This window comes from Rhododendron vialii, chromosome 13a (genome assembly GCF_030253575.1).
Source record: "Rhododendron vialii isolate Sample 1 chromosome 13a, ASM3025357v1".
Classification (NCBI taxonomy): domain Eukaryota; kingdom Viridiplantae; phylum Streptophyta; class Magnoliopsida; order Ericales; family Ericaceae; genus Rhododendron; species Rhododendron vialii.
In genome coordinates this window covers 12,095,213-12,213,226 of record NC_080569.1, presented here as the reverse complement: position 1 = coordinate 12,213,226, position 118,014 = coordinate 12,095,213, and the positions used below count along the sequence as shown (strand labels likewise).

At 38.0% G+C, this 118,014-nt stretch overlaps 10 protein-coding genes, 1 long non-coding RNA gene and 1 other non-coding gene across 14 annotated transcripts; 7 read left to right on the top strand and 5 right to left on the bottom strand.

Annotated features, from left to right (window-relative positions):
* The first annotated feature begins 4,314 nt into the window (after nt 1-4,314).
* Nucleotides 4,315-4,387, top strand: TRNAR-UCU (transfer RNA arginine (anticodon UCU)). The gene has a single exon. It is a non-coding gene; the product is annotated as a tRNA-Arg (tRNA).
* Nucleotides 4,388-7,375: 2,988 nt separating this feature from the next.
* On the bottom strand, nt 7,376-11,416 carry LOC131313561 (UDP-D-apiose/UDP-D-xylose synthase 2-like). The gene is made up of 9 exons (XM_058341937.1): nt 10,967-11,416; nt 10,502-10,594; nt 10,217-10,324; nt 8,914-9,028; nt 8,680-8,813; nt 8,486-8,587; nt 8,275-8,367; nt 8,052-8,187; nt 7,376-7,759 (listed from the first exon to the last, which is right to left on the bottom strand). Exons 1-9 carry the CDS (start codon nt 11,240-11,242, stop codon nt 7,644-7,646), a joined length of 1,173 nt encoding a protein of 390 aa, XP_058197920.1. The 5' UTR covers nt 11,243-11,416; the 3' UTR covers nt 7,376-7,643.
* Nucleotides 11,417-15,819: 4,403 nt separating this feature from the next.
* Nucleotides 15,820-19,005, top strand: LOC131313882 (uncharacterized). The gene is made up of 4 exons (XM_058342378.1): nt 15,820-15,916; nt 17,172-17,386; nt 18,310-18,394; nt 18,498-19,005. Exons 1-4 carry the CDS (start codon nt 15,820-15,822, stop codon nt 18,524-18,526), a joined length of 426 nt encoding a protein of 141 aa, XP_058198361.1. The 3' UTR covers nt 18,527-19,005.
* A 9,394-nt stretch (nt 19,006-28,399) lies between these two features.
* Nucleotides 28,400-35,955, top strand: LOC131313469 (putative phospholipid:diacylglycerol acyltransferase 2). Its single transcript, XM_058341784.1, has 6 exons — nt 28,400-30,249; nt 30,961-31,183; nt 32,329-32,612; nt 33,469-33,805; nt 34,211-34,476; nt 35,177-35,955. Exons 1-6 carry the CDS (start codon nt 29,768-29,770, stop codon nt 35,658-35,660), a joined length of 2,076 nt encoding a protein of 691 aa, XP_058197767.1. The 5' UTR covers nt 28,400-29,767; the 3' UTR covers nt 35,661-35,955.
* A 1,431-nt stretch (nt 35,956-37,386) lies between these two features.
* LOC131313467 (GDSL esterase/lipase At5g22810) lies at nt 37,387-45,315 on the top strand. The gene is made up of 5 exons (XM_058341783.1): nt 37,387-38,088; nt 38,229-38,359; nt 39,913-40,146; nt 41,027-41,282; nt 44,836-45,315. The coding sequence occupies exons 1-5, from the start codon at nt 37,851-37,853 to the stop codon at nt 45,027-45,029; spliced, it is 1,053 nt and encodes a 350-aa protein (XP_058197766.1). The 5' UTR covers nt 37,387-37,850; the 3' UTR covers nt 45,030-45,315.
* LOC131313468 (uncharacterized) lies at nt 39,623-46,017 on the bottom strand. Its single transcript, XR_009196207.1, has 2 exons — nt 45,825-46,017; nt 39,623-40,185 (listed from the first exon to the last, which is right to left on the bottom strand). It is a non-coding gene; the product is annotated as an uncharacterized LOC131313468 (long non-coding RNA).
* A 2,193-nt stretch (nt 46,018-48,210) lies between these two features.
* Nucleotides 48,211-51,393, top strand: LOC131313520 (uncharacterized). Its single transcript, XM_058341865.1, has 5 exons — nt 48,211-48,405; nt 48,499-48,607; nt 48,699-48,760; nt 50,744-50,883; nt 50,975-51,393. Exons 1-4 carry the CDS (start codon nt 48,286-48,288, stop codon nt 50,843-50,845), a joined length of 393 nt encoding a protein of 130 aa, XP_058197848.1. The 5' UTR covers nt 48,211-48,285; the 3' UTR covers nt 50,846-50,883; nt 50,975-51,393.
* Nucleotides 51,394-51,531: 138 nt separating this feature from the next.
* LOC131313519 (uncharacterized) lies at nt 51,532-61,052 on the bottom strand. Of its 2 annotated transcripts, none has more exons than XM_058341864.1 (11): nt 60,716-61,052; nt 58,987-59,346; nt 58,448-58,513; nt 58,191-58,330; nt 57,471-57,597; nt 56,624-56,775; nt 55,539-55,674; nt 53,681-53,765; nt 53,354-53,601; nt 53,085-53,218; nt 51,532-52,176 (listed from the first exon to the last, which is right to left on the bottom strand). In XM_058341864.1, exons 1-11 carry the CDS (start codon nt 60,821-60,823, stop codon nt 52,158-52,160), a joined length of 1,575 nt encoding a protein of 524 aa, XP_058197847.1. In that variant the 5' UTR covers nt 60,824-61,052; the 3' UTR covers nt 51,532-52,157. The 2 variants fall into 2 exon arrangements, with proteins under 2 accessions (XP_058197847.1, XP_058197845.1); XM_058341862.1 differs by having other exon boundaries at nt 51,532-52,165; nt 60,716-61,046.
* A 1,685-nt stretch (nt 61,053-62,737) lies between these two features.
* On the top strand, nt 62,738-74,287 carry LOC131313365 (magnesium transporter MRS2-11, chloroplastic). The gene is made up of 13 exons (XM_058341641.1): nt 62,738-63,286; nt 64,191-64,263; nt 64,432-64,502; nt 64,791-64,876; nt 65,703-65,793; nt 67,245-67,313; nt 67,776-67,856; nt 67,935-68,100; nt 68,205-68,250; nt 69,556-69,636; nt 72,100-72,182; nt 73,351-73,394; nt 73,475-74,287. Exons 1-13 carry the CDS (start codon nt 62,894-62,896, stop codon nt 73,568-73,570), a joined length of 1,380 nt encoding a protein of 459 aa, XP_058197624.1. The 5' UTR covers nt 62,738-62,893; the 3' UTR covers nt 73,571-74,287.
* Nucleotides 74,288-75,474: 1,187 nt separating this feature from the next.
* Nucleotides 75,475-80,718, bottom strand: LOC131313201 (uncharacterized). 2 transcript variants are annotated; one of them, XM_058341377.1, is made up of 4 exons: nt 80,276-80,718; nt 77,464-78,447; nt 76,488-76,535; nt 75,475-76,308 (listed from the first exon to the last, which is right to left on the bottom strand). In XM_058341377.1, the coding sequence occupies exons 1-4, from the start codon at nt 80,489-80,491 to the stop codon at nt 75,916-75,918; spliced, it is 1,641 nt and encodes a 546-aa protein (XP_058197360.1). In that variant the 5' UTR covers nt 80,492-80,718; the 3' UTR covers nt 75,475-75,915. The 2 variants fall into 2 exon arrangements, with proteins under 2 accessions (XP_058197360.1, XP_058197361.1); XM_058341378.1 differs by having other exon boundaries at nt 75,475-76,298.
* Nucleotides 80,719-87,959: 7,241 nt separating this feature from the next.
* On the bottom strand, nt 87,960-89,461 carry LOC131313756 (agmatine hydroxycinnamoyltransferase 1-like). The gene has a single exon (XM_058342253.1). It carries the CDS (start codon nt 89,415-89,417, stop codon nt 88,638-88,640), a length of 780 nt encoding a protein of 259 aa, XP_058198236.1. The 5' UTR covers nt 89,418-89,461; the 3' UTR covers nt 87,960-88,637.
* Nucleotides 89,462-108,528: 19,067 nt separating this feature from the next.
* On the top strand, nt 108,529-110,111 carry LOC131313567 (agmatine coumaroyltransferase-2-like). The gene has a single exon (XM_058341944.1). It carries the CDS (start codon nt 108,605-108,607, stop codon nt 109,910-109,912), a length of 1,308 nt encoding a protein of 435 aa, XP_058197927.1. The 5' UTR covers nt 108,529-108,604; the 3' UTR covers nt 109,913-110,111.
* The last annotated feature ends 7,903 nt before the right edge of the window (nt 110,112-118,014 follow it).

Here is a 118,014-nt window from a genome sequence, read left to right as displayed (position 1 = left end):
AAGACTGATAATATAATATCTACATAATCAAACAGAGCCGGAAGAAAATCAAGAGTATGCATGACAACTGTCCTATTAATATAATATCTATATAATAATCTCTCTCTCTCTCTCTCTCTCTCTCTCTGCTATAATTAAATCGTAGCTCAAATTTTATTTTTCCTGATAGGTTTTCCGATTTCAAATTCTTTTGAGTTTTAGATTTTGTTTTTCCAAAATTTTTGTCCATTTGGTCGATTCTCTATATTCTTTTCCCTCTATGGTTAATTATGTGTGATCTTGATTTCCATGTTGTGGTTCATGCATATCTAACTTTTGTTAGGTTGCATTTGATGTGATACTCTTTTAAGGAGCAGGCTTAGTTTGGTCAGGTGCGGACAATGACTAAGATTAAAGTTGTGCAGTTAGATTTCAAGAAAAGTTCATTTTTATTTGCCTAGCTTAAAAATGAACTTTGATGGAGTTAAATTTCATTCGTAGAGTAAGAATTGGTTAATTGATCATGTCAATTACGGCAAAATTATGTAGTGCTTGAACCAGTAGCTTCAGGCACGAGCATTCGATAGTGTTTGATAAGAATAGAAAATAAAAATAAATAGTTTTACCAAAAGATTATAGAGAATCGACCAAATGGACATAAATCTTGAAAAAATATGTAACGCCCCGACTTTTCGGAAGTAAAATAAAATAAAATTTTAAGAAAATTTGCTAAATAAATATAATTTTTCAAAATAAAGTTTAGCTATTACAGTCACAAGATAAATTTACTGATTCAAAATACATTAATTTCAGAGCTGACTCTAGGCTTGATACAAATCCGAAACATACTCGATCTTCGTTCCTGATATTCTTTCCGTGTTGAACTGTAACATCTTTGAATCCTCTCCATTGAATCCTACGCCCACTGGCAAATTGATCGCCGAAGCAAACTATTTGCCATGATACAGACGTATCCGTGAGTGATAAATCACCCAGTAGAATATTCCAACCCAACCACCCCTCTTACTTTACAATTAGCAGGTAACAAGATAATATTGAATCGAAGAAGCCAAACAAATATTCTCCACATAAGCCAGTTCATTACTATCCATAACCTAATGTGAAATCTAAGATCTCTCCGCAAGATCTTTCCTCCCTCAACCGCTAGCCATGCTCGGTCCTATGAGGTCACTTCCCTTTACTATCGCAGATACACCTAAGTTATGTACCGAGTATGTATCCCAATAACTACAACAAGGGGAAAGCTTATCATGCCTGAATCACAACTAGGGTTCGCCTATCTTATATACCACTTCACCATCATCGCTGGACACACGCCAATTTATCAATTCAACACTGGACACACGCCAGTTTATCAATTCATCACTGGACACGCGCCAGTTTCAATCTCATCACAAATCTCAACATCACGCTTGCAGGCAATCTAGAAATAAAACTTTTCAACTCATCCATTACTTAGCACCGTCTAAGTGAATTCTATTCGCATACCACCCCATGTCTCTAGGGTCTAATCTAGCACTCAAATCAAGTATCGATGCAATATACAACAAATCAATAATAATTAAAACAATTAATAAACAATGTAATCACGCAACTTATTATGAACGGGCCATTGCCCTTGATCTTGTATTGTCACAATGTCAATAATAAAGTAAGAGTTTTAAAAGAAATTAAAAGAAAAATTTTATGGGCTCTTATTAATTAATTCTAAGATAATAGATTAATTAAAAACTAATTAAATATATTAATTAGATAAAAAATATTAGAATATTTATTATGACCTTAATAAGAGTCCTAAAGGTCCTATGCAACCAGTTGAGTGTCAAAAATTGGGTTCGGAGGGTCACGGGATTAATTTAAATAAAGACGTTAAATAAAGTGGCTGAAAGTGAAGTAAATAGATAATAAATAATTTACAAATTAAAATATGTTACGGTTAACAAAATTTCATCTTCAGAATATAGGGAGTCTAAATAAAATTATTCGGGCATTTATAATAAGGTTTATGAGGTCGTAAAGAATTTTTGATCGGAAACGCTATAGAAATAACAATAAATAGTAAATTAAATAAAAAATAATTTAATAAATAGATAATTAAATAAAAAAATATGATCTTAACAAGTTATGATCTTTGAGGTGTGAAAAATCTAGGAAAAATAATTCGGGGGTCAAAAATGAGGTTTGGAAGGTCGCAAAGTTGTTTCGAAACATTTAAAACCAATTCAATCTACAAGATAAATTAAACTGATATAATTAATACGTTTTATACTAATTTGATATTACTTTTAAGAAAATAATATCAAGTCAGTAAATTTTTATAATATTAATATCAGACAGATTGTAAAATAAATATCAGAAGGGTCATCTTCTTTATAAATAATTACAAATAAAGTGTCGGGCTTAAAAATATATCAAATTGATGAATACGGCAGAAAACGCGCATTGAACTATATTTTTTTTTCTGTTCGGGACATAGGGTTAATCATATAAACACTTAATATACTTAGAGAAGAGGTTGGATAGGATTATAATACCTTGAATTGGATCGGATTGATTTAAAAAAAACGAATCTTGAATTTTGGGGAAGAAAACTTCGGGTTCTTTGATCGGGAGACCGTGGGATCGAATTGGACGACGTTTGGTGATGCTAGGAGTTGGGAAAAAAGTTTGGAACGGTCAATTTGGGTTTCGGTTGGTTTTTGGACACAAACCCACTTTTCTCTCTCTTTTTCTCTCTCTAAAACTCCATGGATTGAAGCTCCGTTTTCTCTGACTTTTCTCTCTCTTCTAGACTGGTGGGGCGTGGGGAATATTGTGACGAAAATTTCGTGGGTCAATGGGGTGGGATATTTATAAAAGAATTTTGGTGGAAGAGGATAAAAGTGAATTTAATGGGGTTGGGTTCATGAGATTTGGAATGGACGAATTTGGCTTGATTTAAGGATTAGGGAGGAAGTAGAGATGGAAGGAATTTGTATTTGTGCATGTATGTAATTTGTGTGTAGGAAAATTTTAAAAAGAATACATGTATATATTACAAAAAAAAATTGGGTCAAAAATCCGGGTCGTTACAAAATAAAATCTAAAACTCAAAAAATTTTGTTTCAAAAAAACAATTAAAAATTAATTGGCATAAGAAGATTTTGGCGCATGATGAAACTTCCAATATACTCATGCCAGATATGCATGGAACCAATGAAAATAAGAAACTTTTAAAAAAAGTATTGGCGTAATATGAAAATTCAGCATATACCTTGAAAAATACAATATGCGCTCATAGACTAATTTTGAGTGATTTGTCCCGTGCTGGCCTAGTCAATCTCATTTTGCTTGTTGATTTGTTCCTTTTTCCATAGAGATTGGTCCTTGTTGATTTGTAATCCATGACAACTGTAAATTTTAATAGGATAGAACAGGAAGAAAATCAAGAGTATGCATACTATATTGTGTTAGCAATCAAATAAAATCACTTGAGAAGTCATTCTTGTAGGAAGAAAGATACCATTATGAATTTATTATTATTTTTTTTTGGAGTTTATAATATTAAGGAAATAAAAAAGTGTAAAAAATTATGTGCCGTGTGGCGTTTAGAGGGCTCTTCTGAGAAAGAAACTAACCCCGCGTTACAATTTTGCATTGAGAATCAAGGCTCTATGTGAAGAAAAACACGATGGGAACTTTGCATTTCCATCTTTTACTAATCGAGCAACATATAGACCCCTTTTAAGATTCAAGTACCATTCTACACACAAAAACTTAGGTTCCGTTTGTTTGGACATAAAATATTTTTCGGTGTTTGGTTGTGTAAAAAATGAGAAAAATATTTTACATGCCATCAATTGGATGAAAATAACTTACCTTTAAATCTTCCGTAAATTATTTTCCGAAATGAACCCACTACCTGTTACTGCAATTATCACTGCTCAGTTTCCTCGATCATCAGTCTTGACCCATATTCAATTCATATAATCTCAGATATTTCTACCGTTTAAGCCCTCGCTCTCTCTCTACACTATTTTGTTGATTTCTGAAAATATTTTCAAGTGTCAACCAAACACCGAAAAATAAAAGTTTGAAGTTTGTTTTCTGAAAAAATATTTTATATCGAAACAAACGGAGCCTTACACACACACACACATACACTCACAAAGGTGGTGGGCCCCATACACACTGGAGGTGTGCAGTGTGTGTGGTTGTAATATTATTGTTCGAGATTATACAGGGGTGTGAATAGTAAAAATGGGAGCCAGAAAGTCACTCCCCTGTAAAGTAAAATATAATAAATATTAACTACGAAACAATTGAGCAAAATAGGCGCCCGTGGCCTAATGGATAAGGCGTCTGACTTCTAATCAGGCGATTGTGGGTTCGAGTCCCACCGGGCGTGAATTTTCCATGCCTTTTTTTATCCATTCCGCTTCTTCTCCCAGCTTTTTCTAATTTTCGTTTCCCCCAAAATTTTTGCAGAACTAAAATAGACAAAGGATTTTTTTTGTTTCTAGCCAAATTTTCTACAGGAGCTAGCCTCGTGCTCAAAGGAGTCACACCCAAAACCTCAACGGTTCAATCATTTCCGAATCTAGATTTTCTACATCGAATGCAGTGCCCAACATATTAATTTATGTTCATAATAGGAATATAACTTTGCCAACAGATATCCGCCTCCGTTTCGAGCATGAATTCAATGGCTTTTCTGTACTGTTTAGATTTTTTTTGGATCTCCTATATCGTTTAGATTCAGTTTGATTATTTTGGCTATCAAAATGAGATTAGAAAACGATGTAGTGCACATAGTGCGGCATCATAGCCGTCGAAAAGTGTTTTCAGCCGTTCATATTAAAAACAAACTCTTCCAGAAAAAGTTAAATTTTAATCTGAACCGTTAGTTGGTGAGATTGATGGCTGTGTGCCGTCCTACCATTCAATTGCATTTCTACACAAAAATTGTACATAATCTAACCATGATACGTAAGAAGGCATGGAGTGATGGCTTCAAATTTTTTTCTTCCACTTGATTACTGGACGTATTTCCAACCTAATCACAACTAACTAGCCATGGATTGGACAAAGAGAAATAGTCTTTGATACTTCGCTGGTTCTTTTATTGTTTTGGCTAGGGATGGGAATTTTGACCTTTTAGCACGACTTGAATCTAATACTCTAAGTACGAGGGTTCGTGTTTAAATGAGACGAATTCGGGTTAGACCCATTTAATTCGACAAGACAAGGTTAATCGTTTAATTTTTCGTTTCGACCCGATAACTCGGATGACACAACAGGACACGATGCCTATCATTTCTGTTCTAGTCTTTTAGTTTACAATCTATATTGAAACTTATGTCATAGTTATTGGTGTTTTTCTGTAAAAAAAAGTAGTGTAATCGATTTTGAAACTTACATCTAGTTGTGTCTTAAGACGTTTTTAATGCGATGATTTGGCTATTAGTTCTTAACTTGTTTTTGTTGATTTTGTGTGTGTTGATTTGGCTATTAGGGCCCACAGACGATGGTGGAAATCCCATGGTTTACACTTATGGTGGATAGAATTTACTCTCGGAGGAGAGATATTGGCCGGTTTTCCAACCCGACCTAAATTTCATGGTCCAAGCGAGGATATACTGGACTGAAACCAACCCTTTGCTATACACCATAGTTTCCAGAATACGAAGGACCAGTCGAATCGTATCCTCCGACAGGATGAAGGAGATATAGCATTCTGGGATGTAACGAGAGGGGAGATCTGGTAAAAAGGGGATGAGAGAGAGGGATAATAGTAGGCAACTTTTTTTTTTTTTGGAGAACTCCCACCAAAACCGGTGCGTCATTTGTCAGTATATCTGCACAATGGTTTGTTTCACGGTAGATATGCTTGATAGACACCTCTTCAAACTCCTCTATTAAGAACCTACAATCAAGTAAAATGTTATCAAGTGGATGGTTTTCCATACGGTGGTCATAACTCATTAATCAGGGTATCACACCCAAAGCATCAATTTGGGTTTCCCAATTCTTCACATTTTCTTCCTTCGCGAAAGCGAGGCCATCGCGCAAGGCCCAAATTTCTGCCATTAGGCTTGAGTTTGCCGGCATATTTCTGTAGAACCCACCAAGCCATCTGCCAAAATGATCACGGAGAAGGCCTCCTATGCATGCCGCACCCAATGCCAAGTTAAAGGCTCCATCCGTATTAAGCTTCAGAAAGTTTTTTCTTGGAGGATGCCGCACCCAATGCCCCGTAGCTCGTAGGTTTCTGTTGGACCAAGAAATGCCACTCCGAAGATTTGCTTATGATAGTAGACAATTTTGCTATGCGTATGGACTTCACATGGCTTATGAGCATGTGCGTGCGCGCGCACACTAGTTTGTTTGTGTGTGACTATATAATTTTTTAGTAGCAGAAGGGGGGATGGGTAGAAATGAGGATGATTCATAGATTATTTGTAATGACATAATGAATAAAATGAGATATATATATATAGTTTGATTTGTAGTTACATATTCCCCTATTACGGACGGATGTTAGATGGTGTTCCAAATTCTGGAAAAATCTTCTTTTTGAAAAGAAGATAATTTTAAGCTAAAAAATTATGTGTTTACGTAAATAATTTTTTTATCAATATAAATCTTGTTTAATAGATCTCATTGAGATATTTTAAATAGTGTAAAAAAATTGAAAATTTATTTTTCATTTTCGTTATAATTGATTTTGAAATTACCTTGTTTTTGAAAAAAAGATTTTGGAAGAAAGAGAACGGGACCTTATCCACCATCGCTTTATCTCTAGTGTCTTTTATTCATCCAAACGTGTAACAGCAATGAGATTCTCACTTCTTTTCTCCTCCCACAAAACCGACAGTAAGCGGTAGAGTCTGCCATATCACTTGAAGCATCCTTTTTTCTCATGTAAACGATTCAACGCACTAGGACATATCAACCCATAAGCGCATATACAGACAAGCAGACGCTCACATAACACACACATACAATAAGTAAATGGCAAATGCTAACAGGTGCTATTGTGCACTAGTTATGTGGGTCCCAAAACAACAATGGCAAATGCTAACAAGCGCTATTGTGCACCGGTTATGTGGGTCCCAAAACGACTTTACACATACAGCTTTTGCAGAGCATGTCAGTCCATGTTGGATTGTAATATAGGACAAGTTGTTGACCCCAAATAATAAAACGGTCCAGCTAACAGATGCCATAGTGCACCCTTTACCATCGTGAGTTGTGAAGTACTATATTAATTGAGGAATTGAGGGGGAAAAACAAGAGCTTGAATGCTCATAACAAATAATACAATGCACTCCTTTAAAGGAGAATCACACATACGAAAGAAAATGATGCCCCTAACGTGGTTGTAGCAAAAAAATTCAAAGAAATTACCTAACATCTAATATTACCCATATGATTTCCCTAAACCGTCCAGTGTCAAGTTACATATTACAGACACATATTCCTGAAACTATTGACCCGGCCACGAACAAAGGAAAGACAATAACAAAGAGATATGAAGTATATAAGATTGATCCATCTAGTATATGACTATAGTTCTTCATTGGAAAATAATTTGAGACAAATTTCCGACCACTATCACAGTCTAACAAAAGAAACTCCTTTGACGGTAATGTTTTCCTTCTCTAGCTTGACGCGAGTGGTTTTGAAGTGACCTGCTTTATGGCCTCAGCATACGTCCTGTGTTGATAGGTAAGGGTGGATTCAAGCAAGTCCCACAGCGATGTCTTTGGATTCCAACCTGGTACTCACCCCAAAAACCAGACCGAGTCAGAATGTTATCAACCTGGTGTTGTTATCAGTTAAAACGTCGCCGGACCACATAAATTCATGTCGCAGTGGGTTATGGTGCAACGTGGTATTTAGTTATGATCCCTAGTTGTGTGTGGTTATGACCCATAACTATTGTTTTTTGTTGTAACCATAATTGTCCCGGGGTAACAAGTGGTGTTTGTTATGAACAATGAACAGAATAAACACCTCATTTAAATATTGAAAATCATAAGACTGAAAATAAGGAAGAAGGGGAATACCAAGTTGTCTGTTGATTATGGTCATGTCTGGAATCCTCTTGTCACTGTCGTCGTACCCTTCACCATAGAATTCTTTGGAGCTCACATCAACAGTGGGAACTTCCAGAGGGGGTTCCCCACTCACCTTCGAGTAAACCTGACAAAAGGCAAAAAAAAGTAATGTAAAAAGGATACACACAAAGAGCAGGGGCGTCATGAAAACAAAACTATAACACTCGTTCACCTCTGTCATCATTTCAGCAAGTTGCCTAACAGTAACTTCGTTATTAGGGTTGCCCACATTGAAGATGTGGCCATTGGCCCTGGCTGGATTTTCCTGAAAAAAGAAAAACAAAGATTTCGTCGTGCAAACTTCAAGAACCGGGAATGACAGCAAATAACTACTTGTTGAATCCACGAACATGAAATCAAGATAAAAGGAGGGGCAAACGCACAATCGTCAACAGTACTGCCTCAATGGCATCCTTGATATAGACAAAGGTTCTCTGTGATTGGCCTCCGTCCACAAGCTTGAGAGGCTCATGTCTAAGAAGATTCTGCAGCAGAAAGAGCAAGATCAATGCAACGTTGACATAACTTGAAGGATACAGGATGTAGTTTTCAAATCCATGCAAGAAATTAAACTCACATTACTAAAGCAAGCCAACACCCTGGGAACACCCTCACTGGGACCATCAATGCCGGGTATGAAGTCCATCCTAGGACCAATCCAGTTGAAAGGTCTCACAATAGTAAATTCAAGACCATTCTCCGCACCCTCAGCTGTGGCCAACAGGAAGGAAAAAAAGAAGAAGAAGTGAACAAAAAGTTGAAACCAAAAAGAACTTTCGAACAAAAGAGAGCACCAGATTAGTCAATTCACCATAGACCAGCCTCTCGATCAATTGCTTTGCACAAGCATAGGACCACCTCTGCTTCTCAATAGGGCCAAAAATGCAGGGTGAAGCATCTTCTTTCAGGATAAAATAAGCAGGATCCTAAAACACGATAAATGTGGTAATTTCAAAAATTAGCTGAAATTGAGAAGATAAATGAAATAATGCCCCTTTTGAGGCAATTTACACAATTTATTTTCCAAAAATTGGAAAGATAAATGAGAAACATACTTACTTACCCTTACCAGTACCTTGAATGTTAAAAGTTAACAACACAAAATTGATATCCACAGATGCAAAACTAAGGTATTGAACACTCATTCTCCAGACATAATTTACCAGTTCATCTATGAGAAAACGAGAATTTCAGAAAACACCTCTACTGACCAAAGTCCCCTACTGAGACTTCATACACACGACATTCACATATAGATAAAGCACTATGGAGTTGGGAATCTTACAAATGTTAAGCCAATGTGTGCGTGATATCCAAAATTACATGCTACATAAGGGGCGAGTTTTAGTTGAGCAGAGTATGTCATTGACTTTCCAACTATTACTAGGCTATCAAATGTCCTAGGTTCAACTTTGTTTTACAGCACATAACTCTCTCTGGACCTTGTACTGTGAGTCAGCTTCTCTCTTGAAGTCAATAAGCATCTTTGTTTCCATTTCAGAATCGGAATGGCATAAAACAGAACAAGCATCAGCATCTAATAATCCTCTGTCATACTCATATATCCAGAATTCAAGTCCCAGGACTCAGTGATCACTACCATAATAATTTTCCCTTCCTTTTTTCGCGCACACTCATAATCTTTTGTTCGGTCAATGGGATCGTCTGATAGATAAATAACTAATTAGCTCCAATGGTAATCCATGCAACTGCACTTGAATATTTCCCCTGATGCATAATATCATCATCATTCCATATTAACACGAACAAAAAAACTTGGGACCGCCATCAGATGGCTCCCATATAAGATCATAACATGCACTAATCAAGTCAATGATTATAACTTATCGACGTGAACATGACTTTATAAGCAGGGTCAAAGTCGCTAGACCAGTGAATTGGTACTAAATAATGAAATCATCAAGTATTCGCCCAACCATGTCCAAGTGTTCACGCTTTTCTTAAAACCCCATTGTTCATAAACTGCACAAGGAAAACCAACAAGACTTCCAAGCTCCAGGTGAAACGTTAATCAGTTCATGATCCAACTACCAAGCAACCTCATAAAACTAAGTTATGGTATTTGCAAAACAAAGCACAAAATGAAGCCTCACCTGCCGCATAGGGTGATCTGTAGGAAGGAAGCTACCAATTGTTTTCCCATACACTTCACAAGTAGAGAAGTGAATGAGACGCTTGTTGTTTTCCGAACAATACTTCACCTGACATAACATAACACCCAATTCACATCAAAATGCACATTCAGTTTCAACCAATGCCAACAACAAAATCAAAAAACTCCACACAATTGTCAAGAATCACAACAATTCACCATTAAAGCCACGCGCATTTCATTAACGCTTTGGAATTTAAACATCAAGAAAATCAAAGGCACATACCACGGGTAGAGCATCGATGAAGTTGCTGTAAATTGTGTCCAGAGGCCTTGTATTGTAATCCGCTGGAGTACAGATCGCCGCAAGATTTATAGTCTACATCCCAAAAGAACCAACCGTCAACATAAATCCCATCAATAACGGGCTTCTTTGGTTAATGTTTTCAGAATCAACTTTTAGCCACCACAATTTTAAAAAATAAATCATTTTACACAACCACCACCGTCGCCTTCATATATTTCTCAATATTTACAGTGCTTTCAAGAATTTCCGAACAATTTTAAAAGGAAAATGCTAACTAAAGCCGTTGGGTTTTGAATAATAGCAAGTTCTAACTGTTCTTCTTTCTGTGTATCATCACGTGCCCAATGGACTCACATTAGCCGGACCCCTTTTAACATTATCCAAAACCTTACATATACAAAAAGAAACCGCGTACAATTTCTAGAGAGAGAGGGGAGAGGGTACCAGATCTGACATCTTGATGAGGCCTTCGAGGCGGGAGTCGTTCTTGATGTTGAGGCGGTGGAAGTGGATGCGGTCGGTCCAGGGGAGGGACGCGGGTCCTTCAAGGAGGTGCTTGATCTTGTCGCTGTACACGTCGACGGCCAGCACCTTGTGCGGGGTCTCCGCCATGAGTTTCTCGCAGAGGTGGGACCCAATGAAGCCTCCCGCCCCTATCATGCATATCGTGATCGGCCTGATGGGGTTCCCGTCAAGATCCACCCTCGCCGGAGACGCCATTGACAGTTCTCTCGCTCTAAAAAATCTGTGGAATGGAGTGCAGCGTCGGTGATTCGGTTGGAATAATTGTGGGGGAGAGAGAGAGAGAGAGGGCGAATCTATTTAAAGCAAGGAAATGGAGGGAGGAGAGAGGGGAACAGGAGCCTGTGGCCCTTGTATTTCATAGCGAATAATGGCGCAATAAAAAACTATGGATAAATCGTCTGATGTACACCAAACGTACATTATCTTACGTGAGACGCACTTAAGGATTTTATATAAATGATCAGTCGTTATCAAAATACTTTTGTAGGTATTCCGTAAAAAATTAGCTCCGTTAAATATAGATACACACTCTCATGTACTGATTTGCACGACACCTAAGGTCCTCTTTTAGATTTTACACAAATACGGAGTAATTCAAATTGTTCATTAATTTCAAAATGCTTTTTGAACCGAGTGAGTAATTAAAACTGCTTGATCTAAAGTACTGAAATTCCATATAGAATCTACTCGAAAATGGTTGAAGTAGCTTGTGAATAAGAGGATTACCATACTATGGCCCTTGGTAAATTTACCAAAAACAGAAATGATTGTAAACTTTATTATGATCATTCTTGATTGGTTGTCACATTCTTTAGAATGGTCTAAGCTTGCGCTTTCAATTCTTATTTTGTATTTATACTCTCAATTCTTGTTCTACGTTCAAGCTTTCAATTCTCACTCATGAACTTTAGTTGTTTTGGAAATTTTTGAAAGACACTTTCACATCATTTATGCATCCGCACCCGCACCATGCTTTATTGAACTTAGATTGGACCCTCGTGCTTAGTTGCCATGGTTGAGTTTGAAACAAAAACCCTCAACACACTGCTAGAGACAACGATTGTAGACTTGTAGTTTGAGACCCTTTGTTCTACTCTCAGTGGCACGAAAAATAATTTCCATTGGGATTTAGGTGGAGCCACGTGGACCATGGATGGTATGGTGAAGTGGAAATGATACCACCAGATTGTGTCTCTGAAAGATCAAAAAGTTCACGTTAATCACAGCCTTTGGAGTAAATTAAACCGTGTCGTTCCAAGAATGAAGACAATAATAATAGGGCTTGTTGAATCAGTAATTAATTATTTTGACCATGCCAATTACTCCCTCCTTTCCAGTTCATTTGTATCGGTTCTATTCTAACTGAATTAAAAAAATTAGTTATATTTTTAAAGTGGTAATGAATTTTATATCCAATATAGATATTGTTTGATAGATTTCGATTTGTTCTATAATTCGATATTTTCAAAATCACCTAAAATATTATAAATTACAAGATATAATTAATTGAAAAGTGACACAAACTCTAAAAAATAACTATTAAATTGGGACGGAGGGAGTACTTATGTAGATATATGGAGTGTGAGTCACCAAATTCATCTGATTATTGTAATGCCACGACTTCAATCCATTTTATTTTGAGATGAGATGAAATGAAAAACATTGATCAAAGAAAAAATGGATGGATGCAAAATATTCTTTTAGAAATATTCTACGATTTTTTTTCCACATAAAAACACTTGACATGTGGTTGGATCATGGCTGGTTGCGCCCATGCCCCGAATAATATATTTTGTGGATAAAATGCTATTACTATCTGGAAGAGAAATGCTAGGGACAAAGAAAATTTATCCCGAAACTATTCCGAAAAGATCAACTAGTGATTGAGATTTACTTTGATGTGTGTGATCCAATCATCAAAGTGATTCTCAACCTCTGATTGTTATTTTTTGGATAATTTTAAGATAAATTTTCTTTGTACCTAACATTTTTCCCCAATAGAGTGGCATTTACGCGCACCGACATCCCAAATCCATGTGCAAAAAATGTGTTCTCATCCTCTCGGCAAAGAAAAGGACATAAAACTTGGAGCAAAGATACAGTACGACGCAAGAGTTTTCTGAATCGATGCAACTTACATGACGTGGTGGGGCCCACGTGGGGCCATCAGCCTCATGGTCATGGAGTCTGAACGCGATCCAATCTTACCCAGTTGGATTTAATAATTGGGCCATCTGGGGCCCGGCCCGGCCCCAACATAACGCAAGGATTCATCCAAGAATAGATTAAAAAAACTGAAGAATTACGGGGTGTTTAGGAGCCTCGTTGTTTTTTTTTTTTTTTACTTTTTGCATTTTGCATCTTGTATTTTTTACTTTATGGATTAAGGTCAGAATGTATTATTATGAATTTGTACGTCAGAGTGTATTATGAATTTGTTCAGGTGTTTAGGGGATATGCATAGAATGAATCATTATGCAACATGAGTAATGTTTAGAAGTACAATCATCGAAATGAATTTTTAGTCGATTTTCCCCATTTTGCCCTGTTCCGCTAAGGATTTTAAATAGTATTTATTTTTAGATTTTCTCTAGATATTCTTAATGAAAATACTGTTTGATTTTCCATTTCATAAAATCCCATATTTGAAATTCTCCAATCCTTTTTTCACTAGTACAAATTATCAAATACTAGTATTATTACCTCAAGAATATGTTATTAGGAAAAATCCACCAAAATTTAACCCCAATCACATGTTTTCCCCTCCATATGTTTCTAAGAAAATTATTACATGGACATTTTCGAAGCTTAAAATCCTAATATTACTTCCCATTCCAGAAGATTACCCATTAGTATTCCTTTTCTTAGATGATCACACTGACACAAACACAAAAACTGCTAGGTTTCCTTAGGTTTTAATCAAGTTGTGCTAGCTCAGTTGGTCAGAATTCTTGTATCTTACGAGAATGTCAGGAGTTTGAATCTTGTTAGTTGCGTATGGGTGTATTTACATTAGAGCATCAGCAATGAAATAAGTAAATGTGAATAATTAAAACATGCCACATCAGATTTTGATTATCCATTTAGAGGTTGCTAAAGTTAGCAATGTCAAATCCCACATTGGTTATTTTTTTGTCCATAATCAAAACTAATGGGCCTTCTAAACTTTTTTCCTTTATTTCACGTATATTTTTTGAAAAAACAGTTTTTGAAGGAAAAAAAACAGTTTATGTTAGAAATAGTTCAAAAAAAATAGTTTTTCAAAAAACACACGCTTTGTTCACTTAAAAACTGTAAATACAATTTTGAAAGAATTATATTTACACAAATAGTTTTGAAATTTTAAAAACTATAAATACAGTTTTTTTAAAACAGATTTTGTGTAAAAAAATAGTTTTTCTATAAAAGAGTTTTGAAATTTCAAAAACAGTTTTTTGAAAAACACACTTTATTTACTTGTAGTTTTCAAAAAAATTGTTTTTTTGTAAAAAAAAAAAAACAAAAAAAAAATCTGAAAGTTACAGTTCTTTAAAATTATTTTTTGAAAACATTGTTGAGAGAAAGAGAGAGAGAGAGAGAGAAAGAAAATGAAAGAGAGAGAATGTTTTTGTGTAATGTTGGTGTACTTGATTGAGAGATAAAATTTGGTTATTGACAAAATATTGCTAGCTTTGATTATTGAAGAGCCAAAATTTGATGAGTTGTTAAGAGGTTGCTAGGTTTGGTTATTCCAATGTGAGCCCTTTTTTGATCAAATATTGCTAACTTTAACAATTTTTTATTTTGTTTATTCCACTGTGGATGCTATTAGAGGGGTTTTTTCTTTTTTCTTTTTTTTTTGTTTCTTCTCTATGATGGGCTTATTTCTTTTATTGATTGAATTGTTGGTCTATTGGACTTTGTTATCTTATGGACTTTCACAATTAATATAGTGTAATGCCCCGGCCCGGATTTGTACTTTGTTTGCACATAATGAAAAGGGAAAATAATGGCCAAAGACGTGTTTTGATAATTAATACCCGTTAAGGACATGCTAAGAACATTTGTTAATGATGAAAATGTCCTTGGCGGGTATTAATTATCAAAACACGTCCTGGGCCGTCATTTTCCCTAATGAAAATGCCTATCGATTGACAAAAAAAATCACTATGGTCTCCGCTCCTGCTCTCAATTTTTCGGTCTGTGCTCGTGATCACAATTCTTAATCTCGAAAATTTTAGTAATTTAAGATGTTTTTCAAAAATGTTTTCACGCTTGCGTTTCCGCTCACGTACACACATCAGGTGACTTTAGGTTTTAACTCATCCCTTTTTTGGGTTCTTTCATTTGGTATTTCCATTCTAGGTCAATTCATCCAATGCTATTTTTCTTGACTAACAACATTAGCTTCAGGTTCACCAAATTTTAGATCAAATTATAAAGTGAAGCATTCAAACACGTGGAATCAAAATTTATTGATGTACTCTGGGGCGGAGATATGTTGGGCCCGGCCCCCCGGTTCCAACTCTCTAAGCATTCGAGTTTTAAAAATTTTATTTTGTATATACTTGATTTTGAATATTATTGATAATTATTCGTGTATAGCTACTTATAATCTTAATAATTTTGGTTCGATTTGATAAAAAATCGGTTATTTACATTCTCGTTTATCAATTTCTTTCATAAATAAAAAATAAGCACGTGACTATTGAAGTAGTTTAAAGAATCATTTTCATGTACAAATATAATGAATTGGAAAGCAAAAAAATAAGTATACGTTCCGATAAAAAAATATGTCTATTAAACTGGCCTCTCGAGATCAAAATCCTGGCTCCGCCACTGGATTTACTTGCATCAATTCACTCGGTCAGTTTGTGGAACACTTCACAGGCAATCTTCTGCAAAAAGAAAAAGAAAAAGAAAAAAGAGTCTGATAAACACGACCCTCCAATCGTTGAGGTTACCGTGGAAAATATTTGGAGGCTGGCGTGTAATTTCGTTTCGTGTGAGTTTGTGTTTAGCCCACTGCTTAGCGAGCAAGAGGTTTGGGTTTGTCGGTGTTTTCACTTAGGAAACCTATCCGCCGGATTCGAATTCTCTGTGATGATCGTGTGAGGGTTTTAATAGGAGGGCGACAACACGCAAACAAATCCATCCAAGGGCAGAAAAAAGGCCACGTCTCAGCTGTGCCTAAATTTTACGGACCACGACGTCGTTTTAGCAAAAACCAACCAAAGTGGGAGAAAACGTCTGCCAAGCACCGTTTCTTTCTCCATCCAGTTTCTCCATATCTCTCTCTCTCTCTCTTCACCAAGAAACCCAAAAATTGTCCACACCAGCTCCAACCTCTCCTCCGAGCACCCATGCAATATCTATAAATCTCATGTTCCAACTTCCAATTAATCCCCCTTGCCGCTCCACAAATCCTTCATTAATTTGATACCTCCTTCTATGGTACAAACAACGAAAGATTGAACCCTATTAACACCCTTACACGAATGGACGCCAAGTCCCTGCGGTGCCCAAAAAGAGCTGGAAATTGCAGCCATCCAAAACGACGTTGTTTTGAGAACAACTACAAGTTGCACGCGGCCAAGGCAGGAGGAGGAAAAATGGAAAACGTGAGGATTATTCAGTGCTTTTGCCTTTCCAAATTCTTATAAGCCACGTCTTCTTTTATGTTCCCAACAATCAATCTCTCTCCCAAACCCACTTCCTCTTCTTTCTTTCTCCATTATTCTCTCAAGGCTCTCCCCTCCAGAAAATAATCCATCTATTGTGTCCATTTTTAAGACCTCGAAGATGATTTTCGTCTTTTTTTGGCTGGATCAAGTTAGAACATTGGAATTAAGAACAAATTCGTCCAAAAAAAACTGGATCGTCCACATTTGAATAGTCAACAGTTGTCTACATTGATTGTGGGAAGAATTTTTTGTAATTGTATGGTTGGATGTTTTGTGAGGTTATTTTTTGATAATGCACATGATTTTGTCGAGAGAGATTGAGAGAATGGGTCTACCAACAATAAGGCTACGGTGCAGGCTCTCCACCCATGCCCAAAAAACAGGACACTGACGTGGAATGGGTCCCACGTCAGCTTAAGCCCCAAAAAAAAAAAAAAAAAAATCCTTTTTTTTGTGATCAGAAAAACAAATTCCTGAAATTCTGATATTTCCCCCAAACCAGCTGAAATTTTTTGAACGGAGTAATAAAAGAGAAACCACGAACGAAGAGAGAGAGACCCCCGGCGACCCCATCTCCGTCGAATCCCACCACCGGCGCCTCACCCTCCACGTCAGCGAGCGAAAATCTCCTGGGCCAGCAACGACGACACCACCGGCGTCATTACCGACCACCAAGGTCTCGTTCCTCTCTCTCTGCTGTCGATGACCCCTATAATTCAATATCAGTCGATTCTAGCCTTTAATTTCACTGTAACTTGTTGAAACCCAAAAAAAATTAGGGCTTGTGAAATTGGGATTGTTTGGGTACAAACCCTAACAATTTCAGTTGGGTTTTGGTTTTTCTCAAACAAGACAGTAAATTCATTCACTTGACAATTATGATTTGCAGCTGTAAAGATGAGCTAGCTTCTTTGGTTTTTCTCAAGTCACTTGAGAAATTTGAAAACTATGATCTTCCACAACCCCAGACCGAGAAATATGGGAGGGAAGCATGGGCTCGTCCCCAGTGTTTTGTTTGCATGGCTTATAACTGTGTAAAAATGGAACAGAAAATGATAGGTGTAACAAAGGGTATTATTTAGCATCTTCAATTCATTTTTTCTTGCTTATACTCATAATATGTTACTATCAATTACTCTACTGTATTTATCTCTAATAATATGTCCCACTTGTGCATTATGAGTACTATTCCTAGCCAACAATGTGTAAGATAGTATGCTCTGTAGTCGTCTGCAGTCCCAGAACCATGATAATCTATAGACCAATATGCAATAGCAGGCCTCAATTTTATTTTCCTGTTGTCTCAATGAACATAAGGGGATGTTTTCAGAAGCATATTAGGGGGGTACCTACTGAAAATTTTGCTCTTTGCTTTCACGGAAGGTTGAGCGCATTCCTGGCTCTATTTTTATGTCATCAAACCGACTTATTGTATTATTACTTAAACTATTCTGTATTAAGTGCTAAAAATAGGTTATTAAACAAGCCCTTAGACACGTATCCGCACCTAACATCCGTACCCGAGTCCATTACATGAATTGGAATGGGATGTATATAATGATTTCTAGTTGATTACAGTATTTTTCCTTTCTTTTCCAGATTGATCCACGTCGTATGGACACAACTTGCATTTCTACTACGACGTATGGTCTGATAGCAAGAGCACCCAACCTTTCTTCTATTGGTAAGTAGCCCCTTCATTAACCATAGTACACAAATCAAGCCTGCTCTCATTTTAACTCATTTCAAATGTTCTTACAACATCCTCTTCTTTTCTGGAAATGCAGGTTTGATGTCGAGGATGGTAAAGAATTAAATCTTCAATGTTGCCATATAATCGATCTACATAGCCAGTGCATTAAAATATCTTGAACCTCTAAGAAGCACTCTTGCCATTCTCAAACAGTAGGACTACACATGTGACGATGAACAAGTTGGCTATTGTCGAGCATGCCCGGTTGGAGCCCACTTGCCTTCCTCGACTCCCTAATGGAAAGAGAAGGTTTCTGCAACTCAAACAAAGCAGTAAAGATACTTAATCATTTGGTGGCGAAGAAGAGTAGAATGGTTTGATAGCAAAAAAAATAGAGATGTAATTACTAGGCCTATTTGTCCTATAATTGAAATACTGGAATGTAGTCTGTTTTTGTTTTGCAAATGAGGTTTAAACCATTAGAGAGGAGAATGTACTCTTATTTATTTGGATGCGAATGATTTTATGGTTTGTGTTGTGAATGGATTTTTGCTAGTGAATGGAATTAGAATGAGAAATGCCCGGTGTGGGCTTGTGCGTAACTTGACGTTATTCCTGTTGTTGTTCTTACTGTACTGACTGAGACGCGAGACGTCGGGCTAGGACCAAAAATAGAGGAGACTCTGCCGATTTTTTTTCAAAACCTACCTTTGGGATTTGTTTTTACATTCTACCAAGTCTATACTTAAACTAAAAACCATACTCCATGTGCTATATACCAGCATTAGTTCCATACTTCCAGGTGCTAAAAAACATATACTTCCATTTTACATCCATACTTCCATGTGTAGAATTCTAGTTACAATTTCAGAATATGAACCAAAAATAAAAAGTTGCATTACACTGGAAACCTATCATCTACAAGACCAAAGGCATCAATAGTAGCATTATAAATTAGTTCTACAAACCAGCATTAAACTTAAAACTACAAAGCATCATTAACTAGGACGCGGAGCCGTGTCCGATATGCTTGCGATACAGATCAAGAGTTTAATGATGGTTAGTAATTACATCTCTAGGTGCTAAAAACCTTACTTCCATTTTACATTCATACTTCTACATGCTTGTAATTACAATTTCAGAATGAACCAACAAAAAAAAAAAAAAAACAGCATTACACTAGAAACCTATCATCCATATTGACTAGATGATGTAATCTGGAAGAACAAAATTCAGAATATAATAGCCTTCCAAGTTCCACCAAATCAATAGATGATGTGCACAAATTGAATTAATATGGAAGAACCAAAGCTGTAATCTTTTAATTTCAATCATGTGTTCCCTTCACTACAACCAGCAACAACAATCAAAATAAGACTAGCATATAGCAACAACAACCAATGACTGATTCAACATATTTCTTGATCACATCACCATCCAACAATCTTACTCTCTTAACCCATGCAACAACTACATACTACATACTCCCAATCCTAAGCCGTAACCCAAAAAAAAAAACCACCCAGGATACTCATCAAAATAAAAACACACCCAAGTTTTCTATTATTCGCCGTTATCTCTTGCAGTCATCATTTCTGTAGAACTTTGTTGTGCTCCTCCCCAACCTTATCTTTGACTTTTCAAAAAATTTGATTGTCCTCCTCCCAAAACTTGAGTACCCATAATATTTGATTATCCTCTCCAAACATGAGTATTGAGTAAACTTGACATGTTGCTTTGTGAAGTCGGGAAGTTGAAAAATTGGTCAAAACCTGTTCCGGTTGGACATAAAGTTGGAGAAAATGGGAGGATAGTTCTGCCTTGTACGATATTTGGTTGCATATTGTGGGGCATCATATTTGGCCACATTAATTGCCCCATGTAGCTTGGGTAACTCTGCCCAACAAAAAACAAAAAACTTAATAAAGGAATTATAGAAGGCACTTAGCAATAAAAAAAGTTTCTTACATTCACATTTACGACATTTTCTTTTGTCCCAAATACATAGCCATCCGCAATATCCTCGACCTCCTGAAATTAGTACAAGAATACAACTAGTAAGCATTCATCCAAAATATGTGTGTCTATATTAACAAGTAAGCAACAAATGAAAAAAAAAGTTATACCTTTGCTTTTTCGTTAGACAATGTCTTATTTTTTTGTTGTCTTTTTTTGTTACAAATTTTTTCAACTACACCTTACTTTCTTTTAGACGGTGGTCTTCCTTTTCGATGAAGAGGTACCGGGTCAAGGATGTTCCTACTCTCTTTGGAAGGTACAACTCCATCTCCAAGTGAAAATGAATCATTAGGGATATCCAAACCCCTACTACTTCCACAAACAACCGATGATTCAATCAACTCTTCTTTTAGCTCACGTAGCCGTCCCATCACCTTAGCATACTTCTCTTGACAATCTTCTACCAAATCGGCAACCTCATTAAAGAGATTGCACATGTTGTCATGCCGACGTGCTTCAATTGTTGTTGATGAGTTAGCATAGTTGATTCGAATCTTAGTGTGGACCCTTTTCACATCTTTTCTCCATCTTCTCAAAACATACTTGTCAGATCCTCTTTGAACTCCTCTATCATGGAACACCATCAATTGATGTCTACACACCATACCTCTAAACTCAGACAATCGACAATTACAATTGGCTTCATTGGTCTCACCATTAAAATCAACGGTAAATGACATACGTTTTTTCCTTTTCTCTTCTCGTTCTCCGAATGTAACCCACTCTTTTATCTCATACTCCGACCAAACATCACCTACTTTTTTTTCTTGTAAAGAACAACCAAGTTTCCCAACAAATTCATCTTGAAACTCTTTCGCCTTCACGTTTGTGTAAGCACTTTGAAACTGCTTCTCCAACTCATCTTCAATTATGCATGGGATGTAAGATTGTGAACTTTTCGTATCTTCATTCTTTTCATTGTCCACCTTTTTCGCCAATGCATTCTCATATTGCTCCACAAATTGTTTCAAGGTTGTTTTTGAATTGATGTAACCATCAAAATAATGATTTATATTCTCACTTTTTTATGTGGATGACATTCCCGCCCAAAATACATCTTTCACAAAAGCCGGCACCCATCGATTCCTCTCCAAGTACAACCCATGTAACCATTCATTATTTTGAAGTTCGTTCTTTTTGATGAACACCTCCCAAGCATCCTCAAATTCTTCTTTTGTAAGTGAATCATAAACTACATTGTGCAAAGTGCGTGAAATAGATTTATATGCATCGCAACTTCCCAACTTTTATGGCACCTTTTTCAAGATGTGCCATATGCACCACCGGTGTCGGGTGTTAAGGAATACTTCTTCTATAGCATTTTTCATGGCCATACATTGATCAGTAATAATCGCTTTGGGAGCACAATCCCACATACATGTCTTCCAAGTCTTAAATAACCACGAGAATGACTTAATGTCTTCATGAGAGATGAGTCCACATCCCAATAATATCGACTGACCATGATGATTGACACCTACAAATGGAGCAAAAGGCATGTCATACCTATTTACTAAGTATGTTGTGTCAAATGTCACAACATCACCAAACTCCTTGCATGTTGCCCTACTCCTTGCATCAGCCCAGAATACATTCCTCAATCGACCCTCATCATCCAAATCCATGGCAAAAAAGAAGTCAGAATTATCGGCTTTCATCTTCATGAAATAACTATACATCGCCTCAGCATCTCCTTCAACAAGTAATTTACGTCGCTCAGCATCCAAATGATTTCGGCAATCCTTCTAATAATATGGAAGGTTATCATGTCCCCCCGCCTGAATCTGAAGTGAGTCATAAGTCTTATACAACGGAATCCCGACTTTATCATTCAAAATGAGCTTTCTTTTCACATGTTCATTAAGAACCCTATTGCTTTTGTAAAACTTGGACTTTCCCAGGCTATATATTCATGATTGTGCTCCAAGGCAACCCGATTTAACCTCCACTTTCCATCTGGGCATATAGAAAAATTAAGGCAAGCTGGACACTCAATTTTTGTTTGTGGCTGTGGTTTGACCGAATTGGTTGTTCTCACTCTCGCCTTTCCACCGCGACAACATTGAAAAGTTACATGCCTCAAAGTTCCATCTCTTCTCTTTTTGTGACATTTTTTTGCCACACTAAACCTATTTTCTTTAGCATATCTTGAGTAATATAAATAAGCTTCATTTGGAGTGTCGAACATCATTCCAACCTTCGGTTGCTCAACTGTAAGTTCAAAATTATCTGTTGCCTCCTTTCCATTCTCATTAGTACCGATCTCATCACACACTTTTTTTGAAGAATCACTCGATACCACCTCTTCTTCTTCATTGTGTCCACTCCATACCTCTTCCTCCTCATTACTAGCTATCTCATCTTGATTCGACGATCAAGGAGGCATTGCTAACGGAATAGACTCTAGCGACATCAAAGGCGATGGTGATGGCAACAGAAATATCACCTATATGTTAAAACATAAAAAATTATGACATGAGCTTATCTTTCCATAGCATAATATCATTGCATGTTCAATATCAAGTGTAGAAGCCACTATCCCAGAACCTTGAAAACAACGGAATATAATCGGTGCTACATTAAGCACTAATACCATGAAAACGTATCTCTTTGTTTTAATCAAGAAATGTCAATCCAGTGGAGTATATGCATATGAATAATCAATTCATATTAGTGTAGCTTCAAATAAATATCAATCAGGAAATGAATACAACTAATGCCTAGTATCATTTTTTTTGGAACAGAAAAAATAATATTAATGAGAAACTCGATAATGGGTACATCGAGGAAGGAGAGGGGGATAGAAGGGGAAAACTTCCAACGAGAAGTTGAGAAGAATCAAAAGAAAATTGAAATTGCAGACTGATATCCAATCTTCAAAACTACCCTGAAGATCAATACATAGAAACTTCCAAAACAACTACAAAAACCAGCACTACCATTCCTCAAAAAAGCTTTCACACCACATCAACAACATGCCCATCCCTCCAATAAATGTGCAGCAGCATCGGACATTGAATGGGATCAATACAAAGTATCATTTATACACTTGCCTTAATTAGTTAGTTCATAGGAGGGTATAAGCTTAATTAGTTCAAATGTAAAAATAAAAAACTGAAACCATCAAATAATCACTGATCAAAGGAGCCCAAATAATCGTAAAACATGAAACTAAAAATACATAGATAAGGTTCACCCAAAAAATTCCTTATTTCACACAAGCCCTAATTCTTTTCTTGTTTAAACCAGATAGAATGAACTGAATCGACAACCCACAGATCCCACAGATATATAGACGAGAGAGAGATCTTGGTGGTGGATTCGACCTCGGTGGTCGTCGGTGGTGCGTCCATTTTTGCTACGGATTGGTTGCCGGAGGTGGATGCGGTGGTGGTGGTCGCCGGAGGTGAAGGTGAAGCTGGTGGTTGCTTGTGGTGGAGGTGACGCTGGTGGTTGGCCTCCTCCTCCTCCTCTCTCTTTCTCTCTCTCTCTGTTCTCAAGCTTGGGAATGGTTTGGCGCGAGAAGCAGGATTTAATTTGGGGTCCGATTCAAAAAGTTCCTAAAATTTTTTTTTTTTTGGGGGGCTTAAGCTAATGTGGGGCCCAAGCCACGTCAACGTCCTGTTTTTGGGCATGGGTGGAGAGCCTGCACCGTAGCCTTATTGGTTGAGAAACTAAGGCTCCGTTTGATAAACTTCTTAGCTACCAATTCTTTGTTTGGTAACCCAAAATGGATTAGGACTATTAGTCCATTGGGACTAGTAAGGTGGGCTTCCGGAGGAGATGGTATTACCAATCCCAACCCAACCCCCAACACATTTTCATTACCAATTCTTTCTATCAGTCCAATCTCATCACAAACAATCATGATATTAATAATCCCATCATCCAATCTCATCTCAAATAAACATACTCATTACTAATCCATTTTCATTACCAATCCCTTCTCATTATCAATCTCAATCCTAATCCTATCTCCTTACGAATCTCACCAATCTATCACTGTTATCAAATGGGGCCTAAAAGAGGACCAGAGGGGAATGAGAAAACATAGGGATTTTTGTGGGTTTGGTGATTGGGTTTCAGGGAAATGCATGTGTTTGGCAAAGGAGATCCCCAATCCGACTCCCATCCGGACAGGGGCCTGTCCAACTCTTCTCGGCCGTTGATCTCGCAAATCAACGGTTGAGATGAGCCGAACACTTTTTTTGCCAAAACGATGTCGTTTTGCTGCAAAAAGTGTTCGGCTTATCTCAGCCGTTAATTTGTGAGATCAACGGACGAGAAGAGTTGGACAGGCCTCTGTCCGAATGGGAGTCGGACAGGGGATTTGATCTCTGTGTTCGGGAGAGAGAGAGAGAGAGAGAGAGAGAGAGAGAGAGAGAGAGAGAGAGAGAGAAATTTAAGGATAAAAGAAGAAGCTGGTTTATAAGAACAATCATTTTACCTCCACACCCATTTACACACCTAGTGTGTGTAGGCTCCATCTCTATTGTGAGTGTGGATGTGTAAGTGGGTGTGTAAGTGGGTGTATAGTTAGAATTTTCATTATAAGAAATTGGGAAGGTAAAAGCACTGAATAATTGTCCTCCCCATCGCATTTTCCACTTTTCCTCCTTCTGCCTTAGCTGCGTGTAACTTGCCCCCAAAATGACGTCGTTTTTGGAGGCTGCAGTTTCCAGCCTTTTTTAGGCACTGCAGGGACTCGGGGTCCCACACGATCATCATAGAGAAAATCCTCACGAGGATCCGGATTCCGATTGGCTATACTCTCCTTTATTCAAGATGGAAGTGTCCTTTTGATGTTCTTTTCTTGATTATCAATGAAATTTTGTGAAAAAAAAAACCCACCCTCCCGCGAGGAAAAAATTCAACCGGCGGGTTAAAGAAAACAATCTCACTCCTCTATCGTTGAATCCAATTGGGGAATGATGCTGTGCAATGATATGCGCAGTACCGTATTGCGCACTTTCAAGCCATCGGATCATGCATCCGACGGCTCGGATCTCATCTTGACAATAAACGGCTCTCAATCATTGGTTGCTAAAATGAGATCTGAGCCGTAGGATACACGATTTGATGGCTCAGATATACGCAGTACAGTTCTATGCACCTCACTGCACAACACCAACCCAAAGTCCCGTTAAATCTCCCAAACTCCTTTTTGATGTTGTTTTTGTAGTATTTTCTTGCAAGCCTAAAAATATTATAAAAATTGAAGCTTGTAGGCGGTCGCTTATATTAAACCAGCCCGAACCTCGTATACCCCTTGCAATAAAAAACTCATCAATCGCGGTACATTCATCATGTAGTAGGAGTAATTTTTACACATCTCTCCAGCCAACCTGGTACCTCCCTATACACCACCTTTACACACGCATATTTGTGGGGAAGCCGAGGCTGCTGTGAGCAGAAAACAACAGCGTGTAATTTTACCGTTCAAATGTATTTTGGATGTTCGGATTTTAAAAAAACTCTTTCAGAAAATTATTTTAAAATCCGAATCATTAATTACTGAGACGAACAATGGGATGGGGCACAACTGCACGCTGCTGTGTTTGCTCACAACAGCTCCAGTTTCCATAATTGTGACTACCTTCATACCTTTTGCTCCCTTTTTGTTTTTTCTGGCCCTTTTTCTTGTTTCCCAGAGGTGCTGCATTCACAGCTCCATTTCCACCGCTCCATGGGGGCTCGAGTGGGCCTCATAGAAATATAAAAAAAAAAATCATAAATTTAAAAATAACGGTAAAAATGAAGCAGTGATCCTAGACTTTTTGTTTCCCATGAACCTTTACACATTTGGGTTGTGGAGAACTTTTGCATGGTGAAATAGAAGTTAAGCAAGAGTGAAGGAAACAAATACCGATTTCTCTACATCTTTGCTCAATCTTACAGAGAAGTCAAGAACATTATCTAATTATCTGCTTTTATACTTTTACACATACTTTTCCTTTTCTTGTTCCATCTTTTCATCTCTTACAACTACAAAGAACAAACTAGAACTAGAATCAGGACAAAGCATTTCCAATAGTACTGCTGTCTGCTGAGCCTGTGATTTGAAACAACTTTCCTCTCTTTTTTCGACACATTCAAACCATCCCCTGTTTTTATTTGGCATTGCTAACCACAGCCAAACCCCATCTTTCTATATTTTTAAGGGGTAATTTTTTGGCTCAAATTAAGGTGGAAGTACATGAAGACCCCTCAACTATGTCTTTTTTACACGGAGATCTTCCAATGTTCAAAATCACCCATACAAACCCCTCAACTATATGAAATGAAGAATAGACTAACTCTGTTAACGGAATGAGGAAAAATGACGATTCTACCCCTAAAAAATCACTCACACTAACCCCCTCATCTATAGAAATCGTCCACGCGGACCCCTTCATCTTAATGATTTTTTTGACAGAAGGGTGCTAATTGACTAACGGTTATAATTAAAAGAATCTATATGAGCGATTTTAAACGTTAAGAGGGTCTCCGTGTATTTTTACCTGAAATTAATATGATGAGGTAATGCCATGAAAATCACCAACTGTGATGCATGTAAGGAACAAAATTGATGATAACAACATGCTTACATTTTCTTACCTTATCAGGTCATCTTAGGACTACCTAGCCTAGTTGTACCTACGTAGTATTTTCCCCATTGGTGAAGAGTTTTGGATAAGGTTTCTAAACTTTAGAAATTCCGAGTGAACACGTATCCAAGGCACCTGAAAAAAAACTTGTACCCTAATCACAAATTCGAATTTCACGAATACTAAACGTTTCAAACTTTGAGGCGAGGTTTGCCTGACCATTCCCTGCAATTAGTCGAGGTGTGCGTAAATTGGCACGAACATCTGGATATAAGATGTCAAACAGTAATATATTTCTTATTGGTTGGAAACATCCAATGTTTACACGTCCACCGAACTCTCCTTATGTGCAATGTTGTACGAATTTTTTTATAAACAGGTGTCTGGGTCAATTTACACCCATCTCGATTAATCCAGGGAGACCACTCCCATTGTCTACTAGTAGAGACCCATGTAAAGCCAGAGCAAACTCTGTATGGACTGTTCTCAAAGAAGTTGATAGCACCTAAAAGTTTTTGAACTACGAAAAAGTGAATCTTTAAGTCTCATGTCTTGACCATCAGTTCAATCCGTTGTGGTTAGTGCCATGTTGAAGGAGTGCAATAATACGGTAGCATTTAGTATGTATTATTACGCAGTAATTTTTCTGATCTCATTTTCAATGATTTCTTTTGATAATTTATGATGGCTTTATTTTTATGTTTTGTTCTCTTGTAACGTTTTTTTATAATTATCTATGGCAATGAATTTCTTGCTCTTTCCTTAAAAAATAAATAAAAGTGAAAAATTGCAAATAAGAGCGCACTATTTATATCTTGTATAAGATGGTATGGGTATGTTAAAAGATAACGCAGACAGAAATCTCGGGTGAAACAGAAGAATGCAAGACAAGTCTTGCCCAAAAATAGTGTGTAATTTTTGCCGTCGTTCGCAATTGCATGTTTGTTGCATTGTTTAACCCAAGCCAACAACCTCATAATGTTCTTGTGACTTTTATATGCGAAAGTGCTTTTGCACTTTTGGAAACAGTTTGGAAACTGCTTTTAAAGGCCTCTGTTTTGTTCTAAGTTTCTAACAGCCCCAGAGAGCTCGGGTTGTTTTGATTTTCTTTTTCTCCCCGATAAACCAGTATAGTAAGCAAGAGAAACTTTTATGTATTGATATCTCCGGTATACAGTAAACAAATTAAAATGATATTTGTCATAAATAAAAGGAACAAGAATATATTAAAAGCCCAAAATATTGAGCACTGCCAAGGATGCGAATGTCCACAAATATATTTAAAACCATTCGATGCACTTGGGTTCCACAAAATGCTCGGTAGACATACTCTACCCGGCCGATTTCCAGACTCGGACACATTTATATCAAGGTATCCGAAACTCTGTCGCATTTATATCGGAACACAAGACAACCGGAAGCTGGAGGAAAGCAAATGAGTAAATAGAGTTTAATGAAAAGCTCGATCGACCGACCGACCGAAGATCTAAATTCAATCACAGGACATTCAGCAGAAACATACTAGGAGTACTTATTTACACATGTGCTTTGTGTTCAGTATTTGAGCAGAGGTAAAAATGGGACCGAAAGGGAAATGAATACAATTCCGACCGTTAAATTCCAAGAACCATTTATAGCCCATACCATACTATTCCCTCTCCTCGGCAAAACCTCCGCTGCTTTTCTCATCACCAGCAGAAGCAGAAGCAGAAGCAGAGGATATAACGAAAGAATGTCATCTTCTTAAACCCTGTGCCCTTCCTTTGTCTTTTTCTCTCCTCTCCTCTCCTCTCCTCTCCATGTACGCATCAACCCAATTTGCAATCAGGCCCACCATCGATCACTGTTGTGTGATTTGGGTATTTGTGTTTATCGTAGTGTGTGCTTTTTTTTCCTGATAATTGGTGGTTCTTTCTCTTGGATTCTCTCGGTCCAAACAGTAACCATACGCCAAAACCTCGGGAATTCCCATTTCAGACAATACCCATAAGATGTTTTCTCCATTTTCCTGCAATTTTCCCCTCATTGCCCTGAGACCTGACCACCTCTGTTTCTCCGCTCTCCGACCCAGAAGAAGATTAAAGAGATAGAGACGTCTAGAGAGAGAGAGAGAGAGAGAGGAGTTAAAAAAACCTCCACGTGATTGAGAGAAATGTGGGGATAAAAACCACAGATTGAAAAGCCATGGTGGCAGCTAAGGAAGGATTGCATGTGAAGGTCAAGACAAGTGTCTTACTGACTGCGAGACTGTAAAAAAACATTTTCTCATTAGGGTTAAGAAAGAAAGCTGATCTTTCTCTCTCTCTCATGTGTTTGCTTATGATGCACCCACAGACACTACCCATATCTTTGTTCTTCTCCACGTGGGACTTGCATTCTATTACCGCCTATATCAGTACCCCCATAGCCTTATTGTCCTCCTGTATTTCAAAACCCTTTATTCCTGTGTCCCGTTTGCTCACTCCTTTTTCTTTGCCCTTTATGGGTTTTTCTCGTTTTGTTTCATTTTGCTAGCATTCAACTCAAGTCGGTTCTCTTAACCTCCACCTCTCATCCTCATTTCCCATTCCTTGGATTTTCTTGTCCTTGTGCATTTTGCTTGAATTCAATCTGATTTTGCTACTCTCAATCACTGACTTCCCATATTCTGATGGAATTCAAGTCAAAATAGAACCACTCCTTATGCTTCAATTGTTGCTTTCCATTGATGGGTAGTTCTTGGCATTGTCAAATTATCCTTTGCTAACTTCTGTATGTAATGGCTTCAATCCCAAGGCTTCGTAAGCTATGTTATGTGGAGCCAGTGAAGTGCTCTCCACTTGGTTTTGAATCATTTGAATCCCCCAAAAGTGAGAAGGAATCATTTGAGCCACCAAAAGTTGAGAAGCAATTAGTAGATGAAATTGTTGTGCTTGATGAGCAAAAGAGGAAGAAGCCCAAGAGGGGGCCTAGGGAGTGGAGATGTGTGGATTACTGTTGTTGGATAATTGGGTACATGTGCACTACTTGGTGGCTTCTCTTGCTTTTGTACCACTCTCTGCCTGCTAATTTGCCTGGACTCAAGGTGGCTGAGCCGCCCGGGGTACGGCTGAAGAGGGAGGGTGTAACCGCCCTCCACCCGTTGGTTCTGGTGCCAGGCATTGTCACCGGCGGCCTCGAGCTTTGGGAAGGGAAGCCTTGCTCGGAAGGTCTGTTCCGGAAGCGGCTTTGGGGTGGTAGCTTTAGTGAGATCTTCAAGAGGTATGAAATTGCTCTGTTGATACATTTGGTTTTCTTGTGGTTATGAATCCATCATTATCCATGTGAGAATTATGGTAGTGAAAATGTGGAGGTTTAGTTGCACCATTGAATTCATTTATTTATTTATTTAATCTCCAGTTCAGTTTTTATTTTTTTATTTTATTGTAGTTATGGACCCATGTGAGAATAATGGTAGTGAAATGTGAAAGAGTTTTAGTTGCAGTATTGAATATTTGAATTCATTTGATTTTGATTTCAATATATCTATTGTGGACTGTGAAGGTATTAGAATTATGGCAGTGAAAACTCAAGAGGTTTGAAATGGAGTGTTGGATTGATATTGTATTGGATTAATCTTGGATTGAATTTGTGATTATGTGAATCCATTGGGGAATTATGCAAGTAAAACTTCAAGAGGTTTCAAATGCACAGTTGAAGTTAATTGGGCCTGATTTCATTTCAATTTTGATTATCCTGGTGAATCCATCATGAGAATTGTGCTAGTGAAATTTTGGTTTGCAATGCACTGCTGAATTCAGTATGAAATTTAGTTCAATTATGGATTGTACCCATGAATCCATCTGGCAATTGTGTAGTCGAATCTCCGATAAGTTTGATGAGTTGCCCTATCAAGTTCATTTGTTTCCATTCCGAAACTTCAGTTCTGGATCGTACTTTCGAACCCATTTAAGAATTGTGCTGGAATTTCAGGCCTTTGTGTTGGTTGGAGCACCTATCTCTGGACAACGAAACTGGACTTGATCCCCCGGGCATTCGCCTTCGTGCAGTACCAGGACTGGTTGCAGCTGACTATTTTGCACCTGGGTATTTTGTTTGGGCTGTTCTTATTGAGAATCTGGCGCGTGTTGGTTACGAGGGGAAGAATATGTATATGGCTGCCTATGACTGGAGGCTCTCTTTCCAGAATACAGAGGTATAATGGATCTTCCTCGGGCTCTTTTTAAATGTAACTGCGGCACTGTACCAACACAATATACATTGCCTTTTGTCTCTAAAATCAGGAGTTGCTGCATTGATTACCTTGAAATTGTGTGTTCATGTTATGCATCTCAACTTTCTACATCTTTATCTAGCATTGAGAATTAGTACTAAATTCCTTGTTTCTGACCATCGTTATCGATATTTGTCATCAATCGAATGGCGTCATCTTTTGGGAATCCTACCTATTCTTAGTATGATATTGGGAAATCTCAGTGTCATTACTCGAACATGTCCATAAGGGTGACAGTTTGGGAGCATTTGCAGCTCATTAGATTAGAAACCACACAACCTAAGTAAATTCAATTTCAGTACAAATTATACTGGTTAAACAATTTGGCATAACAAAGAGGTCATGAATGAGAATAAGGACGCTAGAATGGAAATAAATCAAGCACACACATAAATTAGGCAAAAGATTTACGTGGTTCACCCTGCGAACAACTCCAAAAAAAAAATCATTAAGGACATCCAAGAGTCTCTCACCTTCACTGTCTCTAAACTTTTTTTCCTCGTTTGCTTGACATGTCATTTCAGAACTCTTGTACATTTTTATGGCAAACGCTTTTGGGCATTCGTGTGCCGTTCTCCGTATGTCTGTGTACGGAGAAAAATGTACAACATTTACATGGTTTACCCTACGAACAACTCCCAAAAAAATCATTAAGGACATATGTTGTTCACCCTAAGAACAACTCCCAAACCTTTTTTTTTTCTCGTTTGCTTGACATGTCATTTCAGAACTCTTGTACATTTTTATGGCAAACCCTTTTGGGCATTCATGTGCCGTTCTCCGTACATCTGTGTACGACGAAAAGGTGGTTCCAAGGTAACAGTGTTCTCCAGTAAAAGCAAGAGAAGTGTTTTGTTTTCAAATGCCGAGGAAAAACAAGATAGGGCCACTTAATTTTCCAAGTGCACTTTGATACACTTTCTTGATTTTCATGTTGCTTTCTGTGCGTGTGTATCCACTTAATCGTGTAGTCAATTTTCTGTCAAGGGTTACCGATTAGTTACAAATTGAAACAGCTACAATAATATGTAGTTACTCTAATTCTATTTCTAATTGCAAACAAGCAGATCAGGGACCAAGCTCTTAGTAGGTTGAAGAGTAAAATTGAGCTTATGTACGTAACCAACGGCTATAAGAAAGTGGTGGTGGTGCCTCATTCCATGGGGGTCATCTATTTCCTCCACTTCCTTAAATGGGTTGAATCACCTCCTCCTATGGGAGGCGGTGGAGATCCCGGTTGGTGTGACAAGCATATCAAAGCAATCATGAATATAGGTCCAGCATTTCTTGGTGTTCCGAAGACAGTAAGTAGTTTATTGTCTGCTGAGGGAAAAGATGTTGCTTTTATCAGGTCAGTCCATAATCCATCGTAATCATACTTGCATTTTTTTGAATAATGTTTGCACCCTCGGGGTCAGGGTGGAGTTAAAGTAATCTATCTGCAAATTTGCTTGCATTCCGTTATACAAATTACATCTCTGGATTCAGACTAGATTAAAGTACTCTACTGGTACTTACGTTGTTGAACTCTCTTCTTGTGTATGATTTGTTGTAAATCATTCAATATGTTACATTGTTTGAAGAGGCATTGTCACTGTATGACAAATGAAAAGTCGATAAATGGAGTTATCAACCTATCTGAAGCAAACAATCCAAAAGTAAGAGATACACAAATTGTTTCCAAACAAATGAAAATACAATACCCTGAATTGGTAAATGTTCTGATACAGTTGGCCAACATCAACTAATATCAAAACAAAGTAGAGCAGAGTATCATAGTATTTGTTTTTCAGAAGAATCAAAATAGCTTTCTAAAACTGTAAAGAACTATAAGGGACATAGAACCCGTTCGTTTGAGAGGACTAAAATAGCAAAGGAAAATATAAATTCAAAGGATTTGTACTGATATGATTAACAATACCACACTAGCTAGGGTACAATATATGCACAGTTTGCGGGATTATATATCCGGTATACATTGAATATCCAACTTGTAAGAATTTTAACCGAACACTTGATATGTGGTCTCCTTGATTTAATAGTCCAATCATCAAATAAACAGCCCATAGTGAAGTACGGTAACTTTAATGATATTGTAGAATGTAGACCCATTGGAAGGATGTCATTTGCATGCAATATCCAAATACCTTGATAGTGACATACAAATTTGCCTAGTTGTTGGACTCAACCTTTATTTGGTCTTGTAGAGCTATGGCTCCTGGTCTCTTAGATTCTGAGTTGCTTGGGCTTCAAACTCTGGAACATGCCTTGCGGGTGTCTCGAACATGGGACTCCATGATTTCATTGATGCCAAAAGGAGGAGAGACTATTTGGGGCAACTTGGATTGGTCACCAGAGGAAGATTATGGTTGTGTTTCTGCAAAGAAAACAAATATGCAACCTTCTGGAGGAATTAACACCAACAATACTGATGGAAAGAGAGGTCTCAGAGTTCAAGAATCGGTGAAGCATGGAAGGATCATCTCTTTTGGCAAGGACGCATCACGGTTGCCTTCGTCACAGGTCCCCAATCTTGGTTCAAAGGTATAGCATTTTCTGAATTCTGATCTACGAATTCTGTTCTTGAATGAATTTGCAACTTCACATTGCGCTGCAGAGGAAATTTTTTCATACGAGTTAAGATAAAATTTTGAAAATCTATGGTGCCAAACATCTTGTAATGTTCGTATACCTCTATAGCATGGTTTATTATAACTCTAACTATCCTATATTGGGTGTGCATTTGTTTTACTCTCCCTAATTGAATATTGAGCATGCACATGTTCGATGGCAATCAAGCTGCTTTGCTTTCTTCGCTAGTACTCCTAGTCTAATGGTCTTCTCGTAGCTTATCAAAAGATCCACAAATTTGAATCTTAGCATACTGCATTCCTTCATTCCCAAATGGATTTATCTACAAGGGTACGGTCTAATCCTCCAAATCAACAGGAATTTGTGCACGCAACAACCTCCACTAATCCCAACACGTCCTGCGGAGAGGTCATGACAGAATATGATGAGATCAGTCGTGAAAGCATTCGTAAAGTTGCAGAAAACAAAGCTTACACGGCGAGAAGTCTTATTGATCTAGTCCGCTTTGTTGCTCCCAAAATGATGCAACGGGCTGAGGGTCACTTCTCTCATGGGATTGCAGAGAATCTAGATGATCCTAAATACTCCCATTTCAAGTATTGGTCAAATCCGCTCGAGACCAAGTGAGTACAACTATTCTTTATGTCCAATGTTATGCACTTAATTTCAATCTAAAGAAAGTCTTGAATTACATGTTATCTTTTCGTTCAGATTACATTCACCAATTTTAGCCGTTATGTCTCAGATAATGCTCACAATTAGTTCCGAAAACTGCTTGAATTGTTCATGAAGAACATGAGTCATGGTTTAGGATTCCCATTGTACCGGCATTTCCTCTTCCCTTTTTTACCCTTTTCTTTTCATCATATGCAGCTCTGCTGCATTCATAATGTTCTTTCATATTTCTTTTCCAATGTTATTAGTACCTTATATTCTGTTTTCTTAGACGACACTGTAATTGCATTCCACTGAAACCCAAATTTGATCAATGTTGACATGTTTCCACCAAGTTGTTTCTTTTGTCTCTGTGAACTAACACTGCATAACGCTGTATTCATATGAAGGATTTGGGGAGAGGAAAGGAAATATAAAGTTAAAAGAGTCCAATAAGTCACAACTGTTTGATCCTTCAACATTCATTTCCTTTCCCTAATTCTTGATCAAAATATAGCCTCAGGGTGTGTTTGGATCATGTGTTTTTTGCTGGGATATATCAAAGCCAAGGAAAATTACAGGAGGATCAAAGAAACAAATTTAGTTTCCCTCCTTTATAGTCTCCCATCCTATAGTCCATCACTAGTCAGATATCTTTTTCTTTTGCAGGTTACCTGATGCTCCGGATATGGAGATTTACTGTTTATACGGTGTTGGAATTCCCACTGAAAGATCCTATGTATACAAGCTCTCGCCTTCTGATAGGTGCAGGAGTATTCCTTTCCAAATTGACAGCTCAGCAGATGGAAGCGAAGACGGCTGTTTAAAGCGAGGAGTGTCCTTCGTTGACGGCGATGAAAGTGTTCCTGTCTTAAGCTCCGGATTCATGTGCTCTAAAGGGTGGAGAGGGAAAACCAGGTTCAACCCATCTGGGATTTCTACCTACGTGAGAGAGTATAGGCACAAGCCGCCAGCAAGTCTTTTTGAGGGGAGGGGGTTGGAGAGTGGTGCACATGTTGATATTATGGGCAATGTGGCTCTGATCGAGGATGTTTTGCGGGTTGCTGCTGGAGCCACCGGCGAGGAGTTGGGAGGTGATAGGATTTATTCGGATATCCTGCGAATGTCTGAGAGGATAAATATTCGGCTTTGATTTGCATGGATTTGGTGATCAATGCACGGAGAGAGAGAGAGAGAGAGAGAGAGAGAGAGAGAGAGAGAGAGAGAGAGAGAGAGAGAGAGAGCAAACATGCTGCGAGTGTATGAAAACCACAACCGTTACGGCTTCCTTCCAAGAAAAGGGCTACGAGGATGGGGGGAAGAGGGGGCTTGACCTGTACTCTAACAATTGTTTGTAAGTTTCTTGTTGACAAAAGCAATTTTCTCACATTCTGTAATCAAATAAGGAAAGAAGTTCTCCTTTGCAAAAAAATAACTACATTCTGACATGTGAGTGTCAAGCTTCTTGTTTGTTTGGTATCAACCTTTCAGTTCAATCTGTGAATGGAGGAGAATAATAATAGGGTGATTCAAGGAAACTGTAACCCTGTTTAAAGGGAACACCATCTGAGGACTTAAAACCAGTAACCCTGTTTCTGCTATTTTTGCATTCGCCGCATGCATCCCCCTTCTGCGACTTTTAACAAACAGGAAAAATAGGTTAGAGCATCGGATACTTATTTTTTTGCACCAAATTTGTCACGCGCGATGCTATTCTATACTACTTTACATTTTGAAATAGCACTACGCTGGTCTGTGACACAACTGCAAAACATAATAAGGTGAAACTACCGAACACTTTCAGGTAAAAGAAGAAACGAAAAAAGTAGCCACAAAAGCCTGCTGAGGACCATGCAAAGGGTCTTTTGGCACCTTCACTCATTGAAAGTTATCTACTTGAAGCATTTTCAAAAGGGATTCGGAGCTTTGTCTTCACTTCTAAATACAAATAGTCCTATTATCACGACATGTCATGATTAATTCTTTCTTTTTTATTTCTTTTTATTTTCCTACTATTTTTCTCTGACCTACCCCTTTCTTTCGAAAATTCAAGATCTGGTGGCCCAAATAATGCAACTAATTGACATTGCCGAAGAAATAGACTAATTTTTATTTTAATTTTTTTGACACATACCCTTCGCTAACTATTATAGCTGGAGGAGCAGACACAAATGTGTAAACAAGAAGCCCTATAGATTTTTAACACCCACCAACTGCTTTAGAGCCAAAGAAGCAAGAAAGCCATTTCCCGCAAGACAAGTAATCAAAGACTAGTTTTGGTACTCATTAAATATCTATGTGTAGTGTAGGGAAAAGAGATAACTTATTAATATATTTGGTATTCAATAAAGGCACCAGCTTTGGCTGACTATGGCCTTTCTCCTGTAAACCTGTTCCATTTGCCAAAATAAGAGACAGCTTGAAAACATTTTTCAGCAAGACACGCCTGTTCAATCTTGGTTGGAACGACCAACTCTTTTTTTTTTGGCAATATATTATGAGTATCGGACACCGGTTCTTTAGTTTGTTTCTTAACCTTGTTGTTGTTGATAAATGTATGTTCCTGAGAGATGACATGTTTCTAAATGGAGCAATGGCATATTGGCATGCAAGCACTTAAAAGTGCATTTGGGTATTTTTTAACTATACTATCTCCATTTTTCTGCTTGGTTTACTCATTCAATTAGCGACTCAATCTCTTGATTAGCGGACTCGGTTCATCAAGAAAAATACAAACGTACGTAAGACCAAGCAAGTGAAAGCAAGAAATAACTCAATTCGGTTGACTTGTACGCTATCGTAGGTCAATAAATCTGTGTTTAAATGCAGAAGGTATATGTAAAGATTAACTTCTTCTACCCAACATAAGATCACATGGCACAAGTGCAAGGGTAAAATCCCTTGATACATTGAGCTACACCACCAAAAAATAACTGGAAAAAGGCTGGCACATGCAAAACAAATCCTCCTAGCTAACCAACCATGTATGAAAATTCATAAATGTCTCCTTGTATGGTACACTTGAAAGACACAACCATCTCCTTGACAAAGATGTCCTTCACATGGGAATTAAAGATGTATTTTAGTCACCTTAACTGGCTGTAAGTTGCAAAGGATCAAACTTGTATAGATGTTGCCATTCTAACTGCCATTCTGACCAACGTGGTACTGATCTAATCCCCGCTTCTAATAAGTTCTTTTAAATTCTCCCTTTCTGACTGACATAGCCCTCTCTCTCTCTCTCTCTCTCTTTAGAAGCTCTTTTAAATTCTCCCTTTCTGACTGACATAACCCTCTCTCTCTCTCTCTCTCTCTCTCTCTCTCTCAAGAGGACAACAAAATTATGGGTGCTTTAGAAATTTTCTTGATTTTCTTTGTTTTTATTGGGGTGCTCTGTTTGGTCAATGGGCAACCTCTAGTTCCAGCATTGTTCATATTTGGTGACTCTGTTGGAGATGTAGGCAATAACAACCAACTTTTCACTATTGTCAAGGCAAACTTCCCTCCTTATGGAAGAGACTTCATAGGTCACAAACATACTGGAAGGTTCTGCAATGGAAAGCTCGCCTTAGATTTGACCGGTTTACTCTCTCTCTCTCTCTCTCTCTCTCTCTCTCTCTCTCTCTCTCACACACACACACACACACACAGAGACGCACACATAGATGCACACATTTTTGGATTATCTGATGGGCTGGTTTGCTTTTTTTTCCATAATCAGCTGAGAATATAGGTTTCACCACATACCCACCAGCTTATCTTAGCAAGGAAGCAAGTGGACAGAACCTCCTGACTGGAGCCAACTTTGCTTCTGGTGCTTCTGGGTATTATGAAGCTACTGCACAACTATATGTAAGTAATCTCAGTTGTAACAATTTTTATTCAACCGTGAGAGTTTCGGGTGGTTGGTGGGCGTGCTCCCACACAATTGTTCAACGATTTTTCAACTGAGATCCCCTGTCCGACCCGCCTGTCTCACCCCTCTCGGCCTTTGATCTCACAAATCAACGGCTGAGATGGGCCGAGCATGTTTTGCTCCAAAACGATGTCGTTTTGAAAAAAAAAGTGCTCGACCCATCTCAGCCGTTATTTGCGAGATCAACGGCCGAGAGGGGTGGGACAGGCGGGTCGGACAGAGGATCCGGGTTCACGATTTTTGTTCAACCGTGAGAGTTTTGGGTGGTTGGTGGGTGTGCTCCAACACAATTGTCCAGGATTTGACTTTTGGGACCAAGCTACAAGAAAGTAATTTTTTGTAAATTCCTTAATCCCAACATGAATAGTCCACATTTGACCGGACCCGAGAGGAGATAAGTCAAGGTTTGCATAAACGGTCGTGAAAAAAAAAAATGATTTTTGTCCAAAATTGTGATCATTGTCATCAACCGAAACTATGCGGCAGTGACCAGTCAAAATAATTGGGGTGCTGTTTTAAAATGTGCAAACCAAATCATTTTGTAGGTCTCTGAACAGAAGAATGGGTTTATAAAACGTTACCATAACAATGTATTGGAGGGCTAGGCTATTCGTTTGGATGCCGGATTAAATTTGGAGGTATTATGTAAGAAGGGGGGATTGGATAGCAGGGGATATTACATAAGAAGAGTGGACTCATATTGATGTGGACTCATATTGATGTGACGTGAGATTAAATAATACTTAGTTTGAATGAAGGATAAAATGGGGGGATAAGATTGTTTTGTAATTAAAATGGAAGAGAGAAAGGGTATTATTCGGAGATATTAGGGGATTCCACAATGCTAGCTCAAACCCTAGCCATATGAAAGCCTCCCTCAAAGGGTATTAGGGGGGTTAAGGAGGAGTGCGTCTTAAGATATCCCCTGTTATGGACTTCTCAAATGACGCCATGTACACGGGCCCACGGATTAGGAGGAGATATCACAATCTCCCTTCACAGTGTAGCATCCAAACAGGTATACAATAAAATCTAAAAGGTAAAGTACGTTATTGGTCCCTGTGATTTTAGCCAGATTTCACTTTAGTCTCCACAATTTTAGTTCCATCTAATTGAACTATACACTTCCATTTCCGGCTCAAAGTAAACCTACAATCATCTTCCGCTAGTATTTCAACCAACAAAAAAAACAACACGCGTGACAAAATTTTGAGGGCATTTCAGATTGTTCACAACTTCATCCCGAAAAAAGTACAGTACTAAATTACACCAACAGATGCTACCTTTTCACCTTTGTTCCACTTCGGCCGTCGTAGAGTCAGTTTTTTTTTTTTGCCTTTCCATTTAATAATCTCCGGAGTATGACCAGAGGACTACATTTCAAATGGAAATGACAGTGCATGTTGCTAATACCGTAACTTATCCAAATTGGTATATACGAATATCATGTTCTTGTCGATGCCATGATTTGTGGATTTTGGTGGTGTAGCATACCATACCATTGAGTAAGCAGCTGGAATACTACAAGGAGTGCCAGAAGAAATTGGTGGGAATTGCTGGGAAGGCCAATGCTTCGTCCATTATCTCTGGTTCAATCTACTTCATCAGTTCGGGGAGTAGCGACTTTGTTCAGAACTACTATATCAATCCTCTGCTCTACGAGAAGTACACAACTGATCAGTTCTCAGACATTCTCATTCAGTCTTATGCAACTTTCGTTCAGGTATTATAGTGCCAAAAGGCTGTAGCCCCTATAGTAGTCCTGCGTTAAGCAAATAAATAAACAAATAACGAGCAAGTAGCTACAGAAGGATATTAACGATTAATGCTATGCAAGTCACAAGCATGAAAGTACGAAGCCGAATGACTTGTCAAGCACCAACTGGAAAGAGATCAATTGCACGGAGTGATTGACACATCACTTAATTTGAAACATTCATTCCAAGTACTATTGTGAACAATTGCCGAAGTTTCTTGCCTAGTACTGTTAAACAAGAGCAATGCTACTCACACCGAAATTTGGTCTGAAAATGATTGAGATGGTAGCTCCTTATTGGGAGCTGGTGGGGCCATCTCAAGCAATTCCTATTAGAAGCTTCCATATCGGTTCCGAATCTTGATCTGGTTGCATTGTTCAACGAACAATGGAACAAATTAGTGATAAATAGCTAATGACAAGCTATGTCAAAAGAGCAGTCCAATTTGAATTCACGATTTTCGTATAACCACTGAAGTTTTCAACACTGACCACCCACAATAGGTGGTGCATTTCTCAACGAGTTGAAAACAGACTATTGGCTTTCACGTAGCACATGATCCTTTTCATTCTTGTCCCGATGGTCCAATGTGTGCTCTTATAGCTATATACTAAAAACTACAAGATTATGCCTTATGAAGTGCTTTCCGAGACTTTCATTACATCATGTAGTTTTTGCATTATACTCTCAACCACATATCATGCCTCGAGATTCGTTTGTTTCAAGATTTTCACCATATCGTTCAATTGAAAGTGCATTGAAACATGGGAGAATCCTTTTGGGAGAGGATCTTTGGCCGTAAATTATTGCGCTACTGCATTTGCAACTGTAACATCTCTGCGACAGGAGCTATATGGATTGGGAGCGAGGAAGATCGGAGTTGCAACGCTGCCACCGCTAGGATGTCTGCCGGCATCCATTACAATATTCGGCTCTGATAGCAATGAGTGTGTGGCCAAGTTAAATAAAGCTGCAATCTCATTCAATAACAAGCTCAATGTCACCTCTCAGAATTTGCAAAACAAGCTTTCCAACCTCACCCTGGTTGTCTTGGACATCTATCAACCTCTCTATGACCTTGTCACAAAGCCTGCTGCTAATGGTATGAAACTATTCTCTCTCTCAATTTACCTCCAAACTAGTGGAGTGCACAAATAGCCCAGTCATAGCCACTGGGACCAGTCCACATGCATTTCTCTTCCCTCATTTTTTGTTGCTTACATGATTGTGAGTTAGATTTGGGGTGGAATAGCATGGTCTTTTCTTTTTGGGCAAGGGAAAAAAAAAAAGAACAGGAGAAGGGTACTAGACTAATAAAGCATCATTAATACAGCTCAAAAGAGATTTGAACCAAATAGCATAGGTTATACCCTCAAAACACGTTAAATTATTACTCCATAATTTCTTTCTTAGAACAAATATAGATCCAACAGTCATTATCTAAAGGGTAACCATCAGCCTGCCAATAACTCTTGCAATCCAAATAAAGGAATCATTTTTGGTGGGATCTGAGGCCTTCATACATAAGATTTAGAGGGAAACGAAGTACTCATGCACAAGACCAGGTGTGCCTAGTTGTGTTTTGAACTTTGCATATTGGCACTAAAACAAACCAAACTACTGAAGGCAAAGTCTCAGACTTGTGTTTGGCTAATTAAGCAGCCTAATGGGGATCAATTACAAGTAAAACTTGCGAACGTATTTTGAAACTCATAATGAGTTTTTTTTAGAGCTCAGAATAGGAGCATATAAAAACTCAAACTCAGCTCTTAACCACTTCGAGATGTCTTGAAAAACAAGAAAAGCTAAGCTTGAACACGTGCAATTGAGCATCCATGCCAAGATTAAATATTTTCACTACTCAGCTTGATTTAAATTGTCTCACACACACAAAAGGGGCGTACTTTGATGTGAATAAATCTTACTCAATTACGTTGTATAAATTTCGAAAATGCTCTAATCGACATCTGATGGAGGCAATTTTTTACAAGGATTCATGAAATGGTGATCAATCTATGCAGGACCCGATGTGGGCCCCGCTAAAAGGTTAGTGCATAATCTGTGTTGTATTGTATAATAACATCTATTATTCATTTGAATGGAAACTAAATTAACTAATCAATAGTACCTTATCGGAATTTACGAGGCACTATTACAAAGATTTAGAGGGGAGGCTAGGTGAGCAAAATAACCGTCAAACCGTGAATCTAATCCAAACCGAATGGTTTGTTTCGGTTTTTCAATAATGTGGTTTGGTCCAGATGTTACAAAATTAAAACCGTTTTAAATGGTTGGGTCTGTGGATTTACGTTAATAGTTACAGTTCTAAACCAATCCAGACCATAGTATATATACACACCTATATTACCTCAATAGTCAATTGATTTCCTAATCTTAATGCTCCAATTCATAACCCTATACTTTCACTCACTAGATTAATTCCCTAAACTTCAATATACGATTACATATTCTTATATGTCAATACACTAAACATACACGACTTGGGTATAGTAAATTGATTTTCTAATCCTTTTGCTTTTAGTACCTAATTTCCTAATCTAATGCCATATTCCTTCACTAATTACTGGTATTCTGCTGTTTTTTAGCTGGTTGATGTTAGTGAGTTTTAATAATTTTAATAGAACTAGATTTATTATAAGTTTAGGTTTAACTTATCTATGCAATTTTAAGTACTTTAAATAGTTTATGGCGATGACATCTCAATTTCAAGCGAACCGCGACCAAAACCGAACCCTACAGTAATGGCTTGGAATCTTTGGATTGGTTCTACTAATTTTATGATTTCATAATCCGTAGGTAGCAGTTTAGCTCTTGGATTACTATAAAACCGGATCAATCCGTTCCACACTCAACCCTAGATACAAACCCAAGAAATGAAGATCCTATGCCAACATTTACTAAGTGGAAAATGCAAGTTATATGAGTTGGGTTAAGGACGAGTCCCAGTCAACACTATTTGAGGTAATTAGTCAAAGACCATATTGAATTTAACACGGCTTCTTATCTAATGGGGGTGTGTCATATGCAAACACATGGCACACAGTCACTCTTACGAGAGTTTTTTGCCTCCACAACCCACATGAGAGAGAAGATGCATATTTCAACTTTGTGTATGAGTTTAATCAAAGAGAAAGAGGACCCAAAAAAAAAACTATTTTTTCGGGATAGATATATATTATGTAAGAAGTAAAAAAATCACTACACTTTTGTACAAAATGTACTATAGACTTAGTTATTTGATTTTATGAATATTTACTGTTATATTCCAGGGCAAGAATAATCTGAATCAGCTTTGTTGTCAAACAATATCCACTTCAAAATGGACAGCAACTTGCTATGTATGCCAAACGACATAATTTTGGATACAATTGCCAAAGTTGCAGAGTCTTTCGTGACCGATCTTGCAAACTGCAAACACTGGTATTGAACTTTAGTGCATTGAACTCTGGTATTAAACTCCATTTCAATAAAGTGTACTAGATTTTAATACAAAAGTTCAATGTACTAGAGTTCGATACCAGCATTTGCAGTTCACAAAATCGGTCACGCAAGACTCTGGCAACTATATCCAAAACGATGTCGTTTGGCATACATAACAAGTTGCTGTCCATGTTTGAGTGAAGATTGTCTGACAACGAAGCTAATTCGGATCACTCTTGCCATTAAATATAACGGAACATATTCATAAAATTAAATATCATAGCATACAGTTCATAATATACAAAATTGTAGTGATTTTTTACTTATTACATAATATATATCGATCCCGAAAAAAAAAAGGTTTTTTTGGATCCTCCTCTTTTATTAAACCCATACACAAAACTGAAATATGCAACTTATTTCTCATGTGGGCTGTGGAGGCGGGAAGCTCTAGTAAGAGTGACTATGTGTCATGCATGCATATGACACACCTCCATTTGATGAGAAGCCGTGTTAAATTCAATTATGTCTTTGACTAATTACCTCAAATAGCGTTGACTAAGGCTGGTCCTTAACTCATATAACTTGCATTTCACACAGTAAATCCTAGCATCAGGTCTCCACTTTAGCTAGCTTCATTGTCTCGGGTTGCATTAGCCTTCCCTCTGAACCTTTGCAACATTGCCTCAGTAAGTTCCGATAAGGTACTATTGATAGTTAATTTGGTTTCCATTCAAATGAATAATAGCTATTATAATACAATGCAACAAAGATTATGCACAAACCTTTTAGCGGGGCCCACATCGGGTCCCGCAAAGATGATCCAAACAGCTCATTTTTAAAAAAATATTTTTTCATGGATCCTTGTAAAGCATCACCTCTCTCTCCGTTTGAACAGATTTGGTTCAACGTTCTTTTTGTTGTATCTGATGTGGGGCCCACCGCCACATCAGGTAGAGCGTGGGTTGGTTTCGGGTACCGTAGACTTATTGCTTTTCATATCTTGAAAGGAAACAAAGATTAATAAACACGTATTTTTGCGTGCAAATTGCACGATTTCTCAAAAAGGGCAAGCAATTTGGGACGGACGGAGTACATATTTTAGGTCAGTTTTGGGCACTTACATTGCCGGCTCAAGGACCCTATCTTCAGCCGATCAAGTGTTTGAGAAAAAGGTCAGACTTGGAGAACCACTTATATTTTCCTGATTACAGGTTTCGCAGAGGCAAGGAGAGCATGTTGTGGTACGGGGTTGCTGGAAACATCGTACCTATGCAATGCCAAGTCCCCTGGAACCTGTGCAAATGCATCGCAGTACGTCTTCTGGGATGGCTTCCACCCATCTGAGGCTGCCAACGTCATCTTAGCCAATGATCTGCTCATCAGCGGCATCGCCCTCATTTCCTAATTCCACACCTAAAATCACTCTTGGGCCTTTCCCATTAATTAACTTTGCTTTTGCTGATCTTGTTGGCGAGTTTTATCAGCCTTTTGCCCAGTTGGTTTGTGTATGTGTGTGTGTGGTGGTATGACTTCACTTGAATAATGGAGGTACGAAGTGTATGATGTTTGTTGGAAGCTTTATGTAACTTGGAGTCTTACGAGGGCGAGATCACTCGCACTATTTGTTTCCTTTGTGACTCTTTCTCTGTTGTATTTGAAACATCTGTGTCTATCAATGTCTTCTTCCTTCACTCAAGTTTTCTGTGATCATGCATATTAACGTTATTTACTATATTATCCTACACATGCTAGTAATTCGTCTGAATTTACAGTCTTTGGGTTTTATGTTTAGACTCACTCCAGAGGAAGGAAAGAACTCTGAAATGCACTTTGATTGACCAAAAGTGGCCTGCCTTAATCAAACAGGTTACGTGTCTGATCGTATTTTGCCTTAAAAAATCAGGGAAAAGTAGAAAGAGAGGAGATAATAATCATTTGATCAATCGTAACTAGTACTTCAAAGCAACCAAATTCAACATTGAAAATTCTGCATCAGTAATCAATTATCAAAAGTCAGGACATGAGTACGATACACATACGCAACAACATAGATAGAGACCCCACATGGATTTATACAATACCCATATATTGTAAACGCAGAAACCACTTCACAATCTGGTAAAGTAGAAGAAAGAGGCAAACTCGCGAGAGAGAGAGAGAGAGAGAGAGAGAGAGAGAGAGAGAGAGAGAGAGGGGTTACCTAGACGTGATGGTCGCCAAGCTTCGTATGCGGGATTCATAGAGGGCAGGCGAAGGACATTCAATCCTCCCCTCCCAAAAATAGGAGTAATACATTTTTTTTTAAAATTCAAACTTTTTCCATTTCCACAAATTAAAATAACACATTAATATCTAATGCCTTGTTTAGATGGGCAGCTGGGGGCTGCTGTCCCAGAATTCTGGGTTCACTCCGGTCTTGCTCCGATGATCGGAAGCGTTCACTTCGTAGAGCTCATCGAGTACAATAACTGTGCAAAAAATCAGCTTAATTGGATATCATTAAGTGCCTGATCGGAACCTTTTTATCTTGAAAAGAATGGATCCGAAACACTGGATCAAATCCATTGTAACCCATGGACCGAGAGTTATATGGGTTTCGATTACGTACTTAATGATATCCAATTAAGCTGATTTTTTGTACAGTTGTTCTACTCGACGAGCTCTACGAAGTAAACGCTTTCGATCATCAGAGCGAGACCGAAATGGGCCCATAAATGGGCACAACAGCACGCTGCTATCCCCAAGGGGACAGCAACCCTCCGTCCTTGTAGATGATGTTTTAAAAAAAAAATCTCAACTCAAAAAACATTCATTACCCTTACTTGTAATTATTACTTAACCTTATCTTCAATCATTATTCTCATTTCTCTCTCTTTAATCATTACTTATACTTTCAATCATTACTCTCATTTTTCTCTTCACTTATAAGTTATAACTCTATAAATATTTTAAAATTTTTCCAAAAACTACATACAAACACTGCATAAATCACTGATGGCGAAAGAGTGAGGGATCCCATCTCCCTATCCAGCGGCCAAAATAATGCAAGTGATGGTCTCAATTATGCATGTTTTAGCCCATGCTGTGGCCCCACCCCGAGGTATGATCAATTGAAGGGGAGCTTTCAATGGGATTTGGGAAATCTAGTTGCATCAATTGAAAGCGATTTGCATTAGAAAAAATTCAAAAAGGTTACAGTAGTATATTGTTGAATGTTTTTTGAATTTTTCTAGCAAAAATTGGACTTCATTTTAAGTCATCATTTTACGGATGGAAAAAACATTATATGACAAAAGGAGTAATATATGAAGAGAAAACACCAGTTTAATGTCTTCGATTTTTTAAGTACATTCAATGATGTTTAAGAACATTTCCAACCCGATGCTCTATTTGAGAGTACGGATTTCAACTTTCTGTCACGGCTTATTCTTGAGACAAAAAAAAAAAAGATGCATTTTTCCTACTACAATAGCAGCAGATAAGCTCTCCTACATATCCTTCACTCACCCTTCCAAACTCACATTTTCCCTTCCTCTACGGAGGGCCAAAGTAAATAGACCGAACCGTTCACCTCATAAGGCAACATGTTTATGAACACTTATTTAAGTATAGCAATTAATCATTTAAAGTTGACAATTATATATGCTGTTCAATTTGTAAAACAAAAGAGAACATGTTTATGTACTTACATATATTCATTGTAAAATGTGCTTATCAAACCTACTTAGGTGTCATTCTTGTAAACTTTTTTTTTCTTCATTTTGTATATTTTGTTAGTCTTTTTTAAATTTTTGTTAAATTTGTATGTTTTTATTAATCATCCGTCTCGACGAGAAAAATCTAAAAATAATAAATTTTGATCAAAAGCAAAACAAAGTTCATTGAAGACAGAAAAATACAAAACAATTGTCTTTTTTATCTAAAGTGTCGTCTTATATGAATTTTTACCATCGGTTCACATTTTTATACTTTTCTGGTTCGTCTCGTCAAACGATTAACCTCAACAATTACAACGAAATACTAAACAAAAAGTAAAAATTACAAAAAAAAAGTTTCAGACAAAAAAAATTGCAAGAAATGGCCTTTAATCACTTAATTCAGTTGATCAAATAACCCCTAAATTAGGTTTGTTTACAAAACAAGCCCACCCCAAATGACTTTTCATCGAGTAATTTGAATTTTTTGAATCAATTCTTCCACAATCACAAATACTTACACAAACACACTCATATTCACATGTTTACTCACAGACACTACACATTCAATATATGTGGGACCCGCGAATAAATATGAATGTGCATATTATTTTGTGTATTGAGTTTGTAGATGTATTATTATTATTACTACTATCATTTTGAACATCATGGTTGTAGACTTTTTTTGTTTTGGGCATTATCATTTTTCCAACTTTATTTTATGGTCTTGCAATTTTGAAAATTGATATTCACATTCTCTTTTTATTATTCACATTATTTTTTTTGTTTTTTAATATTGAAAATGTTTGTGTTTTTTTACTAAAATATATATGAATAAAAAATAAGAAGTGTGAATACCAACTTTCCTTTTAAAAACTAGAAAGAGTCCATCAAGAGTTTCTGCAAATTTTCCCACCCATCGGTGAACTCCATTCTCTAGAGAGAGAGAGAGAGAGAGAGAGAGAGATGGATTACAGGCTAGCAGCACCAAAGCTGCTATGCGCACAGCTAAAGCACGCCCGCCAAACACCCTCGCAGTCCTCCATGTCTCTCGGCGGCATCCTCTTCCAACGTGCCTGGTTACAGGTCTCCCCCTTTACACCCTCGCATTCCCCATTCTACCCCTCCCGATATGCTAACTTTGACCGTCTTCGACTCCTAACCCTACTCCAATTGCAGGGCATTCTGGTCTCAACAGCCTCCGACGGCGGTTTCATCCTCGACGACGGCACCGGCCTTGTCGAACTCTCTCTCTCCGGTGATTCCTTCAATCGCCAGTGGAAGACAGGTCTTTGCTTTTTCCCCTCTCCATTTAGCCCCCGTTTTGCATCTCTCTCTCTCTCTCTCTCTCTCTCTCTCTAATTGTAATATACGTGCAGGGATGTATGTGATGGTTGTTGGAGGGTTTTTCGTCCGTACGGGTGATATTTCCATGATTCAGGTAAAACCCTTATTCTATTTCTCTTGTTCCTCTTTTATATATGCACAGTTGTTTTACATTGTGTTGCTTTGGAATTAATGGTAAGTATGTGAGATATTGGTGTCCTTGTGATCGATTATGAGGGGTTTAGCTATGCATTATGTGTCAAGTTGGAGTTTGAAATATCAAATTGGTTCAGGGCTCTTTGTGGGTAGATGTGCATTTCAACAATTTGGATCTTAAAATTGGTTGAAACTTCAAAATAAAGGTTGAAGTTTTTGAATATCGTTTCTAAAATTCACGGAAAATAGGTTGTATCACTTGATTTTCGACAGCCATACGGACTATTGAGTTTCAATCTTACAGTTTTTTTTGTTAGTGTTGGATCTCGTTGTTCATCTGTTCAGAGATTTCCTTTCGTAATAGTATTGAATCTTGATATTGACCATAAAGGAGCTGAATCCCTGGATTTGGGTTTTGGTGTTTGTTGAATCATTTACTACTAATTCACGAGGAAATGGCCAGACAAACACTTCATTTAATATACTCTACTCCTGTTTGTTGGATTAACATCTGAATTGGATGGTAGGATCAAATAAGGATTATCTCCCTTGGTGTTCGGCCGATACATTGAAATGCTAAGATGCCCGCATCCAAATGTGAGCATCCACACCCATGAACGCGCCATTGGCATTCTTATTTGTTGGGCATGAATAGTTGTTTTGCCAAAGAATGGCAAAGGTGCTGCACCCATGTTTTGCTCTCTCTCTCTCTCTCTCTCTCTCTCTCTCTCTCTCTCTCTCTCTCTCTCTCTCTCTCCCCACAAAAAAGAGAGGAAATTTTGCCATATATGACGAAGGAATTGGCTTTTGCCTAATTTGAGAGAATTTTTTGCTTGTGGGTGTAGCACCCAATTTGCTATTTCTTTTGCCAAATGGCAAAGAATGCTGGCAAAAATGGCTAGTGTTGTGGATGCTCTATAAGTAGGTATTTTAACTCAAGTTGTTGTCTTGTGGAGCATGTTGACATTAAGTTTGTGGTTTGAGAATGGCGGTATTTAGAATTACTATAGAAAGGAAGCTTACCAATGCTCTGCTTCAACAGTAGCAGTGATAAAGGAGAATCATTTCAGATTGGATGATACCATCTATATGAATAACCAATACAACTAGCCATGGTCTATGTGAAGTTTAACATCAATGCTGGTACATTTTCTTGTAAAGTAGGGTGAAGTGCATACTATGGACTAAATATGTCAAGGGCATTTCAAGTACTTCATGTACTGTTGCATAAATTTGGCTTAGTGTTCGTTTTGGGATTTTGATTTTGGATTTGGATTTTGGGTAATGAGTGGAGAGAAATAGATAGAGAAATGAGAGAAAATTTATTGGAGACCGTGCACAGAGAAAAAAGTTTGAGTCTAGACACCGTTTTAACCTTTTTAACCCTGTAATAACAATCATAGCAATGAAACGGCAATAGGAAGAATGACAATATACATTGAGACATCAACTTATTTTCCTGGGCTATGGGGTTACTGCAATGGTAAGAACTTGGATTCTCAGGTGTCAAAATAAAGGTTTAGGTATCGGGGGCAGTTAAATTATGCGAATAATGTTAAAATAATGTCTGCAACCTCGCTTTCCTTCTAAAACTATTAGTGGGAACAACACCAGCTAATGATCTAAAACTGTCATATATACCTGTGTTGGTTTTCTACATCCGCCTTGCGTTCTAGACATTTCATGAGTCAAAGGACCTATAACGTTGGAAAAAATAATCTCATGCAACTGCATTTCACCGCCACATTCTTTTTACTAATGCAGCTGTACATCGTTGTGAACTTATCTTGAAAGTCAGAAGCAACTGTTTCCACCTTCATTCTGCAGATTTAATACGCATACACAAAATTATCGCATTGTTGTATTCTTGATGTAGAATTTTTTCGTATTGTTATCCCACAGTTTACCGAGGCTAATGTTATGCCTTTCCCTTGCATATCAGGTTCACAAAATGGTTGACCTTTCTCCATTTCCTGATCGAGAGGCAATGTGGTATTTAGAAGTTATGGAGGCGTACAAACTTTTCTACCAACCAGAACTATGAGAGGGAGAGCTCACCTTTGTCTCTTCTTTTCTCACAAGGTAAAATTTCCCTGAAATCAACAGGAAACTACAATATTCTTACGTTCACATGTTATATTCGGGTAAAACGAACATTCTGTGCCTGTGCCAGATGAGAGGATCTTCTGCAAGAAGTCTAATTTACGTGAACTCCTGCATGTTACCTGGGTCAGCGATGCAGCCAGGCAAATCAGTCTCAAGATGGTTGCGACAAAATGTTCATGGCATTGCTATTAGGCATGGCTTTCAAGAATCCAAATGCCTGGCTTATGGGCTAGTGAAGGAGGGCTGCACCCAAACTGAGTGTCATGTTATGCTGTTCACCCCATCTTCCGTGCTAATTACTCTTATGGTTTGGCACATGACCCTCATCTGATTCAAAGCGGAACATAAAGCTCATATGTTAATTGAACTAAACTAAAGTGCCAAGTCTAACTGCAGTCACTTGAGACTGAAGGGTGTTATTGAGCCCCAAATTTAGTTGTACTGTCTAATTTCCAACTACTTTTTCGTTTTTAATCCCTTTGCATCATCCTTGAGGGCTGCTCCATCTCTTGAGAGAGAGATGCTGAAACATCAAATCGACTACTTGCAGTCTATATCTTACATTTTGCCTCACATAAGAGCAGCATTTCACATCAGAGAGAGAGAGAGAGAGAGAGAGAGAGAGACAAGAAACATCAAAAGTCTTGCAACTAAAGCAGTAGCAACTAAACTACAGGCAAGGAAATCACCTCACAAATTGTAGCAAAGACATCATATTATCTCACATTCGACTTGATATCTACAGTCTACCACACCAGGAAAGAGGCATGACGAGTTACATAAACAAAGACTCAACGACAACAGCTTCTTGTAAGAATGGCTGCATTCAACCTGATTGTATGCTGATTAAAAAAAAAAAAAAACTGATTGTACAAGTTCTGCCTCTGATTGTGCCTTTGATTGTTTGAGTCAATTCTTTTCACCAAAGAATGCATCTGAGGAGGCTAAACCCAACACACCAAACCCCATCTGACTCCTACTGTCCCAGAAGTCCGTCCTTTGCATTCAGATCGTATTCTTAATGATTGAATGCTCATACCTGTAACCGATACTGTTGCTTCAACTCTTCTGGGTCTATGCCTTTTGAAAGTGAAAAAAAAGGAAGACAAGGGTGGTCTCTCACAATACAGCCCTGGAAATGGTTTCTTCAGTAGCTTGAACAAACTACATGGCAAGAGATCCACGAAAATAGTATATAATGATGCTAGTGAGATGGCAGGGAGATATTCAGAGGATGACAAGTCCTTGATTCATGATCCTGCATTAGATCTTCAAAAGCCAAATATCAGAATTTATTAACTACTTATGATTGAGACATGCATTACACCATCATTCTGGTACATTTGTCATATGTACGTAGGAGCAAAAGCAAACCAGCAAACAAAAATGAAAAAAAAATTGCACCACTTCCTATTTTTTATATGGAGGCTTGAGGTATCCAAAGCTTTAGAACAGGAAGGGCCTCCATAGCTTTTCTGACAAGCTGTGAGTTTGCCATCATGTTTAATATATTTTTTCCCCATATCTTTCGTTACACAGATCTCAATCAATCAGGATGTTTAATGGGCTACCAAGGCACCACTAGGCTTTGTCTACGCAGTATGCACCTATAACCACTAAGCTTTGTCCACAAACCTATAAGCGTGGCATTGGGTTCAACTATGCTTATGCGAGTCTAGTAGTCAAAAGCATGTGGCAAGGAGGTAATGTTGCACTAGTGAGCTGTTGGTGATAGCACAAAGCCATTCTACATGTCAAGAACCTCGTGCTTGGTTGGGATGTGGCTCTGTGGTATTAGGTGCATTGAGGGCCATAGATCCTGATGTTGCCTCACGCGTACAACATGTGTGTATGATATCGTAGACGCACGACTGCTTAGGGTGCTTGACCATGGTAGCACTGTGAGCAAGCAAGTGGTGCTTGATAATTGTGCAGGGCAAGACTGTCACCTTGGCTTGATTCTTGGCTTTGGAACGGCCCATACTAGCATATGATAAGACATGTTGTGGAGTAGCAAAACTATAAAACAAGTCATCGGTGCGAGGACCAACACAGGTGGCATAGTGAGCGATTGACAGTATAGCGAAACTACAGAACAAGTCATCGATGCGAGGAAACACAGGTGGCATAGTTGTGAGCGAGTGACAGTAATAGCATGAACAGAGAAAGTAGCTTACTTAGTGTTTTTGTGACAGTGTTCCAACAATCTTGCAATGGTCTCATCAATAACACGATTATTCCCCATTGAATTGCTCTCAATAGATTCCTTTGAGCCAGTCCATTGGCCTAAAATACTGATAATCGTTCTCAGCTATGGCAGAGGTAAAGGAAAACCAAGTAAATGAAAGTCGCATGCCAGAAAAAACCACCCCCAAATTGCATTCCTACGACAAATTCTACACTATTGTTACTTGGAAAAGTTCAACAGGCTTGTGTAAAAGGATACAGCTGTATTTCTAGCACTTAATTTTGCAGCATCCTTGCAGCTGTCTAATGGGTCAAGGAGCTCGTCTTCAATCACCTCTGCTTTGCTTAAGAAAACTGAAACATATTGGTGGAGTGATGATGAACTCATCAGAGTTACTTGAACTTGAACCAGTAGTCTTGCAATGACGCTCCAAATTGCACTTCTTGCTTCTATATCATCCGAAGCAAAAGGAAAGATATCAAATAGACCCTGTAAAAAAGACAAGTCTGGAAGGATCTGACTGTCACTGCTTATTCTCATGCAACTTGATGATATCCCGAAATACATCACATGAGACTACTTTACCCTGGGATATCTCTAACGCTGGATCACCTACATCAGTCAGTATATTTGCAATCAAAATAGCAGCAGTCACACAAGAGTTGGCAACCTGGAGAGAAAGATCACATCATCAAGAACTTCCATAGGTTCACACTACTCTTTCTTAGAAACATAACGAGAAAGAGAATAACCTGCAAAACTAGTAAGGGAAAAAACTTCACAAACAAACTCAATAAATATGAACTTGAACTAGCCTCATAGCTCTGGTTTGTGACCAAAACATCTATCGCACTCTTCTTTTCGCGCTGCTTCAGACTGCATTACTTGAATATTCAAACTATTTTTTTTCTACTTTATTCTTTCTTGATAATAACGCCTAACGGAGTAAGTAAGGTGGTGAGCCCTTCTACATAGGCTTAAAGTAAAAAATAAATCCCTACAGACTTTGTTTGGTTTGCGTTTTGAGGGAGGTTTGGGGTAATGAGTGGAAAGAGATAGATGGAGAAATGAGAGTAATGATTTTGGAGAAAACTTATTGGGGACTATGCACAGAGAGAAAGGGTTGGGTCTAGAGACCCAAAGCGAACACAGTCTATAGGATTATTATTCGTCCAGATCATATGCAAGGGAATATCAGGACAAGGATTTCCACTCCCAATCCTTATGGCTGTAATTACCCTAAGAATTTGTTCTTCCATTGATAAACTTTGTTCTTCGAGTAGAGAATCGATACATATATTTGTTGCAAAGTTTTGACCCTTCTAGCACTCTGTCACATCCGAGCAGTTTTTGTTTGTTTTTTATCTAACGGTTCAAATAAAAACTGCTCAAATCAAGCCCTTCCTGGTCATTTTTTTTGCCAATTTCTCGCGGGTACCCTTAAAATCACGTTCTGATCACATTGAGCGGCTCGGATCATCGATATCAGATCGGGAAATGCGAGAAATGGGAGGTCCGCATATAAGGTCCTTACTTGAAGATATATATATATATATATATATATATATATATATATATATATATATATATATATATATCTACCTAATGTATAACCAAATTGATGAATTATGGTAACAGTTCTTAAAAGGCCGCTTCCTCTCCCATGCAAAGTGGACCCATATGCCAGGGCTGCATCCTCTTTAGAATGGTACACCTCTCAAGCTACACAAGCAGGTGACCAATAGAACAAGAAAATACCACAAACACCTGCAAGATAATGAGCATATGAGCCAATGACTCTCCCACTGCTTCCATGTGCAACAGTGCTTCATAATAACCTCCTTTTTTTCCCCAACCTATTTATCCATACCAAGCACAACCCACGAGCCAAGTCAAACCAAGAAAAGCAACCGTAAAAGGGACCCCGACTTTCAAATCCCTTCCTAAGGAAATAAAGTGCCACTCAGACCCAGCACTATCCCAGGATAGGAACAAAAGTCTAAAGTTTCCAGACATGGTACTCTATCCCATACTAACTAGTGAGGGAAAAGAAAATGAAGGCTGGCTTCAACACCAGAACTCAAAATCAAATGAAAACATAAATAATATGGCTAGAAAAGAATTTTACGAGAAACTATTTGCTTTCATAGATGTTTTCTTGGAGGAGAGCAAGCACACCATGACTGCTCATAAAAAACCTGGCCATTTAGTATTTTTAGCTGCAAACAAATAGTAAGTGATTCAATACTGACTTTATGATTCATTGAACTTTTAGCAAATTAGGAACCAGGAACACTGATTAAAAGCAGCACCAACATAGATTCACTTATAACAGATAAATTCACAAGAACCAATTCGTGCACGTACACGTACATAGCATATGCAAATACATAAACCTGTACTACTATTTTGGTACGTACATTTTCCAAAAACAGCAATTTACCTCAATTTTGTCAGGAAATTTAACCAGATCAATGAGTAGTTGAAAAAGTTCCGCGTTAGAACTGACTTCTTGAGAATAATCATCAATGACAGAAAGAGCTTCAATTGTCTGAAGAATTAAATCAAGAATGGAGTACCTGAAATTATAAAGATGAGAAACCAATATGTTTAGTAACTAAGAAAGTTAACAGTAACCACAACTACTCATATGAGTTGTCCCACCTAGAGATTGCACCAAACAATTACGCAACAAAATGAGCTCCCACTTAGGTATTGGCAAGCTAGTATCCTCAAAAACGAATGTGCCCTTTGCTCCAAATGCAGGATGTATATAACTGCATCTGCTGAGTTCCTCAAAATGCAGGACATAGAAGGGGAGCTATCCTCCAAGCCCCCCTAAGTTTTCGAATTTGAAAACCACTTGCAAATGAATCATAAAACAAACGGACTGATGCTGACATGCCCCAATAACCACCAAATATTGAGAGCAACAAGTTCTACAGCTCCTCGCATATCACTCCGCAAAAGGAGATGACGCACTAACTTCACCACCTAACCTTCCGGGACATATAACACCTATTCAATAACATAATACATCATCTAACCTAGTTATCATCAGTTTTAATTAGAATTTAAAAAAAAAAAAAAAGTCTTAATGAAGAAAGATACCTTAGATGGAGAACCTACTTATAACTTTGCAGCACCAAACTAAGCCTAAACAAAAGGCAACTACACTTTTATTTGTTAGCATTTCATAACTACATGGTACTTACATGGTAGACCGGTAGAATGCATCATGCATATTAGATAGAGCACAAGCATGTAAACATGTTGGCCTACACGACGTTTGAGAAACGTTTGAGAAAAACAAAAAAAAAAACCTTCCCTCTTTGTGTTCTAATCTGATAAAAATAAAATAATATCGACATACAAATATAATCCCCCCCGCCCCGGAAAAAATTTAACAAAAACACAGCTTCATAGAAATGCCACCAGGAAATAAGGGAAGTGATTGTACAAGGTGCATAATGCTTACTTGTGGTGATATTTCAGCATATGGCACATTACAGGTAAACAACATCGTACCTTTCAGGCACTCTTTCTCCTGCTAATTTGCTCATCTCACTCGTCAAGAGATTAACTACAAGAACTGGAAGACCCAACTGCATCAACCTTGGAAGAAGAGAAGCAACTACTTCCTGCTCACTTTGTAAGATGGCTAACAGTAGCCCCACACTCTGGCCCGAAAAGCAAGTTTATGTTAGAGCATTGAACACAATGATGGTAATAAATTTAAATCCAGACACTACTCCAAGAAAGAAATATAAAAAAATAAGGACACGTCACTGAAACAATCCTGACAAGTTAATTTGGTTGGAACAACATATTGTAATCCTGAACAATGGCACTTGATTTTGAGAAATGTTCTCAAAGGATTTGAAGACATGATAACAACTATTTAGCTCAGATTTCAAACAGGCTAAAGCACAGCTATCTACCTCAGATTTCAAACAGGAGAGAGAGAGAGAGAGAGAGAGAGAGAGAGAGAGAGGGATTCTTTGAGGTTTTTAGGCTCTTTGTGTTACGTCCAAATGGAGAGATGGGTGGCCACAAAGCAAAACTCCAATCTACAAACCAGCTGATTTTTTTAAATTGAAGACATTACACAGGAGAGAGAGAGAGAGAGAGAGAGAGAGAGAGAGAGAGAGAGAGAGAGAGAGGATGCTTTGAGGTTTTCAGGCTCTTTGTGTTACATCCGAATGGAGAGATGGGTGGCCACAAAGCAAAACTCCAATCTACAAACCAGCTGATTTTTTTAAAATGAGTTATAAAGAATGATGAAAAGACAACGCGGTTACCCATTAGCCTCACAAAAGGAGAGAGACAACATTCTTTATGCAAAGAAATACATGGATTCAGCCGTATTTGCTACCTTTTCTATAAGCTGTGGATTTAAGGTGTTTTCTGCAACCCATAAAACACGGGATAGAATATTTTCAGGTCCCAATGCCTCAGCCCAAGCATTGTATCCACAACCTTGAAGACCCAAAGTTAATACCCTGTGCCAATAGACGCAGTAAGAAAAGCTTGTTTCACAGAAAAAGAGATCACATAGGTGAATCATGTTATCCGTTGACCCTACATCATGCCACTGAATAGTCAAGAATCAATCAGAAAGAAAATATCGGAATGGACAGATAAGCATGTCTGCAGTAAACAAGTACAAGTTCCTACTCCACAGTCACTATCACCGGATGACTGCAGTGATGTTCTCTCCGCATTCCGATATTGTGGCCGTTAAAAAATAATATCGAGGCTAATGGAAAATGAGCATTATAGTAACAAATAATTATGATAAGGCCAAGCAGGGAAACTCCCTCAAAGAACAAATCCCCCAAAGCACCTTAAGAAATAATAGCACCACCAACACTAAAAAAAAAGTTGAATGGTGACTGTAACTGCGGAGACATATGATGACAAAAAGAAGACAGGTTGAACTTCAAACTAGGGAACTTTTCTAGCACTACAATAGATGAGGGCACAATATGTTCGCAAAACATGCATGAGTAAACACAATGAGTGAGTAGTAATTGCTCATGGACCTTTCAATATCAGAAAACGAAGGAGCAAGTAGTTCATTGCTGAATATTACCGGTAAGCTTCACACAGGCAAGAGGCGTCATCTAAAAACAGCTGATCAACAATTACTTCAATCAGTCCATTGGTAGATGCTATGTGCTTGCGAGACACTTCATGGCAAGCAAGATTTCCTATTATTCCTAACGTAATTTCCTGAAAGACAATAAAGATAAATCCTATAACAGCTAGTTCAGCACATTAGTTCTTCGTAGACAATCTAAAGCAGCTTCACAAGTTAGACCATAACAGTAGTAGTAAAAGGTGGCTTACTGTAACACGAACAGATTGAGGAACCATTAGATTTGCCAAGAGCACATCAAGAGCAAGGTTTTGCACCTGTGCAGGAATTAAAACCTCAGGCTCAATTAACACACCATACTAGAGTTTAAAGTTCCAACTGCAGGAGCAATAGCAGATGTTAAAAGAACATAGTCAACAAGAAAAACAAGATATGGAATTGTTATGGAGGGTGTGCTGATGTATACAACCATAATCATCTATATTGTTACAAAACAGGCTCATGTGATCTTTTTGCAATTTTCTAGTTGGTAAGCGGCAAGAACGAGGATAAAGCTGGCAAATTATTCTACCAATTAAATTGCATGATTCTAATGAGCCTTTGATTTTGATATCTTATAGGAACTACTTCCATAGACAAATGAAATGGAAGTCTGCTTATATGAACATTCAACTCAACAAACTGATACCAGAAACTTTCCTTAAGTGTGCATAACGATGCAGCAATAGGATCAAAGTGAAAATGAGCAACATAAAGCAAATGCAGCCAAAAAAGAAAAGAAAAGACATACCATGAATTCAGCATGTGTTTTACTAGCTGCAAGATCCCACAAAATGCATCCACAGTCTTCCCAAGTATCTTTCCCTGCTGTTTCACCTTGTTTTTCAAGGGATCCATCGTCTCCCTCATCCTGACCAGTAAATTCAACGGTATCCATCGCCTCAATTTCAATGTTATGGTAATTCAGAAGTCCATTCTGGGATACCAAGACTGCACTTTCTTCCCTTCCCTCAGCTTCTGATCCTTGAGTAGAGGGATCACAAGCATTGACTCCATGAGATTTATTACAATTCCTGACGTCTGGGGGAAGAAGTTGCCGTATTAACGATATGATATAACCAGGATCAACTGTCGTAGAGATGTCAAATAACTGCAAGACAAAATGTAACTCTCACTATGCCTTCCGAAATAAATGTCTGTGCAACTACAGCAGAACAGCTAAAGCATTGGGCAAGAAATGTTATGCACAAAGCCAAAGGTAATGTTTCGGTTATATGTTCAAATAACTATGTGATTACCATCGTCACATTATGACTTCAATAATCACACTGTAACAAGGAAAAAGAACAAACTTTATAAACATGCTTTTAGTCTGTACTTCACAGTGCAGACTCTGACGATCCCAGGTTTTTTACATCAGCTACAACAAGCACATATGTGGTAAGGTCCAGAATTAGTTTCATAGTCTAAGGGGGGTGTTTGGGAAGTCCCAGTATTACTTTTATTGGTCATAAACATGGTCTTGGAAAGGTCCTACCATACCTAAAAAGCAGTTCTAGTTTGTCCAACTTTATGGCTAAAACCAGGCCTTGAGTAGTTGTTTGTATAAGCAGAAATCTTCATTGATGCCTAGTTTTTCATCAAATATTAAAACAACAAACAAGCAAAATAATGTTGAAATTAAACGTCCAATGACCTTCCATTTCCTGATCTTATCTGCGAAAAATCAGTTGGTCAATGTTAATTGCCAAATTTTGTTCACAGATTCCCAAAACCCTCCTCCTCTTTGTTCTGTTTATTCTTTCTTACAGAAACCCATATACAACTGATCTCTGTATCTCAGCTTCAAACTACTTAAAGAGCAAAACGTTTTCTTTTTTTTATCTGGCTTACAGAACCAAACAAGTTCAAGTTATTTCGGAATGGACATGCAAGAACCAAACTGGTCCCCATTTTACACTACCAGACAAACCCTACCCAAACCCAGGGGCGGCTCCACCTTATACTGAGAGCGTTGAAGACCCCTGAGTTCAAAAAATGCACTAAAAATTTATAAATTTTTACATATAATTTGATTTTTCTTCAATATTATCGGCATCAAATTATTCTTATGTAGCCAAAGTAAACAAGAAAATCACATAAACTTGTGAATAAGTAGATAATATAGCTCAACAAACAAATAAACTAGGCCCTATATATTTTCAACCAAATTAAATATGTTAGTTTCATGCAGAGCTTTGTATCCAAAATTTCTCTTTATGTTTTGTCACCGCTGAACTAAGTTCCTGGAGCCACCCCTTTCAGGCCAAACCCATTAGTCTAAGTACATAAAAGTTGTCTATAAGACATGACCCTGAAACCAAATACAAAGCAAGTGGACTCTAATCTTCAAGAAAACAAGAGCCCTAGTCAATGATTTCCAAACCATATACTCTGGATGCCCTACAGTTTCAAGGAAAATCAGATACACGTAAAATACAGGAACATGTGTTCTCATATACATACAGACTCAATGTTACCTCATCAGAAGGGGCGGTGGGATGATGAGATGGTTCCGGGTTTCTTTCTTGTTGTGGCTCTTCTTCTTCTTCTTCTTCTTCAAGGGTTGCCTCGGATGGTATCGACATGAGATGTGTTTATATGAGACGATATTGGAGGGTTTGTAGGTTTAACCGATTTCTCAGAGTATTTATCCCAGTAGGTTTACAGTCTGATTGGGTGCAGAGGAAACCCGCCGTGGCCGCGTTCTTGGTCTGGAAGCCCGGTCGGTTTAGTATCCACGGGGGCTGTAAATCAACGAGGAGCAAAAGTTGGTCCGAGTTCGAGATTCATTTTAGTAATGTACCAAACTCTATCTTCAATTTTAGGCTAATTTTATACGGAAATGATATTGGTACCGTCGGTACCGAAAGCGTAGGGACGGCCGCGCCGGGCCGTCTCCGGCCACCGGACGGTCGATCCGAGCTATCCAAATATTTTATAAAAAAAAAACGAGGGGACCCCTCGCAGAAATCAACGGCATCCAAGGTGTGTAAGGTGCTTGATCCGAGCACCATTTTTTCGTGTATATATGTATACCTTACACACCTCGGATGCCGTTGATTCCCCCGTAGGGTCCCCTCGTTTTTTTTTTTTTAGAATTTTTGGACGGCTCAAATCGGCCGTCCGATGGCCGGAGATGGCCCGGCATGACCGTCCCTACGATTTCGAACCAACCCCGTCGGCACCTGTAGCATCACTCAATTTTATAAATGAGCCAAATAAATCTCATAATATTGAGCTCGTGAACCTGAAATACATGTATATCATGAGATTTTTATGAGATTTTTGTATATGCACATACGTAATAAAAATTTTAAAACTTAAGTTTATAATTATTAACAACTTTACATGTTTTTATCGTTTTATATATGTAGTATGAATGAATGTATTTATTTACATAGTAAAATTTTATTTGCATTGTTAGATCTATATGAGAGCATAAATATATAATATTATTGACTCGTTAAGACTCGTGAACAAGTTCGAGTTTGACTCAAACCTAAGCAAGCTCAGCTCGTCAAATTTTTGCTGAGTTCGGCTTAAGTTCGAGTTCACTTAAAAACTTAACAGACAAATCTGAACATTCTAATATTCGATTCGATTACCGCCCTAGCCCTAACCCCATATGAGTCCAAATTTTATGCGGAAAGAAACCAAAAAGCGTGAATACAATACTTTAAAGACGAATGTGCTGATACAACAACTTATTTTACGAAATCGATAAAAGCGTTCTTAGTGCGGACACTTTCTCTGGATTTGTAAATGAAGGGTCAGCTTGCATAATCCTTCAAAAATTCTGACGCTTTTATGTTCCCACTCACACATACGACTCCTGCACACGCATGCATTGTAAATTATGTTACTTAGAGCATCCGTAGTGGATTAATCAAAATTAGATAACTAAAAGTTGTCACATCACTTTTTGATTATCTATTGATTTATTTAAGGAGTTGGTTAGCAATGTAGAGGTACACAATGACACATCACATTTTCAAACTACAAAAAGCTAAAAACTATTAATATAGAAAATCTTATAGTTTTCAAACTAATAAAAATTGTTTATTAGAAATACAAAACAAGTTTTTGAAAAAAAGATGTTTTCAGTTTTTAAGGAAAACTGTTTTTTCTCAAATTAAAAAGTTTTAAATAAAAGAAAACAGTTTTTTAAAAAAAAAAACTTTCTTTGAAAACTTATTTTTTGAAAAAATTATTTTGTGTAAAAACTATTTTTTAAAGTAATTTTTTGACAATATAGTTGAAAAAGAAGGAAAGAGAAAGTGAAAATAGAGGAGAGATAAGAGGTCCACTCGATTAAAAAAGTGATTTTGAAGGAAAGTGATTTTTTATCCCTCCCAGATTATACCAGAAGAATAACCGTCAGTCGGTAACGGTGTGCTAACTAAGAGTATCTCCATGTCGAGGGGGAAGCAAAATACGTACACCCAAATTAATTTACAATCAATATATACCCCAAAAACGATAACAGCCACAAATATGATTCTCAGTTCTATCTCACCCTCAATGCATCCATACATACACACATATATACGCTGCCTAAATCTGGGTTTTAGAGAGAGAGAGAGAGAGAGAGAGAGAGAGAGAGAGAACACACACATGAGCTCGCTCCACTGGACTGGAGCTCGGCAGATTCCAAAATGGCGATCACAACACCACTCCCTCCTTCTACTCCAAGCCTCCTCCAGTTACCGCTCCACTCGCCGTCGTTTCGCCGCCTCATCTTCGCCGCCTCCGTGCTTCCGATCCGGTGGACTAAGAGAAAAGGTTCTACATCTCCGATCTCGGTGAAGGACTCGTCGAGAGTGAGGTGCCTCGCGCAATCGACGGAGGAGAGCCAGTACTGGACCGACTCAGAAGCCCTGACAAGCGACGGTGATGATGATGCCGGAGACGGTGAAATCAAGGTCGAGCCTCATGGTCGCGAAGACGAGACAGTTCCCCAGCATTCTGGTGCGAATAGTTCGCTGAGGATCGGAACGGGCTATTCGAGTGATACTCTGTCCCTTGGCATTCGCGAGTTTGTTTACGAGGTCTGATTAGGAATCCATTTTGGTCTGGTTTTCGGAGTTCAATTCCCATGCACTGTTAATTTGGGTATTTCGATTCGGTTCTGCTGACCACAGCCCACTAGCCAGTTGATAGTGCACACATAATATCAAAAAAGTTAGAGTTTCAATGATTGCATATTTTGATTCGGTTATGCTAACCACAACCCACTAGTTAGGGGATAGTGCACACAGAATATAAAAAAAGTTAGATTTCAATGATTTTTTCACAACTATCATTGGTTTTTCATATATCTATGCACATTTTATAAATACTTTTTGCACATTGACCCCTCCCACTTGGCTGTGGTTAGCATCTCCGCTTTTTGTCAATTGATTTTGAGTTGGATGCTTTAACACTCTCTTTAAAGTTTTAAACCACGTTGGCCTGCCATGATATAGTTGGGGTTTTACGACAACCCCAATCATCAATGTAGAAAATTGTACATTATGATTTTGATGATTGGAATGGCTTAGGAAGTTTTGAGATATATGGATTAATTCAACGATGTTTTGTTTGGAACTTGGAAATGGGAAGGAAAGGAAAAGATTTGCTTTTTGTACTTTTCTGTGTATTTTTACCACCGTGGGAGTTTCCTTGAAGAAATTGTTGGGGTGTTTAATCAGAAACCAAAGTGACTAGTAGGGAGAGGAGACTATTCCTAGAAAAAGTAAGATGTTATGGAGCTAATAGATTTGGTTTTGCTGCGTGCTTTGCTATGTGATGTCACTTGTTTTTCTTGATGATTATGAAAGAATTCTCTTGTGGGGTTCTAGTGATTGTAATGACATTTAAATTCAGTATGCTGTGGAATTTTGTTCCTTTTTCCCTTGACATATTTGCTTTCTTTAGGTCTTTTTCTTACATGATTTTTTGTTGTCTACGAAGGTAGTAGAAGTGAAGTCCAATGGCATGGTCTCTACAAGGAAAATAAACAGGCGGCACTTGTTGAAGTCAAGCGGTGAGTATTTTTTGTTTTGTATTTGGGCAAAATTTCCATACTTCTTACTTTTCTATAATTAAGTACTAACTAGTACCGAGATGGAGTTGTTGCGTGGAATATTATGAACTGGCATAAACTTATGAGATGGAGTTGTTCCTCACATATGCTGATATGCCTCAATATCAGGTCTTCGTCCTCGAGATATCCGAAGTGTTGATCCATCATTGTGGTTGACAAATACAATGCCGTCTTTGCTGGTACACGTTGCATGCTTGTCTCTTGATTACTTGAGTTAATTCCGTCAAACTGGGATGTTATCTACAACAGTGCCCTCAGGATACTTCATAACTTTTGGATACCTGGTAACATTATTAGATTTACAACCAATTAAAACACATAACGGAAACCTGGTTATTAGTTTATCGCAAACATAATTCATGCAGTCCTAGTTATTAATTATTACTGAAATTTATAACTTCAGTCAACATCAGAAGCACTTCATCCTCGTTTTGTGGCCAAAACTCGTGGTTTTCTGATGCCTCTAGGTCCGTGAGAATGCGATACTTCTGAATTTGGGTTCATTACGAGCAATAGCTATGCAAGAGAGTGTCTTCATATTCAACTACAACCGGTAATGTTCATTTGCTCAATACCCTAACCTGAATAGTTGATTTCGCAGAACGTTTTTCTTTTTTGTAGTGTTCATATATTATTTCCACTTGATAGCAAAGTATTGTTTTTCCAGTGTCTTTCAAATACAAAACATGCAAGAATCCGCTAACTTCAATTCCATCTTGATCAGATATCACCTGGCCAAACCCTCCCAATAAGGTCCTTGTATCCTGTTCCTCTCATATGTATATGAATTTGATAATCAATATCTCTCTCTCTCTCTCTCTCTCTCACACACACACACACACACACACGAACCAGTTCTCTCTCAAAATTACGTCTCCATTAAGTCTGCTTCTCTCGGACATCTCCACTGACTATAGGTACAAAAGGAACCTAAAAGTCCAACACTCCTCTTACTAAAACTCTTGCTCATGCCGATAACTCCATCTCCTATGTCCTCTCAGCCATTCCTTATGTCATCTGTTGAACTTTTCATCTTTATTCTCCCACTATAGCCCAAGCAGTACACTCCCGACCCAATTTTCCTTTTTTATAACCATTCTTGAACACGTACCAAGTTAGCTCCTCATAGCTGGCTGAACCACTCCTGGAAATATGGCAACTGATTTCCACATTGTGTTCTTCCACTTTCTCATTCAACCATTTCTGTTTTTTTTTCTCAGACCAGCAGATACTAATCATTCAATTAATTGGCAATATACTAATCAATTCAGGATATTACTACTAACGTCCAATGTTTTGCTTTAGATTATGTACCAACAACTAGATAGTTCTCAGCTGAGCTATACTGATGTATTGTTTGATTTCCTTATTACCTGTAGTAAAGGAGGGAAAGCTTTTATAGATACATTATTGCCACGGTTGAATCCAAAAAACATGAGTGGAGGACCATCCATGGCATTTGAGCTCGAGGTTAGTTCGATACTATGAATTTCTGTTTAACATACAAGAAAATTATGGGTTTTGGATAATCCATCTTGTGCTATGGCTTGACATCGGTAATTCCGGCACTATGACAAAGTATTTCCTTTGAAAGTGTCTTAACCATTGATTGAGCACATATCTTCTAATACGTGAGTAGCTAAATCCTGATGCCTACTCAGTCTCTTTCTATCTATCTATACAAAAATTATTGACAGTGAGGTATCCAGTTGATGAAATCGCAGGCAGTAAATTATTCTCTAAAGCAATATATCTATGTGAGCATTAATATCTCTTCCGCAAACACGGGCGGAACCAGGATTTTGTTGAAGGGGGTGCCAAATGTTTAAAGTTAAACATTGTGAGAAATACTAAAAGACTTTTCACCGGAAAATAATAGAACAGTAATACTATTCAAGGTTTGCATTGCAATTATACAAATATGAATGACATAGTAATTGTGTTTAATCTATATTGTTCAAGCATCTATTAAAGTAGATTTCTGTAATTTTTTTGATCGGCTAGATTTCTATATTCTTTCAAACTAATTTCCTTTTAAAAGGTAAAAATTAATGAATCCATTAGGTTAAGCCTAAAGAGATTGATTAGGTGCCACGACTGCCTATAATTTGTTTTCCTACATTAAACTAGGTTTGTGCCTTACAAGAGGGGCTTCCCGTATAAACAAGCTTGCTATTAAGTTACGTATATGCTACTACCCGCAATACTTGTGTCCACCCCCGCTCAAACAATCCTATTATGGAAGTTTAACTTGCATGGTTCCATAAATCTTCTCCTGTGAAGCACAGTTTGAGAATTAGTATCATCAATGGTCTCTTGACAGGAGTTATTTGTCCCTCTTTATATGCCGGTGACTCTTTTGAATGTTGGGCAGTAAACGATTCTCTACGCCATAGCATGTGCTCTCCTTTTTCTGTCTCGCTCTTTTTTTTTTGTCCTACCAATATTTTTGGTGAATAAAGTAACATCTTGAGATCCCCACTCTCTAAAGCTCTAAATTTATATGCCATTTTGGTCTCCTCTTTACTTGCTTTCCTTCTTCACATGGAGCCATCTACAAGGATGCCGCGGTGGTCGGGCATGTTGCCAATCAATTCCTTGGGAAGTTTTTTCTTTTTGTATAAATTTTACCGAAATGTCTTGGTTCTGCTTCATTGTCACAAATAGTCGAACAGACACCGAAATTGTTTTGAATCGATTTCCAAAGTAGATGAAGGTGCGCTCTATCCATATACTATGATTGATGTATTCCTTGACTTTGAGATCAAGCTTTGGCATTTACCATGTCCCTCCGTGTGCCCGTGTATGGGTATTAGTTTCCCTCTAAGGAAGTTAACAACATTAATTTGTCAACAATGGGTACATTGCATTGTTGAGATGAATATCTGGACTTTTGAAGAGCTTTCAATGTTTACATTCAGGTTGTTGAAGCAGCCTTGCATTCACGAATCCAGCGGCTGGAGCACAGGTTAATGGATCTCGAACCACGTGTGAGTATGGGAACATAGTGAGTATATATAATGTCTTTTTTCTGTTTCCTTTATCTTGAAGGATCTTATGTCAGGAGTATATCAACTAGTTGCTTTGCTACCAAGCTCGCTAAATGTGTGGAGGAAAGTGGAGCCTTCTTATGGCATGTGCACTTGTGATACTTGTCTTTTTCTTCTTGAAGTGCCTGAAGTGTACTGTAGGATTTAAGGAGATGACATTAATTTATGATTTATCCCCCCAAATTTGCTGGTCTTCTGTGAAAAGACTATACTTCTATGTCTATTTATCATAATGGTGCTGGGAAAAGCATCACGAAAACTTGCCCTAGGTACAAACATACGCAGATTTTGTACTGAAACCATGTATGCCTCACAAATAAAATATACCGCAGACCTGTAAAATTCTGCTTCTAGTATCTCATCTTCATGTTGTTACAATAATTGTTCTGCTGTGTGCTTCAGGTGCAAGCGCTACTAGAGGTTTTGCCTAACCGACTTACAGCTGACATATTGGAGCAACTTCGTATAAGCAAGCAGACCTTGGTACTCTTCAGTTATGGTCTTAACATAACCTAACTAACTATTCTTATAAATTGCTGACCGTTAATTGTGTGTATGAAGGTTGAATTGGATTCAAAGGCTGGGGCTCTCAAACAAATGCTGCTTGATATTCTTGAGGATTCTCATGAAATTCGTCTTATTTGTATCATGGGAAGAAATTGCACTCTTAGGAAAGGAAATGATGACATGGAATGCTCTGTTCCCCTAGAAAAGCAGATTGCTGAGGGTGCAGATTTATTTGTTACTTCATTTTCACACATGCTCGTTCACATTTGAGAACAATAATGATGTTACATAGATTACCGTTGGAGTTTGATTTGTTATTTGCAGAAGAGGAGGAGGAAATTGAAATGCTTCTGGAGAATTATCTTCAAAGGTTATTTCTTGGTTTCATTTCTAGTGCAAACAACACATATCTTATGTTGGTTGCGTTGTTCATGCAGTAGCTTGTTTTGCTTTTGCATCATCATTTCCCTACAGCACATATCTAACGCAACAACTTATTTGTAAGTGATTTTACCTGTGAATTCATTATTGTAGACTAAAGAAATCAAGGTCAGTGGAACAAGAAGCCTACAGCTCCTTCGCACATTCAGAATATCCTCTATGCATCTCCATAGTAGTTACACCATCATTATTTAACTTTGAACTTCAAAATAACTGCAAGTGGACCTAAAGGTTGGGTCCCACTTGCCGGAGCTCTACACATCAGCCTCTAATGATTCGATTTTGCAATAAAGTTATTAAACTTCCACTTCAAGGTAGTGCTGTCATCTACAAAGTCTTGTATCCGTTGAATGGGGTAGATATTTTGTCAACCCAAACGTGTAACAACACCCCACATGAGAGCCCCTGTTGCGACCAATCAATGTTCATGAATCATGAAAATCAGAGCAGACCACAGGGGACTGACCTGAGCTAAGGACAAGGAAGGGCTTCGATAGACAATTCACTTTACGTGAAGAGGTTGCATTCTTTCCCTGCGATTTTTTTTCACAAGTTTCTTGTAAACATTAGCAAGAGGGTAATTTTTTATCGGGTAGAAGATTTAAACCCAAGACTGTCAAACATTGAAACAACCTTAGTCGCACTATGCTAGCTGAAGTAGCGCGGGACTGACCTGAGCTATATGGACAAGGAAAGACTTTGATAGATTCTGGTGAAACAAGTCCCTGTTGGGGAGTGAAATAGAAAATGCAATACGCGAAGTTGCACTTTTTTCCGACAATTTTTGTTCACAAGTTCCTTCCAGATGTTAGCATAAACGGTAATATTTGGTTTTGGGCAGAACACTATAAACCCAAAAGTCCAAGACTGTCAAACATGAAAACCTTAGTCACACTACGCTATCTGGACTCTGGAGTAGCCAGTGGCTTCCAATTTTTTTACTTGATATAGGCCTCAACATGTACTGAAAGTCTGAAAAGGTGCTGATAAAAAAACATGCAGTGAAAGGGTATCTATGAAATCAAGTACTTTAACTTACGGGAGTGATGATCAGTAGATCTGGAAGTTTTTCCTAGGCTCAGTTTGAGGGAACTTCAAAAAATAAGTAGAAAAACAAAGCTTCTGTATGGGCATTTATTGCCTGCTATTTTCCTGGAGAAATTTCAATTCAGCACTCTTTCTTATGGGCTTTATGTTGCCCCAAGGTGACTCTCATCCCGTGTTTTGACTGCAGGTGCGAATCTTGTCATGGTCAAGCAGAAAGGCTTCTCGATTCTGCAAAAGAAATGGAAGACTCGATTGCTGTCAACTTGAGGTCTGTATATGTGTTGATATCTGTCATTTGACAATAATATCAGAAACCAATTTGCTGTGTGACCTGTAGCTTTCGTAAATGTAACTGTAGAAAAGAAAAAAAAAAACATTAGAAAAGAGAAAAAACAAATGAGTTTTGTTAAAACATCCAACTAAAAACCAATTGGCAATGAGGGGAGAGGCCATCCAGGCTCATATACTAGTTTCTGAGGTGATAACAACCGATGTGGGACAAATTCCAACACTCCCCGCATGTGTGACCCCCAACTCGCACGTGGAGAGGTCAACAAATGATTTGGAACATGCGGATCACAACGAAACAAAGTGCAATTATGGCACAAACAAAGGGGAAAAGCCTACACTCCAACACTCGCCCGCACTCCAACAAGTTCCTTTATTTCACACATCACAGAATTATTTGAAATTACCGCTTGTGAATTTGTCATTGTGCCATGAACTAAATGTGGCCATGGGCATGGGTGTGGTAGATAAAACTTGAGGAGAATTTTGGCTCCATTAAGATTTTGGATATTTGTTTCATTATTTGTGAAAATTGAGGGTTAGTAAGCTATAGCCAATGGGTTTGGAGAAAATAAGGAGGAGGGCCTAGCCAAAGGCTAGCTCATTCAAGGGCAGTCCTAGGTGGGTGCAGGGACCTGCACAATGCCAAATATTCTCACGTATTATACTAATTTTTAGGTGGGTTTTGTTAACATATGCCCCTAAGGCACATGATAAAGAGTACATTAACTCCTTCATTTATTATATTTTGTATGGGAAATCTAAATTTGAAACAACAACCATTAATTCTTTTTCAAATGATTAACTTTTTACCTTTGGGACAGAAATACCCCCAGTTTCAATATTTAAATTTTCTGCCATTTTTTTTTTTGGGTTTGTTTTTGCCTTTAAGAATTCCACATGCTTCCGGGCTTCCACTGTTCCACAATTCCACCAATCAAATAGGTAACCATTTACCTCCAAACTCTTCAGCGGCTAATTTGACTCATTAGCATTATCGAAATTCTTTCAAAAATTTAAAAACTCATATTTGATTTTTTTTTTTGTCTTTATTTAATGCCTTTTGCATTTGTTTTTTTACGCATCAATTTTTTTAGACATTTGGTTTATCTCGACGCGAGCATTCATAAACAACAAAAAAATGATGATCGGAACTCAAAATTTTTTGAATAAAGACAAAAACAAGGGAAAAAAACTGTCTTCTTGGCTTATTTTGTGTTTTTTCAAAAACAAATTGAGTTCTAATCATAATTTTAAAATTTTTCAATTCCTCTTATCAAGATGAAGTAATAATCGGCCACTTAATTCATTAGATTGAAATCAACATCCAAATCATGTATGATTCTAATATTTTATCAACTACTTCTTATATGCAAGGAGCTAACATTGTTCCAAAAGCAAACACAAATACTTTTTCATTTTAGCGAATATTTTTTATATGAAGAGAGACAAACAAGATGTGGTGGGGGGAAAAAGGGAAAATTTTGATCAATTACTTTCACAAAAGTGGGTTTAATTAATCAAACATGATAGGATTAGAAGATGGAAACCCAATTTTTTGGTTTCAAGTACTAGATGAATGTTTATGTTAATATAATTGTTTTTTAATAGATATTGCATTTGTTAATCTTTCTTATCTAATGACATGAGTTTGTTGAATATTGTATTCAATTCTTTTAAAAAAAACAAGTCATATGAATATAATGGTCGTGAGATGGAAATATTTGCCGAAAGTTTTTGGGAGGGAATCTAGTATGTTGGATTGGGGTACTTTTGTCCAACCTGAAAAAATTACTCCTTTCAAAAAGGATTAATGAAAGAGTTTATGGCTTTAACTTCAACCTTAGATTCCCCATACAAATAGTGTTAAATGAAGGAATTAATATGACCTTATCATATGCCTTGGGGGCACATATTAACAAAACCCTTTTTAGGTTAATTAGAAAAAATTCTATGGGATTGGCCCCTGCTAGTCCCTTGAGTGAAAAAACTTTCTTAAAATAACTGTATGTGTGGAGTAAAAATCTCTAACATTTCAAGTTACCAATCATTATTTTGATTGCGTTTATAAAATTAAATGGTTGTTACAAACATCTACTCAATATCGTCTCTTCTTCGGACCTCGCAAGTAGCAATATATACTTATGAAATATATATTTTATTATCAATATGAAAATACATGTGATTCGGGGCCTTGCTAGACAAAAATTCTGCGTCTGCCACTGGGCTCATTGACACCACAATTGTGGTAATGCCCGGAATCTATTGTATTCGATGGTTCGTTTGTCGATGAATCTTTGTGCGAGTATTACTATATGTTAATCCGTTCTGTTTTACTTGGAAGTCTCAAGGCTAATTCTTTATACCTTATGTAAGCTTGCAACTTGGATGTTCAACAACCATGGTCGATATTCACTTAATCTAAGCAAGATTTTCTTATCAGCTCTCGGAGGCTTGAGGTGAGTAGAGTGGAATTGCTTCTTCAAGTTGGTACATTCTGTGTTGCAGTAGGTGCTTTGGTTGCAGGTAATTCCTTGTTAATGAAGTTTTTCTGGACAATGATTTCACAATTTATCTTATCATGTTGGTGGTTTGTTAAACCAATTCTATAAACCATTTAAGAAGGTCTAGACTCGAGGAGCCAAAGAATTTGGGCTCCACTGTTTAAGAGTAGGCCACACATTAAGTTTTACTTAATATAGCATGTATCAGATGCTAATATGTATAGCGTAGATCAAAGTTGTATGCTAATGTAAAGTACTTGCTTAGATGTTAAAGAGGTCTGAATAAAGTACCCTTTGCTCTGAATGCCAATAAACTCGAGTCAAATTGGTTAATTCGGCAAGAAGTGATTGGAGATCCATTCTGCTGAGTGTAAGAAGTGAACTAGTGTGCTGCCTTGAGTGGAGGGAAGACACAGTTAGATGACGACCTTGCTTAGTTCAGTAGACTCAAGAAAAACAGTGTGCATCTAGGTAAGTGTATCAAAGAACCTGTAGGAGATTGTTCGTGAACCCTTGAAGCTTTAAACCCGCCACATGAGATTGAGACATTGTTGATGGAGTCGTGTAGTACCGTGAATAACTATTCCAATGGAAAACAGTCATTCTTAGGTGTCTCTGGTTATCAAGTTTCCCTCTATCTTTGTTCTCACTTCTAGTTTTGCAAAACTGCCCTCCGCAATATTTCTGTCACAATCCTACATAACCTAAAGTTACTGAATTCTAAGGTAAATAGAACATACACAAGGAATATACTGGATGTTCAGTGCATTAATGAAAAATAACATGCGAAAATTGGTCTAAACATTGTCTAGATGAGAGACTACTCAGACTAGCGTATAAGCATTGGTCTGAACATTTCAGTTCCGCGTAGAATCTCAAGGGCTGTCTAGATTTTAAAATTGCAGAATTCCCCTCTGCTACTTCATTCCATGGATGATACAATGTTTGAGGCATTAACCGGTATCATTTTGGGCACAGAATCTTTCTCTAGTCTGCCTACCCAATGTGGTTATTATTAACAATGTGAAAAGTCACTTGGCATATTAAAAAGAAGTAGCTCGATTCTAGTGCTTAGATGATAGTTTGGCCTCTGCCATTCAAGCTCATGCACAAAAGCGTGTATGAGATTTTGTCATCATTGCTTGGGCGGCTGGGCCTATATCAAGATCTTCTTGTTTGGCTGATTGCAGGTATATTTGGCATGAACTTGAAGTCCTATCTAGAAGAACATGTGGTACTTCTTGGATCTCTCCGTCACTTGCTATTTATGTTGCCGATGATCAAATCTTTACGTTAACGCTGCCTTTCTTGTAGTTTGCATTTTGGCTGACGACGGCAGGGATAATATTCGGTGCTGTTATCGCATTTTTCCTGATGTATACGTATCTCAGGGTTAGGAAAGTACTGTAAGCTTGGGAAGAATCAAGTGTGAGTCACTAACTCCCACTAACATTTTCAGCTTAATATCAAGCTTGGGAAGAATCAAGTGTAGGGACCATAGTTATGTAGAGAGATTTAGCAAGTGAAAAGAAAATATTAGGAAACAAATTACCAAACTCAAGTTTCTTCACTACCAATAACTTTGTTTCCTTTTACTTGATCTTTTCCACTCTACATATGCCTATATAAATCTATGATTTGTGCGGAGCCTTGATGTTTCAGCGTCCCTGACTTAATTATTTTCTCTCTCTTTTTTTTGTGTGTGGTAATTATGACTTCTTATTTCATGTAATTAGATGATCGACTTCAATGGAGCATTTCTTTTGAGACCTCAAATCCTTATAGTTATCTCATCACTGGCGCTGGCACCTGTCGAACAATATCCTCGCAATTACATGGGGATCTGCATGATTGTGATTGGATTGAGCTGTTCGGCCAGAGTTGTACAGAACTCCATTTACTCCTGCAAGATAACAGTTGCGGCTGTTTCGATTATTTGCCTGAAACTTGTAATCTTTTTCTTTCTTTCTTTCTTTCTTTTTTTTTGCTAATAAATCTTTTTCTTTCTTGTTATCTACTTAAATGACTATAGTGTAGGAATGATTCACAAAATGTATTTATCCCACGAAAAAGAATGAAATCATCAGGAAGGATTTTGGTGAAATATGAGTCATTAATAATTACTCCGTACGAAGCAACTGTAATCTTATACTGTAGAAGCTAAACTCGAATCTGGATGTTGTCTCTTTTTTCGATCGAAGGCTAATTCCTAGTTGTAACACCAGGGTAAGCTAAAATCAATAACAAATTTGTTAAAATACATAAAAACAAAACAAGAAAGTATACATCAAAGAAAAATAAAGGGTTCAGATTCACAGTGCTGTGAATCTAAGCCCTTCGTTTATCTTTCATGTACACTTTCATGTTTTGTCTTCATGTACCATATCAAGCCTCTTATTGCATCCATTTTGTGACCGCACATGAATGGTTCTTCTCGAGAAGCAAATTTTGAAGGCATCATCAGTACTGGGAAGATCCTCACAGAGGATCCAGATCCCCTAAAATCTAACTAAATCGAAGCAAAGGTCAATTCTTCGAATTGGGGGATGGTGATGTGTAGTGGTGTGTTCAGTACTATGCTGCGCAACTGCGAACCGTCGAATCGTGCATCCGATGGCTCGGATCTCATCCCGGCAATGAACGGCTCTCAATCGTTGGTTGCCAAGATGAGATCTGAGCCATCGAATGTACGATATGACAGCATTTGACAGCTCCAAAGTGCGCAGCACAATGCTGTACACTTCACTACACAGCACCAACCCAAAGTCCCGATTCTTCTGTATCGAAAATGTCCCTATACCTCTATTCCCGTGCAATTTTTACGCAAGGATTGTACAAAAATCTCTTCGTGCAAAGAGTTTTTTGTGCAATCATGTGGCTGATATTGCATGAAAACAGTGGTACATGCGTAGTTTGGTACAAGAGGCCTGAAGTGACAAAAGCATCCCAAGAGTACAAATCTCAGAAAAGTCCCACCTCCAAACTGCACAAGATATTAAAAACACAAACACAAAAAGCGAGAAATTTTTCAGCGCCGGGTGAGTATCACATGGTACCCACTCGGCACATTTAGGCCGTCCATTTTATTTTTGGACAGCTCGGATTTGGAGGGAGAGAGGGGATAGAAAGTGGTGGGGTGAGAGAAGAGAGAGGGTTTCAATCTGGGTCGTCCAACACACTTTTGAATGGCCCGGATGGGCTGCTCGGGCACCACGTGGGCACGGCCACGTGGTACCCACCCGGTACCCAAAAATTTCTCATAAAAGCCAATGCCACAAACAAGACGGAAAACAGAACATAATAGTCTAAAAGACTCGAGGGCAAATATCGTGGCAGCGGCTCTGGCATACAAAAACTAGAACAATCACTCATACTGAACAGTTCAAATCCAACATATGCCAATCGCACCTGCTTCAGAAGGAATGTGTTTTATATGGACCGCCAAATCCAACAAAACTGTTAATACTACAAACAAAATCCTTGATATAGAGGAAAGCCATTCGTGACAAAGATATCCTTCTATACCCTGACCATGCTTGGAAAGAACATTTTCTCGTTAGCTAAGCAGATAAATGGTTTCGAGCAAAAATCCCATCTTCTCTCACGCTAAGAGCATATGCTTCCCAGCTCAAATCACCAAAACATGAAAACAATCTCCAATGAAGGGCCGGTGCTCCTCACCAGGGGAAAAAATCGAACGGAAAATCCGCAATTGGTGAAATCTGTTAAAGAAGAAGGTGGCTATTTTGGTGGGTCTACCGATTGGCTTCTTTTCCTGGTTCTGAACCTCCATTAATGACCATATTCCCCACTCCAAACTCCATGGCCTCCCTATCATCCTTCTCCCTCTTCTTCTCGGACGTGCAACTATCTGTGGCTTGCGGTTGAGAACCAGACAAAGGGGGCTCAAGAAGCCGAGGTCCTGTGATCCATGGATGAATAAGGCATTGGGCTGCTGTTGGTCTTTTTTCAGGAACAAAATCAAGTATGGGAACAAGAAAATCAGCCAAGTCCTTTGCATCTTGCTCACTAAACTCATACTTCTCCATAAGCACTTTATTCATGGGCCAAAACCGCAGGCGGCGGATGTGCCTTAAATCACCGTATCTGTTGAAGAATTCCCGGGAATAGCGACCACCTAAAGCAATCTGTGAGACATGTTCATAAAGCAGAGGTACATATATAGGTGGAAAATATTTAGTCTAATTGTTGCCAAGGATGCATAAGATGAAATTATATTGTCATGATTAAATAATTTAATGGGCACTGCAAAAGACCAAATAAACCAAGCTAATGCTTTCAGCGTCATGCATATACACATTCTAACCTTGCGTGGCATCATTCCAAGAAGCTCCATCATTAATGCCAAGTGATCCTGCAAAGTAGACAGAATGACAATTATAAGTTTATTATAGCACTAACTGAGCTGAACCTGAGATGCCAAGCTTATAATTGGCGAAACAATTTAATCGTAAATATAAACTAGGAGCTCAAAATGGCAGTCCAGAAGAACCACAATCTGGAAAAGCTGAGCACACCAAGAAACTCACACTCCTAAACTGAAGCAACAAAACTAACCTCCCTTGGTATTCATTGAATCATTATTCAAACCATTGAAAGGAGTCTGAACTTGTAATGGGTAAGTTCTCAGCATATTCTTCACTAAATCCTATTTTGTTATTTATCCAGGCTAACCACTGCCTAACAGGAATAAATTAGCCTCAAGATATATGTACAGACTACAGAGCATAAAACCTGTTGAGATATTACGTAAAATTGCTTTTAAATATGTGAAATATGTGCTCTGATACTAAATCTTTTTGCTGAGTTTGCAAATGCCATATAAACACCATCATAGCATTTGCTGTTTGGAGTAACTACACTTCTTTTTCCCTTGCAAGAAGGGGAAATGAAAGCTGAATAGGATGTTGACCTAATCAAAGTGATGTCAAACAAAAAATGTAGATGTGTGACTAATGACACAACACGTACGATTCATTAACACTTAAACTAGTGTTAGAATGCTTTATACATTTCTCATGCCAAGACACCATCAAAATCAATCAGTAGTGAACAAGAAGTTAAAAATTAAGCTTCCGAGGTCAGTGTGGTCTCAACTCTTAAGTCATCTAGGATGATAGGATTCAATAAGAGGCCAAAAATCTTCATACTTCTCACAAGCAGAATTAAGCAGAAAGGGACTTATAAGCCAGACTGCACTGTTCAAAAAAACTACCACAACGCAAAAAGAATGTAGGCATCGGACAACATCACAATAGAAATTGACGAGAGTGTGTGGATACCTCATCCCTTTCATAGTTGTCACCACTATGAGGATCAAAGAGGACATCGCCTGTGGCCAGTTCAAAACAGATGCAAGCAAATGACCACAGATCAGCTGAAGTAGAGTATTTGGACCCAAGGAGCACCTCTGGACACCTGTACTGTCTTGTCTGGATATCACTAGTGAATTGCTTATACGTCCAACAAGCATTCCCAAAATCAACCAGTTTGCATTTAAGGTCTATTTCAGCCAACAGCTTTTGCCGTGTCGAACGACTTCCCCTCCTATGACCCTGATTTTCACGGGGAGCCCTCTCCAACCCATCAGTATTTGTCGATTTGTCTTGTATAGCTGCATCGCTGGTATGCTCTTCAACAAAATCCCCATTTGTTTTCTCATCATTATGAGAATCTTCAGAACCAGGCGTTTCACCATCATGCTCAGTTTCCTGGGAAGCTTCATTCCCAGTGCAATTTTGAGTTGCCCGCTTAGCCTTTCTCCGAATTTTCTTCTTCTGGTTCTTTGTCAGGTCACTCTTCAAGCTCATGATGTCTTTTGAAGCCCCAGACTCGCACACTATCTTACCTTTGCTAGATGGAAGAACAAGAGGTGTGCCTGACTTTCTCGCGTCTTTGGCCGGATCAATCATAGAACAAAGCAATATATTCTCAGGTTTCAAATCAGTATGTATAATTGAGAGCTGGCGATGCAAGTAATCCAATCCTTTTAAGACATGGAAACAAATTTCTTTTACCATGTTAATCGGCATCCCACGATAGTCTGAGTACTTAATAAGAGTCAAAAGATTATCCCCCAGGTACTCAAAAACCATGCAGACATGCTGCCCATTTGGCCCTAAGTGCTTAAAGTGATCCAAAAGCTTAACAACACAGTACTTGTCAGCTGGGTCTCCCTCAGCAATCTGTTTTAGGATCGTTATCTCATCCATTGCTGCCTCGGTATAATGCTGAGCACTCTTTTGTACTTTCAAGGCAACGTATATCTACGAGAAAAGTTTTTGCAGTGTCAAAGAGTTAAAATGGAAACAGTAAATGGCAGTAGCCCAATTTACCCCCAATTTACCAAGAAAAAACAAAAACGCAGACGCACAAACACACATGTTACCTGAAACAACTTCCAGTATGAAGAATGGGAACAAGAACACAGAATAAACCTCAATGTACTTCTTCAAAGAGATATAATGAATAAATATACACAAGTTCGAAGTGGTATTTTGTAAATTATCCACGTAAAACACATTTCTAGGTGCTTTATGACCAATTTTCATTGTCTTACAAAAACTCTACACACTCTACAATTTTTAGTTTGTTTCAACAGAGTTTCTATAGAGGGGTTTTCCCCCGAGCTAGGGAAAGGACACCCGACCATGTATGAGACATGTGGCAGGTCGGGAGCACCACGGGAAGGTGCAGAAGGAGTAAGACACTTGGCTACACGGCGACACCACGAAGGGATGCATAAAGCTGACCAAGGTGATTGTTTGGTAGCAAAGCACAAAGCTTGCTCAGCACAGTAGCCGAGCAAAGGGTACAGCCATGAGGGTGTTAACCCTAGCATAGTCAACCTACGAGTTAGGGCGGTTAGGCTATTCTAGAGTGTTCTAGAATCGGCATCCTACATGATAGGAAAGGATCCTGTGAATAAGGGAAGAGATTGTGCTGCCAAAGGAAGGCAGGCATAGAGACATAGAGTTACTATATGGAACGAATTCCATATAGAGGAGGACTCCTAACGTGAGTAGTTTCCTAACGAGTATGGATACTTGGAGAAAGGTACACTGTCTTTTGCCACTATCTTTACATCCAGGAATTAGGGTTTTCTCTGTTAAATCATTAGGCATCGGAGGGCCTTTGCTAACAAGAGGCAAAAATACGCTCACCGTGTTTGTCTTGCAAGATTAGGGTTCCAACATTGTGCATGTGCCGTTGATTTAGAAGAGTGTATCCAGTACACTAAGTGGATTTTTCCCCTAACAGTTTCCGCCCGAAAGACGACGTCATGACATAAATTATGATGAAAATGAAAATCGTTAAGTGTCTCCAAATCGCCGTTTTGGATCTAAGGTGTATACATCCACAGAGCGATTGGTTGAATTAATATTACTAAAACTGCTTGTACAATACGCAAGAATAACTATAACCATCTCAACTGAAGTCTGAAACTGTTGTTGGAGCACTTGCTCCACTAAGATTGCATAGAATCAGTACATGCACATTAACACAGTCAACAGGAAAGAGAAAGGTCGAGTACAACTACTGAGGAACCAATATCCCCTTTAAGATAGAGGCTTATACTAAGTCTGTATCTCGCCTACCTGACATATGTTTGCTTTTTGGGGGGCAAAAATAGCATTAAAAAAGGCCAGCTGCGAACAACTATTTTAGCAACAAAACTGTCACCCAAAAAAAAAAAAACCTTGAGTTGCAAAACTAGACTACAATTAGCCCCAGCAGCTTAAGCCCTAGTTTTTTCTTAAGTTGTCAAAAGACATAATCTCATCGGCAAAAATAGCATCACAAAAGGCTGGCTGCGAACAACCATTATGGCAACAAAACTGTCACACACACAAATTATTGGCAAAACTAGACTACAATTAGCCCAAGCAGCTTAGCTGGTTGAAGCCCTAGTTTTTTCTTAAATAGCCAAAAGACCTAATCTTTCAGACATTCCAAACCCAAATATGACCTAAACAAAGCTCAATGGAAACAATTAAATAAAAATTCACTCATAGATGCAGCAGCAAAGACTCTATATCTATAAATAAGCGAGTGAGAAGACTGATAAATTAGGGCAAGGGAGAAGGTGCGTACAGATTTCTGAGAGTCCCAAGCGAGCCAGACGGTGGAGAAATGGCCCCACCCGAGCTTGCTCTGCACGACGTAGCGCCCGTGCTTGAACGCGTCGCCCACCCGAACCGCGTGGTACCCCCCGCGCCTGTAGTCCTCCGTCCCTTCGTCCTCCGACGAGTAATCCTCGCTGCTCTCGCTCCGGTCTCCGTTCCGATCGCCGTTGCGTTCGTCCGTCATTAGTGGACCGGGGGCCTGAAATCGAGAACGGAGCTGCGGTGGAACGGAGGGGAAGGGTTTTCAGAAATTGGAGTGGAAGTCTCCAGAAGAAGTGTGAGACTGAGAAATTAGGGTTTCTCTCTCTCTCTCCCGCTCTCTCTCTCTCTCTCCTTTATTTGGATACGGAAGCAGTCTTGCCGGGGAATTAAAGAAATGACTAATGGGGTAAAAATGATGATTGTGAATCTGTGTTATACGCATCCATAACGATACTACTCCTATATAGTTATTAAAACACGCGCGGAGAGCGCGTGATTAACATATTCGGCCCACCTCAGGTTTGGGCCAGCTCCCCCCGGGCCTCCAGGCCCATCCTTTTTTCTTTCTTTTTTTTTTATAGCTGACGGCCCAGAGTGTGTTTTGATAATTAATATCCACCAAAGACAAGCTAAGAACATTTGTTAATACTGAAAATGTCATTGGCAGGTATTAATTATCAAAATACGTCATTGACCATCATTTTCCTTTGTTTTTTTTTTACCTTTAGTGGCCCGTTTGACTGATAAGTCTATGAGTGTCTCAAATGAGATAATCAAAATTAAAAGATTTTTAAAACAATAAATAATTGTTCAAAATGTAACTCACAATGGTATAATCAAACTTAGTAATCTCTTAACCAATAGTCAAATAATGGTAATGAATAATCAAGATCAACAACATTTTCTTTTGGATAACAAATTTTAATGGGGACCATATTCTCTATTTTTTCTCTTTCTCTTTCTCTCTCCTTCCATCACTATAAATGGACTCATATACTTACGTTTATTTGAATTCTAACTATCACTCTCAACTAAAAATGAGTTTTTGATTATGGATTAAAAATGACCTTTGTGGGACTTCACATTATTAATCTTAACAACCCCTTAAGTGGATAACCAACACTTGAGGTGACAAATTTTGATAATTTCAATTTTGTTCTAAATTCTATGAGAGAGAAATTAAACCTTGTCAGTTAGTTTGGTTTTGTTTGTTTTAGAAATTGGTATTGAAAATTTTCAATGGAAAACACACAAAAAATTGACCAATAACCAAATTTTCAATATCAACCCCTTAACCAATAACTATGTTTTAATAAACATGGATAATATTTTGCCCTATCTTTTTTTACACATCAAGAATATAATTTGACTTCTTTATTCCATTAAATCGCATTTCTTCAAAAAGCTCATCACTGCATCGATCATTCGCCACTGGTTAATCTATTTTAGGCACACTACAATGAATATCCACTAAAAGAGATAGCGTAGGAAAGTGGACAAGAAAAAATTTTGGTTCTGCAAGTGCCTATCATGTAGTCACAACTAGATAATTCACAATATGTTTGATGAAAAGTTTTTTTATTTTTTATTTTTTATAACTAAATTGATGGTGGGGATGTTAAAGTTATTATGTGTTATATATTTCTCCCTTTAAAATTTCGTAAATCGAATTCATCAATTAAATATGTGAAGGTTTTTTCACAAGTGAAATTTTCAAACAGGCCAGGGCGACACTGGTTAGGTTGTGCAACCAGTGTATCTGGATGGTGCCTTTAAGTACGGGCAACTTCTATTAATTACATAAAGGACTTCTTAGTTGCTAGTGTACTTATTTACTACTAAGGTGATGAATAGAAGTGGAAGGAGCTGCTTCCTTTTTATACTAGTATATATGGGTATGGCGGTTTGAGTTGTCCCGGCCAACTTACACGAATTCGACTAATTCTCTTTCTCATCCGGTCAAAGACGGGTCATTCATGTCGAAACTAAGAAATTAACAAGAAATTACTATCTTGGGGCCTGATCTCAAAAGTCGAAGCATGAACAATTGTGTAGGAAGCATGCCCACCGATTACCTTGACTAATTCTCTTGCTTATACGACACGTACACTCTTTTTTTTTTTTTTTTTTGCTATGGACAACAATCTAGAATGTGCGTGTTCATTAATTATCTTAAGTTTTTTTTCCCCTCATAACCAGATATCCGGGCAGTTTGCGTACATCTCGACTGATTAATTCTAAGACTTTAAAGTTAACGACCGGACAAACCCTCCAGCGGTTCCAAGGTTTGGAATGTTTTGCCGGCCTCCATAGAATTCGAACTTATAACCTCATGGAGAATAAATTAACATTTATTGATTTCTCATGTCTGTTTGACCAAAGTTAAGTTCAAAATTTGTTAGCCTTTCTTAAGGGTAAGAAAGGTTAAAACCTCAATGTACATAAAAATGCCCTAAGAGTTCTTGAATTATCATCATTTGGAGAAAAATGCTATTGGGTTTACTGTGGTTATTATCGCTTTGTACGTTGTCCAAATGAAGTAAAAATGGTCCTAGTGTACATGCATGTCATGTCTCTATCTCTATCAATGACCAAAGTTCAACCCATTTTCTTAATCCCATTTCTCCTATCCTTTTCTTGAACTAGTAAATATATAGGTGAAAATTAAGAAACTGCATGATGCCCCCTCCAATTTCGGGGCATCCATGACCCATTTTCCCGTTGGATCATTCAACGGGGGGAAATTTCCGAGATCCCACCCGCAACAGAAACGTGACAAAGAAATCAACACTCACAAAACTACGAACGCACAAGAGTTACGTGATTCGGCTTCAATGCCTACTTCCTAGAAGAGAGAACAATTTCCACTAAATATTAAATGAGTACAATATGAAATACCCCCATACAAGCTCACTCGTATTTTACTATTTTTCTCTCTCTGTCACTCACACAATATTATCACACTGTTTCTCTCTCTCACACACACCTCGATTTTCTTTAGTGTCTCACACACACACGGCACCCATGCCCTGCCTCATTTAAATAGAAAATAGAGACAAGAGAATGTTCTACACACTGGCTCTTCATGTTCCAAGCATCACAAATGCTCATTGAAAAAGGAACAAGCACAGCCGGCTAACACAACTCAAGAGAGGTTTCTAGACAAGCTCCTTCACCAAACCACCAAACCAATTAATGCAAACAAATAAATTATCTCCTTTTTCCAAAGGCATTCACATGGGGCAAAAACCCAACAAGTGTGACTATACATTATAGTAAATATAAGCATAGTAAATTGTATATTGGTATGTAAATCCCGTTTGTATGGTAACTGGCAGGTAAAATACAATTTTTTGTGGAAAAATTATAAGAACTACATCTTTTTGCGCATGATTTTAATCTAATAGTTAAGATTTATCAATTTTCAATCTAAAGATCCATATTTATGGGGTATCCATGCCCCACCACTAAGGAGTAAGGGGCATGAGAGAAAAATTCGAATTTTACCTTAAAAAGTTTCACAAAACAAAAAGTTAAAAGGGAAAAAATGCTTCACATCATATCCATCCATCTGTCTGTCTGTCTATTTTTTTTTATAAAAAAAAACGGGAAGGGCACTGAATTGTTTCCCACACTTAGTCTTATGAAAATACCCTTTCACAACCTCGAAATGGCTAATCCACGTAAAATTAAAAGACGGCTTCTGAATAGGGGTGTAAACAAGCAGAGCCGAATGCTCGAGCTCGACTTATTTATGGGGTATCCATGCCCCACCACTAAGGAGTAAGGGGCATGAGAGAAAAATTCGAATTTTACCTTAAAAAGTTTCACAAAACAAAAAGTTAAAAGGGAAAAAATGCTTCACATCATATCCATCCATCTGTCTGTCTGTCTATTTTTTTTTATAAAAAAAAACGGGAAGGGCACTGAATTGTTTCCCACACTTAGTCTTATGAAAATACCCTTTCACAACCTCGAAATGGCTAATCCACGTAAAATTAAAAGACGGCTTCTGAATAGGGGTGTAAACAAGCAGAGCCGAATGCTCGAGCTCGACTTATTTATGGGGTATCCATGCCCCACCACTAAGGAGTAAGGGGCATGAGAGAAAAATTCGAATTTTACCTTAAAAAGTTTCACAAAACAAAAAGTTAAAAGGGAAAAAATGCTTCACATCATATCCATCCATCTGTCTGTCTATTTTTTTTTATAAAAAAAAAGGGGAAGGCCACTGAATTGTTTCCCACACTTAGTCTTATGAAAATACCCTTTCACAACCTCGAAATGGCTAATCCACGTAAAATTAAAAGACGGCTTCTGAATAGGGGTGTAAACAAGCAGAGCCGAATGCTCGAGCTCGACTTGTTTACTAAACGAGCCTAAAATTTGAGTTCGAACTCGTTTGTGAACTGGTAGAGCCCTTAACGAGCCGAGTCTGACTAATTTACTTAATGACCCCTTTAAACAAGCCGAGCCTATATAAACAAGCCGAGCTTTTGCGAGCCGCAATATGAGCTTTTGAGTGTCAAGCCACTAGCCGATCCTTAACAAGTTCAGCCACGAGCAACTTGCAAACAGCTCGATTCATTTGCAGCCATAATTCTGAATCGTCGTACGTAGTGAACCGTTTCCCTTTTCCCTCCTGTGCCATCTTCGGTACAGCATCATCCAAAACCAAGAAACGCCCTCTTCCCGCACCTCCAAACCAATGCCCTAAGAGTTCTTGAATTATCATCATTTGGAGAAAAATGCTTTTGGGTTTACTGTGATTGTTATCGCTTTGTACTGAGTCCAAATGAAGTAAAAATGGTCCTAGTGTACTGTGTACATGCATGTCATGTCTCTATCTCTATCAACGACCAAAATTCAACCCATTTTCTTAATCCCATTTCTCCTATCCTTTTCTTGAACTAGTAAATATATAGGTGAAAATTAAGAAACGCATGATGACCCCCTCCAATTTCGGGGCATCCATGTCCCATTTTCCCTCAACAGTTGAATCTTTCAATTGGGGGAAATTTCCAAGATCCCACCCGCAATGGAAACGTGACAAAGAAATCAATATTCACAAAACTACAAACACACAAGAATTACGTGGTTCGACCTCAGTGTCTACTTTCCGGGAGAGAGAACAATTTTCACTAAATATTGAATAAGTACAATAAGAAATACCCCCACAAAAGCTCTCAAGCTCACTCGAATTTTACTATTTTTCTCTCTGTCACTCACACAATATTATCACACTGTTTCTCTCCCTCACACACACCTCGACTTTCTTTAGGGTCTCACACACACACGACACCCATGCACTGCCTCATTTAAATGAGGAGTGCTAGGAAAAAAGAAAATTGGCAAAGAAAATACCCTTAAAGTGTACATGAACGGCTCAGATTCACTGTGCAGTATATCTGAGCCGTTCATGTACACTTTAAGGATATTTTCTTTGCCTATTTTCTTTGCACTTAGCATTTCTCCATTTAAATAGAAATAGAGACAAGAGAATGTTCTACACACTGGCTCTTCATGTTCCAAGCATCACAAATGCTCATTGAAAAAGGAACAAGCACAGCCGGCTAACACAACTCAAGAGAGGTTTCTGGACAAGCTCCTTCACCAAACCACCAACCCAACACCGAACCAATTAATGCAAACAAATACTCCGTAAATTATCTCCTTTTTCCAAAGGCATTCACATGGGGCAAAAACCGAACAAGTGTGACTATACAGTCTATACATTTTGGTAAATATAAGCATGTTGTATGTTGGTATGTAAATCCCGTTTGTATGGTAACTGGCAGGTAAAATACAACTTTTTGAGGAAAAATTATAAGAAACACATCATTTTGCGCATGATTTTGATCTAATGGTTAAAATTTATCAATTTTCAATCTAACGATCCATATTTATGGGGTATCCATACCCCACCACTAAGGAGCAAGGGGCATGAGAGAAAAATTCGAATTTTACCTTAAAAAGTTTCACCAAACAAAAAGTTATAAGGGAAAAAATGCTTCACATCATATCCATCTATCTGTCTGTCTATTTAAAAAAAAAAAACGTGAAGGCCACTGAATTGTTTCCCACACTTTTAGTCTTACGAAAATACCCTTTCAAAACCTCGAAATGGCTAATCCACGTATAATTAAAAGACAACTTCTGAATAGGGGGTATAAACGAGCTGAGCCGAACTTCACAGTGCTCGAGCTTGGCTTGTTTACTAAACAAGCCTAAAATTTGAGTTTGATCTCGTTTGCGAACGGGTCGAGCCCTTAACGAGCCGAGTCTGACTAATTTACTTAATGACCTCTTTAAACAAGCCGAGCCTATACAAATGAGCAAAGCTTTTGCGAGCCAATATGAGCTTTTGAGTGTCAGGCCACGAGCCGATCCTTAACAAGTTGAGCCACGAGCAATTTGCAAGCAGCTCGATTCATTTGCGATCTTAATTCTAAATCGTGGTACGTAGTGAACCGTTTCCCTTTTCCCTCCTGCGCCATCTTCGGTACACCATCATCCAAACCAAGAAACGCCCTCTTCCCGCACCTCCAAACCGAAGAAGTACAGTATTCCCCTTTCACACCAAAGCCTATCAAATCCACCGTCATCTCCACCCCCTAACGACCCCCTTACGGCGGCAAGAAAGTTCATCTTCAACCATTGCCAACCGCCCAGAATCTATTCGTCTCGCAGGTTCTACCATCTCACACGTAAGCATTCCCTGAATGTCTAAATCTAATGCTTAAGTTTCGGATTATGACAATGTTAGTCGTAACAAACTTTTTGCACCTAAGATGTTTGATAAATTCCTTCTTATAAAATCAACGAATCAAACACCCCATTTGTCCTATATATGAGAGCGCTCCTTATCCCAAATACCTTGAGTTGTAATCAGAACAAAAACTCATTGACTCATGATCAGTATTGGGAAAAATACAACTACCATGTGAAATAGCTTCTTTGTAAATGATTTTGTGAGAAGTGGGCTTTTCCTTATTCTTTCCATACACACAGATTCTAGCTCTTGTGCAATCGTCCTTGTCTTATAAAGAACTCTACTAGGGGTGAGTTCTCCTAAACTTATAGAAATTAAGTTGGTTTTGTCCTTATTTGAATTTTTTTTGCATTTATTAGTTTCGTGCCAAACTTTTGTGTGAATTATTGATTCGTATCAATAAGAGGAATACCCAAGTATTTTGGAAAATAAGTAACCATTTTTTAGCAAAATAAGTCGAACTTATTTTCCATGCAAGGCATGCAACTTTAATATATCGTGGTTAATTCTTGAATACGTGGTCCTCAAGCACAACCCAACTTCCCCAGGTCCAAGATGTAATTTGCAACAGACTGCAAAATTTATTGCTACTATCTAATTATTGAAGTGGGCGCTCACTATAACATCATCTAGTATTGTTGCATTTAAATTTGCATTTAAATTTTGGACAGTGGTTACAAACAGGTAGGACATAGATGCTTAATTACCAAATAGCAAGCTAAGCTAAATTTCTCCAACTTCAATATAAAACTATCAAATATGATTTATTGACCACCCACCAAAAAAATAAAAAAAGAAAGGAATTCCAAAATACGCATGGGATCACAGAGAAAATTTGGATGAAGTGACGGAGGAGGGAGGAGCTAATGATGCAAGGGTTTCACTCCTCAACCACAAATGCATTTGCACAAAAAAAAAAAGTACAAACGCTCACAATGCGTGTAGTTGGCCCACACACGCTGCACAAGGGGGCCAGACCCATTCTGAGTGTTTGTGCATTTTTTTGTGCAAATGTTATGGTGGTTCTAATATCTTTGGTAGATCGATACTAGTCTAAGGAGTAGCAAATTTGTTTGAAGGATGCCAGTTTGTCTTGGGATAGGGGTATGAAAGCATCAATGCTACCATCCCCCGCGAAAGATGGTAAGAGGAACATGGTACCCTCTGCTGGCAAGTAAGATGGCATGAAAATGTAAGGGCATCCTCCTCCAAAATCTACGTCATAGAATGGAAACCTTAACCAGCTATCAACCTCCAAGTTAGGGTACATAGCCGACATGTTCGTGTCTGCCGTGGGAATCAGGGCTTCCTGTTCCGCTTTGTAGGTAGCAAAGTCGATGAACGATTTGAAGTAGTTGTTGTTCACTTTTGAGACGGCGTTGTGAATGAGCTTGGCCGCGTATGGCAATGGCTCGCGTAGAAGGTCCTTGGCCTTGGCACTTGGGAAAGCCCAAAGCACCAAGTTCCCAAAGTACTCCATGGGTACCCTAGGGTTCAGACGAGCGCGACCATCGACTGAAATCCTCACATGGGTTGTTTCCAATCCGCCGAGTGACGTAGCTTTGGTTATGGCCCTTCACAGATGAGCGACCAAGCTCTCAAAAGTGCTATAGGACTTGTTAGTGCCATTCATGGCGGAAGCCTTGGCCTTGAGCTTGGCAAGAAACTCAAATGAGAAATGAACCTCATGCACCACAATGTCATCCATGATGGTATTATCAACGGAAGGATAATCCTTCTTGATTTTCTCACTCGTGAATTCCGTTCCCCTGTGTTCAAACTCAAATCTAGGAGGGTCTCTAGGAGAGAAAATGCCACGGTTACGGAAAGGAATAGGATAAATCTCAAGTCCGCGACAAGCTTGGCCCCATGCAACCAAGAAATTGCTCGTGGCATTGCCGTCAGCCACAAGGTGGTTGGCTGTGAAGCCTACCACCATAGAGCCGCAAGTGAACCTCGTGAGTTGAACCTGCACCAACTCTTCTACGCCCTTCCAGCTGGGGTGAAGGGCGAGCAGGGACATCGAGGGCTTAAATGGCATGGCTTGATTGAGAGTGCACTCCGCCGATGCCTCAACAAACCTCACCCCTTTGTCATTGAGAAGAATGACGAGGTCACCGTCTTCGTTCTTTCCCAACCTCCCAGCCCACTCCCTGTACACCGACAGCGCCTTCTTGAGCCCTAGCTCCAGGGCCGCATTCGGAGGGGTTGGCGGGCGGTAGGCATAGATAACTGCCATATGGTTATCATAAGTGACCTTATCGAAAACGCTCAAGGGAGTATAGGATATGTTTGTGGGAGGGGTGCCCTCATAAGTTGGCTTGACAATCCTTGAGCTCTCTTTTCTCACCTTCATTTTTGCTATATAGGACTTTGTTATGGCTTTGTTTGGAGAAGGGCTTGTTGTTTGTTGTGTCATGATGGCATGCAAACTAGGGTTTATATACTACTTAAAATCCTTGGCGCGCACCAACCAAAGTTTTAGGTTGGTTAGGACTTCTTTGGTCTCATCAAGGAATTAATAAAAATTATAAGGTACCCCAGTGAAAAGCCCTCTATTAATTCTACCCAGGTGTTATCCTGTCTGATCAAAGCCTGCTCTAGTTGGCATGTTCTGGTTAGTGTACTGTGCTTTGACTTTGAGAAATTATATACAGTAGTGAAGGACTTGATTGGTTGGAGCTCCAGCTAGCTGTGGTCGCGGCACTCCTTTTAGGTAAAATCAAAAGAGAAAGATAGAATACTTATTATGATTTGGTAGAATTAGCTAAAGCTTTATTTATGTATAAGGCTTTGAACAGGATTGCGGCCGTAAAAAGCGAGTTGGTCTACACTGACCTCAGGGGATATACTAGATAGTCATGTCATACCAAAATTCGAGATTTTCACATACTACGATCCTATTCTTTGTAGTTCGTACCACTAGGATATATATATTTCATGTGAAATAGGATCTTGTCCAAAACGAGAGCATGAAAACCACTTCTCTGAGAAAAAACAAGCGCATGTAGAAAACAATATTTCAATCGTGCATGTCGGAGAAGATTAGGTTTATTGAGACTGGAGTAAAATTATTTGCATACTCTAGTAATGGATATCTATCTAGGGTGGTTAAGTTTGGTAACAAAACTTCTAAAACCTTAAGAAAATTACAGGATAATGGGATTGAATTTGCCTAGGTCATTTACCAATTAAGGAAATGATTGGTGATTCTTAGTCCCAAATATCTTAATCCGTCTTAGTTTTGACACAAATTATGTCATCTTTCTTAACCGTACTTATAAACTTCATTTCATTCCTTCGTGATTTGAGTACTTCTACTTAAAGGTTAATAATAGCAATAGCTACACCTAACTTGGAAAAAAACCCGTCGAATTTGCTCGTGGTTAGTTTGTAAGATCTGGTAATCGAATGAGGAATAAGAACACGAAGGAAAAAGGTAAATGTACCCAAAGGCTTGGCCCGGTAGTCATCGAGACTTCAGACTTAGAAGTTTGCTTTTAGCTCTTATATTTCATCAATGTTTACATATGAGACTAGTTCATACAGTTCTTTGCTTTGACTTTAATTGAGGCCCCTACTATTAATTGGACGTTGGAATTGGTACACAGGTATTAGTTGAAATGCACATAAATTAGTCTAGATATCCTAAAAGTTATTTTTAAAAAATAGTAAATAAATTTGCACATGGTGAAAGAAGTTGAGGAATGAATGGGTGATGTGGTCATCCTTGCTCCTAAACCAATATGAAGGCTTACTATATGATGTTGGTATAGTCTGGAGAACTCTATTTTAGAGAAATTAAGTTTGTTCGAACTTAAAACATTCAGAATATATGTGACAGTGGCTTGTTTGTAATTTGTGCTGAAATGGTTTTTTTAAATCATTTAATAATTCAGATGTCCAGTCGGCTAACGTAGGAGACCAATATCACCATTTACTAATCAAGTTTGTATAGATATTGATATAATATGATAGCCCTGTATCTTTAGGGGATATTCTTTATTCATAAAAATCTCAACCAAGTATTATATCTTCCAATATAACCACATATTATTTGCCCTCTATATATATCTGCCTATATTGAGAGCAAATTACATTTGCCCTCAATAAAATACTACTTTGGAACATAATCACACACAGGAGTACTGTCCAGTCCCATCATTTCAGTTTGGTTACCAAAATGAATATACATATTCAAAAGAATCATAAAAGTATTTACCAAAATGGAGAATGGGGGAGGCGGGATCCAGGGTGTTTTCTTTTAATTATTTATTTTATGAGAATACTGACCTAGCTAGGTTGAACTTTTAACTAGCTTTATTAATTAGTAGTTTTTGAAATAGGAACACGCCTTAATTAGCTACCTAATGCTAGGCTAAACCGAGACCGGCCCCTCTTTGTTTTCCCGTAATTAATAATAATAGTAGTACTAATCATCTCGAACTAACACACGGATTCGTAGCTGTGGTGTGTATGCGTGATTCCTCTCTCTCTCTCTCTCTCTCTCTCTCTCTCCACACAAACCAGTCATCTTCCAAAGCTGTGGATAAGTTCTCGTTGTGACTTACTGTTTCGATTTCAATTAATCCGGCTGGATTATGTTAGTAATAAAGTGGAATCCGCATGATATCACTATAATAATTGCAAATACAGGTCGAACTGGCCGCTGCTATTTGATCCTGCTTGACACGTATCAGATCTTCTTCTCTCTCTCTCTCTCTCTCTCTCTCTCTCTCTTGTTTTATCGGATATCAGATCCTCCTGCATACCAACCAGATTCCATACCTATGGAGGAAAAAGGTACTATTTGGGAGCGTTAGAATTTTATATTGTCATAGTTACCGATATTATCACCCGTTCTTCCGCCGATTTTCGATCCTGGCCGGACATAGGTTTTTCAAGTCGAATTACATATATCTTCTGTATTTTACGTGATTGCCTAGTTTTTTTATACTCACGATTTCGTATCTTAAATGCCCATTCGACCTCAACCAAGAACAAAATCATGCATGATCGATCGATTTGGTCAAATAGCTCAACTAATCAAACTTGACAAAGTAAAAAATTAAGCTAATTCGTGACGGGGTGGTGATAATGTCATAGTATTATATTATTATATGCGGATATGCATGCAATTGTCTTGCCTTCAACAGTAGTTCTGCTATAATTCTATCTCTAACAGTAGTTCTGCTTATCTGGTAACAATATATAATGGACTAAATCCTTGTGGAAAGTGGATCCCGCTTGCGACTTAGAGGCAGAGCAGACTGTTTTGCCTCCAAAACATACTTCCATCGCAATCTCAAAAACTTGATTGGTACACTCAACTTGTAGTGCTTGCTATTATTATTATTAATTTTCTTTTTTCAAAACTGATAACAGAGGAATATTATCAAGTAGCCACAGCGCGCGGAGGGACTCAGTTCAAAGATTACACCCAACTCTACCTAAACAACGGCATACAACAGCTAAAAACTGAACAAGCACCACTCCACAACAGGAGAGAGAAGCCTCCACAAAGGGAGGAGAGTCCCACAAAGGGCAACTAGCCAGAGGGAGGGGGGGAGGGACGAAGTGAAAGAGACCTACCCTCCAGTCTGTGGCAAAGCCTTCATCTTTATGCCCACCAAGCTTCACAAATGGAGCCTGATTGGAAGCAGGGGGATCACTTGGCTAACTCCAGCTTCTGAAACCGCCAAAGCATATAGATGAGAGCATAAGTAAATCACTCATCGAAGGAAATTGTTCTCGAAAAATTGAACGGCAAGTTTGATTTTGAACTGCACTTCGAAATGAATGTAATTTGATCATTTGATTACTTTTGTCTGATCAACTTGAATTTTGGAAGAAATATTCTACTTGTACGTCGAGCTCTATCATTTGAACGGTTCGGGTCAAATTTTTAATTAAACTCGAAATGAATCCCTAATGAAGGCACATGCAGCAGGACATGTTCTTAGAGACACAACAACCTCCAACTCCAATAATGCCTTTGATGTAGATGCTGCGTTCTTTCCATATCTAGGCTAGAATGTATTTGGAGACGAGACTTCAAATTTGCCAATTTTCAAAGTGCTAGTGAACTCATTTGACAATGTTCATTATGAGAAGACAAGAAAGACACAAGAATTAATAAGAATTAAATAAATAACCAACATGCATGTAATAAGGACTAATAAACTAAATAAATAAAAAGGTTAAGTCACCAAACCAAGGAGGCAAAAACAAGACGACGGATTTGGAGGATTTGATATTTGAGCTTGAGGTTTAACCACGGAGGAGGCAGAGTCCCCACATTTTGTGATAACTGCATCAAGTGTGTGTCAGCTAATGGCAATGCTATGGTCAGCAGCATACATTTTTTTTTATGACCGGATCTCCATGCTAACTTTATGCGCCTCTCGACTAATTTCGAGGTCCTGAAATTAACGATCAATCAAACCCTCCAGTGGGCTGTGGCCCCAAAGTTTGAAATGTTTGGCATTTGTGGAATTTGAACATGCGAGCTCATGAAAGACAAACACTTAGGCCATCCACAGTGGTATAATAAAAAATGAATAATCAAAAGTTGACATATCAGCTTTTGATTATTCATTTAAGGGGTTGTTAAACTTAACAATGTTGAGGTCCACAATGGTTATTTTTAGTCCATAACCAAAATAAGGGTCTCCCTACAATTTCACTCTCTCTCTCTCTTCCCCTGTTCTTCATAGCGTTCTCTGTCAAAACAACACAGAAACTCTTCTTCTTCTTTTTTCCGTATTTCTGTAGTCTATCTAACCAAACCATAATAGCACAAATCCACCACTCTATTAATCTTTCAAGAAAATCAGATTTGTTCTTGAATTTAGAACAGAAGGCAAGATTTTTCATGTACTCAACCACATGAGAGGAACGAAACATGAATAAAATAGAAACGGGGAAGAAGAGGGAAATACCGCAACGATGGGTTGAATTATAGATGATTGAGAGAGTGAAGAGAAGAAGAAAAAAAGAAGAAGCTGAAACAAGCGTGTAAAAAAAATTGGAACCCGTTGGCGAAGAAGAAAATATGAAAGCTGAAACGAACATCCATAAAAATTTGGAACCAATTAACTTAGGTGACATGGGGTCTACAAATTTTTGAGTATTGAAAAAGGTTGCTAATTTTGGTTATCCAAAGCCCAAAATTTGATTATTTTTAAAGATGTTGCTAACTTTGATTATACCACTGTGAGCAATCTTTTACACCAACATTGTTAATTTTAAAAATAATTGAGTTTTGATTATACCACTGTGGATGGCCTTATGCTTTCTCATGTCCACTAATTCAAACCTCTCGGGGTTGGTCAACATACATTCGTAGTGGCAAGAAAAATAAAATTAATATGGTTTGATGTATTCTCCAATAAACGAGTGAGAGTCGGGAGTTAGTTTTTATATTCCATCAATTTTTGGGTTTCATGGAACTCCTGAAATAAATGGAAGATAGGAAGGAAAAATTCTGCATTCCCTCACTAATAATAGGCTCTTTGTTTGTGTTTTTATCATTAGATACTAGTGAGTTACTCCATAGATTGAATTACAATAATGCTCCGACATATATAGATCTGAAAACGTATTCATATAGTTTCATACTGTATCGGATGATTTCAAACACATTTTATTTCAAAGGGTTCCGAACAAATTTTGTAATGACCCGAATCTCGAGTCAATTTTTTTTTCTGAAAAAAATTAAATATTTTATTGAAGTACTTTTGTAGATATAATTGATTTTGTTAATTGATAAATCTAAACCTAGACTTTCTTGGAAACCCTAGCCCTACTTCATAATCCTAAAAATCTAGGATAAGATTAAATTGGATTTTATTAGATATGATTAGGATAAGATTAGATTGGATTTTATTAGATATTATATAGATTTTGCTAGATATTATAAGATTATATAAGATATGATTGGATATCCAATAGATATACTTAGATTTGTTTAGATTTTACTAGATATCCCTAGATTTTATAAGATATATCAAGATTGGATTAGATTTTATTAGATATTATATAGATTTTGCTAGATATTGTTAGATTATATTGGATTATATAAGAATATGATTTGGATATCTAGATATGATCTAGATCCTTCCTTCCTTAGTATAAATAGGCCTCCACTCCCCTCCACACACCACACCTCACTTCTCTTCACTTCTCGTTCCAATTGTTAGCTTAGAGAGAGAGAGAGAAAGAGAGATAAAAGAGAAAAAAAAAGCTTGAGAGTTTATTTTATATATAGCAAATGATGTTTTGGATTGGTAGGCTAGTGGTGTATTTAGTCAGAAGGTGAAAAAATGTTTTAAGGCATTGATTCGTAGACGTAACGGCCGGGCATATTTGAGGTAATCTGAGGAGTATACGATATCTTTCCACTTCCGGAATCCTTTCTTCACTTTCATATTTGTACTCCTTTTGATTATCTAGTGATATTTGTTCAATTCTGTGGATATTATTGGAAAGTAGAATAATTGGTATCGAATATGATTTGTTGGCGGCGTACTATAGAAATGTTTAGTACAGGGATCGAGTGAACTCATTGCTTGCTCGACCAAAGTGTGTCCTAGTAAAGAGCGCCCCAAGCGTAAGGCTAGGTCGGTTGCAGCATAATAAACTCGGAAGTCCGAGGTCGAATCCACAGGGAGCCAATGGAGCTAGGCCGGAGGTTTGATTTACGAAGGGTTTTTAGCGTTAGGACCGCCAACCTTTAGGTTCGGCTTTGAGACGGCCAACTTTTGAGTGATTGAAATTCTCTCTACCTCCTAACTTGATTGAAAATGAAGTTTGACTAGACATTAAAAGCGGCAAGGTCTAGAGGTTTATTCTGCCCATAACTTAGGTCGTTCAATGCTTCTCTTCGATAACTCAAGTGAGAGTCGTTGTCATTTGATCTCACTCGGAAGGTTTAACCATGAAAATCAAGTTTAACTCATACAATAAGGTTTGGAGATGGAAAGGAACTCATTTAGGCATTTTATCAAACACCTAGAGTGACAGAGTTCCAAGCATGCCGTGTGCCAAGGAGACTTGTCGACACGGCATCAAAGAAGTTAACAACCCTAAGTTTAGACCAAAGATTAGAGTTCAACAAGTTTTTTGAGGCATTTTGGCAAACACTTAGAGTGACATAGCTCCAAGCATTATATGTGGCAAGAGATCAACTCCTTGCCTACACATAATCAAAGAGGTTAACAACTCTAGGTTTTGTTACATAAAAATGAACTTAATTCATTCACAAACCACATTAAGTACAAGAAATGAAAGAAGCCATTAAACTACCCAAGTCACGAGATAGAAATCACCCCATGACCAAGCCTTTATTACTACTCAACCATAAAACAAGAATGAAGAACAAGCATAAAAAAATAAATACGATTCATGGATAAAAACAAAAATAAACTTAAGATTACGAAAGATCTCAACCGTACCTATAACATTAATGAAGACGAAATACCTCAAAACCCAACTCTTCAATCTCCTTTGAAGAGAGATGAACAGTTTGAGAGGAGAGGGAGGTAGAGAGAAGTTCCTAGGGCTGAAAATGAAAGATATGCTCTCAAAATGAGATTAAAAACTATTTATAGTCCCAAACATTCGGGATACAAAAGTCTAAACTACCCCTGAAATATCCAAAAGTTGGGCATAAATCTGCAAAAACTTCCAGGTGCTACGAGTAGGACCATTTTTGGGCTACCGGTAGTAGTCTCGATTTGCAATTTTGACACAGCTTCTGATCATTGGCTACGGGTAGTACTATTTTGGGACTACGGGTAACGGCTGGACAGATTTCTTTCTCATTTGTTTCTTTAGCCTTTTCATGTCCTTTGGGCTTCCATTGTCCCGCACACCCTCCGAAGTTACTTTTCATCATTCTTGGGATTCGATGATGGAGTGCCACATGGCCTCGGGTGTACAGATACCCTTAGAGTTGATCCATGGCGTCAAAACACGCCTTATTCACGCGATTCAACTGAAAACGCCAAAAACACACTTTTCGTGCAATATTGTTTAAATCAAGTAAGTTATGCACTTGTGTGTGACAAAAATGAGAGAGATAAGCCCTATTATTTACATTATAGAGGGCTTATCACTCATGCACCAATAGCCTATCCAATATCCAAGATGGGTCGAGGATGACTCAGTGAGGAAGGTATTGGGGGAGGGTCACTGGTCATATACTAAGGAGGACATGGTATAAGGTCCTTTTTGATTGTTGCTTCGACTTGGTGGTTGATTATCGTTTATTGATTCCACTTGAATATAAGCTTTGTTATTCTGTTGTATCGTATACTTCCCGGATAATTTCTTTTTCAGGTGTGGAGCCAGATTAGTAGAAATTGAATCAAAGCATATAAGGATTAATTTGGAGAAGTCTTGGAAGAGTTGATAATTTTGGAGTATCTAGAAGATTATTTAGAAGGTGGCTTAAGTTAATTATTTTGGTGATGTAATTTATTTATAGAGAAAATAGAGGCCTAAAAGTGTTTGAAATACAATGTATTTTGGAGTTTTTTTTTAGAAAATAGCGGGGCATTACAAATGGTATTAGAGCGGGTCCCGACCGGTAGTGTGAGTTTCACATCGCTCGGGGTAAGATCCTTGTTATTATTTGAAATTTATTAGAGGAGGAAATTTGGAGTAATCGGAACCTTGGATATAATCTAGAGGTGTTGCTCGGGAGAGGATGTCATTAGAAATTATTGTTTGAGGTGATAAGGATTAGAAATTTATCAGAGTTCGCAGCGGAAGAGTGGTTTTAATTTTTTTTAGGCTATTATCCAAAGGATGAATTTGAGGTTATTACGACATTGGAGTTACTCGGATTATGCAATGGTAGAATTTTGAATTTGTTTTGACTTATTTCCTTTAAAAAAAATATTTTGCAAAATTGTATGATACTTTGATTTTATGATTTTGACTATGTACATTTTAATTTCGAGGACGAAATTATTTTAATGGGGGTAGGTTGTAATGACCCGAATCTCGGGCCAATTTTTTTTTTTCAAATAAAATTAAATATTTTATTAAAGTATTTTTGTAAATATAATTGATTTTGTTAATTGATAAATCTAAACCTAGACTTTCTTGGAAACTCTAGCCCTACCTCATAATCCTAAAAATCTAGGATAAGATTAGATTGGATTTTATTAGATATGATTAGGATAAGATTAGATTGGATTTTATTAGATATTATATAGATTTTGCTAGATATTGTAAGATTATATAAGATATGATTGGATATCTAGTAGATTTAGATTTGTTTAGATTTTACTAAATATTCCTAGATTTTATAAGATATATTAAGATTGGATTAGATTTTATTAGATATTATATAGATTTTGCTAGATATTGTTAGATTATATAGGATTATATAAGATATAATTTGGATATTCTAGATATGATCTAGATCCTTCTTTCGTTAGTATAAATAGGCCTCCACTCCCCTCCACACACCACACCACACCACACCTTACTTCTCATTCCAATTGTCAGCTTAGAGAGAGAGAGAGAGAGAGAGAGAGAGAGAGATAGATAAAAGAGAAAAAAAATCTTTTTATTTTATATATAGCAAGTGATGTTTTGGATTGGTAGGCTAGTGATGTATTTAGTCGGAAGGTGGAAAAATGTTTTTAAGGCATTGATTCGGAGACGTAACGGCCGGGCATATTTGAGGTAATCCGGAGAGTATACGATATGTTTTCCACTTCCGGAATCCTTTCTTCACTTTCATCTTTGTACTCCTTTTGATTATCTAGTGATATTTGTTCAATTCTGTGGTTATTATTGGAAAATGGAATAATTGGTATCGGATATGATATTGTTGGCTAAGTACTATATAACTGTTTAGTACAGGGATCAAGTGAACTCATGCACCAATAACCTATCCAATATCCAGAATGGGTCGAGGATGACTTGGTGATGAAGGTATTGGGGGAGGGTCATTGGTCATGTACTAAGGAGGACATGGTATAAGGTCCCTTGTGATTATTGCTTCGACTTGGTGGTCGATTATCGTTTATTGAGTTCACTTGAATATAAGCTTTGTTATTCTATTGTATCGTATATTTCCCAAATAATTTCTTTTTCAGGTGTGGAGCTGGATTAGTGGAAATTGAATCGAAGCATATAAGGATTAATTTGGAGAGATCTTGGAAGATTGATAATTTTGGAATATCTAGAAGATTATATAGAAGGCGGCTTAAGTTAATTATTTTGGTGATGTAATTTATTTATAGAGAAAATAGGGGCCTAGAAGTATTTGAAATACAATGTATTTTGGAGTTTATTTTTAGAAAATAGCAAGGCGTTACAAATTTATACTTTTGATTTCTTAATTTGTCTCTAGCACTACATTCAATTACCGCGAGAGGTATTAATGTTAATCAACTAGTTCAACAATAAGACCTCACCTTGAATTTTGAAGTCCTCTCTCTCTCAAAATCCTAACCGTCACAAATATCTTTCTTCTCCCTTCCTCTCCCCCCAGGATTTCATACCCTTGTACGGCGGTGAGAGGGGAGGCCATGGCACTAGTTCTAAACATATTCTTTTAAACTTTTGTCTTTGTTTTGTTTTTCTTCCGTCTCTTCGATCAACGACTTGTGATTTGATTTGTGAGAGTTTTGTCTCTTGTCTTATCGATAGTTGTCAGTTTCATCTTTGGTTAATATTTTGTCTGCAGACCAGATTCTTTCAGAGACGATATTGCTTTACAATGATATTTGTGCCTATAGTATTCTTACCCTACATGAATTTTTTGGCGGAACAACTCATGGTAGCTTGTCAAATTTATAGCTTTTGGAAGTTCATTGGTACATTCATACTTCGAGTCCATTTGATTGTCTAAGTGTTTGTTAACTTTTATCTTTGGCTAGTACTTTATCTCTTTTGAGACTACTGATTTTTTATATGAATCTACGAAAGATTATAAGTGCCGTTATTTGGTCAGGCTCAATGTCTGGGTTGGGGTAAAAAACATCGAATGCCTTGTGTGTTTCTCATTTTACAGTTAGATTATTAGTTTGGCTTTGTCCAAAATATTTGTAATGAACTCTATTATGCAAATGCCACTGAGCCGTTATTATTATAATCTTCTTCATTTTGTAAAAAACAATAAAACCTCATAATACGAAGTGGTGCTACATGGCCATTGGGCCAAATGTCCAATTTTTGTTAATGGCCATTAAGGACATTTATTTAATATTCAGTTCCTTTTTTGTCAAAATTGTAATAGTTTTATTAATAGGAAATACATAAGATAATCACCTAAATGTAGTATTCGTTCTTAATCAAATGATTAGAAAGGCACGATCGGAATCTGAACCGGCGCCTCAATGATGAAGGGGATGCCGAGAGAAATGAAAAGAGAAAAAATCAAGAAGAAACTCTCAAATTTGACATCGAAAGAGAAAATCCTCGCTGAAAAGGAGGAGTTAGTTTCACTAGAGAATTGCATTTTTTTTTTTTTGTTGCCGTTGAGGAAATTGCGAATTGCATTGAACGAACAAATAAAGGCAAATACTACGATATACATCCTTATTTGAATGTGTACAATATACAGTATACACCACTCGAATCGCCCTAAATTCAACACGAAGCTTTTTTTTTTTTTGAACAGCGAAGAAGAATTTTATAAATAGAAGAGGAAATGATAGTACAGATAAAAGGCCAAGAATGTGTACAATATACAGTATACACCACTTGAATCGCCCTAAATTCAACACGAAGCTGTCTAACATGTACAACTAGCGAAGAATTAAGAAAGAACACTTTAATGCAGATTTGCCAAGATTGGTAAAGAACACTAGTATGACCACTACTATTTGAACATTGACCAGATTGTAATAACAAATTCAAAAGAAAAAGATTGCTGATTTTGCCATTCCTTTTTTTTTAACGCCACTCCTCTGCAAGTGTATTTTTGATGCAAAAATATACTTGCGGGGAGTGACGTAAACAAAAAAAGAAGTGACAAAATCATTTCCCAAGAAAAAACAACCCGCAGATTTTCATGCATAAAAGTCTTTATAGTTGACCTCATTGTTTATTTATTTAAGGAAAACAACTATTCACTCTATAGTCCAAATGAACCAAACTCCAAAGACAAAAAAGACAAATTATTATTAAAAAGTAGAAAAACAGAGACCGTGATCAGAACCGGCTCATAACTCTCGGAGGTCGAAAGCGAATTCCTTAAATGAGGCTAACCCCATATTTTTCGTACAAAAGTTGGTCGACAAAGAGTTCTATAAAAAATCATTACAAAAGATTTTCTATTACAATATTTTAATTTGACATATTTTGTATAGAGAAGACTTAAATTAACTATATTTGGGCCTAATACACATAGGGGTCTTAAGAATTTAGAGATCCAATTTTTAGCTTTTTGCCCAAAACTTAGGCTTCCTCGGCTTCTCACGTATGCCGGCTCTGACCGTGATGTTAATCCAATAATCAGTTCATTAATATATACAACCGACAGTTATGAAGTATTATGATCTGATTTTATGTTGACTTTAGAGGAGAGAGGAAAGTCTAATTGGCTAACATGTATCCATGTTACCCTTTTCAATTATTCCTATATGGACAACTCACCATAGAGAGAATAATATTTATGTTATAGTAAAACTTAGGAATGATTTCGTAGGACAGAGAGATGAGAATAAAAATAATACCTACTGAATTAATAGGACTGAAAAGTTTGAAGAAAGTCTTGGAATGTTTTTTTTTATTTGGATTTTATCCTTTTGGTGGAAAGTAGGAACCAGAACGGTTTGGTAGCATTGTATTTTGACCAAATGGCCAGTTAATTACACTTTGAGTAAGTTCTTCCCCAGGTGCTTCCCCTTCATATGAGTCAAAGTTATAAGCTTTCATTTCCGACTAAGCCAAGACCGGTCCTACTTTCCGGGAACCCGAGGAGGTGCTGTGCATGTCCAGGCCGTCAGTTCGGCAATCCGACGATTCAAATTTCATCTCGGCCATGAATAATTCGGATGCTCAGATGATGGAGATGGAATTTGGACCGTTAGATTGCAGAACAAACAGCACGATGCCACACAGCACCATCCCTGAGCTCACTTTCCGGAAGCCTGAAGCAAAAGATGAGAGCCCTTTTGCTAGACTACCATATATATTAAGAGTATCAAAATAGGAAGAACCCCTAAAATTCGTAAACTTTTTAAGGCTTAAAGTAGCCGCACTTGGACTTTAGCCCACTGACCGCCTCTGTTAACTGGGGAAGCTTGATTCACCTCCCCTCTCAAACTTGAATCTGGAATGTTACCCTTATTTCACTAAGAATTTGATTAAAGACTTCATTTGGTATGATACACTTCAATAGACAAACTCAAACTAGCCATAAATTTAAGTAAAAGGTTGAATACTGGCATTATCAAAAATTTGAGAGGAATGAAATAGCTTTCAAAATTTTGAACAAAAGTTGTCTTCCATAAGTTGAATAAAAAAACTTGAGTAAAACAAAATTTTACATAGATTCAAGTCATGGAAGGCTTTTTATGTTTAATTCCATATTAAACCTTGTTTAGTGTGGTTATTATCAATGATTGAATGAGAATGGATAAGAAAGAGGCTTGTGGCCGGGATTGCCGTGAGGGGGCAGGGATGACTATATTTCTGGGAGTGAACTCTGGGTACAATTATTTCGAAAGGAAAGAGTAGCGTGTCCTACTGATTGTGCAAGATGCTAGTTTGCTCTTCCTGCTTAAACTAAAGGCAACAATAAATGCAACAATTACTCGTCTAGTCTAGAAGCTCAAAGGCAACTCTGTGTTGCATTTAGGGATTCAGATGAACCCTCTCAACTTCGACAATATGTTTTACAATGTTCGCAAATTTTACCTCGCGATTCAAATGAACCCTCACACCTTGTATGCATATATGTTTAAGATTTCAAGAGATGCTTGGAAGGAATTAGGAGATTCATATTATAGTTCAGTATGTAGTCTGCTACCCCTGTTTGTTCATTTTTCTCAATGAGACTTTTAATTTGGTGTGAAGAAATTTAAAAAATTATGCACGAAAGTATCTTATATATTGATTCTAAAATTGTACTTAAAAACATGGTGGACAATCATTTAGGAACGGAGGGAGTACTATTTAACTACACTATTGGAAGAGCAAGTTTCATTTACCTTTTACTATTTGTCATATAGCACAAACAATTGGATCCCACTTAGGCTCCGTTCCGGAAACCTTCTTAAAAAATAAGTACTTATTTTGCCACTTCTCATTCAAAAATAAGAAGGGTCATTCCACAAAACCCAAATAAAAAATTCCTTTCACATTTTCAAACTCAAAAATAATGTAAATGAAAAAAAAAAATTTTTTTTTTTTGCACCGTATTAAAGATCTCAATGAGATCTATCAAACAAGATCCATAGTGGTAGAAAAATTATTTGCGTAAACACATGATTTTTGAGCTTGAAGTTGCCTTATACAAAAAATAAGACTGTTGCTATGATAATGGGTGCCTGTGGAGGGAAATCGTACCGGCGGCCGCGCTGGGCCGTCTCCGGCCACCGGACGGCCGATCCGAACCGTCCAAAAATTCTATAAAAAAAAACGAGGTGGCCGACATATGAATCAACGGCATCCGAGGTGTGTAGGGTGCTTGATCCGAGCACCCATTTTCCGTGTATATATGATCAAGCACCCTACACGGAAAAGGGGTGCTCGGATCAAGCACCCTACACACCTCGGATGCCATTGATTCCAGAGTTGGCCCTCGGTTTTTTTTTTTAGAATTTTTGGACGGCTCGGATTGGCCATCCGGTGGCTGGAGATGGCCCGGCGAGGCCGTCGTTACGATTTCCCTCCCCGGTGCCCATTGGTACCTATGTAAATTCTGAAAAAATAAGTACCACTTTCTTATTTTTTTTTGGAACAATCCTTATTATTGGACAAAAAATAAGTTCTTATTTGTTTTCTGAAATGGGCTCTTATTATATACTTTGTACCATCATATAGAAACACATTTTTAACTCCATTTCAGAGATGGCCTCATATGTAATAAGGGGAATTGGTGCTGGAGGAATTGAGTTGTATTGAATCTTGGGGGTTTGATGACTCTTCGGGCCCAAATTTATGTGACCAAATAATTTTAGCCCATCTTGAAGTGGATGGGCACTGATATCTCAGAATCAGGTGAGTTACAAGGAAGGGAAATCAAATATATCACTAAAAGCATCACAATTTGAAGGAATCAATTGATTGGTTTGTGGAATCTAAAAGGTAAAAATTTATGATCAAAATCTTTTTAAAAATTCACTACAAAAGTCTGTATGTTATAGATTATTTTTGTCTTTATTAAAAAAAAACTCTTAGTTTAGTTAGTGATTTTTTACTTTTAAGATTCATCCGATCAAAACGAACCAATAATTTTCAAAGAATTGACATAAAAATAACAAATGCGAAAAAATTTAAATAAAAGCAAAAATAATCCGGCTTAATTTTAAAGCCAAGACACCCATGCATGCATCCATTCACTTTGTATAGTAGTAGTACTGTGGCTGTGGGGGCATCGGCCTCCATGGTTGTTAAACCTCAAGCTTGAATATCATCAACATCCTCCAAATTTAATTTGTCTCCTTTTGGTTTGGTGACTTAACCTTTTTTTTATTTATTTACTAGTTTATTACTACGTCCTTGCATGTTGGTTATTTATTTATTTACTTATAATATTCTTGTGCACGTCTTTCTTTCTTCACACGACCATTGTCAAATACTAGCTAACTTTGAAAATTAGCAAATCTGAAGGGAGGCCTTATCTCCAAATACATTCTAGATAAGTACAACAGAACGTATAGCGCATCTTTATCAAAGGTATTATTGGACTAGTTGTAGCCTGTTGTGTTGTGTTGTGTTGTGTTGTGTTGTATTGTACTGACACTAAGAATAGCATTCATGCATGCATGTCTTGCTGCATGCATGTGCCTTCGATATGGGCTCATTAATCTCGAGTGTAAAAATTTGTTCCGAACCATTAAAGAGGTGGAGCTCGACGGGCAAAAACATTTCGTCCGAAATTCAAGTTGATTTGACAACGTTAATCACATGATCGAATTAAATTTGTTTTAAAGTGCAGTACTCCAAAATTATACGTACGTACTTTCCGTTCCAAGTTTTTTGAGATATCAGTTTTCTTTGATCAGTATTAGTCAGTCCATTATCACTTAAAGCAGAACTACTACTGTTAGTGATAGGATATTACAATAATGAGCTGACTATGACACCCAACTCACACGAGAAAACCTACATCGATCATGCATACGGATTCGACCTGGATTTGCAATTAGTGATATCATGCTGATGTCCATTTTATCAACTTATTATAATATGATCCAGTTTTGAAATCGAAATAAGCCACAACAACTTATCCACAAAATTTGGAAGATGAATTTTTTTATATAAAGCATTCGTATCCAGATAGGGGGAGGGAGATAATATCCTGAGGGGTTGGCCTAATGGTCAAGGCTTGAAACTTAGTTGGTTGCGCTCTCGTTAGGTTTCAGGTTAGAAACTTCTCAAGTGGTATCAACTTCTTTAGGGTCAGTCTAGAAAAGTATTTGCTCCGGCTTTAAGTGGGGTCTCCGTTAGTGGACGATTGATTTATTGTCCCCATGATTAATCAAGGTGCACGTAAACTGACCCGAATACCAGATAATCAAAGAGAGTCAGAAAAAAAGAGAAAAAGGAATCATGCACACACACCACCTACGTACGAATCCGCATGTTAATTCGAGATGATTATCTCATGGCAAAAAAAGGTTCGGTCTTCTTTTAGCCTCAAATTATGTACTCCCTCCATCCGAATTTAATAGTCTATTGTTCAATTTTAACTGACTATTAAATCCGGACAGAAGGAGTAATAGAAAATTATCCATTTGCAAGAACTAATAAAGCTAGTCAAATGGTTTTTTTCTTCTTTTTTTGTCAAAAGTGAGAAGATTGTATTGATAAACGTCCAGCGGTACTTACAAAATAGAGATCACTACAAAGAACTTGAACAAAGCTGAATTAATCGTCTAACAAATAAAAACGAGTAAATCACAAAGCAATCGATATCTTTCATCCTAACCCAGGCAAGGCCTGACGCAATGACACTTTTAAACTACCTAATATTTAATTGAGAGTCTCAAACGAGAAAAAAGTGCAAAGTTAGGATAAAAGACACGAAATACCCAAACGATTAATTAGATGCATTCCAACCAAGGATGAACGCACCAATGAACTCTCAAGAACTACAGATCTGTCAAGCCGCCACACCAAAGATATTGTGTAGTGATAGAATGTTAAAGAACAGATATATATCGTTGTAAAACAACCTCGATTAAGAGAACCCGATCTGTAGACAAAATTTGTTCAAAGACGAAACTAACAAATCTCGTAAAACGATAGACAAAACTTTCACATGACAAGTTATTAATATGGAGAGACGGAAAAAAAAAGGAAAAAGTAAAGAAAATGAGTCGGAATAGTACAATGGCTTTTCCCTCCTGCCGCCATACACGGGTATGGAACCCACAGAGAAGAGAGAGGGAGAAGAGAAGTTGTTGTAGCTAGGGTTGAGAGAGAGGGAGCGAGAGAGATTAGAGATAGGATCGGCGAAAGAGCAATCACAAAATTAGTCAAAGGTTCAATAAGGACATTGTGATTTGAGAAATTAAAGCGTCCTACGTCCCGCCTCCCCCAGTCTGAGCCAATTAAAATAAATCCATCTCTTGAAAATTAATATGAACGTAATTAGGATTAATTAAGCTGAATAATCAATGATTCTTTTATTCTCATTTTGGTTACCATGCAAGCTAAACTTGAAAGATCAAGTCATGCTCAAAATTCTTCATCATTTTAAAAGATTAATAAAATCTTTTTTCACAACAAAAAAAAAAAATTCTTCATTCTTCTTTTTTTTGTTTCATTTTGCTTTTTTTTTCTTTGACGGGACTGCATAGTCTTTGTTGTTATTAAGGAAATATAGTCTCACATTATTTGATAGTGGAGTGGAGGATCACTTAATATAATCCCATTATCCTGTAATTTTCTCAAGGCTTTAGAAGTACTTTTGTTACCAAACCAACCACCCTTGATATCCATTTCTAGAGTATGTAATTTAACACCCGGTCTCATATCGAAAGTATACATGCATGGGTGATCTTGGGTTTATATAAGTTATTACTAGTAACTTGAACTTAAGCATTCTGGATTGGTGGAACGTCCTGTGGGCATGCCCATCCTCAATAGCAGATGTAGCACTTTAGTGGTTTGGGAATAGGTTTCGTAACTTGGAGAAATATATATGGGAAACCTGTTTTTTTGCAACTCTTTGGTCCATTTGGTTAACGAGGAATGATTATATCTTCAACGGAGCAACAACCCAGGCTTCGAAAGTGGTGGAGGTAGTCAAAACTAGAGTAGCCATGTGGATGAAGGCTAAGTATGACATCAAGATTTACACGGTGGAGGATTTTAAAAGTTATTTAAGTAGGATCCGAAAAGTGAAGGTGTAGAATGAGTATTTGAGATTGTTTTATCCAACTTTGGTTGGATAGGTCTTTATACTTTTGGTTTCCTCATTGATGTACCCCTTCAAGTTTAATAAAAGTTCCGTTTGCCGATCAAAAAAAAAAAAAAAACTTGAGCTTAAGCATTTTAGCCTTTTAGGTCATGTGGTTAGGCCTTAACAATTAAGTTATTGGTCAGTGGTCTACATTTCATTAATTGGACTGATGAAAGTTGGTACAATAGAAAAACAAATGCACTGAGCGAGCTTCGAAGAGTATACATGTGAGCGCGCATTACAATATATTTTTCCTAGAGATCGAGATAAATGTAAACATGTTTCGGGTATCATTACGGTTAACGTGTTTATTTATTTTGCCAAAGCACTTCTCCCCAGATTCTGATACATTGGATTGTTTTCGTTTAAAAATAAACGTTAAATTGTGGAATCCACCAGTTTGAAATGAAAGTGTACTTCCTTTTTTTAAAGTGCTTGGTTTTTTAGGGTCTTAAAAACTCTCTATTTTTCCCTTAGTAATAAAATTATAATTTGAGAAATATTGCGTAGAGCAACATGATCTCTGTTTACTACAATCCTATTAACCAAAGCCATATATTTGTATAGCTTTATCTAATTAATTAATTAATTCTACCTAATCATAAGTATTTTTCACTTTTGATTTTTGATTTTTCTTAGTAGTATTACCTAAACGCAATGTCGTGGCCAAGGCTGGATCTCCAATCAAGTCCTTCACTACTACTTAGAGATTCTCAAAAGTCAAAATTAAGCACAGTACACCTGTGCAGGATTTCAAAGGGAGCCCTACATTTTTATTTTCTCAACGAGAGACCAAACAAGTCCTAACCAACCTACGATGTGGTTGGTGTGAAGGATTTTAGTATATAAACCCTAGTCTCCATGCCCTCATGACACAACAACAAGTACCCTTTCTCCAAACAAAGCCATAGCAAAAGCCCTACATATATATAGCAACAATGAAGGTGAAAAAAGAGAGCTCAAGGATTGTCAAGCCAACTTATGAGGGCACCCCTCCCCCAAACACATCCTATACTCCCTTGAGTGTCTTCGATAAGGTCACTTATGATGACCACATGGCAGTTATCTATGCCTATCGCCCGCCGACCCCTCCGAACACGGCCCTGGAGCTAGGGCTCGCGAAGGCGCTATCGGTGTACCGGGAGTGGGCCGGGAGGTTGGGAAAGAATGACGAGGGTGACCTCGTCATTCTTCTCAACGACAAAGGGGTGAGGTTTGTCGAGGCATCGGCGGAATGCACTCTCGACCAAGCCATGCCGTTTCAGCCCTCGGCTTCCCTGCTTGCCCTTCACCCCAGCTGGAAGGGCGTGGAAGAGTTGGTGCAGGTTCAACTCACGAGGTTCACTTGCGGCTCGATGGTGGTCGGCTTCACGGCCCACCACCTCGTGGCGGACGGCCGCTCCACAAGCGATTTCTTGGTTGCATGGGGCCGAGCTTGTCGCGGGCTTGAAATCGATCCTACTCCTTCCCGTGACCGCGGCATTTTCTCTCCCAGAGACCCTCCTAGATTCGAGTTTGAACACCGGGGAGCGGAATTCACGAGTAAGAAAATCAAGAAGGATTATCCTTACATTGATGATATCATCATGGATGACGTTGTGGTGCATAGGGTTCATTTCTCATATGAGTTTCTTGCCAAGCTCAAGGCCAAGGCTTCCGCCATGAACGGCACTAACAAGTCCTGCAGCACTTTCGAGAGCTTGGTCGCTCATCTGTGGAGGGCCATAACCAAAGCTACCTCACTCGGCGGCTTCGAAACTACCCATGTGAAGATCTCAGTCGACGGTCGTGCTCGCTTGAACCCCAGGGTGCCCACGGAGTACTTTGGGAACTTGGTGCTCTGGGCCTCCCCGAGCGCCAAGGCGGAGGACCTCCTGCGCGAGCCGTTGCCACACGCGGCCAAGCTCATCCACGACGCTGTCTCAAGAGTGAACAACAACTACTTCAAATCGTTCATCGACTTTGCCAGCTACAAAGCGGAAGAGGAAGCCTTGGTTCCCACAACGGACGCGAACAAGTCGGCTCTGTACCCGAACTTGGAGGTGGCTAGCTGGTTGAGGTTCCCATTCTACGACGTGGATTTCGGAGGAGGATGCCCTTACATTTTCATGCCATCTTACCTGCCAAGAGAGGGTACCATGTTCCTCTTGCCATCTTTCGTTGGGGATGGCAGCATCGATGCTTTCGTACCCCTGTTCCGAGACAACTTGGCATCCTTCAAACAGATTTGCTACACCTTAGACTAGTAGTTCACACTCGTTGGCACACATATATATATATATATATATATAGGGAATGTCCGCATTTTATTAAAATAAGGAATTTCTTATAAGATCGGTGCTGTATATATATATATATATATATATCTTGCTTGCCAGAGAGGGAAGCAATGTTCTTGTTACCTCTCCATTTTCTTCCTTTATGCCAAACCTTCCAAATTTTCTATAGTGATCCCATACCTATATGGTGGGTGGTCAATATATAATAAATAATGGTTTCGTAGTTGGTGAAATTTGTCTTGCCTCTCTGTAACCACTCTCCAAAATTTGAATGTAACAATACTAGATCATGTTATAATGAGACCCCGCTTCTGTAATTAAAAAGTACTCCGTTCCAAACTAAATGCCTAGCCCGCAAAACGAGAACTTAGGAATAATTTAAATTTTTTTCATAAATTAAAATAACTCATGGATATCTAGTAAAACAACTCATATTATTGTTAAATTCTCGTTTTGCGGAGCAGACTTCTGTGGCGGATGGAGTAATAACTTTTGGAGTCTGTTACAAACATCTTGAACCTGGGGAAGTTGGATTGTGCTTGAGGACCACGTATTCAAGAATTAACCAAGATATATTCAAGTTATACTAGTAGTAAACTAATTGACTGCAGGAAAGTTTGCCTCATATATACGTAACCGTGCATGGAAAACCATATTCTCCTCGCCTACTACATGCATTGTACTCCACTTAGATCAGTGGTATTCTAAAAACAGAAAAAAATAAAAACAAAAGAAAATTTAATGGAATGATATGATGTGGATTTTTTTTCCCCTTCTTACTTTTTTTTTTGTGAAACTTAATTTCTAAGGTAATAAATTAATTTAGTAATAATTTCCATTGTGATACTGTTCTTTTTCACCTATACATTTACTTGTTCAAGAAAAAGGATAGGAGAAATTAATGGGATTAGGCAAATGGGTTGGACTTTGATCATTGATAGAGATAGAGACATGCATGTACACTAGGACCATTTTTACTTGATTTGGACTAACGTAGGAAGCAAAATAATTACCCAAAAAAGAAAAACGTACGAAGTAAAATAACCACAGTGTTTCTCTCTTGAATATAAAGTTTGGCCGCCTCAATGTACTCTTTGTTGAGTTTTAGTAAAATCTTGTTGCCTATAAAAATAAAAAATAAAAGTAAAATAACCACAGTAAACCCAAAGCTCTTTTTCAATGATGATAAGTCAAGAACTCCAAGGGCATTTTTAGGTGAGTTGTTTAACCATTTCTTACCCTAAAGAAAGGCCAACCAATGAACCCAGATCATTCCATTAAATGGGTTGGACATAGCAAAATGTGCTGGACTTTGATCATTGATAGAGATAGAGACATGCATTTCTTACCTAAGTTAGTATTGTTAGAATATTTAACAGAGTCTTTTTGTTGGAAAGTGGTTCAGTGGAGGATAAATAAAATTATTAACAAATGAACGATAATTGTCTCATAAGGCCCCGGGCATGGATGAGAAAGTAAAAGGTCACATCAATGTAACGGCGGACTTACGTTGAGGCACATGGGGCTCGTGGCCCCACTCGAAAAAATGAAAATTACGATAGTGCCTTGATATCCGCATAAATTTGAATTGAAGTTTCTTTGTCCTATAATTTAAAAGCAAAAATTAAGTTTTTCTCGCCATCAATATCTACTAATTCTAGTCAAGAGGCGTTTGGCTCAACGACATCATTGGGTACACTTAGTTGCCAGAAGTAAGGAGGTCAATCGTCCAACTCCTCCTCCAATGTGTGCCTATCCAAAAAAAAACTCCTCCTCCAATGTGCTAATCTAACAATTTTAACTATTTGTTAGTTAAATAGTTTAGGACTTTCAATCATATTAATTATTTAGGGAAAATTATGATTTCTCATGTAGTAATTTAGTTCCCTTTCAAGAACGGTTGTTTTGTGATTAACTGTGGATGGATCATGCATGATAAGATTTTTGAATGTTATATTTGTGTGTGAAAAACTATGACTTTCACAACATTATTATGAGAAGAAAATTACACGATAATAATCAATAAGTGCTTAGCAATCTTGAATTCCTCATTTGGCAATACGTTGATGCTCCCACTATATATGGGAATTAAATTCCTAGGTCCGACACTACATCAATCCCACATTGCGATTGCGATTGCGATTGCGATTGCGTGCATGCAAACATTGGTAAGATTGTGTTAATGGAGGATCAAGATGAAGAGTGAGCAGCCGATCAAAAAAAAAAAGATGAAGAGTGAGCATGCTTGCACACTCCCAGGCGTGAAGCATAAAACATGCTTTCTAGCTAATCGGGAATGGCTACGCATCTGCAAGATCATAGTATGAAGGTTTGTTTGGAATTACATATGACGGTTCTGGTATCAATTGAATGCTAAATGCAAGGGGCCCATAGTAATAATATTTCAGCCCAGGAAATTGAGAGGGATGGTTTGGATAAAGCCCATAAAGAATTTTTGCAGGAGTACTTGGAAACATCCCCGCCTCAAGCCTCTGGTGTGGTTGGGTCAGATCAAAGTTTTGAAACTCAAGGGGATAAAGCAATTGAGGTGCCAGATTCTGTAGGCCCTGTTACGAATGAATGTTGTGGAGTTCAATAAAGGATTTTGGAACCTCTCCTGAAGTGGGATTTCTTAATCATCGCGCGATCTGGATGATGATATGGTTGATCCTATCAGTGATCCAGTCATGTGTGGATCTTAATCCAGCGGCTGAGGATAAGGATACTGAAAAAGCAAAATGGAAACAGAAGTCGATTGAAAAGATGTTGCGCATTCCTAAATCTAAGAGGAGAGGTGGAAGCAAGAAGGGAAAATTGTACTATTGTGTTTAGATCTGTGGTTGCTATTGCAACTTTATCTGGGTTTTTTTTTTTTTTTTTCCGGAAGCACTATCAATTTTCACCTAGATGAGGCAAATGCGGCTCGGTCTATTGAGAAAAATATTGGGCAAAGACTACTTGGGTGATGAAGAGGAAGCTATAAGTAAATTCATGAGTACAGAAGCCAAAAGGGATTCAGGGGCCTTTGTTCAGGGTTCTCAGGATTATGATTGATTCTTATTTTAGTCTTCTCGTAAGCGGGGTCTCTTTTAAGTGCCTCTTGGCTTAAGTTAAGTCTTGGCTATGGTGCTTCTTCTTTGGGTTTTTAGGCCTTGGTTGGCTTCTCACCATCATATCCAATGGCGGTTATTTTTCCTTCTGGTTCCTAGCGGCGTTTGATTGTCGGAGTATGGGGTGCCTTCTTTTGTAAGTTCGCTCCTGCTCTGCTTTGATTCTTTGTGTTTTTTATCCTTTTAATCTTTGTAATTTGTTTTCAAAAATTAATAAAAAAAAAATTGCTGTTCAAAAAAAAAAATGCAAACTCTTTAGGTGTCGATTAAGTAGGGAAGATTCTGTTGGTGTCGATTGCTGATGATGGTTGATCTTTCCGGCAAAGGTGGGTTTCGGAGAGTCGTGTTGTTCTTTTTGGCAACAGTGGGTTCCGGGAAGCGCACGGTTTAAGGCTACAGGTCTTGGGAACATTTTTTTTTTTTGTTGGCACCTCGTCAATATTGTCGTGTTTATTTTCTCTTGTCGTCTTTTTTTTTTTTTTTGTTAATTTCGAGGCGCTTGATGGTAGGTTATGTATTTGCGAGTAGTAGTAGTAGAAGAGTTATTGCTCTCTTCAAACCTCTCTCAATGCATTTAATTTCCTATAATACCGTTTTCATCTTTACATCTTTCTGATTAATGAAAATTTTCTTCGTCGTTCAAAAAAAACCCATTGGTGGATATGTAAGCTCGGAGTTTGATACGGGGCGTGGGCTTCGGCTTCTGAGCCCATAAGCCCTTTTTGTGTGCATAAACTAAAAGGTTATGATTGTTGGGTTCTTGACTCACCGGTTGCAAAAACACAAGAAAAGCACTCCAGAAATTCCATAGCTTCCATTCTGTGTTTTCGATTAGCCATGGCTCACATCACTCTTATCGTTATGTTCCCGCCACGTTCTTCTCGTGAGAGAGTGCAAAGTTATGTTCGCTAGACAGCCTCAATGTGTCGTGTGCGTGGGGCAACGCAAACCATTGTATATATCGTGGGTGACAGAAGCCAATTGTAACCTCAACCACTCCGGAGGCGGCGAATTTGTTTTATGGACAATGTATGAAACACCAGCCTCGGTTTGGGTTTTTTTTTATAGATTATGTTCTTGAACGAATTACACACACAAATATGGGCGTAAAAGGAGACTTCACGGTGGTGGCTACCAAGAAAGAGGTGGTGGCGACGGTGCTGCCAATGCAAGAGCATTGGCTACCAATGTCCAACCTAGACTTGCTGCTGCCACTGGTGGACGTGGGAATTTTCTTTTGTTACAAAAAGACCCCGGAAGAGTAGTATATATGTAGTATGTATCTTCTATTAGCCTATGACAAACGATGAGGAAATAATCCAAAATGTTAAGGGTACCGACCCCTTAGGTACACAAGCCATTGTACCTAATGGTCCTAATCGGCACCACTATGGTCGGTACCCATAGTACTACTGGGAAATAATGAGGGCTTATTCGTTTGGGGTCTCCAAACCCTTGTTACGGTTCCTAATAAATTTTCTCTATTTATCTCTCGATCTCCACTTATTACTATGTAAAACATCCCTCAAAATCCAAACTGAACAGTGTCTGAATGATTTGAAATTTTTCCTTCTTTTTCTGTTTCGAACATGGAAAACAAAAACGACACAGAAAATTTCTCTGCTCACATCGCTTCGTCACCTCTGACCAGCCAATATTCAAAAAGAAATGGTTATATGGATGCGTATAACGTCCTCATTAGTATCATTTATTGTTTGGGGGCAGTGCGTACTGCGTACTCCATTTGCATTTATTCTTCATTTTTTGAGTTTACTTAGACAGTGTTTTTCATGCCAGAGTAGAAGTCAGGCCCAAATTGAAATCAGGCCTCGTAGGCTGGCCTGTACAAAACAAAATCCTGATAATTTTGAAGGGGAAATACTTTCCAAAAACCTCCTGCTGGGAGGCAAAAAAAGGCCACTCCCCATCGTGGGTTTGGTGCAGCATGCTTGAAGGACGGAAAGTTTTGAAGGACGGTCTCCAATGGAGCATAGGCAATGGTGAAACTGTCCATTTCTGGAATGATCAAAGGGTGCATAACCTTCCCCATAGCAGAGTACTTAGCCAACCCCCAGCAAATTGCATTTGGAACAAAGTGGCAGACTTTATCAATCCTGATAATAACACATGGCATCTGTCACACCTCAAAAATTAGAAGTGACCGGCCGTTAATCATAAGGCTAATCCATGGAACACGCAGTCCAAATAAATCAAAGTAACCGAAAATCAAATGATCGCATTTTCATTATTAATCAAATCAAAAGCCAAATATGTCTCATCATAAACATGGGGCACAATCATCCCATGAACCAAACAATATCCAATAATCCAACAATAATTAAAAGAATTTGTTATCTGACAATTGTTTCAAATGCGGAAGTGATTTTTAAAATAAAACTAGAATGAGACACCCTAAGGAGGTCAACAAAAGAAATCTCTGAGATGCCACCAGAGTCCTTCTCTAACTCCCCAACTTGCCTGAAAGAGAAGTTGGAGTAAATCTGTCAGCTGACAAGCTCAGTGAATAGCAAGTATGTATAATAAATAAAGTTGAAAGCGAGGATTAAAATAATTTACCATTAAATCATAATTTGGTATACGAGGTGTCCAATAGAATAATAAATTAATCAATGAAGCATTTAACCAAATAAATATTCTTAGTGGTGATCACAACAATAACTCCATCAACAATGGGGAACCACAATCAAACAGTACCACAATCAAACAGTACCATGGCCAAAATAAATCTCATCAAAATTGAATCCAATATCGAACTTAGAGTCACCAGGGTTGGCAGCCCGTGGTACTTTTCCCTAAGACGATCCGGCGAAAGAAAGCCGTTGAGCATTAAGGTCACCGGCCTAACACGGTCTTTTTCCCAATGGCCAGGGTCACCAACACGAGAAGGAATAAGTTCCCTGGACTTCCAAAATAAATGTTCCCATTAATATACACCAAGTTCTCACCAAAAAGAACATTAACAATTGATCTCAGAAAATTCATCGCATGCCAATTTATAGAACAACTTATAAACAGTTTTGAGTCTCCGAATAACATATAGATAAATTTCTGAAGGAAATACTTTTAAGGGACACAGGAAACTTTCGAAAATACGTAACATACTTAACTATTCACCTGGATCCAAAAATACTGCAACTCGACTATGCATAATGAAGTTATCCTGAACAAAAGAATATTACAAAATAATTAACTAATATGAATATTATGCTGACCATGTAACTAGCTAGGAAATAATGTACCAATAGCTACCCAACCCCAATGTAAGTTACTAATCTAGTTAGTGCCAAACCAAAATTATATAACCCAACTCCATGACTCCAATTAATCCACGTGCACATACCACTATTTTCTACATCTAATTTTCCCATAACAATTCCCAGTTCAATCCTCACCACCAGATTACTAATATGCTAATATAATAACTGACGTAATTAAGAAGTAGATGTAGCACATGAACAAAACCCAAAGCCATTTAACTCCTCTACAACTGTTACTATCAAAATCGTCTACAACTCCATTACCTAATCATGATGTAAAACACGTGGAGGCCCAATTCCATGATTAGCTGGACCGAGCCAAGCCCCGAAAGTCCAAACGGTGTTTAATTTCAGCTTACCCAAATTGGTTAAATTCGGACGAGCTCGGAATAGGCCCAAGCTTGGTGGGCTGACTTATTTTCGCGCTCCGGTCAATACTCATAACCCTAAGTTGATGATCGATGGTGCTTTTCGGCCTAATTCCTTCGTTTAGGCATTCAATTGCGTTATTTTGCTGTTTTAGGAAAGATTTGTTTCGTTAATAACTCTTAGACCGTAATTCCTTTTAAGTTGATTCTTTTTGGGAAAGTCTTGTTTTTCTTTCCCGTTTTCAATTTTAGAAAAAGCCCCAAATTCTGGGACTTTTTATTTTCCAAGTTTATTTTTAGGGTTTCTAGGGTTTCAGCCTATTTAAGGGTTTGTAACCTAGAGTTTATGCAGCTTATTATCAATAATATTCAGACTTTGTCTTTTTCTCTTGAAGATTCAAGAACAGCTCGTGGCTACGAGTACCTATCATTCGTTTGATTAGTACGCAACTAATCTCTTTGTTAATTCCGCTGCGTCATCACCGGCCTCTTGCACTCAATCACCACACCGCCGCACATGCACCACACAACGCCAACCCACACACCACTTCACGCCTAAAGCACAGATGGCACCAAGTAAATTAAATACCAAAAACAGAATGTGCAACCCAAGAATTTGATCCCGAGAAAGAGTTTACTACTCCAAGATAAGAAAACCACAAGAATAATCTTACTTACCCCGACAGAAGATCGAGAACGAGCTTGAGAACAGGAGTATAAGAGACCACTCTGAAAACCTTCGCAACTATGGCTGCTACGCTTATCTCTCTCTCTCTCTCTCTCTCTCTCTCTCTCTCACGATATACTTCGATATAAAACCCTAGTCTCCTATAATCCACGTTCTCTCCTAAATTATAGCTAATTAGTTAATTAACGAATAAATCCAACTGATATAGACTAACTAATGAAATTAATAATTATTCCTGCACCCTCGAACAAATAATAATGCACATAATAACTATGTTGCGCAGAAAAGAAAATTGCTAATTAGGACCCACACCATAAAACTCCCAATTAATAAATGGCCAAAATAATTAATACGATAAATAAAATCTCTAGGTCGTAACAGCATTTGGAAAGACTTGCCACCTGTGTTTCAGAGGAGGAAGCTAGCCATCTCCAAAATCCCTATAAGCTTAACCAAGGGGGAGGATAAACACATTTGGGCATACACTAAATCTGGACAGTACACTGTGAAGTCAGGCTATCATCAGAGCTTCAAGAGGAGTATTAAACTAGCTGTCAACCAAGCGTCCACCTCCCACTCTCCTTCGGAATCCATGTGGAAAAGATTATGGACCGTTCCAACAATG

What these genes read in the sequence shown, in the direction of transcription:
- LOC131313561 (XM_058341937.1), bottom strand. Translation starts at nt 11,242, where the DNA reads ATGGCGTCTCCGGCGAGGGTGGATCTTGACGGGAACCCCATCAGGCCG. An exon ending in TCATCAAGATGTCAGATCTG is followed by an intron (nt 10,595 to 10,966) that starts GTACCCTCTCCC and finishes TTTGGGATGTAG; the next exon opens with ACTATAAATCTTGCGGCGAT. An exon ending in TCATCGATGCTCTACCCGTG is followed by an intron (nt 10,325 to 10,501) that starts GTATGTGCCTTT and finishes ATGTTATGTCAG; the next exon opens with GTGAAGTATTGTTCGGAAAA.
- LOC131313365 (XM_058341641.1), top strand. Translation starts at nt 62,894, where the DNA reads ATGGCGATCACAACACCACTCCCTCCTTCTACTCCAAGCCTCCTCCAG. An exon ending in TTCATATTCAACTACAACCG is followed by an intron (nt 64,877 to 65,702) that starts GTAATGTTCATT and finishes TATTACCTGTAG; the next exon opens with TAAAGGAGGGAAAGCTTTTA. An exon ending in GTATAAGCAAGCAGACCTTG is followed by an intron (nt 67,857 to 67,934) that starts GTACTCTTCAGT and finishes GTGTGTATGAAG; the next exon opens with GTTGAATTGGATTCAAAGGC.
- LOC131313519 (XM_058341862.1), bottom strand. Translation starts at nt 60,823, where the DNA reads ATGTCGATACCATCCGAGGCAACCCTTGAAGAAGAAGAAGAAGAAGAA. An exon ending in GGAGAAAGAGTGCCTGAAAG is followed by an intron (nt 55,675 to 56,623) that starts GTACGATGTTGT and finishes TTATAATTTCAG; the next exon opens with GTACTCCATTCTTGATTTAA. An exon ending in AATTTCCTGACAAAATTGAG is followed by an intron (nt 53,766 to 55,538) that starts GTAAATTGCTGT and finishes CTTTCTCTCCAG; the next exon opens with GTTGCCAACTCTTGTGTGAC.
- LOC131313467 (XM_058341783.1), top strand. Translation starts at nt 37,851, where the DNA reads ATGGGTGCTTTAGAAATTTTCTTGATTTTCTTTGTTTTTATTGGGGTG. An exon ending in AAGCTACTGCACAACTATAT is followed by an intron (nt 38,360 to 39,912) that starts GTAAGTAATCTC and finishes TTGGTGGTGTAG; the next exon opens with CATACCATACCATTGAGTAA. An exon ending in CACAAAGCCTGCTGCTAATG is followed by an intron (nt 41,283 to 44,835) that starts GTATGAAACTAT and finishes TCCTGATTACAG; the next exon opens with GTTTCGCAGAGGCAAGGAGA.
- LOC131313567 (XM_058341944.1), top strand. Translation starts at nt 108,605, where the DNA reads ATGAAGGTGAAAAAAGAGAGCTCAAGGATTGTCAAGCCAACTTATGAG.
- LOC131313756 (XM_058342253.1), bottom strand. Translation starts at nt 89,417, where the DNA reads ATGAAGGTGAGAAAAGAGAGCTCAAGGATTGTCAAGCCAACTTATGAG.
- LOC131313469 (XM_058341784.1), top strand. Translation starts at nt 29,768, where the DNA reads ATGGCTTCAATCCCAAGGCTTCGTAAGCTATGTTATGTGGAGCCAGTG. An exon ending in TTTAGTGAGATCTTCAAGAG is followed by an intron (nt 30,250 to 30,960) that starts GTATGAAATTGC and finishes CTGGAATTTCAG; the next exon opens with GCCTTTGTGTTGGTTGGAGC. An exon ending in TCCCCAATCTTGGTTCAAAG is followed by an intron (nt 33,806 to 34,210) that starts GTATAGCATTTT and finishes CCAAATCAACAG; the next exon opens with GAATTTGTGCACGCAACAAC.
- LOC131313201 (XM_058341377.1), bottom strand. Translation starts at nt 80,491, where the DNA reads ATGACGGACGAACGCAACGGCGATCGGAACGGAGACCGGAGCGAGAGC. An exon ending in CTTGGGACTCTCAGAAATCT is followed by an intron (nt 78,448 to 80,275) that starts GTACGCACCTTC and finishes CTTTTCTCGTAG; the next exon opens with ATATACGTTGCCTTGAAAGT. An exon ending in ACAACTATGAAAGGGATGAG is followed by an intron (nt 76,536 to 77,463) that starts GTATCCACACAC and finishes TCTACTTTGCAG; the next exon opens with GATCACTTGGCATTAATGAT.
- LOC131313520 (XM_058341865.1), top strand. Translation starts at nt 48,286, where the DNA reads ATGGATTACAGGCTAGCAGCACCAAAGCTGCTATGCGCACAGCTAAAG. An exon ending in TCCAACGTGCCTGGTTACAG is followed by an intron (nt 48,406 to 48,498) that starts GTCTCCCCCTTT and finishes CTCCAATTGCAG; the next exon opens with GGCATTCTGGTCTCAACAGC. An exon ending in CAATCGCCAGTGGAAGACAG is followed by an intron (nt 48,608 to 48,698) that starts GTCTTTGCTTTT and finishes ATATACGTGCAG; the next exon opens with GGATGTATGTGATGGTTGTT.
- LOC131313882 (XM_058342378.1), top strand. Translation starts at nt 15,820, where the DNA reads ATGTCTATTAAACTGGCCTCTCGAGATCAAAATCCTGGCTCCGCCACT. An exon ending in GTTTGTGGAACACTTCACAG is followed by an intron (nt 15,917 to 17,171) that starts GCAATCTTCTGC and finishes TTTTGTGATCAG; the next exon opens with AAAAACAAATTCCTGAAATT. An exon ending in ACCCAACCTTTCTTCTATTG is followed by an intron (nt 18,395 to 18,497) that starts GTAAGTAGCCCC and finishes CTGGAAATGCAG; the next exon opens with GTTTGATGTCGAGGATGGTA.